We start from the raw sequence: 121,896 nt of genomic DNA, 5'->3' as shown, positions 1-121,896 counted from the left end.
AAATTTGATGAAATATTATTAGTTAATAATTATAAAAATATGTTATTATAAATGAAGAATACATTTATTGCTAAACATTAAATGTTTTTCTTAATTCATGTAAAAATTCTAAAACATCAAGTATTATGATACAGAGGGAGTACTATTAACTAAGCAGTTTAACAATATTTAAATTATTAGCATTTATGTGGGCATCTTTAAAAAAAAAAGTCTAACCGGGATTTGTAGTAAATCGTATACAACTTTATGGATTTCTAACTAAAAACTAGTATTGTCTAAATTTAATACACCATTTACTATGATAAATGAATTAGTATGAAAATATAGGTACAGAAGTCGGCAATAAATTAGTATATCAAAAACATGCACTACTATAAATTTTATTTTATTTTGTTGGGCAAAACACTACTATAATTCCAAAATGCTTAATTGAAAACCCCCGTTTCATTTTTTGTTTTGTTTGGTCTCGTCGGTGCGTTAAAAAACTAGTATCCAAACACGTATATTTTTCGCCGGTCAAATACGAAGAGGGCAAGTTAAATAATTAAATTGATAAGAAAGCGAAGGAACACGAAGAAATATTCAACGAAGACACTAAGGGAGATTAGAGGTGAACCACGTACAATGACCGATTAACACGTTTTAACCAAACTGATAGTTCATTCATATTGGGATAATCTAAACTAAATGATTGATTATCGATGATTGTAACTTTTTGTTTGACAATAATTTGTAAGTTAACGAAATGATTGGCATATAAAAAATCGCTTAATAACGTTTTAGGATGTATGGTCGAAATAAATAGGTTTTTTTGCTAACTTAACTTTTCTCATATACGTATAATCAAATTGCTTGCAATTATATCTGTCTCCTTAATAGAAAATGTCATATTTGCGCTACAGGAATCTCGTGAGTTTCTTTAAGATGGTTTTACTATTAATTACTACTACCTTAAATACCCATAATTGCGACATTAGTGTTTGTCACTTACTCATATTTTACCCACATGTTTTTTTTAATTCACAAACAAAACAACTTACCTTTTTGCTGCACAAACAAACTCACTTTTTTATTTAGTAAAAAACAATTCACTTTTTCACTCAGTTTCCTTTTTTTATATATAGTCCACTTAGATGTGAAGGGAAAGTAATTAATCCTTCAAAGCATAATTCTTCAAAGCAATGATGCAATGACCCAATCATAACCAATCTTCAAAGTAATCTATACTGTAAGAAAGCTTGTTTTTTTTTTCTTGCCATAAAACTTAATTCAGTATATGACATTGTCATTCACAGAAAAAATGTAAGTTATAAGCTGAAAAAAGTATATATTAAAATACAGAAAAGAAAGAAGAATATACAATACAACCTTTAAAAGCGCGTAGGCCTTATGAAAACTACAGGTAGCTATTATTTAATTTGTAGTATATATATTTTGAATTTTTATTTTCTTTGTAATTTGTGGGAATGAGAGAAATGCATAAAAACCAAGAAAGACAATGCGTCAGAGAGCATAACCATGATACACCAACCAAGATTAATTGTTTTTAACAACATTTGATGGACAAAATTAAAAGAAAATTTAATATATTAAGAGCCAAACTTAAAAAAAACCCAACACTATTTAATGTAAAATAAAGTCGCGGTGGTTTAGTAGTTTTCATGCGACTAAAATTTATAAATCACTTTAACTTAAACTTGAAATTATTTTGAATAAATTATTCATTTTTTTTTATATCGTCAAAGCTCTATATTAATTTATAGATTAGAATTATTTTCTATAAATATAATTTAAGAAACCATCAAATTCACATAAGAAAAACAGAATCCGCAAACTCTTAAACATTTTGCAAAATGATTAACAAATATCGCCACTACTAAAGTTATATTTAATACTCAATGAGAAAAATAAGTTCAATGTAATACACAAAATTTTGAACTTTGCTGCTAATCAAGTCATGCCTCGTTTAGTTTATCTAGTTGAGATGGTAATATGGTTTAAACCCATTAAAAACTCGGTGAATGGACTACTTAACCGCTGTACTTATCCTGTTATCAGATACTAATAAAACTCCGGATTACCTCTCATTATAAAAAGAAATTTTTTTTATTAAATAAAAATTAGTAATTGTATATATGGAAGAAAAAAAAAAATGTAAAGCAAAGCGACGAAGCCTACTACTACTATTTCAATGGTTCTTCTTGGATTCTTCTTAAGTTAAAATAGCAAATCGTGCTTGCCAGCTTTACTCGATAAATTCGTCTTATGGCTGAAACAGTAATATGTAGTATCTGAGCTAACCAAAAATAAATTTATCCTGAAATAATAATAATAATAAAAACTACTATTAAATTAAATAATAAAAAAATCTCAGAAGAAAAATTTAACAAAACCAGATTTTGGGTTTTTGCCATTTGGGTTTTCTTCTGTCTCATCTGCTTTTAGAGAGAGAGAGAGAGAAGAGAGAGAAGAGAGAGAAGAAGGAGGAAGAAGATGATGACTGAGAATCGTCGGGTGGTAGTTTTGGCTCTGCTTTTACTCTGCATTGTTTGGTTTGAGCCAAGTTTCATCCTTGGAGCTACAGATGCATCAGATAGTGAGTTTTTTTTTTACTTCTTCTTCTTCTTCTTCTTAAAATCCTCCACTGTGTTCTTTTTTCTTCTAATTTCTTCCAAAAAAAAGTCTCGATCTTTTCAGTTTTTTTTAATCCATCTTAGTTTTTGTTTTTATGGATGATTCTGGGTTTTTGTTTCTTCCACAACTTTTGATTTCCTTCATATTGTTCTTTTCTTCAAAACAGGTTTTGTTTTCGACCAAATGTTTTTTCCTTTTTTCTCACACCCAAATCTTGAACCTTTTTCCTTTTCCACCCACTTTATGTTTTTTGTTTTGGTTCCTTTCTTTGTGTGCTTCTTCCCTTTTCTGGGTTGTTTTTTTTTTCTTTTTTTTTTGTGGGTTCAGTCTTAAGCATTCCTTCAATTAAACAGGAAAATTTAACTTCTATCAATATTATCTACTTCATAAAATCTTCAATGATATCAAATCTTGGGATCTGCTTCAAGGAACCGACAAAAACAAATTCTGATTTCAATCTATTATGTTTGGAAATAGTTCACTAATGGTCTTGTGGTTCTCTCAATATGTGCAGCTTCTGCCTTGAATACCATGTTCAACTCCATGAATTCTCCAGGACAGCTATCACAATGGACAGCATCAGGAGGTGATCCTTGTGGCCAAAACTGGAAAGGCGTAACTTGCTCTGGTTTACGAATTACTCAAATGTAAATGACTTTTGTACAAACATTAAATATCACTTATTGTTTGTTGTTATCATGCTTTTATTAATGCATTACCTATTTGCAGAAAGTTACCAGGTCTTGGACTTTCTGGATCACTTGGATATATGCTTGATAAATTGACTTCTGTTACTGAGTTGTAAGTTTCATCTTCCGTGATATCACCAAAGTTTTTTGCTTTTGTGTATTTGGTGGTGTGGCTTACAATCATGGATTGTTCTTTTTAATAAAACCTGCAGTGATCTAAGCAACAATAACCTTGGAGGTGATTTGCCGTATCAGCTTCCTCCAAACTTGGAGCGATTGTAAGTTTTGATGATTCTCTCTGTTACATGTTTCTTACAAGTTTCTTTGTGTGTTTGCAAGTAGATAAATTTCTGAAATTTGTCTAGGAATCTTGCTAATAACCAGTTCACTGGATCTGCTCAATATTCCATTTCTCTAATGGCTCCTCTCAAGTACCTGTAAGTTCTTCAAATTATTTATCATCAGACATCTACTATTGGAGAAAGATTGGTTTGGTTATTTAATGCTCTTTATTGGTTTTGTCCAGCAATCTTGCTCACAACCAGTTAAAGCAACTAGCTATCGACTTCACGAAACTTACCTCTCTCTCTATCTTGTAAGATCGTTTTTTCCATGAGTTGAATCAGTTGAGAAACTTGATTAGTTGATAACAGATGTCTTGACATTTCCCATGTATGTTTTCAGGGACCTCTCTTCCAATGCTATCACAGGGTCTCTCCCCAATACCTGTAGCTTTCTTACAAGTGCAAAATCAATGTAAGACTTCTTTTAAGTAGGTCTCAATGTATTGAAAAAAAGCTCTCTGTAAGTAAACCAGTTTAATACTGACATTGTCTTTACTGAACTTCACAGTTATCTTCAGAACAATCAGTTCTCAGGCACCATCGATATCCTAGCCACCCTTCCTCTTGAGAATCTGTGAGTAACTTAAGCTTATCCATTTTTCAGGACTTTATCACCTGTAAACACCTCTTGAATGTTGTTCTTTCTGAATGCTTCTTCCTCAGGAATATTGCAAACAATAGATTCACAGGCTGGGTCCCTGATTCTTTGAAAGGCATTAACTTGCAGTAAGTTTTTACGTTACTTTCTTATGTTCTTGGATCTTTTTCTAATCTCACTAATTATTTTCCTCCTGAATGATCTTGGAAACAGAAAAGATGGCAATTTATTCACTTCTGGGCCTGCACCTCCACCACCTCCTGGTACGCCTCCGATCAGTAAAACACCTACTCCGAAATCCGGTAACCGTGAAACCCGGTCCAATGGTGATTCCAGTAGTAGTAGCAAGGAGTCCAAGAAATCAGGGATTGGAGCTGGTGGAATAGCAGGAATAGTCATTTCATTGATAATTGTAGCAGCAGTCATAGTTTTCTTCTTGATCAAGAGAAAAAGATCAAAGAGGTCATCATCACCCACGGACATTGAAAAGACTGATAGTAACATTAACCAACCCATTGTACTAGCTTCAAATGAATTCCATCAAGGTAATAACAAATTTATTTGTCAAAAAAGAATATACATTATATGATCATATGGTTTTTTCTAACTTTGTAATCATGTGGCTGCAGAGAATAAGTCTGTACAGAATCCACCATTAGTTGAGACAAAGAAACTGGATACTTCATTGTCGATGAATCTACGCCCTCCACCAGCTGAGCGACATAAGTCGTTTGACGATGATGATTCAACAATGAGAAAACCAATTGTTGCAAAGAAAGCTGCTGTTGTTGTTCCTTCAAATGTAAACACCTATACGGTTGCAGATCTTCAAATAGCTACCAACAGTTTCAGCGTAGATAATCTTCTCGGTGAAGGGACATTTGGAAGAGTATACAGAGCTCAATTTGATGATGGAAAGGTATTAAACTTTACATAATCCTTTTTACTTGTAACAGCACAATGTTCATAATATTCTGCCGCTGAGATATTGTTTTGATTCTAATAGGTACTTGCTGTGAAGAAGATTGACTCTTCTGCGCTTCCCACTGACACAGCTGATGATTTTACCGAAATAGTATCGAAAATCGCGCATTTGGATCACGAAAATGTCACAAAGCTTGATGGTTACTGTTCTGAACACGGGCAACATTTGGTGGTCTATGAGTTCCACAGAAACGGCTCATTGCATGACTTCTTACATCTTGCGGAAGAGGAAAGCAAACCGTTGATATGGAATCCCCGTGTCAAGATTGCTCTTGGCACTGCGCGTGCATTGGAGTAAGTCTCTAGACATCTCAGTCATATTATTGCTCGTTATATAGCAGTCTTATGGTGTTGTTGCAGGTACTTGCATGAAGTTTGCTCACCATCTATAGTCCACAAGAACATCAAATCAGCAAATATATTACTTGACTCAGAGCTGAATCCACACCTATCAGACTCAGGTCTCGCTAGCTTCCTCCCCACTGCAAATGAGGTATATAGACTATAGACTATTAACTCTTAGTATATTTGCTTTTATGGAACTTGTTCCTTAACATTCGATTATATTGTGCAGCTACTGAACCAAAACGATGAAGGATACAGCGCACCAGAAACTTCAATGTCAGGCCAGTACTCTTTGAAGAGCGATGTTTACAGTTTTGGAGTAGTGATGCTTGAGCTTTTAACCGGAAGGAAACCATTTGACAGGTACCATTACGATCCATATCTCTTGGTTGCCTGATAAAACTGATCACTTTCTTGACGGTGTCTGAACTGGTGGATTGTTGTGTGTTACAGCACAAGGTCAAGATCAGAGCAGTCATTGGTGAGATGGGCAACACCACAGCTTCACGACATAGATGCATTGGGGAAAATGGTTGATCCAGCACTCAAAGGGCTTTACCCTGTTAAATCCCTCTCCCGATTTGCAGATGTTATCGCCCTTTGCGTCCAGGTAATCAATCATTTATATTAATAAAATGTGATGATGATGATGATGATGATCTGAAGAAATGAAAATCTGAATGTAAATGGTGTTTATTTCTGTGACAGCCTGAGCCAGAGTTCAGACCACCGATGTCTGAAGTGGTGCAAGCGTTGGTAGTGTTGGTGCAGAGAGCTAACATGAGCAAAAGAACTGTTGGAGTCGGGTCCGGTAGCTCTGGCGCCAATGATTACATGTAAATTATTTTACCCTGAGAGAAAGAGAGAGCCAAACAAAAAACATAAAAATTGGCCCTCTTTTTTCATGTCTGCTCGGATTCGGAGACGGACGACAACAAGTGACAACAGAGAGAGACAGACAAAACAAAAACAAAAACAAAAACAAAAACAAAACCCCTTTTTTTTTTTTTTTTTGGTTTCATAAATCTGATGAGAGAATAACAAACAACAACAACAACAACTACCCCCCTTCATGCATTGTACACTCCCATGTATGTTTGTAATTTGTAGCTTTTTTTTTAGATTCCAATATGATGAACAAAAACCATTCCCTTTTGTGAGTCCCCGATCGAAGACGGTATTTTTCCATTGTAATTTTTTTAAAATTTTGTTTGAATAAATTATTTTACTGTTAATAAAATTTCAAGATACTATGTGCTGCTGCTATATTTGAATGAAGAAGCTTAAACAGAAACGGTCGTGTTTCATAAACGGATTAATAAAGAAAGACGAAGAGGGAACCGTAAACACTTTAATGACACGTGGAAAAGTTTATAACACGTGGCTGGCAGTTCCACTATAGTAATGCACACCTCACTTGTTAATAAAAAGCATATACTCTATACAGGAACCCTTGTAAAATTAGGTGAAAGTAGTGAAAACCAGAAGAAAGAATGATGATAGGAAAGTGGTGGAGATCTGTGGGAAGCGTCGGAAAGTGTGATGGTCGGTATGATGGAGTGAGGACGATGGTTGGAAAAGCTTCGAACCGAGCTGGTGTTCATGGTTCGAAACTTCCCGACGCTAAAGCACTTGACAATGTAACTCAAAACATCGTGGCCTATTCAACCCACTAAATTAAGTTGAGAATATTTCAAGATTTTTATTGTTTGTTTGTAACGAAATTATAGTGATTATGAAAGTCTTCTAATGCATATAGGAGGAAGAGATTAGGGAGAGGATTAAAAAAGGGAAAGAAGAGATAGAACACAAAAGAAGAGAGGTCGAGAAAAAAGTTGATGGCTCTCAAACAGGATCTAGCGGCGACGATACATCATCCTCTGACCGGTGATGTTTTATTTATGGTTTTCGTTTCCTGCTAGAATATCAATATGCATTGTAATTTGCTTCTTCGAATTTTATTTTGGGCCTCCAATAAAAAACATAATGTATACATTAAAATGAACTCAAAAGCCCAAAGCTTAGAAGGCCCATTTTGTGGCTTATCCATCTCCAACTCCCTTCTCTGTCTCGTCTCTACGATCACACACAGTCAACAGAGGATTACAGCGTAATTGTTCTGGTTGTGACACAGAGAAGATAATTCGAATTGTCTCCTTCTCTTACTCGTGAGCTGAATGAATTTTCAATGGCTTCTTTAGGTACGTTTACGTTTTTGATAAAAGATTCAAATTTTAATGTTGATGATGTTGTTACAAAGCTTTGTGCATTGCAATGGTTAAAGTGTTTCCAATGATATTTAAAAAAAAAAACTTGCAGATGTTATAACCACTTCACAAGCTTATCTTACTCCACTGGTGGCTCAACGTATCATCACCCATACTAAATTCTTACAAATCCCATTGAGACAATCCACCTTCTCAAAGCCTTTAGAACTCAATTCAGGTCTCTCTAAATCAACTAAACTCGACGAAGCTGTAACATCGATAGAGAAGTCATCATCATCATCTTCACCGTCGAATCTCTCCTCCACTCCAGAGGCCTACACAGACCTTCTTCACGCATGTATCTCAGCTAAATCACTCCACCATGGCCTCAAAATCTCTTCTTTGATTCTCAAAAACCCTAATCTCCGTCAAAATCCCAAATTGCTTAGTAAACTCATAACCCTTTTCTCGGTTTGTCGCCGATTAGATCTAGCTCGGAAAATATTCGACGATGTCACCGATTCAACACTACTTACTGAGAAAGTATGGGCGGCTATGGCGATTGGGTATTCTCGAAACGGATCACCACGAGATGCTTTGCTTGTGTATGTTAATATGTTGTGTAGTTTCATCCAACCTGGGAATTTTTCGATTTCCGTTGCGTTGAAAGCTTGCGTTAGTTTAAAAGAGCTTAGGGTTGGTAGAGGAATCCATGGTCAGATTGTGAAACGGAAGGAGAAGGTTGATCAGGTTGTGTATAATGTGCTCTTGAAGTTTTACATGGAACGTGGCTCATTCGATGATGCACGCAAGGTGTTCGATGGAATGTCTGAGAGAAATATCGTTACTTGGAATTCTTTGATTTCGGTGCTTAGTAAGAAAGCTCGGGTTCATGAGATGTTTCATCTGTTTAGAAAGATGCAGGAAGAGATGATTGGGTTTAGTTGGGCGACTTTGACGACGATATTGCCTGCTTGTTCACGTGTAGCTGCTCTTCTCACTGGGAAAGAGATTCATGCACAGATTCTTAAATCTAAAGAGAGGAAACCTGATGTTCCGTTGCTTAATTCATTGATGGATATGTATGGTAAGTGTGGTGAGGTTGAGTATTCTCGGAGAGTCTTTGATGGTATGTTGTTAGATAAGGATTTGACTTCATGGAACACGATGCTAAACTGTTATGCAATCAATGGATATATTGAAGAAGAGATGAATCTGTTTGATTGGATGATTGAGTCAGGTGTTGCACCAGATGGGGTTACGTTTGTTGCTTTGTTATCTGGGTGTAGTGATACAGGGTTCACTGAGTATGGTTTAAGTTTGTTTAAACGCATGAAAACTGAGTTCGGAGTTTCACCTGCCTTGGAGCATTATGCTTGTTTGGTTGATATCTTGGGCCGAGCTGGTGAAATCGAAGAAGCAGTTAAGATAGTAGAAACAATGCCGTTTAAGCCAAGTGCATCCGTTTGGGGATCACTGCTTAACTCTTGTAGGCTCCATGGGAATGTTTCAGTGGGAGAGGTTGCAGCCAAGGAGTTGTTTGTTCTTGAACCTCGTAATCCTGGAAATTATGTTATGGTTTCTAACATTTATGCTGATGCGAAGATGTGGGATAATGTGGATAAGATCCGAGAGATGATGAGACAAAGAGGGATCAAAAAGGAAGCTGGTTGCAGTTGGGTACAGGTTAAAGATAAGATTCAAATCTTTGTTGCTGGAGGTGGATATGAGTTTCGTAGTTCAGATGAGTATAAGAAAGTATGGACAGAACTACAGGAAGCAATTGCTAAATCCGGTTACGCTCCTGATACGAGCGTAGTGCTTCATGATGTTGATGAAGAAACTAAGGCCAATTGGGTTTGTGGACACAGCGAGAGACTTGCGACAACCTACTCCCTGATTCACACAGGTGAAGGGGTTCCTCTAAGAGTTACCAAGAATCTCAGAGTATGTGCAGACTGTCATTCATGGATGAAGATTGTATCGCAAGTAACTGGGAGAGTCATAGTCCTTAGAGACACGAAGCGATTCCACCATTTTGTTGCTGGGATCTGCTCATGTAAAGATTATTGGTGACTGGTGAGGTATTATTCTATTTGCAACGAGTAGTAGAGGAATCTAAAAGACTGAAGTTGTAGAACGAACAAGGTTTGTAACTGGTCATTGTGTTCTGTTTGTAAGGCTTTTTGATGATAGCGGAAGGTGATAAGGCCGCCAAGTGCTTAAATTTGCTGCCACAAGAAACCAACGTGCTCAACCATTGTTGGAGAGTAGGAATTCTGAAACCGGAAGCAATGCAACTGATTGGACATATTAAAGAGAAACAGTCTTTCTTGTTCGGCATGGACAGTGACCGTGATTTACCAGCGACGGTAGGAGTGATAAGAGTATGCTTCTACGAAGCAACTAGACATGGAGGCAGACATAGATGTCAATTATAAACTTGGGATGATATCTCTGACAGTTGGAAGTTGGAATCATTATCAGACTGGCGGATACTTAAAATTAAAGATACCTTATTTTTATAAAACAACAAAAACATTAAAGATAAAAAAAAAAACATATTATTTAATTAAAGCACACAAACATTTTATTTAATTAATATATAGTTTAATGTCTAAATTTATTCTATATATTCTCAATCAGATCTTTTTTAATTTATAAAAAATTGTTTGCAAAAACTTGTATCTATTCACACTTTGCCACGTCAGCTTAGAACTGAGCCAAAATCAATTCTACATCAAAAACTAAAAAAAGTGTTTTAAGCCACTATTGATTATTTTTCTATTTTTTTGGAGTAAGAACACCCTTCATGTTTTCCCTATAAAGATGGTCTTACCCAAAAAGTTGTTGAAATCACATAAGGTTCTATATCGTTTTAACTTTCTAAGTGGACAACGAAACAAAACAACCATTAGAAATACAAGAAAGTAAGTCACAAAGATATTTGTGGAACCCATTGGTTTTTTTTCTTCTCTTGTATAAAGTTTGAAGAAACAAACTGGTTTGGGATCTTGTAGATTTCTTGAAAAAACTCTATTTATAGAACTCTTGATCTTGGGATATACTCAACACATAAGTTTCCTCTTCTTTTTTTGACGTCAACATGGAAACGATTATGAAAAATAAGAAAACTGGTTTTGGAAATTGCTAAATTAGTCTGTTCCCATTGCTGCCGCCTGCCTGCTCGATTCTTGCTAAAATAATTAAGGAAACATTCTATCTTCATGATTTCCACAATTTAAAATTGTGAAAATTGTTTCATAATTTGGAAAGCTTGAAACTAAACCTTTTTGGACAATTATTACTTATGTGAACATATTTGCTGATGGAGGTGAAGTAAAGATGACAAAACGGGCCAAAGCCTGTAGGTCAAGCCGACTCTTTCGTTACATAGTGGGTAATATATCTATAACTCAAGTACGCGTCAAAATGTATCTACGCAAATCCTAATTGGAATCAGATTGGAATATAGCTTTGTGACGTTGTTATTATATATATACCTAAACACTTGAAGATCGTAAAGAGCTTTTCTACGATCAATCTGTGTGTTTTATTTTTTCTTGCTGAAGAGAGACTTGAAGATCATGATGGAATCTATTTTCGACGATCTATTTTGTCTTGCACTAATTTACAGCTTTCTCGTGCTTACCACTGGAATTCCCAGCTCCGCCGCGTTTTTTGTTTGGATTTTATATCTCGTCTTGAGTTGCATTCTTTGTTATTATTATGATAATGGTGATGATGATGGTGATGACGACGATGACAGCAATAATGATGATGATGATGATGATTATGGCGACAAGGATGTTGTTACTGTGTCACCATATCATTGAATTGGTCAGTGTCAATCCCTCCATCCTCCCATCAAATCTCCATCGTGCTTTTAAACTCAAGACTTGGAAGACGCCGTCTAAAATGTGTCTTTTGCCTTTGTGACCTTGTTGACGGTGATCAAGATAGGTTTTGTCGAGATGCAAACCACTGGTCTCCACGTTTTTAATGTTCAAAAGGAACAAAATTAGTTTTCTCTTTTGTTTTCCTTAAATATTTCTCTTTAAAATAATTAAAAAAAATTGTATAGTTTGTCAATTCTTAATTGCTACTAGAGGACTAATTTCTCATTGCTTATTGGTTTCTCCCAAAAAGGACTCAGCATATATGCAAGAAAAAACTGACTATACAGATCATATTGATTCTACTTGCATGCATGAGAAAACTAACTCCTTCGACTATATCTTCCAAAATTTAATGGAAGAACAGATTATATATATACAGAAATTGTTATTGAAATCAATATTTCAATGTTGCCGAAAAAAAAAATTAGGTTAGTATTTAATCAGAAGAAAAAACATAATGACAAATATAATAATGGAAGGAAAACGAGGTGTCAGAATTGGAAGACTGTATATCTAACAAGACGGAAGCTGTGGATCGGACAAGTTTCCTCGGCTCTCACTATCTTTACTCACAAACACCAACAGTAAAGGTCACAAACACCAACAGTAAAGGTCGGGTTCGACAAATAATCTACAGTTATGATCATAAGCCTTTAAGAATTGAAGAACTATGGCGTTGTGCCTTAATGTCATCGTCTATCTAAAACTTAATTGCACATGTCAAAGGCTCCAATTGGTGACCATGATTTAGGAAAAGAAGGGAGATGAATGTGTGATATTCTTCTTCATTTGTCAAACTTTTACCATTTAAATGTAATAATTTTTTCATCTCATTATTTTACATTCCTCACAAAATAAGGAACAATAGAACAAAAATGTTCCACTCCAAATTTGATGAAGAACAAATGGAACAAAAAAAGGAACAAATATTAAAATTAGTTTTTTATTTTAAAATAAATAAAAATTATGTTTATTAATAATAATTTAATCTTATAATACAATAATATTCATATTTTCACATTATATTGGCAGAAAAAATATACTTGATAAAAATCTCATGTTAAATTAATTTAAAGCTTAATTGAAATTGTATGAATAGTAAAATAATTTTAAGAGATGTTTATATCGTAAATAAAAACTAAGAAATATCTTAAAATTATATTGTAGGTTAATATTAAGTATCTATATTTAACATAAATTTAATTCACAAAATTTATTTGATTATATACATTAAAATTAGTATTATATTTGTACTAAAATTTGATTTATTTAATATTTAATAGATTTTCAAAATATTATTATTGTTTGGTCACTATTTATCATTTTTTCCCCTCTCTGCATTATTTCTTTTCATTTCTCAAAATTTGTTTATTCGGTTCCGCATTATTCTTTTTATTCGTTTTCTTTTTGTTCATCTAATGATTACTAGTAGAGGCCAAAGAATATTAACAAAAAATTAAATATAAATTCAAAATCTAATTATAATTTTTTTTTTGTCTTATCTTGCTTTTATGCATATTAAACATCATCCTTAAAAATCAGAAATCCAAATCCAAAATTTTCAATTGCTTCCAAAGTTTCACTCTCCAAAATTTTAAAGTGCAAAATTCCTACTTAATACGATTTAATTATCTCGTAGATCTTCACGCGTTGGTGTGGAATGTGTGGATCATCATCTAATACAAATATTTGATCAAAATAAAAATTCTAGTGTTTTACATGCAAGTGATTAATTTTTTCAACGAATCAAACTAAAGATTAGAAAGAAAAAAAAATTAATCATGAAAAAAAAAAGAAAATCAAAGCAGTTAACAAGACAGGAGCTGGATCGAGAAAAGCTTTACAATGTGTAATCACTGACAAATCAACACGTTTTCAGAAATCCGAATCTACAATCATGGAATATTCACAAAGGCATATATTGTACTTTCGAACATGAAAAGACTACCATGCATCATGGATAGATGCCTTATCAGGAGGATATTGTACTTTGCAAATCTTGTCTTTTTTTTTGGGATAAGATGTGAATTAAGAAAATATTTTCATTGTTATCTAGGTATATATAAAAAGGCATTTAAAAAGAATAATAAGCTATGATTCCTAATCCTAATTACAATATAGATAGGGTTTTGACTCTTTTATTAGTACGTTATTGATCATGATCATAAATACTAATACTACCTAAAGCAAATTAATTAGGTTTAGAAGCTATAAGAGCTAATTGGATCTCTACGTACCAACTGAGTGTTCGCTCTTGCTTTCTCCGTATTCTGATTTTTTATCTTCTTTCAAAAACAGTTTAGAAGAGATGACAGATTCAGACAATGATCTAATGCATGCCCAATTAAGTTTTGGTTTCTTTTACCTTTTCCTTGGGATTTCCGTAGGGTTACTGTGTTGCCTTGTTAAACGTTATGATCTTGATGATCGTGAACATAACAACAACGATGATCTTGTCTCTAGCACCATCACGGTATGCGTTGGTGTCCAGCCTTTCGTACTGCGATCAATTCCCACCATAGACTTCAATTCTAAGGACTTCAAAGATATGGTTGAATGTGCAATTTGTCTCGCGGAGCTCGTCGACGGAGACAAAGCTAGGGCTTTGCCTAGCTGTGATCACTTGTTTCACGTTGAATGTATCGACTCGTGGCTTAAGTCACATTCCACTTGCCCTATATGTAGAAAAAGTGTTTGTTTCAAGCAACGAGGAACAAGACAAGAACTTGGAGGCGGTGGCGACGAGGGTTTGTCCCAAAATCACGACCCGATCACATCCGAACATCATGAGTTACCGACAAACCCACCTCCCATGAGCACTGACACGACGGTTATTGAAGATGGTGGTTGCGGCGGAGAAGACGAAGGCCTACCGGATGGTCCGGATCTAACGGAGGTCGTAATAGACGTCCCGGCGAAAGAGATGGAATCAGGCCCATGTTAGTCGTTACGGGCCGATTGTATGTGAAGAAGATACGGTCCATGTATTAAGCTACCGTAACATCTTCTTTTCTCTTTTTGTTAATTGTTGCAAAAATTTGAAGACTGAAGATACGGTCCATGTATTAAGCTATCGTGATATCTTCGTTTGTTTCTTTGTTAATTGCTTGCAAAAATTTGTGAATCTGGTAGTTTATATTTTTATGTTTTAACAGCGAATATAATATTATAATTTTGAAGTTCAGATGTTACAATAGTACTTATTTTCAACTTGCAAGAAAGATACGTAAACGAATGATACATTAAAGAAAAACAATCTTTCTCGTTCGGCATGGACAATGACCGTGGAATTACCAGCGACGTACGGTAGGAGTGATAACTGATAAGAGTATGTTTCTGCGAAGCAAACGAGACATGGAGGAGACTTAGATGTCAATTATAAACTTGGGATGATATCTCTGACAGTTGGAAATTGGTACCATTATCAGACTGGCGGAGAGTCATATCTGAAATGGAAGAGAATGTTTGCATCATTGGAACCCTAGAACTCTTAACCAAGAAGTTGCTAAAATCACATAAGGTTCTATATCGTTTTAGGTGGACAACGAAACAAAACAACCATTATAAATATAAATAAGTCACAAAGATTTTTGTGAATACCATTGCTTTTTTTTTTTCTTTTTCTTTTCTTGTATAAAGTTTGAAGAAACCAAAATAGGTTTGGGATTTTTTAGATCTTGTAAAAGCTCTATTTATAGAACTCCCAAGTCCCAACATAAGTTCCTTCTTCTTTACAAAACGGGCCAAAGCCCGTAGGAAAAGCCCACTCCTTCATTACATAGTGAGTAGTATTATCTATAACTCAATGACACGTTAAAGTCTATCTATGAATGAATATCCTAATTGTAATCTGATTGGAATATAGCTTTGTGACGTTCGTTAGTATATATAGCTAAACACTTGAAGATCGTAAAGAGCTTTTTCGAGGATCAATCTTTGTGTTTTATTTTTTCTTGCTGAAATCTAGAAGAGACCTGAAGAGTGAAGATCATGATGGATTCTATTTACGACGATCTATGTTGTCTTGCACTAATTTACAGCTACCTCGTGCTTACCACTGGAATTTCCAGCTCCGCAGCGTCTTTAGTTTGGATTATGTATCTCGCCTTGGGTTGCACTCTTTATCATTATCATGATGATGATGATGATGATGATGACGACCATAGTGATGATGATGATTATGGCAACAATGATGTTGTTACTGTGTCACCATATCATTGAATTGACCAGTATATATCAATCCCTCCATTCTCCGATCAAATCTCCATCGTACTTTAACTCTCAAGACTTGGAAGACGCCGTCGAAAATGTTTCCTTTAATTACCTTTGTGACTTTGTCGGGGTAAGGTTTTGCCGAGATGCAAACCAGTGGTTTTCACGTTTTCAATGTTCAAAAGGAAGAAAATTAGTTTCCTCTTTTGTTTTCCTCAAATATTTCTCTTTAATAAAATAAAATAAATTGTATCGTTTGTTTTAATTGCTACTAGAGTACTAGTTTCTTATTGCTTATTGGTTTGTCCCAAAAAGGATTCAGCATATGTATCAGCTCTAGCATATATGAAAGAAAAAAACTGACTATACAGACATAATTGATTCTACTTGCATGCATGAGAAAACTAACTCCTTCGACTATATCTTCCAAATTTTAATATACATAAATTGTTATCGAAATCAATGTTTCAATGTTGCGAAAACAAAAAGAAAACTAGGTTAGTATTTATCAAGAAGAAAAAACATGATAAAAAATATAAGAATGAAAGGAAAACGAGTGTCAGAACTTGGAAGTATATACAAGACGGAAGCTGTGTGGATCGGACAGGTTTCCACAGCTCTTACTATCTTTACTCACAAACACAAATTCAGTAAGGTCAGTTTCGACAAATAATCCACAGTTATGATCATAAGCCTTTAGCCTTTAGGAATTGAAGAACTATGGCGTTGTGCCTTATTTACTACAGGAGTAACTTTTTGAGTAAATTGTGTCATGGTCAATTTCCTTATTTTTTATTTTTTCTTTGCAAAAAAGGATGTCATCGTGTCTATCTAAAACTTAATTGCGCATGTCAAAGAGTATAACCAAAATAGTTATAATGGAATTAGCTTTTTTTTTTTTTTGGGTCTTATCTTGCTTTTTTTGAGAAACTTGATTTTCTTCGAGGCTTGTTGAAGATGAATAAATTATTATATGTTGTGACAAAAAAAAATTAAAAATTATTATATGCATTAAAAGATAAATATTTTATACATATTAGATATCATCCTCAAAAATCAGAAATCCAAATCCAAAATTTTCAAATGCTTCCAAAGTTTCACTCTTCAAAAATTAAAGGTGCAAAATTCCTACTTATATGATTTAATTAGACCATAAATCTATTCATGTGTTGGTGTGGATCATCATCCCAATATAAACCATTTTATCAAAATCAAAATTCCAGTGTACATGCAAGCGGTAAATTTTGTCAACAAATCAAACTAAAGATTAGAAGAAGAAAAAAAATAATGGTGAAAAACAAATAATCAAAAGGCAAAAATAACAAGACAGGAGCTGGATCGAGAAAAGCTTTACAATATGTAATTACTGACATAACAACACGTGTTCAGAAATCCGAATCTACAATCATGGATACGCCTATATCAATTAAAAAAAAAAAAAAAAAAGTAATATTCACAAAGGCATATATTTGTGTACTTCTGAGTTCTGAACATGTACTTTTGAACATGAAAATACTACCATGCAATATGCATCATGGATAGACGCCTTATCAGGAGGATATTGTACTTTGCAATTTTTGTCCTTTTTTTTTTGGTTTTGGATAATATGTGAATTAAGAAAATCTTTTCATTGTTATCTAGTTATATATAAAAAGGCATTAAAAAAAAATATAATAAGCAATGATTCCTAATCCTAATTACAATATAGATAGGGTTTTGACTCTTTTATTACGTTATTGATCATGATCATAAATACTAATACTACCTAAAGAAAATTAGTTAGGTTTAGAAGCTAAAAGCTAATTGGAACTCTACGTACCAACTGAGTGTTTGCTCTTGCTTTCTCCGTACTAAGATTTCGATCTTCTTTCAAAAACAGTTTAGAAGATGACAGATTCAGACAATGATCTAATGCATGCCGGATTCAGTTTTGGCTTCGTTTTCCTTTTCCTTGGGATTCTCGTAGGGTTGGTGTGTTGCCTTAATAAATGTTATGATGATGATGATCATGAACATAACAACAACGATGATCTTGTCTCTAGCACCATCACGGTATGTGTTGGTGTCCAGCCTTTCGTACTCCAATCAATCCCTACCATAGAGTTCAATGCTAAGGAGTTCAAAGATGTCATTGAATGTGTAATTTGTCTCGCGGAGCTAGTCGACGGAGACAAAGCTAGGGCTTTGCCTAGCTGTGATCACTTATTTCACGTTGAATGTATCGACTCGTGGTTTAAGTCACATTCCACTTGCCCTATATGTAGAAAGAGAGTTTGTTCCAAGCAACGAGGAACGAGACAGGAACTTGGAGGCGGTGGCGACGAGGGTTTGTCCCAAAATCACGACCCGATCACATCCGAACATCATGAGTTACCGACAAATCCACCTCCCATGAGCACTGACACGACGGTTATTGAAGATGGTGGTTGCGGCGGAGAAGACGAAGGCCTACCGGATGGTCCGGATCTAACGGAGGTCGTAATAGACGTCCCGGCGAAAGAGATGGAATCAGGCCCATGTTAGTCGTTACGGGCCGATTGTATGTGAAGAAGATACGGTCCATGTATTAAGCTACCGTAACATCTTCTTTTCTCTTTTTGTTAATTGTTGCAAAAATTTGTGAAGATACGGGTCCATGTATAATGTATTATTAAGCTACCGTGACATCTTCTTTTGTTTCTTTGTTAATTGCTTGCAAAAATTTGTGAATCTGGTAGTTTATATTTTTATGTTTTAACAGCGAATCTAGTATTATAATTTTGATGTTCAGATGTTATAATAGTACTTATTTTCAACTTGCAAGAAAGATACGAACGAATGATTTGAAACTCGGAATGCGGGATGAATGTTTTTTGTTGTTGTTGTAAATTATACATTGTAAAGGTAACTTGATTTAGAAACATTTACATTTCCCAACGCTCTCTACTGACAAGAATTTAAATAAATAGTTGTGTATGTGGACAGCAGCACGTTCAAAGCGTGAGCACAGACAAAATCTATCTACCAACCATTGCTGTGACCTTTATAAAGAATAATTGTTGGAAGAAGGAAATAGAAAAGAGTGATCATAAGAGTATTATGGAGATTTTTGTTTAGTATTACTGTTTAACAATCCTATTAAAATCCTTAAAACAATTTGATACATCAAATATTTTTTTACTATTTTACAAATATGTGTAAATTGCATAGAAAATGTATGAAAGAGTCGAAAATATAAATTAGTATCTCGATTACTGCATCGGATGCCATGTATTTGCAACTTGTTGGAAAGGATTATGCAAGTTGTAGCTGTCAACAAAAAGAGAGTATGCAAGTTGTTTTTATTTTATTTCTAATAATACGCCCGTTATACGATTTATCATTCTGCTTTTTTCTTTTTCTAGTAGTATAATTAGCTACTTTAGATAATGAAACATTAATTAAGGATAAAGAAGGAACCAAAGTATTCACATGATTGTAACATCAACTTTTTTCCCTAAGAAAAAAAACAGGAAATAATTGTCAAAAAAAAAAATGAAAGAGAGCATGTGATGATTACGAGTTTACTGTATGCTTTCCTAACGAGAGTACAAACTTCATCTAAAGCTATAGTAGCAATTTATACTATACTTCAAACGCTATGGCTGGTCTATATTTGTAATCAAATATTTATATTTATAGCTAAAACAGTTCATATCTAAAGTTTCTTTGGTAAGACCCAACAAATAGTTATTTTCCTGTATCAGATGCTTGAATTCAGGATCTAATCTATCTCTTAATTGTAAAAGTTTTTCCAGATTTGGCACTACCGACACTGAAATAAACATTTCTCTGTGAATGACTACTTCTACTGAAACTATGTTCGAGGGAATTATGAAAAATGACATGCATGGGGAAAAAGGGTAGATGACAACTAATGAAACTATATATGCTTATAATCTTACTAAACATACCGCATATGATTAAATTACATGTTTTCATGTTAAATGTTTAATGAAATCAGAAAATTGGTTTCGTAAATATGTCATCTATAAGACGAACCAAAATTTCAGTAAACAATCAGACTAAATATCGATATAATAATATACTGAAACAGAGTAAACATATTGACTGGTAGCTTTGAAATTTTATATCATTTTTTCTTTCTAGTAGTCCAATATATTTATTAGTTATTTATTATAATACAAATACTTATATAAGAGAGCTAGAGATTGCCTTATACCAACAAAACTTGTATTCAAAATTTATTGTCATCGACTTGGTGGAATAATTTTTTTTAAAAATGGGTAGATGGACCCGTGACAGGCTTGCAGCTAAGGCCACAGCCATCGGCCTAAATACTTTTATATTTATAGTTTCATCAATAATTTCGGTGGCTTAATTCTACGTAACACTTTTGCTTTTCCTTAATTACACATGTATACTATATGATCCTGACACATTATTTATAGAAACATGAATTAGTTCCTTTTATGTGTGATTACACGTTTACAATTGACAGGTAAACAAACAGTCCTTTACAACCGGGATTTAGTAAAATGGCCGATTTTTTAGTATTGCTGTTGGATATAAATACTCAGCATTCAAACGCAAGAAAACTCGTATATAAATCATAGATGACAAAAAAAAGTAATCCTATACGTACTATGTATAAAAACTTTTATACTTTTAAATAAAATAGTAATATTTATGTTATGTAACAAACGTTATCAAAACCTTAAACCACAAACGTTATGAAATCAAATTGAAAATAACAATTGTTTCTGAAAACGACGGTCTACTTATACACACCAATTGAATCCAAAATAACTTTTTTTTTTTGTAACAATCGATATTTTTTTCAAATAGAATCAATGATGAAACGAATATTAAAATCACAAAGAAGGATATGCTTATAATTAAGTAAATAGAAAAAATGTAAATTATTGTCGGCTAATGCATAATAATCCTAGTTTCTCCTATTGTGTATGAGGATAAACGTGGGCAAAGACATGGTGAGTTCGTCAGTGGCAAATCAAAGTAACGAATATATTGGTAACATCTTTTTGAAAATTAATCGATATAAACACTAAAAAGGTTAAAGATTCGGGAAAACGACAATAGCCTTCCCTGTCGAATAGCAATAACAATATGAATAATATTCTGGCAAAAAAAAAAAAAAAAACCTTATCTTTATTAGCGAGGCAGCTTATAAACCAGTGGAATTTTTTTTTTTTTTTTGAAAATTCCACTCAAATAATAGAGTGAAGAAAAGTAAACAGAAAAAAACCATTTTAATATTATCGTTTGATTTTAAATTTCATCGAAAAACAGTTTATATAAACACCCACCCCACTCTTTCACGAGTACATTCATCACTCACCAGTGTCAAACAATGGCACCATCAATGAAAGAAATCTTCTCTAAAGATAATTTCAAGAAAAACAAGAAACTTGTTTTGCTATCCGCCGCCGTGGCCTTGCTCTTCGTAGCCGCCGTCGCCGGTATTTCCGCCGGAGCTTCGAAAGCCAACGAAAAAAGAACTCTATCCCCTTCGTCTCACGCCGTGCTAAGATCCTCCTGCAGCTCCACGCTTTACCCTGAGCTCTGTATCTCCGCCGTGGCAACTGCCGGGGGAGTCAAGCTAACGTCGCAAAAAGACGTCATCGAGGCATCGCTTAACCTAACAACAACCGCCGTGGAGCACAATTACTTCACCGTAAAGAAGCTGATCAAGAAGAGGAAAGGACTAACGCCGCGCGAGAAGACGGCGCTTCATGACTGTTTGGAGACTATTGATGAGACGCTTGATGAGCTCCATGAGGCTGTGGAAGATCTCCATTTGTATCCAACCAAAAAAACTCTCCGGGAACACGCCGCAGATCTCAAAACCCTGATTAGCTCCGCCATTACCAACCAGGAGACTTGTCTCGACGGCTTCTCTCATGACGGCGCCGATAAGCAAGTTCGTAAAGCCTTACAGATGGGTCAGGTACGTAAAACATCAATTCTTTATCCATTTGCTGCTCACATGTGATGTGGAATTACATAAACATTATAGAAATATGTGAAATGTATAAGATAGAATCGTCGACTTTAATCAAAATATCGCAAATGTAAGACAAAGTGCATTTGGTCTTCGTCGTCGTTCATTAAATTTTATGGAATAGATAGATATTGGCTCAGCATAAAGCACTAGTTCTGAAAACGTATATAGTGGCAAAAATCATATTGAGTTACTATAAAACTATATAGATATACCTCACATTATAACTATTAATTTCATATATCACATCACGTCACATTGACAACTTTTAGAGCTTTGTTTATTTTAACATTAACATATTTGTTAGCTAGTGCTGGTCCATGTGTGTGAATAGTAGCTATCTATCGTTGTTGCTAGAGAATATTATTACATACCTTCAATTATTATTATAACTTGTTGGTAACACGATATTTTTGAAGATCGATATAGCTTTATAACGAAACGATTAAATGTAGATACACGTCGAGCACATGTGCAGTAACGCACTAGCAATGATCAAGAACATGACTGATACGGACATAGCCAACTTCGAGCAAAAAGCTAAAATCACCTCAAACAACCGTAAGCTAAAGGAGGAGAATCAGGAAACCTCGGTGGCCGTAGATATTGCCGGAGCCGGAGAACTAGACTCCGAGGGATGGCCGACTTGGTTATCGGCTGGTGATAGGAGGCTTCTTCAGGGTTCGGGCGTGAGAGCCGATGCCACCGTGGCAGCTGACGGTAGCGGTAAATTTAAAACTGTGGCGGCTGCGGTTGCCGCGGCCCCGGAGAATAGTAACAAGAGGTATGTGATACATATAAAAGCCGGAGTTTATAGAGAGAATGTGGATGTTTCTAAGAAGAAAAAGAATATAATGTTTATGGGAGATGGTCGGACGAGAACTATTATCACCGGAAATAGAAACGTCGTCGACGGTAGCACCACTTTCCACTCCGCCACCGTTGGTAAGCAATTTTAATTATTAACTTTTTTGAAAAAAGATATTAGCAATTATGCACGATTGTGGTCCTTTATTTGGTGGAAAAAATCTTTACTTTTTTTCATGCACATTAAATATATACATGTAGATTCTTGTCTTAGTACCCACTACAACAGATATTCGCACATGTACCCTAGTAATAACGAGATGAAACTAAATGCGAATTTGAATTTACCAAATTTGAACAAACTAAATGTGAATTTCAATTTACCAAATTTGAACAAAACTCTTTAGTTAGATATGAGTCATGTAAGAGAGTCTTGGTCCATTATTTCTTGGCTTTATTCATATGCTTTTCCAAGTCACATTATGTGGGATTTGTATGATGATGGCTCATCCACTCGTGAAGTGAGCCGTTAGTTTTATGGAGCACCTTTTATTTTTCTTTCTTATTCTTTTTGTTTGAATGTAATTGACTTTTCTATCCAACTTTGGTCCCTTAAATAAAGTTGTTTCATCATTACATTACACCTAGTATATCATTGGCATTTCTCTATAGTCCCATTATAGTTTATAAAATATTACTAAAATTCGTTAAACTAAAGGTAATATTCTTTATAGTAAGATAAGTCTGTCTTAGTTAATCTTTTAGCTAATGATGTCGTTAAGTAACCATTGTTTCTTTTTTTGGCCCCAGCTGCTGTCGGTGAGAGATTCTTAGCTCGTGACATCACTTTCCAGAACACGGCGGGTCCGTCGAAGCACCAAGCCGTGGCTCTCCGAGTGGGTTCTGATTTCTCCGCCTTCTACAACTGTGACATGTTAGCTTACCAAGACACTCTCTACGTCCACTCTAACCGTCAGTTCTTCGTCAAGTGTCTCATCGCCGGAACCGTCGACTTCATCTTCGGAAACGCTGCCGTCGTGCTTCAAGACTGTGACATCCACGCTCGCCGCCCTAACTCCGGCCAGAAAAACATGGTCACTGCTCAGGGACGTACGGATCCGAACCAGAACACAGGGATCGTTATCCAGAAATGTAGGATCGGTGCCACGTCGGATTTACTGCCGGTGAAAGGTAGTTTCCCGACGTTTCTTGGTCGCCCGTGGAAGGAGTACTCGCAAACGGTGATAATGCAGTCGGCTATCTCAGACGTGATCCGACCCGAAGGGTGGTCCGAGTGGACGGGTACATTTGCGTTGAACACTCTGACTTATAGAGAGTATGCGAACACAGGAGCAGGGGCAGGAACTGCAAACAGAGTGAAGTGGAGGGGCTTTAAGGTGATTACGGCTGCTGCTGAGGCTCAAAAATATACGGCTGGTCAGTTTATTGGTGGTGGAGGTTGGTTATCCTCGACCGGTTTCCCCTTCTCGCTCGGTCTTTAATTTGAGATATATATATTGTTGTGTTCCTTAAATGTTATTGCAAATCGTGTTTCATTTTTGTTTTATGTTGTGTTGTGTATTTTTCTTTTCTTTTCTAGATCATAGTGTATTAGTAACGAGATTAAATAATGCGGAATTTTTCGCGTTTAGAATATGGGATTTGAGAGAGAAGGGATGTTGCTATTTGACGTCATAAAAAAAAAAAAATTGTTTCTTCACTTGTAACTTCTCTTACATTTTGGTTGTTGACGAAACTTATGTCCATATATGAATTGAATTATGCTATAAGATAGCAAAAGATATAACTGTTTTGATATGCATGCATGTATGATGTATCTATAACTTAGGATGTGGGAAGGCTTATGTTTAAACTGTTCTTGATTAAACGACCGGACCGGCTAAGGTTTTTATTATTAATGATATAGTTAAAAATAATTTTTTTAAAAAGAAAGCAGAGCGATAATAATTGTGGTAGAGATTGTTCCAAGAAGGCATGGCAAACATAGAAAAGACCAAGAATGATAATGATAATTGTACAATTCCGTTAATTTGTACTGTGAATCACGAACAAAAAAAAAGGTCTCCTGGTTGACCTTAATTAGATTAAGCTGGCCAAAGTTGACTTCTCTCCCAAATTATAACATTATCATTATCCAAATGCATATTTCGAACTTTCCTTTCTACTTGTAACGTATTTATTGTTTAACGTCAAAATCAAAACGAGGAGCATTGGCTTATCAGCAGTGGTAGTAGCGCCTGGTGAACTTAGCCGAACATGGTTCAATATGAAAGAAGGTCCATTGTATCAATGCGTACCACATGCGGACGAAGCTTAAATTATATTATTTGACCAATCGTCGATTAGTACTGTACCACACCAATACTACTAACTAACCTGTCAGTTGGAAAAGTTGTCTACTTAAGTCAGCTAATTTGCTCATTCCGGTTCATGACATCAAATTACCGAGTCATCATAGCTACAAAAACTGAAGTTGGTCTACTGAGATGTGGATGAGATGCCACTTGACCAAGAAAGCACATGGCGGCTGGTACTCGAGTTCGTGAAATGAAGATGCCAGATGGCCTTCTTACACATGTATACCGTATACGTCTAGTCTTATAGATTTTCATCCCTTAATTTATATACTTTCTAGTTTGACTATAAAATTATAAATGGTAAAATTAATAGTAAACCAAAACTTGGCCGGTTGACATTTATCTTAGATTTTAAAAAGGTCCAACTCTTAGTATTCATAACCTGCTTTTTTGGTTCATCTTATGGGCTTTTTAGACCACAAAACCACTCCTTGATCATAAAAAATACACCTTTCGAATTTCCAATGAGAGAAAGTGGATCAATATAACTCTTTAAACCCAAATATTCTTTGAGTATGATAATTCCATAAATGACATTAGACAACCAGACTTCTTTAATATTCTGCAAGAAACCAATCCCAAAAGGCCAAAACTAATTTTATCACCCCCTAATATTTATGCAATCATATCATTAAATTCGTAATCCTAAGCATCACCATAGTTTCCATATAAGAAAAAAAACATAACACGCAAATTAAGCATTAGGATAATACGTAAATTACGTATACACCAAAAAACAAAATATACTGTAGGTATTAAAAAATATTTTCCAATAAAGTCATGATATATACAAACATACATCATGCACTAAAGTTGTCAATTAGTTAAGGATAATCCACATATTTTGAAGATATTTTCGTGCACTGAAATCCAGACAATTCTAATTAACTTAAAGCACACTATAGTTAACCAACGAGTGATATATAACTAGAAGTCAACGAAATTTTTAACTATTTTAATCCAACATGACCCTGTAATTTATTTTGTATTGACAATATCAAGTACGTTGACCATTTCCATCTACTTGTCCTTCTATGCTTGTTAGCTTAGTTGGAATGATTAGCATGTGGTTACCAAACAAAAGTTGAATGGTTTATAGTTATACTCTCTAAGTCTAATAAGTACATGTGCAGAGTGTAAGTTTCACTATCTATGGGCCTACAAGTGAAAACGATACTTTAACTTAATATGGTACAAGAAAAGACAAACATCTGGACTTTGACTTGCAAGTAGTATTATCATGCTAACCACACCCATAAACCCAATTCGTGTTTTTTTTTTTACTAAACCAAGGTCGAATATATTGCACTAATTATAGAATATTCAAATACTATAAGGTGAAAGACTGTGAAAGGAAACTACCAAATGAAGATTGATTTAACATTAATTAGTGACAGTTAACGACCTAATGGATCATCACGAATTTAATTAGTGACAATATTACGCCTGCCTAATTCTAGTGGATCATTAACACACACTTCCTTAAGAAACATAGCAAGAATTAACGCGTCACGTCAAAATAAATATTCACATTCACATTCTTATTCCACACCAACTTATATATAAATCCATCCATCCATTGTCAAATCAATATCATTTCTTCATTCTCATTCAAACACTATAAACCCTAAAAAAACAGAGTTTGATTTTTGTGCGTTTTCTAATGGATACTGTGAAGTCAGTCAAGAGAGGCTATGGCAAAGTTGACGAAGCTGAAGATTTAGCCTTGAAGAGGAAGACGGCAAAGCGATTTATCTACATGGGCTTGTCCGTAGCTGTTCTGGTGGCGATTATAATCGGTTCCGTCGTCGCCGTCGCTGTTCATAGCCGGAGTAACAACTCTCCTAAACCAAGACCCAATTCAACCCCCGAGTTGACTCCAGCCGCTTCACTCAAAACTGTGTGCAGCGTGACTCGTTACCCTTCTTCTTGTATCTCAAGCATCTCGAAGTTTCCAGCTTCCAACACGACGGATCCGGAGGTTTTATTCAAGCTCTCGCTCAAAGTTGTCGCCGACGAGCTCAATTCGATTTCCGATTTGCCGAAGAAGCTCGCGGAGGGGACTAACGACGAGAGAATCAAATCGGCGCTCGGCGTTTGCGGAGATCTGTTCGACGACGCGATCGATCGTGTTAACGCTACCGTTTCCGCCATGGAGGTTGGCGACGGTAAGAATATTCTCAACTCGACCAAGATCGACGATCTCAAAACGTGGCTCAGCGCCGCACTTACAAGTCACGACACGTGTCTCGACGCGCTCGATGAACTCGTCCAGATCAAAACCGACTACGCGAACTCAACAATCACGCAGAATCTCAAATCCGCCATGGTTAACTCTGGCGAGTACACCAGCAACAGCTTAGCCATCGTCGCCAAGATCCTCTCCACGCTAAGCGATTTCGGAATCCCGATTCACCGGAGACGACTCCTCAATTCGGCCGATTCGTTTCCCCATTGGGTTAGCCCAAGGGCGAGAAAGTTACTCCAAGCGAAGAATCTAACCCCAAACGTCGTCGTTGCGGCTGATGGCTCCGGCGATGTCAAGACGGTTAACGAAGCTGTGGCGAGAGTTCCGGAAAAGGGGAATACGGTGTTTGTTATATACGTGAAAGCTGGTACCTATGTTGAGAATGTGCTTTTGGATAAGAGTAAGTGGAATGTTTTGATGTACGGCGACGGCAAGGATAAGACCATTATCTCCGGTAGCAGAAACTGGGCCAAGGGCACTCCCACTTTTCAAACGGCGACGTTTGGTATACTCTCTCATCTTTACTTATTTTTACCCGATTTTGACTATTTTAGTGACTCTACTCTTTAGGCCATTTTTACCTTTGATTTGGTAATAATTTAGTTATACGCAGTAAATAAAACGCTGTCGTTTTCATTAATGTTTAATACTTTGGACTTATTACGAGTTTACCCTTGATGCAGCAACCCAAGGCCAAGGATTCATGATGAGGGACATCGGAATCATAAACACCGCCGGACCAGAGAAGCATCAAGCGGTGGCATTCCGATCAGGAGCCGATCTCTCAGTTTACTACCAATGCGCATTCGATGGTTTCCAGGATACTCTCTACCCTCACTCTAACCGTCAGTTCTACCGTAACTGTGACGTCACCGGAACAGTAGATTTCATTTTCGGAGCTGCCACTGTCGTCTTCCAGGATTGCACTATCCGACCGCGTGAGCCACTTAAGGGTCAGTACATCACTATCACCGCTGAAGGTAAGAAGGATCAGAATCAGAACTCTGGTACAACGATCCAGCGTTGTACAATCTCCCCCAACGGAAACGTAACTGCTGAGGTGTATCTTGGCCGTCCGTGGAAGGAGTTTTCGACGACGGTGATTATGCAATCGGTGATTGGGTCGTTCGTTAATCCAGCTGGGTGGCATAGGTGGGATGACAAAAAAGAGCCGCCTTCGACTATATTGTATGGAGAGTACAAGAATTCGGGGCCTGGGTCGGATGTGTCCAATAGAGTTAAATGGGCCGGGTACAAGCCTGTTATGTCTGATGCTGAGGCAGCGAGGTTCACCGTTGCTAATTTTCTCCGAGGGGGTGATTGGTTACCGGCGATGGGAGTGCCGTTTCAACAGGCTTTATAATAATGTTGTCATCAATTTATTTATTTTTTTAAAAAATATTATTTCGTTCGTACTATTTTATTTTAGATTTATCTTAAGAAGCATTTAATGATTTTTTTAGCTAGATTATTCTTATTTTTAAAAATTCAATATATTCTTTTGTAACTTCAAAAAAAATATATTTTATTTTTAAGGATTTCAGTTTTTATGATAAGCGCCTCTATTTACTATGAATGATTTGCATCAATTCCCATTATATCGTATGTATGTTATTATTTTTGGTCAACACCCGTAGTGTATATATATTAATTTTCAAGTGAAAATCCCCTGTATAGCGTTTGGATTAAATTCAGCTAGGATTATAAAGTTATATATATATACAGTTAAATTTTTTTGTGTTTGCTTGGAGATCCATATTCTTCTAATTGAGAATTTTTTCCCATATTCTTCATATGGAATACTTCTTATGCATTTATATCGGGAATTTTTTTCCATATTCCATAAACTTATGATATAAATTTATGTGATTCCGTAAACGGAAATGCAGTTATGGAATTTTTCGTATTGGAAATGCATAAGAAGTTTATGGAATTAATCACACAATTTAACGACATAGACAAATTGAGCAAAAGGGTGTGGCATGTATGTTTGACCAGTTATTATATTCTTCCATTTTCTTTGACATCTTATTATAATATTTAGAATATAAAATTATTTTCAGAACTTGTACAAAATTATAAAATTTTTCCTTCAATCATTATAGCTTTCTTAGTTCATTCAATAGTTTTTCTACTGTCTAACAAATACAAAAAAACTTACCTATTATTTATTATCTTATTTAGATTTATTATGAAAATAAATATTATTCGAGATGACTAATCGAAAACTAAAGACGCTTTTCCGAGATGATTGACGAAGTCATATATAAAAATTATATGGAAAATGAATTCAATTATACCAATATAAGTTTTCAGAATGGGACAGTTCTTGATGAGCACTGTCCATTCACGCAGGAATTTCTGGGGCACACCAGATTCACTCAGATAATGATTTGTTTAATACGTTGTTTACTCTTTATTTTGCAGTGTGTTTTTATTAATGAAAATATTTTTGTTAATAGGATGTTACCGGGCACAGACCCTTTGATACTGACTTGGTGACACTTGATGATCTAGTACACACTTATGGTGATGATGGTGTATTCCAATTCCAAGATGATCTTAGGTCTTACAGGCTCCAACATGGTCTTCTAACTATTGTTATTCCCATCTATCCTAGCTACAACAATTTAATTAACAATGTAAGTACTAATTACATATAAGTATAAATAAGTATTATACTAAATATTCTTTTGTATACTTAGGGGTTTACATATGATGTTAGCGTGGAGAACATGCAAATTTCAGTTTCCATGTGTTATCATGCTCTCCTGGCGGTAGCAATATACATCATCAATGGTGACCGGGTCTTACTTTGCCAAGACTGCTATGGGACAAACTGGGGATGCGGAGGTTACGTATTCATCTCCATTAACATGGTCGTGGCGTATTTCGAAGTTCTTTGATATTTCTGAATTTAGTTTATAGTTTCTTTAATGTGAGTGTAAAAACTAATTTAGTCATGATGATGTGTACGCGTTTAACTTTTGGGCTTTTGGATAGGTTTGAATCTTATATAGCAGTGACAATTAAATCGGCCAGTGATCCAAACATGTAATCGAGTTGCGTTTTAAACGTTTTGGTCTTAAGTTTTTAATTATTTTGAAGTGATTACTTCTTGGTTACTGTTGGTGTTGGGTTTCGACGATCATAAGGCCCACCAAATAAGCCCATTAGGGCGTACGCGCAGGCCAGGAAAAGAGGCCCAGTAAGGGCCCATGGAGGAATACCCGGGCAGGAGGATGAAGTCAACCTGGAGAAGAAATCGGGATTGGGGAGCCGAGATTGCAGCGAGACGTTCAGGAAGGGTTTCGAGGAATTTTAGTTTAAATAGCAGATGAATGTGAAGGACACAATACATGTAATCAAGCTCAGAGCGAATCAATAGAAAAAGTGAATACAAAAGTCCAGTTCGTTGTTTTTCATAGTTCTAAGTCGATTTGTACCGAAAGTCTGCCCAGATCTCATTTTACAAACTTATTCTTCTAATTGTTGTTTCTAGCCCCAACAGTTACGAACGTGGTAAAATGTTTATAATTAACTGAAAAAATGAAGGCATGGTCAATATTAGACTTTTACAAAAAATTTTGACAAAAATAAGCAAATAATAAGAGAAAAATAGGCAAAACATAAGTAACACATAAGCAAAACATTAGAATATATGGATATATATATACAGTTAGTTAGTAATAGAAATTATTGGTTTAAATTATGATCTGAAGTTCTTAACATTTAAGTCAAGACTACTTATTATGACAAATCCACTAGAATTTGCACCATTCCATTATTTGATATGATTTACTATCAAATTAGTGGAAAACAAAAAAGAAGTCATTTTCGCCCAGTTATTTATTAACCTTTGATCCGTACCTTTCCACTTTGTTAACCTATATATATGGTTAATTATTAATATCGAGTATGATATAATATGTATGGTTGAATTTATATGCGGTTGCGGTATTCCAAAACTGTAGCATTAGGCCACGACTTCCACGCTGTTGATAAAAAAAAAAAAAGTAACTTTGGTTTCTCCATCATACACAGATAGAATCTTGCCGTTTGATGAGGATGATTTTAAGGTAAATCTTGGACGTCCATGGACTAGGGACAGACAAGTCATGGAAAAGAAGTGGACTCAAATTGCATGACTAACCCTAGAGATTAGCTTGCGTGTAATAACTCAACGGATCCTTTTCCTCCGACAGTGGTTTTCGGCGTGACTAATAGAGTAATGTGGGTTGGGTAATTAACACCGGTGATGATGGACGAGGAGGCCAAAAAGTATACTGTCGATGAATTTGTGAACCAACAAGGAAGGTTAAAGCAAACTTGTGTTCCTTAATTACAAGTTACAACGGTTCTATGTATTCTAGTTTCTGTTAAATCTATACTGGTAACTCAAGGTGAGTTACTATCTACAAATACAATATGTGAAGGACAATTCTGAAAAATAATGTAAAGTTTATGGTGTTAAGTTTGTGTGTTTCGATATGTGAAAGCGATATAGTGGTAAGATTTCTATAGATATAAAGTTGACAATAAGTAAACAACAAAACAAACAAGCAAAAGTTACCTAATGTAAAGTTGCAAAGTCATAAGCAAAAGGTACTCTGATCATTGTTACTCGACGCTCTTGTCCGTAAATTTTACTGAGCTAGCCTAGAGTTCTCTTTAGGGCTTCTTTGGTCTCACAGCTGTGGAAGAACCATGTGAAGATTTTCGGGGTTTTGAGTGAGCTGGTTTCATCTGATGAATCTGTTTTGTCTAGTTTGAATGTATTTGATGAGATGATCGCTGATTCGTTGGAGTATCTGAGGGAAACGATCGAACGTTTTGATGAGTATGGGAAGGTTATGACTGATGCGCGCGGAAATCGATGAAATTAGAGGGAAGTTGAGTTATGTGATACTTGTCTCATTGATCACGAGACTTGTTTGGAAGGTTTTGATGAGATTATGGAGTTTGATTTCTCGAGTTACATGAGAAATATTAAGATAATTGTGACTATGAAGAAAGGGAGAGAGCTGGGAGCAATAGCTTAGCCATTGTGACTAAAATCTTAGGTGTATTAACCAAACAAGACGATAACAAGAGTGTACTTTGTTTTTTAGAGACAGAATCGGGTTTTCCGGATTGGTTTGGTAATGAGGACCGCAAATCACTTATGACTTTGCAACTTGACTCCTAGTCTCCTAATGTAAAGGTAGCCAAAGATGGAACTGGAAAAATCAGTTCAAGATTCGTTATACACGTAAAGGAAGGTCATTACGTTGAAAATGTTAACGTGACAAAAAATATTGTAATGTACCGTATGTACGGCGACGAGATCACGAAGATGGTCGTCTCCGGTAGCCTTAACAGGATCGAGAAACCTAACATCATTACCTTTCAACCGCCACTTTCGGTAAGTAGAGTTATTTCCGGTTTCACCGTTTGATTTGGTTCTAATAGGGACTGGTCATGATTTAGCTTTGCAGCTGTTAGTGGAAAAGGGTTCGTTGGGATATTGAATATTGATGCTTTGATTAACAAACATGGATGGTTAAAGCAAATATGTGTACTCTACCAGAGTTTCTCTTGATAGTTCTTTGTAGTCCCCGGTTTAAGGGTTGTATAGATGATTAAGACAAACAAAAATGTAGATTGAAAGCTCAATGAAACTCAACTCGATATAATTCATCATCTGACTAATACAAAAGTGAGAAGTTTCGTGCGATCGGTGAAAGAAAAGTCTTTTTAGTTTAGAGACCCGGAAGCAGACAAGCCTGAGAAATTACCCAACCGACCAGGTAAGATAAAACGGAAGCAAATGCCGGTTTATTTCTTCATAGACGACTAATGACGGCTTCAACCTCCTGAGGAGTGTAGAGGTGATAAGTTGGTGCAACTTTGGCAATGTCGACATTGTTTGGTGTCACCTAAACCAGAAATATAGAGTGTCAAAAAGGGCTAAACCAGAGTTGAAAGCAACAGGCTTTAAGTAAACAAGCTTGACATCAGTTCAGTACCTTTTCTTCCATTACTTGCTTTAGGATAGATACAGCTACTGTTTCAGCTTCTTGCAGAGTTAAATCCTGTAAAAGTCGTAAAATTGAAGTTCAACGAAATAAACCCAAAGGGATTATGTAATGTACTTGGAACAGTCAAACAAGCAAGTTATTTATACCTTGTTGAATTGCTCTTGGAGAGAACTATCAGCTCCTTCTGAGCCTGACCCAATTGCCTTTGCATTGCATTGCCAGAATGTTCCCGATGGATCTGTGTAGTACCTGTACAAGATTAAGTTGTTTAGCATTGTTGTCTACCAATTTGAGATCATATAAACCGTTGGAAGATGAAATAAGCTAATCGAATAACAACTTACAGGCTCGGTCCATTTTCATCATGCCCAGCAATGAGAAGAGATACACCAAATGGACGAGACTGCAAAAAGTTCGTGAGACCAAGCTTAAGTACATTCACATAAAAAGGAGAGTGTAAAGAACCAAAAAAAAAATAATTGCTAAAACATTATGGAAGAGTTAGGGATTGTTATAGTGGTGCTTTAAAGAGCTGAATCTATCAATGCACAACTAAAGCTTAATCCCCAATTCAAGGGCTATCTCTGGTAGTTGATCATAATTTCCAAGCAAAAAGAAGTGAAATCCACTAAACATTTCCTAAGCTAGTAAGAGTAGTGGAGCAACTAATACCATTGACTCTTCCTCTCCTTCACCAAACCGTAAAGCCAGATCACACAAAGCTTGAGTTGTAGATTCTACAGTCATTGGCTCACCATACGAGAACCTGTGGTTCTGCACAACATAAAAATAAAGCAGTTGGTAACAGAAAGAACTTTCGATGTAAAGAAACAAAACAATGAGAAACCGAAATTGGGATCTCACTTGAGTTTCTACTCGTGCATGCTCAACAAGTGTTCGCGCATCAGCAATCAGACCACTCATAGCACATCCTATATGGTCATCAATTTCCATAATCTTCTCAACACTGCTCGGCTCCTACTTAAAAGAAAAAAAAGAGACTGAGAAAGCAGTCACTATTATAGGTAGACTCTATCAGATTCTATCAAACAGTGCCAAATAAATTTGAAGCAAAATATGAATGTACCAAATCATGAAGGCACAGAAATAGCAAAGAAAATAGCACTTCTTAGATGCTAACAAATCAACCAGTTGGTGTTGCTAAACATAACAAATGTAAATAAAAAAACAGGGAAAGTCACATGAGTCTCAGAGGTAAAATAGCTAGAGTAAAAGTATATACCAGCAAGGTCGAGGTGATACGCTTCTCGACAGCAAGAACAACTCCCTCTTTTGTCTTTACACCAATGGCAGTAGAACCAAGCTGCAACCCAAAACCATTACAAACAAAAACCTCGAGGTTTAGTGGATACACAATCTAACACAGTTATCCCCAACATAGCACACCACTAACTCAATTCCAAGAAAAATTCCACCTTTGCTATAGATGATTCTAAGGAAGCTAGAGTAACCGAGAAAGAAAATACCTTGATAGCTTCAATGGCATACTCCACCTGAAACAGACGGCCCTCAGGTGAAAAGGTATTGACTCCTCTGTCATACTCAGTCCTTTAGATAACCAAAACAAATACACAAACTTGATATCAATACAAAAACACCATAATCGCTGGGTTTAAAAGTGAACCCAGAAACGGTAACACACGATTACGTCGAAATCGAAGGAAGAAACATTTTTTACCTAGTGAGAAACATCTTCTTCTCGATTTCGATCTGAAATTAAACCTCAATGTCTGCAAAAAGAAAAACTATAAGCCCTAAATATTTCACAGATCGAAGAGGAATACAGAAACGATTACAGAAACTAAGAAATTGTATAGACACGAGAAAGCTTTACCAGCTGAATTGATCTACGAATCGAAGAAACAACTCTTTCTTCTCAGTTTGCTCCTCTCTAAGCTTCTGAAGAAGTAACAAACAAGTTAGAATTAGATGAACACTTGGGCCTTTAATGGGCTTTAAAATCCTTTCAAATAGGCCTTCAATTAGGCTAATAATATTTAACTTGTTAAGCTAATCACTTAGCCTAAACCCATGTACCTATTTTTTTTCACTTGTAGTCGTAGTCTCGTAGACGCATGTTTATGGTAATTAAAAAATAAGAGACTACAATATGAAGATAATATTGATAATTACGGTATCGAATTTTTATAATCCTAGTTGGTTATATAGAATTAAAGTTATTATAAAATTCGAGTGATCGTACGATAAATGATAAGTTAGGCCACCACTCCGGGATGATTTAAGTGGACGACGATTCTAGAAAATTGATTTATAAAACTTTAGTGACGTATTTAACATCCTAACCTCCTGAAACATATACCACAAATATATAGTATTAGTATCTAATAATTTATAGACTACTACTGATCGAGTAATCAATTAGCATTATCTATCAACACTATATTTTTGGTTTTGGCTTAAGCGACAAACAAAAAATTAAATTGATTTGTGGAAGTGTAAAGCAATTTTGGAAGTTTTCTCCAACGTTACGTGACCTACCCTCCTTATCTATGATTCCACCATTTGAGTTTATTTATTATATAGTTCATATTTGTTTTGGTTAAAAATGTCCATGATGAACTATTAAGGATTCCAAAGTTGTTGATGACTCAGAAACTTGTCAAAATTTGTAGTTTCTTTTTTAAGAAAAAAATAAAGATTCGCATAAGCTTATTTAAATTGATGGAGGAATATTCGTTATGTATAGTTTGGTTATATAATATTATAACTAAACCAGCGAGATAATATTACTATATGGCAAGTAATAACAACTTATTGAGCTTAGGAAGAGACAAGAGTTTTCCAAAGAGTACGACGACGACGATGTCTCCATGTTTAGCCAACACTTAATCTCTTTGTCTAATTTTAAACACTAGTTTAACCAGTCATGAGTCACCAATTATTTGACATTTGCAATAATTCTTTATTATCATGACTTTTATAGATATACTGACACGTGCTCCGATTGATTATAGTATAAATTAATCCGCGTCACACTGGACGACGGCACCATTATTAAGTAACTTCTCATAATCCAATTGGTCCAAATAGCCATCGTGTACATTGTTTTTGGAATTGACTTGATGTAATGACATATTAGTAGTGCCGATATGGAAAGATGATCTTTCAACTGATTTACACTGATTTCAAATCAGTGATGTTTTACACTGATTTCAAATGGCTATCAATTTCTCTTGAATATAAGTATTACGAATTTAATAGTTATAAAAGTAAATTGTATTCAGATTATCGGAGTAAGAGAGCCAAATAATAAATCTATATAAATAAATAAAAAACTTAGCTAAAAACAGACCTAAATGACTAGACATACACATGAATATGTGTAGATAAATTCAACGGGTTCACAGTGGTTCATTAACGTAAGAAGAAGAAAAACGAAACCATTAGAGAACCCCACGAAAAAGACAACTAAACCAGTTAACAAAGGAGAACGAACACTCTTATCGGCTATTATTTTATCTGCATCTTGCCTTCTTAAAAATTCTTATATTATAACTAAACAACTCAGATTCAACCAATAATCTGAATCCTATATAATTATTGTTGTTTAGGTATATGTCTTTTTTTCAAAGTTCTTGAGACCTATAAACCAAACACTTTGTCCAAAAAAAGAAGAGATCAAAGTTTCTTCTGGAAAAAAGAGAATCGCAAAGGCTATGATGGCCTATTCAACTAACCTTAGTCTTCCTCTTAAAACACCATGTTTTGTTCCAAAAACATTAAGATCAAAGACTTTGATGATGCTTCAACAGAGTCAAGTTCAAGTTAAAGTCAAACAAGTCACAGTTTCACAGCCTCAGCCGATCAGATACTCCACCAAGAACACCGTAAGATCCTCTTCTTTCTTTCTTTAAATCTTGATTTCTTGAAAATTTAGACACAACCCATTTGGCAAAAATATGGTTTTTGAAATTTCGGGTTTTTGTTTTTTCTTTCTCTTTCTTGAAACAGGTCTTTGAAGATCCGACGCAGGGGATCATTTGTTACACAGATGATAATGGAGAGGTCATATGTGAAGGATACGATGAAGGTCCTCGTTGTCCCACACAGTGTCCGATGGTAGCTTCTTACTCAAGGTACGATAAAGTTCCTAATCCTATATTATATCAGGTGGATCTTCTTTCGATGTTATTAATCATTGGATTTGGTAAAACAACAGAGAGGTGGAGATTCTTGATCTTTTGCAAAGAAGTTATCAGGAACTGAGCGGTGCAGAGAAAGATGGCCAAGAACAGATGATTGCTTCAAAACCAGAATTAAAGATGATCAACTGGAGCAACTTTGACTTTCTCTAACTCTCTTTTTTTGTTTTCTTTCTAAAACTCAGAACTTGTTCTCTCTTCAAAATAGCCTCTTCAATAAGAATGTACAGACAAAAAAAAGGCTGTGAAAGAAGCAGCGATTTGCTTCTTTCTTGTTTCGATCTTTTGTAAGAACACAAGCATGAATATATGTCCAGATTCTGATTTCAATCTTTTCTCAAGTTTTATGACAAAGAAAAGGGTACGAAGATGAAGCAATATAACAAAAGAATCTTTCATAAAATCATAACACATTAAAGCAAAGCTATACACAAGAGAAATGTCTCTCTTTCTTTTTTCTTTTTTTGTACAGAGAGGATAAAAATGAAATAATCTCACATCCTTCTGAGGAATGTTTAAGACAATCTCCTAAGTCTCTACAGTAACGACCCAAAATCTAAAAAAAGACAGCAAACAAAATCGATATCTGACAGCAACCCATTCTTCCAATAAATGAATAATTATGTGTTCCCAAATGCCAAAATCTATACAAGACCCAAAACACACTTTACAATATGATGATTCCTTATATCACTCTGCTTGTGTACCGGCTTGAGAGGTTTCTTCAGGTTGATCAGATCTGGATTCATTGGCAACGACAGTAGGTGGAGACCATTGATCAGGGACCATGAGGAAGTAAGTTGTCATTGCCTTTCTGAATCTTCTCTTGTATTGCTTTGGAGAAATTACGGTTGGTGCTTCATTCTTTGGTCCTCCTAAGATTCCTGTAAATTTCACCCAAGACTCTAGATGCTTGTCCCATGTGTACTGCCTCAAGAAGTCGATAATCCCGAGAACTAGCTCGTTCTTTTCTTCATCCACGCCTACTAGTAACGAATAATCCATCACATCACCCAACTGCAAACACGTAAAATATATTTATTGACAAAACCTTATCAAAGAGTAGTGAATATTATATGGTTTGCAGAAGCGTAAAGAACTCACTGCAAGAAAAGCAGTATCGTTCCAGACTGCTCTTTCCAACAATCGTTTTGCTTTGTTACCGACGAAAATGGGACAAGTTGGCATTGCTTCAATTAAGTTTTGATCCAGTAAGACTTTGTTGCTCCCACTAGAGTCAGGATTGTAGCGAGCCCGGGAAGATCCTTTGAGGTCATAAAGCCGTTTCACAGTTCTTCCAAACAGAAGATTCTCCATAATCAGAACATCCATCTTTGTTTCTTTCCCGCTCTTAAGTTGCTTTGTTGCGACCTAATTAACACAATACATATTTTCATCAATAATGAATCAAACTGACCGGGAAATCTCCCAACTTAGCTATTCATACCTGATAGATTCCCAAGATTTTTGCCAGGCAGGTTGGGCTTTTCGTGCTGATAGACTCAGATAAGTATTTGAAGTAAGCAGGTGCAAATTTGATGAATGATTCCAATTCTGTCTTGGTGACTTGCTTGATGATAAATCGGTCATCCAGGGTTTTAGCGAAGAAAACATTACTCTTGCCACCTTGAGCTCCCCATTTTTTACACCGGCTAAGAGACCTTATAAACTCAAGTTCTGAAGGGAGACATATACCCCGCAGCGCCTCAAACCGTTTTGCATAGTAACAAGTAACTGTGTACTTCACTTTTCCAAGAGTACCATCCTCTCCATATGAGACTCGAGCATGTAAAGCTTTTGTATATAATAGTGGGTCCAAAAGCAGTGAGCTACTGCGAGACGAGGACATTGAAAGTATGCTCTCATCAACTGAACCAGTGCTTCTGCTAGGGTCAAAAATAGTGTCATCAACTGGGCGAGCGATATTCAGTTCGGAAGGATATGAAACTAAAGATTCCCCTTCAACAGAAGTTTGGCGTTGGTATTCGGGTGACATCAAGGCGTATGCAATCATACTCGTAGGTTCATCATCATAAACCGGAACCACAATATCATTCAAGCCTACGGGCAGAAGTAGCCTTGGTCCACCTTGAAGCTCTGCCTCTCTAAAAGATGATATATAGATAGGGCTATGCTCGCCAAATGTATCAAGCTTCTGAGAGCTAAGCAAGAAATTCTTGTTAATGGAACGGTAGAAATTGAGGAATGGCACACTTAACCAGCTTACAGAGTCTTCTGAATTCTCATAGTTCTTACTCAGCATTGCAGGGGAAACTGGATAAGCCACCTTGAATTCGTTTTGCTGTTCTGGGAGATCTATAGGCTTTAGCCCCTCTGAGATTGGAGGGAAAGTTGACGAATTTGACATGGAGGAAGGAGGAAGCAAGACCTTATTGTTGGTTGGAATCTCCACAGATGTTTGACGTTCCCCTATCCATGCTGCATCAAGAGTGGCTGATAGATTTTTCATAACTATCTGGCCATCAGACTGTGTTCTGCGAACATCAAGTTTATTTTCCAGAGGATAAGATGTATCTGGTAAGGTCTTGCTTGGAGAAACTTCTCCCCCATCCTCCTTTTCCTGATTCAGATCTGGAATTGTATCCGCTTCCTGCTGAACATTATTTAAGGAGCCAGTGTCACCAGTAGAATCATCATCAGGATTCAGATTAACCTCTGAGCCAGTAAGAAGGGAATTGTTCTCAGCATTCATCTCGGGGAGCGTCTGGCTCTTAGCCAATGGAGGTTTCTCAAAGTCTCTCTTTGTGTCATCACTATTCTCAAGCTTATGTAAAGTTGATGCATTAATCAAGCGGTGATCCCACATGTATGACTGAAAAAGCAGTTGTCTGCGAATCCGGTATAGCTCAAGAATGTCCACGAGGGGTTGGCCTTCCTTCCCCTCCCTGTGCAACATCTTTCGCATATTCTCCTGAAAGAAATGTAAGAATAGTTACAAAACGGACCTTGTCTTGTTTTGGCTATTTTCACTCATTTGCTAAAAGACATAAAACCAATTTGTTTTGCATCTCTGAGTTTTAGATACTCTTTAATATAAAAACATAATTTATCACCTCAAATTCTGCTTTCTCTCTTTGCAACACTTCTTCGAGTTCACCAATTCGACGTCTGAAACCTTTCTCTGCAATTTGACTAATAGCGTTTAAAACTTCAGAAAACAGAAGCTCTGCTCTCTCTATCACCTGTTTAATAAAAACGACAGAGAACTCAGTCAAGTCAAAGTATTTGATTTCAAATCTGCATCTAAGAAGATCACAGGTACATTACCTCGTCTGTCTCTCTCTGTATCCAGTCCTGATTCTCATAATTGAAACTAAGAATTGATGGTGGAAGGTAGACCGAATGAACATCTATAGTAGCGTAACGGAAGCAAGCAACCATGTTCCCAAAACTGCACGGGCACAACTTGTTAGGAAAAAAACACAGACTTTTAAATAAGACAATTTTTAAACAATGAAATCATTTGGCCTGAGGAGGACGCAAGAAAATAAGTACCCATAGAAGCGAAGACAATCTCTATGCAGAGAATGGCCACAACAAGCTACTCTACTAGCAGCTGCGTGATTTGAGAAACTGAGCTCCAGAAACTTCCCAAACGATAATCCCCATGCAGCATCAGACATAACCACTCGTAGAGTAGCTGGAGGGAAGCCGTTAGGTCGCGGACATCTCAGGCATCTATGCCACATCCAGATTTTCCCCTCCTTTTCACCAGGTAAGAGATAATCTTGGAGCTTCTTGACAGATATTGTAAGGCTACCTTGTCGATGAGTGTAACAGTGAACGTGAGCTTCTGATGGCATCTCACATGACCGGCATCTGTAACTCTGAAAATGTTTTGAGCATGCATTTAGGTAACCAAATTATTATGCAAGCTGTAACTGAAATGTTAAACCTTAAAACAAAAAAAAAACAAAAAAAACTCACCTGATCAAACAAATGATCTCTCAAGAACCGTCCCAAGGGTTTATCAAAACTACCATAGTATTTTATTCGAAAGAGGTGAGACCTCTCACATACAGTTCCTTTCCACACTGATCGGGACGATAGAGAAACCAAAATGCTTTGGTGGTCAGAGGGTGACGGGGGAAATTCTTCTTTTTGAGATTGTGTTTCCTTTGGTTTTTCAGTGGTTTGTTGTTGGACCGCTGTAAGCTCTGAACTATTGTCTTGGTTTTCGACCATAATGCTCGTACCAGTTTGAGAACTCTGTCGCACAAAGCCTTGTTCAGATGAATGTAAGGAATTGTCCCCTGTGTCATCTGCCACAACTGTTGGGTTGCCTTTGTCAGCTGGTGTGGCCACCGGTAAAGATCTTCCAGACAAATCTGAGTTTATGCTCTCTGTCACACGTTCAGGCAAATTCAATGAAACATTATGGCGTGAAAAGACGAAACTCGGGTTTGTTTCTCTAGTCTGCCAGCCTGAACCATTGGGTATCATAGGATCTATATCCTTCTGGATGGATAGATTGGTGGTGGTCGAAAGCAACTCTGATACTGGGACACTGTTTGCTCGTTGTGGTTCAGCACAAGATAGCGTTGTCGGAGATTTTTCATATGTTGAGACCGTGAAACCTGGCACAGTAGATATTGAACGTTCAATGCTCATAGATTTATCTGGAAGTGCAACCGTAATGGGGGAATTCAACGGAAGTTCTGGTGAGGCTCCCTCATCAGCAAGAAATGATGTCTCGAGTGCCAAATGATAAGCTGCAAAGACTCCATACTGGACCACGTGCTTTACTTTTTTCAACTCATCTTCACTTGCACCCCTAAGCAATATCTGAAGAACAAAGGACAAAAAAAGTAAGAAGTAATATCATGAGGTAATCAGATAAAAAAAAATATATGTTCTGTGTATTTAATTCTAATAGTTGGGAGTGCTTACTGTAAAACCTAATGGCTTTGGGCAATTCTCAAAATACATCAATGTCTTCACCACTTTCTTTCCAACTTGACCAGTTGAACCATGTTCTTCAAGAAACCTATCAACCCGAAAATTCTCACAGTTACCCAGCTTTTGAGAGGAGAGGTGGTCTACTGAAGGTATTATTTGAGCACCAGTGCAGCGAGCAATGCGTTCTAAAAGTGGCCTCTTGATATTTAGAACAAGAGATATGTCTTTAGCTAGAAGATACTCTTGCGCAAATCTAGAGACTGATTTTTCGACTAGTAAAATATTTGGACGTTCCGCGTGAATCTTTGCAACAGCCATCTTTAGATGATCCTTTTCCTGAAAACCAAAATATGTGTCAGTAAAAGGGTCTAGGCATAGATAAGAGAATCCATATCCAACCACCAACGAGAAGACAAGTAAATATGTAAGTGGCAGGCAATTTTCACCTGTTGCAACAAAGTATCAAAACTTGATAACTGGTTTGAGACCCTTTGATACTCAAGTCCACCGCCTAGAATCAATATTCGAGCTTTCTCAATCATTGCACTCATTCTCCTATGGGCCACATTTTTCTTGCAAACAACTCCTTTGACAACCTTGCTGTAAAGTAAAACACGAGATGGATTACCAAAGAATGAAACTTCAGAAATATCCAGATGACATGATGAAAATACACAGTGCGTGAAATGAATCACTACGGACTCGACAGCAGTATTTTGGGATTAAATGTTTTTGCTTCTATTACCTATCATGTGGGAATCCAGAAGCTAAGCACTTTACTTTGACATAGCCACCAGGATCCATTCCTCCACTTTTGCTCATATCAGGCTTTAATAAGTTAGCAGCCTCCCAAGAGAGAGAGGTGATAATCTCCAACCAGCTCTCTTTGCCCTCTTCGTCGCTCACGGGGATGTTCTCAACTTGCAACAGTTGTGCAAGCAAAGCCCTAAAGTGCCCATCAACCACATTCTTCATAGCCTTCTTGTGCTCTTCAGTTGTGTGATCCTCGCCACGGTAATCTCCACTTCCAAAGCTAGTGGAAGGTCGTAAGTATCCCCACTCACCTGTGGCATCTCCCTCATTATCTTCCTCATCAAACAAAGCACTTTCTCTCTCATCTTCTTCATTTTCTGGATCAGGTGGAACCCACAAAAGTCCATTGTTCTCGAAATCCACCGGTTCTGCCACTTGATCATCTGAAATATCTGCTGGAGAAGGAGCTTCACATTCTTCACGACCATCATGCTCATCTTTCTTGTGTAGCTGTTCTGCTCCTTCCCGAATCAGTGATTCAAGACACTGATCAATGAGTGGAGAGCTGCTTAAACTTTTCTGGTCAGCGGAGAGATGCTTACAGGGGCCATCATCAATGCTCATCTCATCATATTCCAAAGGACCATAATATTCATTAGCTCGAGGAGAATGACACGTCTCAATATACTCGTCGTACTCATCATCACTCCTGATGCAGACAAGGAACCAATAAATAAGTTACCCAAACACGACTGTGAATCTAAAGCACCCTGATTTCCTAGATTTGACACAGGAAATAAGTAGTGGTTACATACTTCACAAGCCGAAGAAATATTTTGATCGACCTCTACCCTGGAATTGCATAAAAAGCGTGGTCAAAGGCCACAGGACCTACCCTAGAGCTCGTTCGAAGAGTTAAATAAGCTTCACTCTTACTTATGAGAGACCAAAGAGAAGTGAGAGAAAAGGAGTACCTATTTAGAGCAAAGCGAGATGGATCTTCCACATCAGTGGCAATGCAGCTGCTCCTCCTTGAAGTTTCTTTGCCTTGCCTCGTTGTGCTTGTCTCCATAGAAGATACCCCGTGCAAGTTGACATCAGAACTATGTTGAGCCCTTTGATAAGGACCAACTAGTCCTGGCATGGAGCCAAGAGCAAAGCTACTACTATTGGCAGTTGTACTAGTCTTTGAGCTAAGAAGACTCGTCTCTGAAGGTGAAGTGCTAAGTTCAGTAATATGTGAAACATGCGGTCCACCATCACCGTGCTCCCATTGCCTGAAACAATAATTGCAAACACGGATCCTCTCCCACTCTTCACGGGGAGTTCTCAAGTCGGTGGTGGGAACAAAAGGTATAGAGTTAGAAGTACACTTGCCACAGAAAACTCTGCCACAGAGACGACAATGGTGCCTACGATTGATGAGGGTAAACTGAGAATCACACTCGTAACATACACGACAGCTCTGATCAGGCATCCAAAAATCCCTGGACACGGTAGCTGGCTCGGATCGCCAGGGGAGCCAGGATTTGACCAGACTCACAATCTCAGAGAATGTCCTATTACTATCTCTTGTACCCATCTAAAATCTTCCAAACCTTCCCAACCATCATGCTAGGACGGTCATGGAAAGTCTAGAGAATCCAAATATAAAAAAAGCTCAACAACACCTTAATCAAATGGAAAACCCTTAAAAAATCCAACTGCTACTGTAATCTCCAGCAAATAAATATATATATATATATATATATATATATAATCTCAATCAGATTGGCTCGTATCGATTCATCCTTCTTCGAGAAAACTCAAGCACATACCGATGGTCTATCATTAGTCAAGAGACCCTTGAGCTTAACCTCTCTCACTGAAATCAAAACAACACATATACAAAAGTTAAAATGCTAAAAATTGGTTTCAACATGAAGACATGTTTCATGACGATCTAATAATTCGCAGATTAACACCAACACCGATCATATAAAAAATCTGGGGGACGATCGAAGAAACCTTCGTTCTGTTTTTCTAAAACATTTTTTTCCAGGGATATGCAACGGCGACTTAAAATCAAGCAAAACCTAATAATTACCATAATATGGAAAAATTCAAAAAAAAAAAAAAAAAAAAATCCTTGGAAATCTCACGATCATGATGAATCACAAAAAGAGAAGGCGAATCGTTTTTCTTAAGAAAAAAAAAATGTGTACCCTAAAAACTCATCTGAATTGAACGAATCGAATTTTACCTTTGAGCTGAGATTCCTAATTCAAGTCACACAAGAAGATCGTCGTCGTCGTCGTCAATAAAAATACCTCAGAATCGAATTTTGAGGGATTGTTTCTTTCCCCCCTTTGATTTTTTTTTTTTTTTTTGAAAATAAAAATAAAATTAAAAATTGAAAACAAAAACAAATGAGAAAATTTGGAGGTATTGTTGACTGATATGATATATTCATGATTTTCTGTGGCAGAGAAAGCGACATCGTCGCGTCAATAATCTCAGTCACACGGATCATAACCTACACCTTCACGTACCCAATCAATAACTCTGTATTTAATTTTTTTTTTTTTTTTGTTAACTGCGTAATTTATGTTTGTGTTTTTATTGGCCCACGGAATGAAGAATATGGACCCAACAAATACATACATTCCATAATTAGGATTTATATACATTATTATCAATTTAATTAGACAAGACGCGTTATTACTGACAAGTGACAACTACTACAAATCAAAAACTTTTCTTATATAAAGAAAATCTAGAGGATTTTAAAAATTCCCGAAATTAGCTCTTTTTGTTAAGTTTTATTGTGAAAACATATAGATATATGTAAAACTTTATTAAACTACATTATATATATATTTGTTTTAAACATTTGTTGAAATCTAGTTAATTAGTGATGTTTTTTCCATCTAAGAAAAAGTCAATTAATCATGCAAATATCCTCGTTGAGATGTATATGTTTTTTAATTTTGTTTTTCTCTAATAATTTTTTGTATATTAAATATTTGGACCGAAAAAAAGTTGTCAAGCGCTGATATCACAATTCTGATCATGTCCCGATGAAATTTGGAAGGCGAGCCATAATTACCCCAAAACTTTAATTTGTCGTCGAACTGATTCTGAACAAGATATTGAACCTGAACTAGGAACAACAAATTCTGATTAGAACCACCTGAGTAACAAAAGTCTATGCATTGCTTGAGGTTGCACTTCCATGGTTCAGTAGTGAAGTAGTCGAAGCTCCCATTAGTATTTACTCCAAAATAGTGGAGCACATTTTTTTATGTGAGCTGGCATATGTGATTGAGCATCTGCTCATGCAAGGTTACTTCACTACTGACCAAAAATACATACATTCTATAATTAGTATTTATATAAATTATTATGAATTTAATTAGACAGACGCATTATTTCTAACAACAAACTATTACAAATCAAAAAAAAATTATATAAAGGAAATCTAGATGATTAAAAAAAATTCCCGAAATTAGCTCTTTTTGTTAAGTTTTATTGTAAAAACATATAGATATGTAAAACTTTATGAAACTCCCTTTTTATATATATTTGTTTTAAACATTTGTTGTAATCTAGTTAATTAGTGATGTTTTTTCCACCCAAGAAAAAAAAAATTCAATTAATCATGCTAATATCCTCATCGATATGTATATGTTTTTTTTAATTTTGTTTTACTCTAATGATGTTTTTATATATTAAATATTTGGACTGGAGAAAATAAATATAAGAAGACGGACACAAGGCATTTGCTTTCTTTGATTATTTCTCGTGAGTTTTTTACTTGTTTCAAGAAGCCAATCAAATACACCTATGTGTCTTTCTTTCTTCACAAGAATTTTTTTAATTAAAAAAAAAGAACGTTATCAACAAAGAATAGTACTCCTTCACTCCTAAACTAAATTATTTTCGATTATATACTTATTTTACAACTATATTACCCATTTCAAGGCCACAAACCAAAAAATATGGTGGAGATAATATAGTATGATATATTTATCGTTTAATTATCAGAAACACGCATTTAGTCAATTAACCATTTCGAAAGGCAACAAAAATAGGAACAAGATGCAATCATTGACAGCTAGAAAGGTAGACTAATTTCATCATTTGGTTTGGATACGAAGTTTCCTTATCTAATTATAGATACACAAACAAAAATTTGTTTTGTTTGTGTTCTTTCTTTGGGATAATTCAACATGAGCCTTATTACGTTCCGACATGGGTCCAATATATACTACAACGTTGATGTTTTACTTTTATTTTTTGTTTCATCTTTGTCCACATGATGAATATATTTCGGTGGATCGGATATATATTACGTTGAACATATTTTGGAATTGGTACCATAATTGCCTTATAATTTTCTTGCCATAATTTGAGTCATGGTTTTGGGCCATCTAGAGAAGCTTGAAGTTTCGTGGACTCATTGGGTCTACATGCCCAATTCGTTTTGTTTGTATCTGTTTTAACTTATAAAACAGGTTTATTTTGCGACTTGCGAGTTGCGACAACAACACAGAAAAAAAGACAAATGCATAATCCGTTTGGAGTTGGCTAAGTGGCACAAAGCAAGATATTGTGAAAAGTTAGGCACTGTTTAATTTTAATTTTTAACTTTTATCAGTTATAAAAATTTATAGTTGAAACGTTTTATTTATTCGTGTACAGTGGTTGATATTTTCATATAGCATGATTTGTTGTTTTATATATTACGTATGTAGACAAGCACTACTAATACACCCTCCCAATATAAATCTATGAGTTTATCTTTATACATCAAGCATGCTAATCTTTTTTTGGGGGTCAATCTCAAGCATGCTAATCTAACATGTCTCATTCCAATTTCTTAAAATGTCCCCAAAAAGTGTCTTTTTAAAAATTCAATAAATTTGGATCACTCGTACGCAGCAGAAGGTAGAATGGGATGTATCACTAATTGTCCCTTTGCACACCAATAGAGATATACGTGCTTGCAAAATAATATTAGGCTACCTAATACTTCAAATAAAGTACTTCATACACTAGATCATTATTCGGTTTAATTAAACTAGCGATATTTTAAAAACTCGTCTCTTGTTTGTCAGTAATCGATACATGGACCTGGTGCTTATCCTAACAGAAAAAGGGCACAAAAAGTACCCCCAAAAAGGTTAGATATATTGGACCGTTTGTGTCATCTAAATTGGATTTGTAATAGATGATGTACACTTAGGAACAAAGCCACCATTTATAAAAATATATATGTCAAAAAGTGTCATTTAAACATTGAAAGCTCTTCGACTAATGCAATCTACATGCATGGACAAAGAAAAAAAAAAAAGAGAGAACTCGATCAAACGGTCAATTAATACGGAGTGTTACCATGCCATGATGAGACGAGAACTAGAAACATGTAAAAAACAAAAAAGTTTAGTTTTGAACTTTAAATCTAAATGAATATACATACTGTACATACAAGTTTAATACAGATAATGGTAACAAATAAAACGTTACTAACTGTTAGATAATGCACAATTATTCGAATCCGGATTCATAATTTGTTATGGTATAAGAAAAGCGTTTCTCTTTATATTTTAAACATGTTTTTTTGGGTGATCTCATCAAATAATATAACTCAACTTGCTGTTTTAGTATCAATTCGGGATCCGTCAGCTACGAGAAAAGTTCAATATGACAAAAGTTTGATATTATTCAATTAAAGTGTGTAAATTAATGGGACAAATAAAAAGCCTAACTTTTACTTCATATGATTAAAGAAAGAAACTCGAATATGTAATATAGACAGAGACAAAAGGGTAATGATGTCTGACACTTATCCGCCTAATTAGACCTAAAACCTGTGACACGATCTTCGTCGACTTCAACTTCATTTACAAAACAGTGACGAGTGACGACCAAATCTCATTTTATGTAATTGATATCACATATATAATTACAATGTTATATTTATAATCATACGTACATCTCTTTATCCTAGTGTAAAATGATACATTTCGATCTTTTTAATAACTCAATCACGATTCACGACGCACGATATACATCACTATACAATACTGTGTATATCTATATTTGCGTCTAACAATTATTCAGTTGGTGTGATATATTAACTATTAAGCATTGACTCAATTGTTTATATAGTTGAAATCTATAAGTGTGTTGAACGAAATATGAGTGAATATTTTTGCCATTAAAAGTTGTTAAAGACAGTGTTTATTTCGTCCGTTTCATAACAAGTTTAGAACTAAATATGTTTCACAAAAAAATTATTGTATAGTACTTTCAAAGCAATTTTATTATTATTTAATTTATTAGTCAGAGAGACTAAATATTATATATAGTGTAATAATAATGCTATATTATAAACTCTAAATGATTTTTGCTTGGTATTTCTATATTTAGCAACGATGTGAGTGTGACATGCGCACAAGAGGAAATACAACTCAAATTTGATTGAGCAACTTCTCAAGCTACCTAGAGCCCTCTATCTTGCTTTCTAAAATAAAAATTATAATTGTCGTATATATTTTTTTGTTCTCCAAAGATTGTCTTTATAGGATTTCACATTAAACATGTGGAAGAAGACCTTGATCAGATCGATATATTAGTAGTTCACATATCAATGTACACAAATAAATCTATAAAATAACTCGACATCACATGCATATAAATTAATAATCATTAAAATTCGAAGATTCAAACATACATAACGAGTCCTTTCTCCTAAACCACGTGGACTTAAAAATGTGATAAGAACTTAATTAATTGCTTTGAAGATTAAGTTGACTTAAAATAATCAGAAACGAACAAAGTAAGTAACTTCCACATATCGGTTGTGCATATAAACCCCACTTTTAATCCATTTATGTCGACCAAATCGAATCAACAAAAAAAAAAAAAAAAAAAAAAGAGTTTATAATCATTGTCTTGATATTGATATATGCAATACCGACGACCTTTCGAGACAAAATCTTGTCAGAATCGAATCTGTCCAGCGGAGACTATGGTGAAGATTCATCCCGATGATGTGACGACAACCTCCGGCGCTGGAGAAGAAACAATTTCGCCGTACTTGACGACGGAGCCAGAGAGTTTCACGATTTGGATGAAGTCGTTGGTGTTCAACACAAATGGCTGCACCGTCTTCAATTCCAAAGGAAGGATTATTTATCGTGTAGACAATTATAATTCTAAGAGCTGCCGTGAAGTTTATCTCATGGATTTGTCCGGTCATGTCTTGTTTACCTTACGTAGACAGGTATACGCACGTCCCTCTCTATTTTTTTCATGCAATGATATAAAATTTAACGATAAATAAAACATTTATTCACTTCTCAAAACTAATTATGTTTTTGTTTTTGTGTGTGTGTAGAAATTTGGATTATTCAAGACTTGGGAAGGATATAGATCATCATCGGGAACTACCGAAGCAACAACAAAACTAGAATATTTTCGCGTGAAAAATAAAGTTTTTCAGATTCCGAATAAAGATTCATCGTCTTCGTATAGAGTCGTCGCGGGATCGTGTAGAAACGATGAACAATATTGTTATAGGATGGTAAATCGCGGAGCAAGTTTAGTGATCGAAGACAATAGTGGGAAATTATTGGCAGAAGTGAAGAGAAAACAATCGAGGAATGGTTTGAAGTTAGGAGAAGATGTTTTGACGATGACGGTGGAGTCACAAGTTGATCATTCTTTCATCGTTGGACTTGTTTTAGCTCATAGCCTAATCAATTGTATACTGTAAAAGGTGAATACTTTACTTAACCATTGCTAAGATAGTAAATTGATGATATTTTTGGGTTGTAAACTAGCTTATAAATTTTTAGCTTCCACTAGTTTTTTTTGGAGTTGTTACTTATAAAAGTACACAACATATGTTACGATTAAAAACTAAAAAAAAAAAACCGTCCAACTGATGTTAATTGTTGTAACGTTTTAATAAAGTGAGTGTAAGCTCTCTTTTCTTCGCTTAACAAAAAAAAAAAAATGGGGACTTATATGATAAATTAATAATTTTGAGATGAATTTAATAAATATATATGGTAGCGGTCTGGAATAAGTGAATAAATTAAAATGTTTGAGGACCCAACTAACAATTACCCTTTTTAAAAAAAAACCGTAATTAAAATATGATATGTACCAGCAAAATCGTAATTATTGTACACAATTTTATGGGTGAGATTCGATTTGAGACCTAAGAGAAGATCTGAATCGTTTAGCTCCGAGAGACGTTAAAAGACATCACACCATCCTTGTAGTTCTAAGGTCCCATTCTTCAGTTCTTCTCATTAGAGATGTTAAACCATCGGGCTCGCATTCATCTAGTTTGTTAGAACCACACGGTTTGCGTTCGTAATTATGTCTAAAACTCACCCTAATAAGTCTAACTAATTAGCAGATCATCCCGTAGATTGGCAATGAAAACGGACGATAGAGGATAACATGGCAAGGAACATCGTAAAGCTCGCAAAAAACAACTTAGGTGCACCAAGTAAACACCGACACCGTTTTAACGACGTTAGCTAGGAGGAAGAAAAGCTGACAAAGAACTGGAATACGAAAACGTTCATACTAGAAATCTGATGACAAAAAAAAACTCACCCTTCATATGATCCACTCTCGAATAATGGCGGCTTGCTGATAAAGATTGAGTTACAGTTCTCAATCTCTTATCATCCTAACAGAGCACGCAGGCTCTGTTCCTTTCTCACGCAGGAGAAGCTTTCACAACAATCAACATGAATGATTCTCTTTTACAACTCCAGATTATATACGATAGTCCTTCTTTACTCGCACGTGTCTCCCTCTTCGTCCGCACGTGCTCCAATTCCTCTGTTCTTCCTTCTAGTATACACTTGTATAGGCTTATCACTTGCACTGTAACAGTTACCACCTGTCCCAAAAGTGGCTGTCGTGGCATAATGCTGCAGTTTTGGAACACCGCAGTCGCGTCGCCAAAAATAAAATCGACCGTGCCAACTATATCACACTCAAAAAACAACTGATGGCCTTAATGTGCATATAAGGTGTCCTGAAAGCCTTCAAAACGACATCTGTACATCACGGAAAAAGGAGGACTTGCTGTGGAAAGCGACAGCTTGGTGTTTCTCCGGTCCGGCCACATTACGAAACATCATATCCTTTACCACGAAATTGTCTCTGAGAACCGCTGCAAAAGAAAACAAGAGAACAAAATATTACAAAGTCAGACTCTTAAGTGATAGTGAAAATAGAGTAAACCTTGGTTAATCAAATGGTTAAAGTCTGGTTATCAAGTGAAACTTACAGAACGTCGCTGTCTCGAAAGTAGCCAAATCGGGAAAATCAACTCGACTCATGTTGCCGACGACGACCGTTTTGTGGCTTCCGTCGCCAAACATCACAACATGTTTTTTGGACACTTTGACGTTTTCTTTGTAAACTCCTTCCTTGACATGTATGACGTATGGGGAGACGTTGTTTTCAGGTACCGCCGCCGGTGCTTCCGTGATGGTGCGGTGGTCTCCGGTACCATCTAGGGACACGGTTGCTTTAGCTTTTAAGTCACAATGGATCATCTCCTTCTTCTCACTGGAAAGCCAAACGGGATCAGATCCTTGTCCCCCAAGTAAACTAGCATGAGCTGTTAAAATGATCATGATAACAACAATGCGTCGGCTTGACTCCATTTTTGCCCTCCTCTTGAGTAATCTCTGTAATCTCTCCCTCTGTAATCTCTCTCTCCTTTTCTCTTTATGTAAGTTGAAGAAATGATATTTTTTTGTGTCTTAATGTTCATTACTGTCTTCCATTAGCCTTTTTCTATTTTTTGCGTTTGAGTCATAGAAATAGGAGTCGACATCTCTCTTTAGCTTCATATATCCTTGAAAGGTAAAGAAAATATGTCGTTAAACTAAAGACCAAATAATTGTATGGGAGGCCATGTGACTTGTACCCAACCTAGGTGTTAACCTATGTATATGATGTAGTTAATTATAAGTGTGGTTTATTTTTGAATTTCCTACTTGTAACATCAGTAACATACATCATACCGTAGAAGTCTGATATGATTTTTTTTTGTGTTGACTGAGAGGATTATTCCATGTGGGTTACTGAGGTATACGTTTTATTACTACTGTAATCCAAAAAAATCTATTAGTTTGTAATACTAGACCTTTACATGTAATTTTTGTGAAACGATGGATCATGTATCGAAAACAGTTGTCGACCATAAAGGAAAAAATATTGGCTGGTTCAAGTTTAAGCATACCTTAAAAAAAAAAAAAAAGTTATTAATTTTTATAAAAATTTGGATCTACAAGCCAACACCAAAAACGAGTGTATATAATCAAGTATTTTAAGTGATTTATGTAAAATCATCAAACCATATGTTAATCAGTTATTATTTTTAAAAAGTTTACTAGATTTTAATCCGCGGTACACACCGCGTGCATATAATTTTATTATTATTTTATATTTTATATTCTATTTGTTTGTTAAATATTGGATGTTTTATAAATAGAGAAATAACCTAATTTTCCGGCCGCCTGTGAGACTAAATGTTTATATTAATTTTTTAACCTCTAATATACTATATGATCATTTGTTTATTATATTTAGTTTGTTTTTTTTAGTGTTTGAGATTCTATTTCAATTTTTAATTATTATAAAAAAATAACGGATCTAAATACATAATAAGTCATTTATATGATGTGATTAAGTCACATTTTCCTAATGAATTAATTATTTTACACAATCTTAGGTAAAACAGATTGATTTTCTATATCAGATATTATAATATTTATAGTGTTGGCAAATAATAAAATGAGGATTTAACCCGTGTTAGTACATATTTAATAATATTTTATTAATTCCAATATGTCCTTTTTATAATCACATTATAATAGTATTTTAAAAAATTTTAATTTTACATATTCATAATATTTTAAATTTTGTTAAATTATATATATTCATTAAAATATTTAAATAATTAGGAATCGAAGTTCTTCTTACGTTAAGAATCAAAACTCACAGGTTTGGAAAATAAAATAGAAAATATATCATAGTTTATGTCTCTATATAATATTGATTGCTATTTTTATTTTTTTGTTGGAATGAAATGTAAAATATTTAGGAAACAAAATCTGAAATGATGTTATTTTTGGAAAGTTTTTAGGGATTAAATTTGTAAATAATTTTTTTAATACATATAACTTCAAGGGTAAAATACCAAATGTACTTCAAAAATGTTAATATAGATTTAGGAAACAAAATCTGTCGTGATACTATTTTTGGAAATTTTTGAGGGGTTAATGTTGTAAATAAAAATTTAAATAAGTAAAACTAAAAGAGCATAACACAAAATATACTTCAAAAATGTTAATATAGATTAAATGTTATTAAATTAGTGTCCCATACACAGCCCTCTACTGCCATCAGCTCTGCTACTCCTATTTCTATGACTCAAACGCTAAAAATAGAAAAAGGCTAATGGAGGACAATAATGAGCATTAAGACACAAAAAGATATCATTTCTTCAACTTACAAAAAGAGAAAAAGAGAGAGAGAAATTACATAGGGAGAGCTCAAGAGAGATTATAGTGTTCCCATACACAGCCCTCTGCTGCCATCAGCTCTGCAAATCTATTATTCAAAATACTAGTTCAATACTTTAAAAATCCTCTAAACCATAACTGAATTTAATTCAAACACACTCATATAACTGAAATTGTTTAACTCGAAAAATATAATTTGGAATTGATACAAACAAAAAAATATGATGATTGTGAAAAACTTAGATATTTGATACCCTGGTTCTTTTAACAGTTTTGAAAAAAAATATGATGATTGTGAAAAACTTGGATATTTGAAGCAGTCCTAAGAAATGGATAGTAAAAATGGATTGAACCATGATCAATCGAATAGTCAAAGTTGGGTTATTGAAGTAAAATAATATAATGTTAATGGACTAAACTGTGATCAATTTAATAGTTAAAGTCGGGGTATTAAGTGAAACGTACAGTTAATCGCAGTCTCAAAAGTAGCCAAATTGGGGAAATCGACTCGACTCAAATTGCCGACGACTATTGTTTTGTTGCTTTCATCACAACATGGTTTTTGGAAACTATGACATTTTCTCTGTAGATTCCTTCCTTAACATGAATGACGTATGGGGAGATGTTATTTGCTGATACCGCTGCTAGTGCTTCCATGAGAATTCAATGGTCTCCGATACCATCTCGGTACACGGTCGTATTAATTAGCTTTTCGGTCACATTCCATCATCTGCTTCTTCTCACTGGAACCTCAAAAGGGATCATCAGATACTTTTCTCCCAAGTAAACTAGCATGAGTGACTGTCAAGATGATTATGAAAACTATGATATGAGTCGGCTGTACTCCATTATTGCAAAATATATTACTAACTATATACTGAATATTTTGCTTATATTTTTCTTATATTTTGCTTATGTTTTACTTATTCTTATCTTATTGTTTGCTTATTTTTGTCAATTTTATTTTAAAAATTAATATTAGTGATATCTTTGTCAATTCTTTTCAGTTTTACAACTTTTTTGGTTCAGAAACTCATCAACAATAAACTTCTACGCTTCCTCGTCTGTCATTACCGGAGTATACCCAATCCAATTGACCCTCTTAGTCACGTCCGAACCCGGTCCATAGTTTTGGTATTCTCCCAATGTTACCGTCGGAGGAGGCGGATCCGTTGAGCTGTTCCAAGCCAGCCAACCCCTAGGGTCAACCAATTGACTCAACTTGGTATGCATGACAATGACTCTAGCGTAGCTCCTCCATGGACGTCTAGATATACTCTGAAATTACCGTCGTCATATGTTATGATTTTACTATGTGTGATGGAGAAACCGGTGTTGCTTTCTCGATCAATGGCGGCTTGTACTGTGACAGTTACCACCTGTCCCAAAAGTGGCTGTCGTGGCATAATGCTGCAGTTTTAGAACAGCGCAGTCGCGTTGCCAAAAATAAAATCGACCGTGCCAACTATATCACACTCAAGAAACAACTGATGGCCTGAATGTGCATATAAGGTGTCCTGATAGCCGTTGAAGGCACACCGAAACATAACCGAATGCGTCGATCTCGCGTGGAATGCGACGGCTTGGTATTTGGTGGGCAGCTAAATTAACAAACCCAATGTCTAAGAGATTAATGTCTATGCATGAAAACACAAGTGATATCTTGTATTGTGTTTTAGATGCATGAGTATGTATTGTTCAATTTAATTACGTATAAAATTTTATTGTCCCTGTATAGTTGTCTATATTCGCAAAGTTGATTATTTTCTTTTTGTTAAATAGTTGTGTATATTCATTTACAATATTTGCCTATTTCGAGTTAGTTCCATTTTCTGTGGACTATGGAGTGAACCTACTAGTCTAGCATTTTTTTTTCTATTATTACAAAGACATAATAACTAGAGTAAAAAACAAAAAACAATACTAGTAAGAAAGAGCCACAAATTCGTTGATGGCTTTTGAAAAGCAAAATAGCACATTTTCTGACACTGTGACACATGCAGAGAGATGGACCACAATATAGGTTTCAGTGCATCTCTTTGTGACTTATGAATGCTAGATTCATGGTAAAAAAATTCCAACTCATGTCATTTTATGCAAATTTACCAAATATCATCGACCCCTCTGAAAAATCTTAGCTGCACATTTAATCATCCGAATTTTGGGAATGAATTACATCAACATATATATTGCGAAGAATGTAATAAATTTGGGCATAATATAGACAAACTCGAATTGCAATAAGTAAATGACTAACATTTGTTGTTCTTCTCTCTTTTCTTTTTGTTTTTTTTTCCTACGTTAAAAAAAAAAAGAACAAAGAGAATTGAAATCTTTGTTACTTACTCCTAAACAAATGAAGATTTGAGAATTAACCCATGAGAATCCATGAAAATATATCTGGTAAAAAATTTGGCACAACTCAAGATTAACCCATGAGAATTACAATATTGACAATGCTTTTATATGTTTCTATCATTATATGTATTTGTTTGAACTTATTATATCCAGTTTTAAGTTTGATTTTTTTTTAGTATTGTAATAAATGTTTTAAAGTTTTTATAATGTAATATATTTGTTTTTAAATAAAATATATTATATTATAACTACAATTTCTAGTTTTATTTTCCTAATTTTGCATAAACTCTATAACTAACATTTATAACATTATAAAATATACTAAAAACACATTTTTAATATAAATTATATCATACTTGGTGAAGAGATCCATATTTAATGATGACTAAAACTATCAACAGTGAACTTGTTGAATAATTTTTTCAACAGTTTAATGCCTCCAGTGGAGGTGTTGAATAAAATGAAAAATTTATGTGGATTAATTTCAGTTGAATACATTCAATATGTTGAATGCAAAAGAAACGAGGTCTTCAATGATAATTGTCACCTTGTGATTGGAGAGAGTAGTGAGAAAAGCTTTTTTTTTTTACCGACACTTTTTTTTTATCTGTTGTTTTTCTATTGGTGTGGATGTGAAGTTCTTTTTTTATTTATACTCAATTATTTGGTTGTAATCAGTTTTTTTTTAATTATATCAAAATTCATAATTTTTTAAAGTCTATGTATAGAGACTACTTTTGTTTCATTTGGATAATTTTATTTTTTGTAGTTACAAAAAAAAATAGAATATAAAATAAAATTGGTGGGGTAAGATGTTGAAAACTATTAAACAAAACTATTGTAAAAGTTAAAACTAAAATGGGTGTTGAATAATGAAGTGGAAAAAAGGGAAGATGATGTGGAATATTAAACTAAATGAATATTTAATCTTTCAACAATTGTATATAGTCTAATGGGAGGAAAAAAAATAAAAACAAGTTGGGGGGAGGGGGGGGGGCCTAAAATTTAATTAGTAGTGGAGATGCTAAAATTTAAGACATCCATTTGAGACTTTTGAGTATTACTAATGGAGATGCTCATAGTCAACAAATTTTAACCCAAATATAGTGTTTTTAATTAACTAATAAAGTAACGTTGTTTATGGTAGGACATATTTTTAAAATATAACATTAAATGTTCAAATTATTTTTTGGAAGTAAAATAATGGGATTTTCAATCCCAAAATCAAGAGTTCTATAAATCCATCAGTTTTTTTCAAGATCTGGAAAATTGCAAAGCAAATTGTTTTCTTACAAAAAAAAATAATAAGTAATGATGGGTTTCACAAAAATATTTGTGACATCCTTTCTTGTAGTTATAATGGTGGTTTCGTTGTCCACCCAAAAACGATATGGTGTCAGGTATGTTCTTTTATATACCAATAATTAGAACCGATTAACTTTTTCATACAGTATATTTTGTTAGGAGCAACATATATACAACATGGAGAAGATTTAGAAATTGTAAAAGAATCCTGGTTTGTGAAAGTATAATTTGACATTGTGGAATTTTTGCATATGTGTGTGTGCAGAGATCCAAACTAAAGAACTGAAGGCCCACATGAAATGCTTTGAGGAGTTATTATGCGCGCCCATAACTGGAGCACCAAAATGCACCGAGACCCAGCCTGCCGAGACCTGCATATCAAAGGGGTACGAGACTGGAGACTGCCGTCCTCCCTATAGGAGCCCTGACAAACCTTTCTGGTGTTGTTGTTATTATCAATAGGGATGATCCATCTAATTCTTTATGAGAGTCAGTCAATGTGGTTTCTATGCTGTCAAGAAAATAAGTGAAAAGGTTTTTATGTGTGTTTCTGTTTTTAGAGATAACCAAAAGGCATATTTGACTACAATTCAATTAATTAAAATTTCATATTCCAATGCTATCTTCATTGACAACTAATTAATCCTATGCATTTATCTAAAAACGAAAGACCCTTCGAGTTCAACATCCAACGCCATTATATAGTGTCAGTGTGAATGCATTTAGAGACATAGAAGTAGTAATCCAAACAGAACAAGATGAATGACGGTTCGTCATCATCATCATCGTCAAGCCCAAAGATGGACACGGATGTGTTGGTAGACGAACCTACTTCTCTGCTTTATTCGATTACGATGAGGTTTTCCCAATCTCCGACGAGAACTACGCTACGGAGCTTTATCTCCAAGAAGCTCTGTTTTCTTCCTTGGTCGCTTCTACGGTTGGGGTTAATCATCATCATCCCCAAGTCCAGATAAACCTTGTCACGCGGGTTAAGCAGGAACCGGAGAAAAAAATCGAGGAGGATCCCGTCAAACCATCATTCTGTATGATCTGTATGGACCAGAAACCTTCGTCTGACATCTTCCGAGGAACCACTAACTGCACTCACTCCTACTGCACCGACTGCACCGTACGTTACGTGGCGACTAAGATCAAAGATAACGCAGCGAGGATCAAATGCCCTGACGGGGAGTGCACGAGTCTTATAGAGCCGTACGCTTGTCGAGATCTGATCCCTAAGGACGTGTTCGACCGCTGGGAGAAGATCTTGTGCGAGTCGCTTATCTCCTCGTGGGATAAGTTCTACTGTCCGTTCAAAGACTGTTCGGCAATGATGGTGAACGACGGAGGTGGTGATGCTAACGTGACGCAGACGGAGTGTCCGTCTTGTCACAGACTATTCTGCGTGCAGTGCAAGGTTACGTGGCATGCGGGGATTGGCTGTGAGGAGTTCCAGAAATATGGGAATACGAAGAAGAAGACTAGTGATGAAGAAGATGCTTTGTTGGTTCAGATGGCGAAGAACAAGCAGTGGAGAAGGTGTCCTCAGTGCAAGTACTACGTTGATAAAGTCGCTGGTTGTCTGCATATAAGTTGCAGGTTTGTGTTTTTATCATTACAAATCTTTTTTTTTTAAGGAAGTGTTCCAATTCTAACATCGATCGTTTGGTGACTTTGGTCTTTGTCTTTTGGGAGTTTTGTAGGTGTGGGTTTCAATTTTGCTATGGATGTGGATGTGCGTGGGTTTCTTCTCACGCTTGCCATATTCGTACTTAAAAGGCCCATTCGATGCGTTATTTGATCAGATTTATTTATAAATCTAAGCTAAGGTTGTTGGCGTATTGTTTAGCACTCTAGCGTAACGACTGTTATGCCCATTAGGCCATTACATAATATGCAAATGTAAGTCTATTGGAAAATAATATTAAGGTTTCAAAAGGTCGAAGGTTTTGATTCGACTTTGATTAATAAGTTAAAGCTAAAGCGAAAAGGAAGAGTAATTAGAGAAAGAGGTTCATTCTATATGTTTCGCTTTAGAGAACTTCCTACTCAGTACTCACTAGTCAGTAAGTCACACTACTAGACTTCCCCCAAAGTCAATAATAATTGGTTTTACTTTTACATAAAGAATCCTAGAATAGTCTCTCTATTTATTTTTTACCCCACAAGTAAAAGAAGGAAAAGGAATAGTCCCATTGTACCTGAATAATTCTGCAAAATTCAATGATCTTAATGAATTGCAGAAATTTTTGCCTGACTAATTTCTGCAAAATAAATAATACACTAGACCTACACTTATTGTCCGTATTACCCCGCCTCAATACAGTTGAGTACAATCTTTTTCGTTTTATTATAGACTTTAAATTCTTGGGGTTGGTTATTTTCTTGTAAAAAAAAAAAATATTGGCAGGAAAGAACAAAAATCACGTGAACACAACACACTGCTTTGGTCTCTGGGCTCAATAATATACTGTAATATAAACATCGACCAAACTAGTCAGGTGGATTTCTATGGAACATAAACACATCTTGTAACTCTAATTTATTATGCTTCCAAAATGTTTTGTTTCCTCTAAGCGTCAAACTAAGAATTATAGAGCTTTTTTTATAACTTGTTGTAGTATATTTATTTTTCATTAAGTCCTTCTAATCTAACTTCTAATCATATGACAAACTTCTGGTAAGATTCGTTGTTCAATTTTATCCAAAGAAAAATAAATGTTATTTTGGTCAAAACATTTTTACATGTATCTAACAACTAATCAAACATTGGACAAAAATATCATAATGGCTTATCCTTATTCTGATTAATAAAAAGTTTTAAGTTTATCCTAATAAGATTCTAAACACGAGTGAACTCAAATACATGTCGAACAAGCCAAGGACCCACGTCTGTTTAGTGTTAGCTTTTACCAAATCCAAAATGACGTGAAAAACCTTACTTTTGTTTTGACGTCAAAGAGATGGAATCATCATACCAAGATTTTAATAATAATCGACCAAATATGTTATCCCAGTCAATACATATTTAGATTTGAAAATAACCCGTGAACGAAACATATGAAATCTGTCACCTGGAAACATAACTGCACCTACCGAATATATATGTTTTTATCTTTCCTCTTCAATTTCTTCTAATGGACAATATCTATATGAGAAAATTAAAAATCCCATCTACTCTTGTAGTTTCAAACACTATCACATTTAATTTTTAGCAAAAGCATACAGGGATAGTAACGTAATTAAACAAAGCAACAAAGAAAAAAAAGAGACAGTGCCTCCAGCTCACTAAAACACAACTTCTTCTGCTTCCTTCCTCTGTGTACACACTAGGACTACTAGGGTAAACCACAGTCTCTCCTCTCTTTCTCCGCTTCTGTATCATCAATGTGGTACCCTCATCAACCTTCTTCTTCTTCCTCCACTCACTAACCAAATCCACAATCAAAAACCCTACCTTTCTCCGTCAATGGCTTTCTTCTTCTTCTTCCTTATCCTCTCGACTCTTCTTTCCCCATCTTCTTCTTCCTCTACCAACGACCTAAACTCCTTGACTTACATCATCCACGTCGACCACGAAGCTAAACCTTCAATCTTCCCAACTCACCGTCACTGGTACACTTCCTCACTCACCTCACTCACATCCACCACTCCCTCCATCATCCACACATACGACACCGTTTTCCACGGCTTCTCCGCAAGACTCACTTCACAAGACGCTGCTCAGCTTTTAAACCATCCTCATGTCATCTCCGTTATCCCCGAGCAAGTCCGTCACTTGCACACCACTCGTTCCCCTGAGTTTCTTGGTCTTCGGTCCACCGACAAAGCGGGTCTTCTAGAAGAGTCCGATTTCGGGTCGGATCTTGTAATCGGAGTAATCGATACGGGTATTTGGCCCGAAAGACCAAGCTTTGATGACCGTGGTCTTGGCCCTGTTCCCATTAGATGGAAAGGCCAATGTATCGCTTCTCAAGATTTCCCTACAACGGCTTGTAACCGTAAACTCGTCGGAGCTAGATTCTTCTGCGGCGGTTACGAAGCAACCAACGGGAAGATGAACGAAACGACTGAGTTTCGCTCCCCGCGTGACTCAGATGGACATGGAACCCACACTGCTTCGATCTCCGCCGGCCGTTACGTTTTTCCGGCGTCGACGCTCGGCTACGCTCGCGGCCTCGCTGCTGGTATGGCTCCGAAAGCTAGACTCGCCGCGTACAAAGTCTGTTGGAACTCCGGCTGTTACGACTCCGATATCTTAGCTGCTTTCGACACCGCCGTCGCTGACGGTGTCGATGTCATCTCTCTCTCCGTCGGAGGCGTCGTGGTTCCTTATTACCTAGACGCAATCGCCATTGGAGCTTTCGGAGCTATTGACAGAGGTATCTTCGTCTCTGCTTCCGCCGGAAACGGAGGTCCCGGTGCTTTGACGGTGACTAACGTTGCTCCGTGGATGACTACAGTCGGAGCAGGAACAATCGATAGGGATTTTCCGGCGAATGTGAAGCTCGGTAACGGGAAGATGATTTCAGGTGTTAGTGTTTACGGTGGACCGGGTCTGGATCCGGGTCGAATGTACCCGTTAGTTTACGGTGGTAGTTTACTCGGTGGTGACGGTTACTCTTCGTCTCTGTGTCTCGAAGGCTCGTTGGATCCGAATTTGGTTAAGGGAAAGATCGTTCTTTGTGATAGAGGAATCAACTCTAGAGCAACCAAAGGTGAGATCGTGAGAAAAAACGGAGGCTTGGGGATGATTATAGCGAACGGTGTGTTCGACGGCGAAGGTTTAGTCGCCGATTGCCACGTGTTACCGGCTACATCTATTGGTGCTTCTGGTGGAGATGAGATACGAAGGTACATCTCTGAATCGTCTAAGTCTCGTTCATCGAAGAAACCAACGGCTACGATTGTTTTCAAAGGGACTCGACTTGGGATACGACCTGCTCCGGTTGTTGCATCTTTCTCTGCTCGTGGACCTAATCCAGAGACGCCGGATATTCTTAAACCGGATGTAATCGCACCCGGTTTGAACATTTTAGCTGCTTGGCCTGACCGGATTGGTCCATCGGGTGTTTCTTCTGATAACCGGAGAACGGAGTTCAATATTTTGTCAGGTACTTCAATGGCGTGTCCCCACGTGTCCGGTTTAGCTGCTCTGCTTAAGGCGTCTCATCCGGATTGGAGTCCTGCGGCGATAAGATCAGCATTGATGACAACGGCTTACAGGGTTGATAACCGTGGTGAGGCTATGATGGATGAGTCCACTGGCAATACATCTTCGGTTATGGATTATGGTTCGGGTCATGTTCACCCAACCAAAGCTATGGATCCGGGATTGGTTTACGATATAACATCTTATGATTATATCAACTTCTTGTGTAACTCTAACTACACGGGAGCCAACATTGTGACAATAACCCGTCGCAAAGCGGACTGTGATGGTGCGAGACGAGCGGGACATGTTGGGAATTTGAACTACCCGTCGTTTTCAGTCGTGTTTCAGCAGTATGGAGAGATGAAAATGTCGACACATTTCATTAGGACAGTGACTAATGTAGGCGACTCTGATTCGGTTTATGAGATTAAGATTAGGCCGCCGAGAGGGACTACGGTGACGGTTGAGCCGGAGAAGCTATCGTTCAGACGGGTCGGGCAGAAACTGAGTTTTGTTGTTAGGGTAAAGACCACAGAGGTGAAGCTGTCACCAGGAGCGACAAGTGTGGAGACTGGTCATATAGTTTGGTCAGATGGGAAACGAAATGTGACAAGTCCCTTGGTGGTCACTCTTCAACAACCTTTGTGAAAGGGTTTTTTAGGATTTGGTGACCGGGAAAATTCTGGTCTCCTTTGTTATAAATGATGAAGGAAGATCATAAGTTGTTGTTGTTGTCGTCGTCTATGTGATCTGTAATATAAAAAATTGTATCTTTTGTTGTTAAGTAAGATGCAGCATCTAAGGAATGTCCCATTTTTGTGGAATCTAATATCCTTGCACTTGTGATGTGGGCTTTGAGTGAGGCTTGTAAAGCTTAAAGCTCCAAGCCCACATTGACGCACTTCAATATTTTTTTTTTCTAGGCGAGTTGGTGAGCCTGAATGACTCTACCCATTTATAGAACCTGAGAAAGGTTCACCAACGAGCACCAAAAAAATCCGACTCTACCCCATTTATATAAACATGGCTATCACAAAAGAACAAGGCTTCAACACCAAGAGCCTAATTGGAAATTAGAATCCCAACAGACAGCTGAGCTTAGGATATACTATTACATAGGAATATAAAAAAGGATTATAGAATGATAATTCGATTAATAGCCTAAAATAGAAGATGTACGTGTTTGCAGGTGAGTGTGTGTAGTTTACTTTACTGGTAGTAGTGGCAGACAGCAATATATTATGTTTATGGGTTAAAATAAACACTTTTAGATTTGTGATTGAAATATTCGATTTGGAAGCTTTCTAGATTTTACAGTCAATATAAAATAAAGGCTTTTATGCAAAAAAACCCTCCAAATAATTTTTTTACAACTTTACCCTCCAACTCAGGAAAATGTAGGTCAATACCATCAAATCAAAAGTCATCCGCAATATAACACCCTCGAACGTGTATAGATTTTGTAAACTGTGTATGTCTGTATATGAGTCTTAAAACTACGTCGTTTCTATATTTTAAAATTAAAGAAAAGGGTTGCAACTGAGATTCGAACCGTAGACCTTCATAACAAATTAAAACATGAACAACCACTAAGCTGCAACAACATTCCAGAAGAAGCGGACCAAAGAACATATAAAACCTCTGATGACGGAGATTTCGTTGCTCAAACCCCTTCTCCGTCCGAGCACGGTAGCTTTGGCTACGATAATTTCTCCAAATGTCAGCCACCGGTGGATTCTCCTCTTTTAATGGTGATGGAGCTTATGGATCTGAGAATCCTGCTCTTCCTCACCTAACCAAGAGTTTTCCTCTGTTTCGAGTTTCCTCACGCGAATGATGCAAACGGAATTGACGGTGGCAGCAGGGACGATCTTTGCTTCCGATGGTGTGGTTTCTCCAGATCCAAATGAGATGAGGGAGGAGGGGTTTCAACGCCGTGACAGCGCCGATTCGTGTTCCAATTCAGCTAGTTTACGCAGGGGCGATGAGATATATATATGTTGGTCTGGTAGGTAAATAAAAGTTGACGCAGCATAGTGGTTGTTAGTGTATGGGCCAGTCGTGCGGGTCTTGGGTTTGAATCTCAGTTGCAACCCTTTTCCTTATTTTTAAAATATAGAAACGACGTAGTTTTAAGACTCATATACAGACATACACAGTTTACAAAATCTATACACGTTCGAGGGTTATATTGCGGGTGACTTTTGATTTGGTGTTATTGATCTGCATTTTCCTGAGTTGGAGGGTAAAGTTGCAAAAAAAATTATTTGAAGGGTTTTTTTGCACAAAACCCTAAAATAAATGCAGCTCAGCTCACCTACCAGTCAAAAAAGATAAAAAATAATTCAATTACCTTTTCCTAACAAAAAGATAGAATTAAAATTGCGCATTTTAACTCCTTCTTTATTTTTATTTTTTGTGTATATAATTTCGATATTTAAAATTTGAGTGCGTATGATACATGTATCTCAATCTCATATAATAACGAAACAAGAAATAATTGCAGGATACGGGATGGGGGTAGCATTCAAAACTTACATCATCTTCTGTTTCTTGAGATCAGCTATTTTAGGAGCTTTGTCTCAATCGAACCAAAAAGATAATGGTCCTACCTCTTTTTTGCATTCTTAACTTTATCTTCTGTATGTACTCTTTTTTCTGGATTTACTATACATACCGACGTATATACAGTACACTAAAATACAATACATTATTATCCCGAAGATAAATCACGAAAAAAAAACAAATAAAGGGTTTTGTCCCAAAAAAAACAAAACTAATAAAGGGTGATTTATTGTAAACATGTTAAGAGACTCCGGATAATTTCAATAAGGAGAACTAATGATATGCAATTAACAATAAAATAGATGAAGATATTAAAGTTTAGAACTATGAATATGCGCGTAAGTGTGGTGTGGTACAATACAAAGGTAGGACCAGGACAACGCAAAGCCTTGTCGTAAAGTCCACTTGCTCAACTTGTCTTTCTTCTTATCTCTCCCTTTTTAAAATATCAAGAAACATCGTCTAACACAAACACACGCACATAGATGATATATGATCTCATTTTCTAGTTTTGCTACTCCATGATAATTTCAACTAGGGATGGGGTTCATTTATTTTAGATTCGTCAAGATAGTATGAAATCTCAACAACAAATCATTTGATTGGTTTGTTTACTTGCTCGAAAGTTGGCAATTCTGTGGGAACTGCTAGAAGTATTAAACATTATAAATATCTACACATTTTGTACTCCCTCTGTATCATAATAGATGATTTTCTAGAATTTTTTCTTGTATCACAAAGATTGAATTTTATCAATTAATGCTAAAAAATTGTAAATTTCAAGAACTATTAAATGAAAATATTAAAGTTTAGTGAATTATTATTGGTTAATAGTTATAATAAATGTTATTATAAATAAATAATACATTTATATTTAAACATTAAATGTTTTTCTTAATTTATGTGAAAATCCTACCACATCATCTTTGTGATACAGAAGGAGTATTTTACTGCTAGAAGTATCTCTATCTATTTTAGAAATATTTAGACCGTTTGTGTTTATTGTTCAATAAAGCGGTCTATATATAAAAAGTATAACTTGTCATTTCTTTTGTCAATATAATTCCATGTATATCGGTCTCTGATTTTTTTTTTAACAAATAATAATAAAATTATTAAATAATGCATGCATCTAATTGTCAAAATAATGCATGCATCTAACATGATTCCCTGTGCACAGCCTCCTTTATTTACCGTGGCATGTCACGCGGTAACACTTGGTCTTCTCTACAGTATTGTATTTTCTTTACTTTTCCTGATTTACATGAAAGTTTTATACGACTTATGTATGACTCAGTATGACTGACTCTTCTCACATCAAAGTCAAAAAGAGTTAATTTAAACCTCATAAGAAAAAGTTCGGTAACTAGTTTTTGACATTTGTAAGGACAGTCAAAGATAACAAACATAGGATTCAACTTACCGTCTATTAACTTATTTTCTTGTAGAACCATATATTAATTAGGACCAGGCAAGTTTATTGTAAAGATTAAAATTTGTAGTTTGTTAAAATTACTTGACAAGTGTCATAACATTGTCAACATAACCAAGATCTTTACTAAAAACAGACAAAAATTGACAAAATCTATATCTCTAACCCTATGCTTTTTATGTGGGCTCAAATAAATATCAAAGTAAAATATTCTTATTAATAAAGATTAAAGAATACAATAATATATATCTTAATGGTCATTGTTATTCATAATTATCTCCCATATATAGTGATTACACATATTAATAGAATCTACACCAAATTGTAAAATTATTTATATTAATCACCCACCTAAACCAATGACAATTAACCTTATAGCCATTACGAGTCGCGAGTAAGGGTATAATAGTAAAGAAGCAAACTATATAATATACGACGCACCCTTTCTCAATCTTTCTGGAGAGAGTAACAAACAGACCATCATAGCAAGCAGAGAAAACTAAAAAAAGAGAACCCCAAAGAAAGATAATATTTACACTTTCTCCCCAAAGATTCTATTTCTGATCATTTACACCCCTGAAAGAGCAAAGCCGCCATGTGTGGAGGAGCTATAATCTCCGATTTCATACCGCCGCCGAGGTCCCGCCGTGTCACGAGCGAGTTTATATGGCCGGATCTGAAAAACAAAGGGAAAGCTTGGAAGAAGAGATCGACGAAGAAGCGATCCGATTTCTTCGATCTGGACGATGAGTTCGAAGCTGACTTCCAAGGGTTTAAGGATGATTCGTCTTTTGATTGCGATGTCGATGATGTCTTCGGAAATGCGAAGCCTTTTGTCTTCGCCGCAACTACCAAACCTGTAGCTTCTTCACCTGCCTCCGCCTTCGTCTCCTCTGGTATGTATTTGGGGATTGATTGATTCAAAATCTCAGCTTTATTTGAATGGGTTTAATGTGTTTATCTCTCTATCGTATGTTGAGTGTTCCTTTAGCCAAAAAGTAAAGATCTTTATATACTTTTCATGGTTTCTGGGGGTTAAGGAACAAGAGATAGTCTTTTTGCTTGGCTTCGTTTGAACTCTTTAAAAAAAGTCAAAATATTGAGAATTTTGTCATATATTGTTATTTGACTTTTTTTTGTTTAATTATGTTGATGAAATGATTTAGATCTTCTGGATCTTTGGTTTTCAAAGGCTTTTCTTTGTGTCTATAGCTTTGATTGTTGTTTGAAGTCTTTGGAATTGGTTGATCTCGTTGGTTTTGTTACCATCTGCAATCACTATGTTGAAAGATGCAGTTTTGTTTTATGTATGTGTTTGACTCTGGTTTATGATATGGTATTATATAATTGTGTAATTGGTTATTGGTAAAGTTTTGTGTTCTGATATGAGTCTCTGAAGATTCAGTTCAGCTAAGGATTGATCTTGTGTGTTTTGTCTTCAATAATAGGTTCAGCTTCTGCCAGGAAAATTGTAGAGTCAGATGGCCAAGCTGAGAAATCTTCTAAGAGGAAGAGGAAGAATCAGTACCGTGGGATTAGGCAGCGTCCTTGGGGCAAATGGGCAGCTGAGATTCGTGATCCAAGAAAAGGCTCCCGGGAATGGCTTGGAACGTTCGACACAGCTGAGGAAGCAGCAAGAGCCTACGATGCAGCAGCACGCAGAATCCGCGGCAGCAAAGCTAAGGTGAATTTCCCAGAGGAGAACATCCCCCAGAAACGCCCAAGTGCTAAGACCAGTAGTCTTCAGAAACCAGTGGCTAAACCAAACCAAAGCCCAACATTGGTTCAGCAGCAAACACATTTGAGTCAGCAGTACTGCAACAACTCTTTTGATAACATGGTACATGACTCTTTTGGTGATATGAGTTTCATGGAAGAGAAGCCTCAGATGTACAACAATCAGTTTGGTTTAACGAACTCGTTTGATGCTGCTGGAGGTAACAACGGATACCAGTATTTCAGTTCTGATCAGGGCAGCAACTCATTTGACTGCTCTGAGTTCGGGTGGAGTGATCACGGCCCCAAAACACCAGAGATCTCGTCAATGCTAGTCAATAATAACCAAGCTCCTTACATTGAAGAAAGCAATGCAGCCAAGAAGCTTAAACCTAACTCCGAGGACGGGATAAGCCACAATGATGAGTCTGATGATCTGATGGTATACCTTGACAACGCCTTATGGGACACTCCACTAGAAGTGGAAGCCATGCTTGGCGCAGATGCTGGTGCGGTGACACAGGAAGAGGAGCTATGGAGCTTAGATGAGATCAATTTCATGCTGGAAGGAGAGTTTTGAAGTGATTGATGGTTCCTTAGTTTGTAAATAAAGCTCTGTGTTGGTGAGTTTGATATCCCTTCTGAAGTAAATTTTGTTAAATCCTGAAGACAAATTAGTGTTTAGTGTTGGTTACTTGATCTTCTTCTGACTTGTTTGTCTTTTGTGTACAGATTTTGCTGTTGTGGGGGATGGTACAAGTCACACCTAGCGCTTGTTGCATTGGTATCTTATATGAGTCCCTCTCTTCCCATTCTCTTTTAATTTTTCTGAAATAAAAAAGGTGTGATGAAGTATATAGGAGAGTATAAAATATCATCTAATGAGTCTTGTATGTTCTCTTCATTTTTGTCTTTCTGTCTTTTTAAATGACACTTTTTAGTAATCTTCTGATCTCTCTGTTTTTATATTTGTTGTAGCGTATCATCATCACTCTCGAATGCGTTATTTTTGTTTTGTAACCCCCCAAACATATTTAACATTATAATAAAATCTATTTGGAACCTCTCTTATTTCTTACTATGAATTTTCTTTCTCTGACTAACAGAACTTTGCTTGGTTGATATATATTGAGAAGAGAAATGCTTTATATATAAATCAGTTTTGAATAATGCGAACAACTTTCAGTTTTAATCTGGTGGTTCACTTTAAAAGCAAAAAAAAAGAGAAAGAAAGATTCTTCGGAAACAAAACAATAGTGTGATTGAGTGAAAATTAAGGAAACATGATCAAGGCCACTGCTCAAGTTGTCGAATGACGAAGCGGCGGTTTTAATTCGAAGCTGGTTTAGATTCGGTTCGGTTCGGTTCAAGGCTTCATTGATTCATTCGTATTAAAAAAAGAAAAAAATCGGTTTAGGAGGTTCTTAGGTTCGGTTCAATGCGGTTTCGTTGTTCTGAATTTCTGATCATAAGATGTTGCTGAAGTACTGTATATAACCGGAGAGAGAGACGGAGAGCTTTTATATTTTGTTTGCTCCTCTGATGAATTCAGCTCAAGAGGTAAGCGACAGTGGAAAGGTTTCTCAGTAGCCGGCTAGCCGCTCGAGCTCTTGCCGATAAATGGAAAGCACATAACCAATCGTTTCCTTCCATATGGTTCCTCTGATCAATCGAACTTTACTTCTTTCAAATCAGGTTAACAACGATCAACACTATTCAACCTTGTTTTCTTAAGATTCTTTCGTCTTGTTCTTGTATTATTCGCATAAAGAAGGTTACTTGTCGCGTCATTCTCAGCTCACTTGTAATAAGCTCGCCTAATGTCACTGCACCTTACAATCTTTAAACACTGTTTCGGCTCTAGACGTTTTTAATGTAAACGGTTTTTTTTTTTTTGTATATCCTCGTTTCGGTATGAAATGGAATTCGAGTGTTACAGCTTACAACAACAACCATTTACTTATTTCACAAAGAAACAGAACAGGATTAGGGTTTCTAGATTTCTTGCGCTGGAAGATCGGACACAGGTTTACCTACGAGATCCCTTATATTCACCGGAGAGACGACATGTTTGTCTCCAGAATAAAACAAATTAGCGATTTCTTTATCAGTTTTCTCAGTGTTGTGACGCCCGTCGAAGAACAGAAACGATTTCTGGTAGCTGCAGAGCTTTGAATGCACGTTGCTATAACCGCACCCGAATGCATTTCTCGATCCAGTACCACAGCAAGAAGTCATTGTATCAGTATATCCTAACCATAAAAACCACAATTTCATTTCGAATGATAACTAATACAACTTAATCCAAATGTCTACAGGAGATAAAAACTTTCTTTCAATGATTTAATTACCGTGGAGTGATGGTTCATTGATCCTCCGGAGGATTTCACCGTTGAAATCAAAGAAGCTGTACCGTAAGCCACGGTATGGTACGGTCATCGCATGGAGCACACGACTAAGCCTTTCATTGTGCGTTTTCACCATGAAGTTAACCATCTCCATACAACTTTCACCTGTCTTTAACTCTTGTCTCACTATCGGCAAGCAACCAAGCGGTCCCAAGCTCTGTACCGCAAACTTCCTCGCCCCACCTGACTTGTATAATTTCTGCATACATCCACAAAAATTTCCTACTACAATCAAAACTTGTAAAGACTATAGACTAAATCTGGACCGGTCCATGTTAACTATAAGGGTATTGGAACAAGACTATAATACATACCATGAGCTCTCTTGATATCCTAGAGAGAACGTTGGCTACATGAGCAATCTGCTCCACAGGATTAGCATTTGGATGATCCTTTTCGAAATTCAAGTAATCATCAGCTCCAATGTTCAACATGTATATAGCTTCTGCTCGTTTTTTATCCGTCCATTTCTTATGCAACTCTACAAATTTCGAAATCTGTTCTCCAAAATTCATCTGCCAAAAAAAAACCCAACAAGACTGAACACATATAAAAATATTACAAAACCATGGTGAACTAAAGATTGCTTACAGTTACAGTCTTGGATTGAGATCCAAGAACAACAGCTCCAGCCATAGCGAAGCTTGCTCCTCGAGAAAGATCGGCTTTTGGATCAAGTACCGGAGGGATTGGTTCACGTTGACCAATCAATCGACCTAGTTATGCAATTAGATCTTGAATCAATATAACAAGAATTAACCCTTAAATAAAGCGTAAGACTTTTACGTCTATAGTTGTATATTTATACCAACGAAGTCTGGGACAATGAGGCCGTCAGACCAACGACCGGTTGGATCATCGACGGAGTCACCGTAAGGCCAGGCGGTGGCTGGATCGAACTCCGAGGAGAAGAACTTCGTGTTGCCCACATCGTAGGAAGAGTCGCCGAAAGTGAATAAGAGAGGGGGCTCGCCGGAAACGATCACCGGAATACTGGCGAGTGTAAAATACGTAAATAGCGCTAAGAAGAAGAGTGACTTATGAGGGTTCTGTGCCATTTTTGGAAAGGTTTCAGCTTTCAGTCTTTTTGTCTTCTACTCTGTTTCCTCTGTTTTGTAGTGTTAACTGTCCCTTAAACTTATGTGATATACCAAACCGAAATTAACTCCGGTTTGATTATCTTTTCTTACTCTTGAAGAACAGAAGAAGTCAACTGGAACTAAAACCAAAAAGTTTAAGTCAGAGATAAATCATAAATGCGAGGATATCCAATTTATACTGTATTTAATAGCTGTGGTTACCAAGGTGGGAACATGGAGCTTGCAACATTACCAAGGTAGGAACATATCATAAACTCACTTTACAAATCTTCCAACTACCCTTGTTTGGGAAAATTCACCAAAGCCATGGTGTCTTAATAATAATCTTGGTAGAAATCGCTTATCTTGTAGTAACAAAAGTAATCACAATGAAGGCAATTTTAAGATTATATTGAAATTAATGGTGTCGTTATCTTGGCAACAATCGTACATCTTGTAACAAAAGTAATCACAATCGTCTATATACCTAACTTGCATTCATATGACTTTATAATGAAGAGAAAAGTATGGAAGAAACGTTAGATTGAGATACACGTGAAAGTGAAACTCGGACTTATTTTTAATTAAGTACCAGATCGAGAGCAATAATTGTATATCGAAAGTGCTTCACAAGAAAGGAAACTCGAGTTTCAATTTAGTACTAGAGATTGCAATATCTAATTATTTTAATTTCTAATTATTATTATTATTATTTTTTTGATAATCTAGGTATCCAAAGTTCAGTGGGCCTTGACTAGCCCACTAGCCCGAAGGTTTGGCGTTCCGAAGGCAGCAAGAGTGATAGTATATGTATCTCTGAACGATTCTGCTCAAAGTGATCCGTTTTATTAGGCATAGAAACCGGCGTAGGAGTCCTCCTGAGAGGAGAGACGACGACGGGTCGAAAACGTGTTAGGTTCCCAAAACTCACGCATCTTCTCTCCGGTTGGGTAGACGATGAGCTCACGTATATTCATAGGTTGGATCACGTTAAGGTTGGCTGAGTAGAGAAGATGGGCGATTTCTTCCTGCGCTTTCTCTGAGTTGTGACGTCCGTCGAAGAAGAGGTAAGCTCGCTGGTAGTCACATAGCTTTGAGTGGACGTTTCCTTTTCCGCAACCGTATGCATTATGTGTCCCAACACCGCAACACGATGCGTTTGATACGTAGAATCCTATACATATATGTATTCAGGCATTAATTTTTGTATCAAACAAAAAAGAGAATTCTTATAGATTATCATCACGGAAACTTTGGTCGAGTGAATGATCTTACGGTAGTTGAGATTTCTCTGTGTTCTACGAAGAATAGCGTTGTAGAAATCGAAGACAGCGAACTGAAAACCGTCAATGTCGGGGGAACTAGCAAAGTCGTTTAGCATCGGACCGATCTTTTCATTGTGTTGTTTGGCCAAATCGTTGAGTAGCTCGTAGCAGTCGTTGCCGGTTTTGTAGTCTTGCCTCACGATCGGTAAGCAGCCTAATGGTGCTAGCAATTGAACCACAAATTTCCTCGCCCCCAAATTGGTCAACGACTGTAATTATATAATCAAATCAATTAAACATACAATAGACAACAATTTTTATTGGTTTGTCGACCACTTACTCTAATGTCAGTCTTTAATTGGCTAGTGACGGAAGTGACAAAAGCTTGCTGCTTAGTAGCGTCTGCATCGGGATGTTTCTGGATGTAGTTCAAATAATCTTCCGTGCCAATGTATATCATAAACAATGACTTTTTGATGTAATCAGTGGTCCAATTTGATTTCATACTTTCGAATGTAGTCACTTGTTGACTCAGTGTCATCTAGATACACAGAAAAAATATAAAACAATTTAATTCCTTCTTATTGATTTTACTAATACAGTATATGTAAAAAAGCTAAATTATATAACTTTAGTCTTTATAGCAAAGTAGACTTACAGATTCCACCGGACTCCCAAGAATAGAAGCATCGGTGACAGCAAAACTAACTCCACGTGTAACATTAGCGTCCGGTTTAAGCGCCGGTGGGACTCCGTTCGGAATAGACATGAAATCAGCTATAATCATATATACCATATATCTTGTTTAATAACCGATATACTTATACAGTATACAAGTAATATACCGATCAATTAGTGCATGCGTGAAACCAACAGAAAAATATTCGAAATCTGAGAGTAATAAGAGCGTACCGATAAAGTCAGGGACGATGTGGCCATCGGAAAACTTGCCGTTAGGGTCGTCACGGGATTTGCCGTAAGGCCATTTGGTTTGGGCAGGATTTTTGTCCTTGCTGAGAAACACTTTGTTTCCGACGTCATAGTAGGAGTCTCCGAACGTGAACAACGCTACGTTGGGAACGCCCTCGCCGGCATAGACGAAGATCGGATTGTCGAAGATGGTTAATATCAGTAACACTCCCAAAATACTCACGAAATTACAATTGTCTGCCATGTCAATAATTATTAGTGAAGTGAGGAAGATTAGTCCGGTGGTGAACTTCACGTACAGTTCACTTGGTCATATTTATATTGCATAGGTTGGTAAATTTTTGTTGAGTAAAATGTTACGGTTTAAAAAAACAAAAAAAGTACACAACTACAAAGTAAAAAAAAAAACAATCTAAACTGCACCTTAGAATTAGATATGAGGCCATGTTATTGCCTCTAAATTTCTATCTGTTTGAAAAAGAAAAAAATTCTAACTCATGTCATTTGTTATCTAATTAATTTACTTGTAAGCAAAAAAAAAACAACAATTATATGATTAACATATCTACTTAAAGTTTTTCTGTTTCAAATTTAAGTTATTTTCAAATGATACTAAACATACTATTCAGTAGTCATGTTTCTTTAGTTTCTTCGCTACTATTCCCATCCGTAACACTTTTTCTCGAGATTTACTGAACACAAAATTATCTAAAGTTTTTACGTGTAGATCACTAAAATGTCCAACTTCACAAATAATGGACAATTTTGATGATACTAAACCTTTTCGTATTGATTAAAACAGTCCCTTAAATTAATTGTGTGTTGACCAACTAATTCTTATATGAACACTAGATAAGGACCCGCCCGATGTGCGGGTTTAAAGTTTTGTATATAAAATTAAATTTAACAAAAATATTTTAAAAGTTGTTGTACGTTCTTTCAAAAAATTATTTTTGCTATAATATACTGATTTATATCTATTTACAAATTTTTTTTGTATGTTACCATTAAAAGTATATTTTTTTACATCTAAATATATTGTATGTTACATATATATATATATATATATATATTTTACCAGCACCTAAACAATATATTTATGAACACATTAAGTAAACTATTATATGTTTCTTTACTTTCACTTTTGCATAGTTTTTTTATTTACTAAAATTTTTGGCTCAAAAAAATTTTGAATAAAAAGATATTACATAATATACTAATCAATGCACTATAATCACAATAGTGTATGACCAAGAGAACCTCAGCTTCGCCCTTTTCCCTTATGGAAAGAACTTTGCATCCGATCTCCTCTACCATGGAGAGAACTTTGGCTCCGCCTTCCTCCCTTGGAGGGATAACCTAGCATCCAACATCCTCCACCTTCCTCCCTTGGAGAGATAACCTTGCGTCCAACCTCCTCCACCGTCGAGAGAATCTCGGCTATTCCTCCTATTGTATGGAGAGAACATGTTCACGTATTTTAGCTATCTAAAAATGGCTTGCTCCGACAACCAATGAAACTAAAGACTTTTGTCTAATATCACAAAATCTTTTGATAGTAACTAATGTTAAATTTCCTAAAGTATTAGTGGAAGTGTCTTTGACACACCATGATGTAGCCTCTGTCTCTGCCACTTTGCTTAGTGAGCTCCATGTCCACTCCTAGCCCATTTGCCCACCTTACTCAGTGGACCCCACGTCTAATCACGGCCCGTGGGACCACTCATATCTGACGACCAGTTTGTTACGTCCATGAGTTTTTAAATACTTGTTTACCGATTCTACACATCACCATATGATCTTTTCCTGTTTTTTGTTCTCGCTCGCACAATTCCGACAATCACTTCCCGGAAGGTCACCCATCTTGAAACTACTCCTGATTAAGCAAACCTAACTCTGGAGTTCTCTTAGGATCATTGACCGAAAAGATAAGTGCACTTTGGTAATATAGGTGGCCAAATCAATTCTTTTAAACCTATCCGCATACCAGGGTGTCACAGTCTCCGAGCTCCTATGGATCTATCAACAACGATTTATGTTTTTCCAACCTATCTATCTATGTTAGCTGTAAACTTGTGTTTGGTCAGCTTATTTTATCCAACCATTAGGTTGATGAGCTTCTACTCGTTATCTCCCTTTGGGATTGAATGAATGATAACAATTATGTTTGCACAAAACGGTCTATGATAAACTAATCAATGTTGAGAAATTAGAACGAAAATTAATTTGATATAATTATAGATATAATAGAAAATTATAAGCACGACAATATATGAATCCCAAATAATTTAAAGATGAAAATATCTATTAAATAGAACAATTCAAAAATGCTACAATAAATTTTAAAATAAAGTATTAGAAAAAGACGCATATATTAATATTTTTTTTAAGTCAACATATTAATCTTACAATTTCCAAACTGAAAAAGAGAAAATAGGAGAAAATTTTGGTTTAAAAAAATAAGAAAATTTATCTTCCCATTAAAATAGTTTTACCAATAAAACAAAGTTGAAAGAAGTGTATATTAATAAATTATTTTTTAATGAAAAATATGAGATTTTTATATAGAAGTGAGTATTTACAAAATTTAGAATTAATAATTAACTGTATGTTTTCCTTAATCTCATTTCTACCCTTGTTGTTTGTAAAATTAATAACTTAAGTTAAAAAATAAGTAAATAATATTATATAATTTCATAAAATATATATAGTCTCCTTATAATTATTTAAAAATAACTTTTTAATTTTCGAATTTTTTTTATAATTATCTTTTTACAGTATTAATATTATTTAAAACAAAATATTTTGTTTTTTGTTGTAATCTCAAATTCCTCCTATTAAATATTAAATTTTACACATGTCAAAATCTCATATTGATAATTTGACACATGTCAAAATTCTGTTAATGGCTAACTTTCAAAACCCAACTTTATATAATAAGATAAGTAAGATAAGGAATCACAAATGTATTTATTATAAAATAGTAATATTCACCTAGTCATATAGTCAAAACATAACAGTTTACTTTAAAAGAAAAAAAAATCGAGTTAGCGTAAAATAAAATCTAGTACAAACTGCTTTTCAAAAATAAATACGAAGGAACTCCATAACAGAACATAACTCTAACTAAAGTACACTTTAATTTGCTGGTGTCTTTTAAAGCAAATTATGTTGCTCGGGATATTGCCAATAGTTTTCATCGCCATGGTCATTTCGTTTGCGATCATATTTTACACTAGGTGGACTAGCTTAGCTAGCTAGCTTACAAAGCTTGGTGTCACTCGAAGATTTGCTGAACAAGTAAGAAGTTGAGGCTTTTTGTTTCTTTAAACTCTGTTTTACCTACGTGGCTCTGTGATTCACATGAACCGAACCAAAAAATGAATAATTAAGGAGGAAAAAGCTTTCTCTCCCAAGCCCGAATATCGAGAAGCCGCTACCATCAAATCTCTTCGACGCCGGTGGAGCTTTTGCTCGCCTGCGTCGGAGTATCTCGACCTTAGCTTCCGTTCTCTGCTTTTTTTGCTCCCTTAGTTTCCTTTTTCAATCTCTTTTTCCCCTTTTGTTTCTCGTCTTGCAACCTACACAGACCCTCTCCAATCAACCAAATCCATGCAAAGACTTGCTAAAAACCGATTTCAGAAGACGGAGGAGACTGATAAACTCCTCTCTCCATAACTCCGACTCAGCCTCACTGCTGACAAAAATCAAGTCCCCTTGTCTTTTTAGCTATCGATCCGGAAGGTCATCGCCTCTGCAGATTTCTCTTCTCCAACATCACCCAAGCCTTGGCAGGCGGAGACGGAGACGATGGTTGGTGAGGAAACCTCCAGAGAAGTGCTTTTTCTCCGCTACGGACTACCGTCTTGAACACAGGCCATCCCCTGAGCTTGGCAGCTCTGTATTTGCTTTCACCGGAGACGCAGAAGTTTCCTTCAATCTCCCTGGTCAGCCGCTGTGCGCATCAATTCTCAAATCTGAACATCAAATCTGAGATCGGCATGTTAGCTTTACAAGAGGACTCGCCCAAATTCCAAAAGCCCAGGTTCTCTCTATCTAACCCTCTGTTATCCCATCGACTTTGTCTAGACTTTTTGGCTATCCTTGGTGTTCGAAAACTGCATCAGAGAACCCACTTAGCTAGACTGTCTTGGATGTACAAAGGGTGTGTTAGAACTATGGTCATTGCTCAGTGTGTGATATTGTCTGTTGGATCCCGAAACTGGATTTGCCAAAGTGTTCTCAACCCCCAACAACCACCCTCCTTTATGAAGCTCAGGTCTGCTGCTTCCCGGTCCGTGTCTTGCCGATCACATTCTTTGTGTGGAATTCTTGATCACCATTTCCATGGCAGAGAGGATCCACCTGGCTTGTCACGGTCTTACACTTACTCTTTGCACCTGTTAGTAACTCCATTGGTAAGCTCTAGTGCCCATAAAACCCTACAATCAACCTCTCGTCCGAAGCTCAGGTCTGGTTTTCATCTGTTAGTATCTCACCGGCTTCATAATCTGTGTGAAATTCTTGATCACTATTTTCATGGCAGAGAGGATCCACCTTTTATACCACGGCTTTACACCTGCTGCTTGCGAATCCTGGTTTTAGTTCCAATGGTGAACCTTACTGCTCCTAAGCTCTTGAAGTCTCATGGCATTTCAGTTCTGATTGCAAATTACCGAGGCTGTGATTATGGTCTTAGATTTTTCTCTACCAACAATCACCCCTCAACAATCCGGCCAAATGCTTCAAGTACCACTGCCTCAAGCAAACTAATACCAATACCTCCACCACCATCTGGGCCTTTGTCCCCCAAATCCTTGCCATGGCCTTGACTTGGCTAGTTCTCCTCACTCCGGCGAGCTCTTTGGCTCTGCTTCTCATATCAACGGCACAATGTCTTTTGACTGTGACCAATTTGTCATCTCTCGAGTTTATCGATGATGTCCAATCTTGCAACCTTGATTCCGCATGTCTCCAACTGCTCTATAGCACTTGTTTCATAGCTATCATGGATTCTTGCTTGATATTTTCTTTACCTTTATTCATGCTTATGGCTTTGGGGTAAGCGTATGCTTGTTACCTCTTAAACTTTGGGTTTGGGATATTTTATCCCTCTCTTTGTAATGTTTCTGTTTGATTGAATAGAAACACTTGTTTGTTAAAAAAAAAAAAAAAACCTATGTGGCTCTGTTTCATCTTTTGTAGTGTTTTTGAGTATTTCTCAAAAAAATTACACTTGCATACAATATATCATTTATTAAAATATTAACAACCAATTCTTGTAAAGAAAGCGTGCAAATATATAAAACACCAAAAATGTGTAATTTCTATATAAATATACTAGTTTGACACAAAATTGATAATTAATTGCTAGAGTAACATTTCATCATATCCATTAACTAAAATGACACATTTTTTAGTAAAAAGACTAAAATCCAGAAACATTTTAAAATTTTTTTTAGTATAAATATACATATACAATATTTTTAGTTCGTAATTTTTTTATTGAATACAAAAATGCAGTGTGAATCTTCGTCTTGATTAATAGTGAGAAGAATCTTGTAAAGATAGATTTCAATCTTGCATTTTAAGTTTTGAACAATGTGTCATATCAATTTATAAGTTTTTTGTTTACAAAAAGAAAAAAAAAAGAGTTATAAGTTTTGTATACTGAAATTTTTGGAAAATCCAAAATTACTTTATATATACATATATAGTTGTGTGTTTTCTGATCAATTATTGAATTGTGTAGTAGTATACAATCAGTGTAATGAGACTACCAAAAATAATGGTCCCTATGAAGGTGACAAAAGCCAGTACGTCCGGTATGTATGATTAGTCCGTGGCCAAAAAAAACACATGGCTAAAACATTGGTGGTTTAGGAAACTTCAATCTAGTTTTTCATTTTTTCTACAGAATAAAGTAATCTCTATGTTAGAGTTAGGTTTGTGTTTCCAATCCTTTGGAGTTAGGTTTAAGACTTTTAGGCGTATGGGGTGGCAACTACCGTTCTGTTGAAATTGGAATTCTAGATTTTAGCTATTTTATTTTCTTTTCTCTTATACTAACAAAAAATTTTGGATGCCAGCATAAAATTAGATTAATGTATAATTTAGATAAGCCGTAATTAGTGACATCTAAAATAACATGAATTTTATTTTCGTTAAAAAGAGATAATTTGTTAAAAGTTTATACCCCAAACTCTAGAAAATGTATGAATCTAGGATCCAGATTTTCAATATATATACCAATTTTTGTTGAAAGTGCTTAATTTTAATATAATTATGTTACATGATTTTTATTTTCATATCATATCGTCATTCTAGAACGATAAAGCACTATCAAAGACTGTATCAAACAAATAGTGGCACAAACTTTTTTCTATTTCATTTTATACAAACTTTAGAAAATATAATTTAACAGAAATTTTTTAGATCAACTAATTTTTCCAATAATTTGTTGTTAAATGAGCTATATATATGAGGTAACACTTTAGTTGAAAGTGCTGACTTTAGTACATCCTAGTTGTTTTGTCTCAATATAACTATATACATGATTCTTATCATCATTCTAGAAGTTATAAGGGACTATGTGACTATCAAAGACCATATCAAGAAATTGACGTGAGACAAAAATTTATGTTCCAACGTATAGCGTCGTTAGTTATTTATTTTTCTAAAAGTTTATCTTAATCCATCTTAATACAATTTGTTCGTTAACTTATTTCCTTCTTTTTTTTTGTTTTGTTTTGAAATTCTGAAATTCCTTCAACACCATATATCTCAAACCCCTTTGAATTAGGATTTTTCGTGTCAACAACATTAGACTTTATATCCCTTCTCCATTCTTTCTGATGGCTCCATATCTCATATCCCTAAAGACCACGAGCTCAGTTCTCACCACCACTATTTTCTATAATAGAGGCTAGAGAGGACTTGTACTGTTCTCAATATACATATTGTAATCCATTCTTTACCAATTACCAAGTAAAATAAGGATTAAAAAAGAGTAAAATTAATAAGGGACCAAAACTGTTTCATTAAAAAGTGAAAAGGATGACCAAAACAAAAAAAGATTGATCGTTGATAAAAACAAAGGAAAAAAAAAAACTCTTAACACAGTTAAAAATGATAAAATTGATCACTAAGTACCTTTGGCCAAAAAAAAAAAAAAAAAAAAGATCACTAAGTACCAAACCACATATGATAGATATTATGCGTTTTGACTTGCTAAAAAATAACATGTGCACATTTTCTCTTAAGAAAAAACAACATGATGTTAAGTTAAAAAAAATACAATGTTTTAAAATGTCTAATATCCATTTCTAGCAAAACCCTAGAGATCACTGATTCGAATGGCTCTAAAGGACGAGACCATATAACTTGCTCTAGTCTCAAACCTGAGGGGATGTATAGGTTTTGGCCCAGAACATCTTACTTAATCAAAAAAAAAAAAAAAATTGATACTTGGTGACAAATTCATGGAAGCTCTCATCCAAAAGAAACTGATATTAGCTCCATGGTGTGATGAAGTTGAAGTGGAGAAGCTTGTGAAGGAGCGTACAGAAACAGAAACAAGAGCGCCACGCACCTTATGCTTTGCATCCGGAAAGCCTGCCAGGAAATACAGGGGCAGGAGTTACTAAGTGAGATCCATGGAATGTTGTATATGGCTCACTTGGTATATGAAACCCCAATTTCTCACTTTATTTTTTGTTTATCCTCATTTCAGTATGAAATGGAATTTAAGTTTTACAGCTACAAGAACAACCATTTACTTATTTCACAAAGAAACCGAACAGAATACGAGATCCCTTATATTCACCGGAGAGACAACATGTTTGTCTCCGGAATAAAACAGATTAGTGATTTGGTTATCGGTTTTCTCGGTGTTGTGATGCTCGTTGAAGAACATAAATGATTTTTGGTAGTTGCAGAGCTTCGAATGCATTTCTGTTCTTATAATTAACCGCACCCGAATGCATTTCTCGATCCAGCACTACAGCAAGAGGTCGTTGTATCAGTATATCCTAACCATCAACACCACGATTTACATTTCAAATGGTAACAAAAACAACTTAGTTAAAAAAAATCTTGGAGCTTGCATTACAAAGGTGGGAACATATCAGAAACTCACTTACAAAACTTCCAACCACCCTTGTTTAGGAAAATTCACCAAAAGCCATGGTGTCTTAATAATAATCTTGGTAGAAATCGTCCATCTTGTTACAGAAGTAATCACAATGTTAAGAATATTTTTGAATTAGTGGTATCGTTATCTTGGCAAGAATCGTACATCATGTAACAAAAGTAATCACAATCGTCAATATATCTAACTTGCATAGTTGCATGATTCATAAGACTTTATAACGAAGAGAAAATTATGGAAAACACGTTATAGAGTCAACCAGTCTGAATTGTGGCTTCCATACTTTACACGTGAAACTCGGACTAGTAAATTTTAATTAATAATTGAATATCGAAAGTGGTTCAGAAGAAAGGAAACTCAGAGTTTTAATAATGAAAAATTCTTGGATTCACTCCTAGGGGTGAACAACTTTAGTTTACCTCTTCTTAATTAACTAATCAGAATACAACAATATGACTAGGGGTGTCAAAATAGGTAGAAATCTATGGGTTTATCCCGTTTGTTTATTATTTTAACGGGTATAGGTTAAGTCTTTATACCTATATAAATAAATAGATTTTGATGGGTTCGTCCAATGGTTTGTGGGTTTATCGGGTAAACCTATTAGGATTATAGGTTACCAATGGGTTGATGGAAAAAAACAAAAATAATATATATATGCATATAATATAATATAGATATATATTAATATGTAAAATATTTTCTTTTATAACTAATTTATGTAAAATATCTAAAATAAATGTTAAGTTTTTCTACTTTGCTAAAAAAAAAAAAAAAGTAAACAATAATATATATGTCAATGATCTAAAATGAGTGTGAAATTTTTCTATAATATCTAGAAATTAATTTTTTAAGCTTGAAAACTTTGGTTGGTTTTTTAATTCTATTTTATATAAATATATTATGGATATAATATCAATTATTTTATTTTATTTTTATATGGGTAACCCATATAAACCATTTAGCCATTGGGTTTTATATAATTGGGTTTGGGTATATAAATTCAACCTATTATAATAAATGGGTCGGGTTGAACCCGCCCACAAAAGTCTCTAACCCATGTGGGTATGGGTCGGGTCGGGTCGGGTTACCCATTTTGACACCCCTAAATATGACATGTTATATTATATTTTTTAAAAATAAATTAAAATTAAAATAAAAAGACAAAGCAAATTAAGGAAACAAATTATGTAGATTTTTTATTAAGGAAACTATGTCTATTTGAATTTATAAAAGAGGATTAGGGTTTAAATTTATAATTTTTAAAATTATATATCGGTTTGGGTTTATAAAAGAATGGTTATGACTTAGATTTTATAATTAAACAAAATTAGATGTCGGTTTGGGTTTACAAAAGAGTGGTAGAGTTTAAATTTTACAATTAAACGAAATTATATGTCGGTTTGGGTTTACAAAAGAGTGGGTAGGGTTTAGATTTTACAATTAAACAAAATTATATGTCGGTTTGGATTTATAAAAGAGTGGTTAGAGTTTAGATTTTACAATTAAACGAAATTAGATATCGATTTGGGTTTTAAAAAAGTGGTTAGGGTTTAATTTTACAATTAAACAAAATTATATGTCGGTTTGGATATATAAAAAATGGTTAGGGTTTAAATATGATAATTAAAAATTGCAATATAATATTAGAATTAATAATTTTAAAATTGATTGATCTATAGAATTTGTTTCCTTAATTAAGATTTGTTTCCATAATTTAGAGAGGGTGAATGAGAGAAAGGTGAACTCAAGAATTGTCTATAAGTAATAGAGATTCGAATATCTCGTTATTTTAATTTCCATAGATTACGAAACATAATACAAGACGACATATTTTTTAAAGCAATTTATTCGGCGGCATAAGCAGAATTAGGACGTAACGATACATTATACGATAGTAGCTCGTATATATGTCGAACGATTCTGCTCAAAGCCATCCGTTTAATAGGCTGAGAAACGGGCGTAGGAGTCCTGAGAGGGGAGGCGACGACGGGCCGAAAACTTGTTAGGTACCCAAAACTCACGCATCTTCTCTCCGTTTGGGTAGACGATGAGCTCACGTACAGTCAGAGGTTGGATCACGTTAGGGTCGGCTGCGTAGAGAAGATTGGCCATTTCTTCCTGCGCTTTCTCTGAGTTGTGACGTCCGTCAAAGAAGAGGTAAGATCTCTGATAGTCACATAGCTTTGAGTGGACGTTTAATTTTCCGCAACCGTATGCATTATGTGTCCCAACACCGCAACACGATGCGTTTGATACGTAGAATCCTATACACATATGTATTCAGGTATTAATTTTTGTATCAAACAAAAAAGAGAATTCTTATAGATTATCATCACGGAAACTTTGGTCGAGTGAATATCTTACGGTAGTTGAGACTTCTCTGTGTTCTACGAATAATAGCGTCGTAGAAATCGAAGACAGTGAACTGAAAACCGTCAATGGCGGGGGAATTAGCAAAGTCGTTTAGCATCGGACCGATCTTTTCGTTGTGTTGTTTGGCCAAATCGTTGAGTAGCTCGTAACAGTCGTTGCCGGTCTTGTAGTCTTGCCTCACGATCGGTAAGCAGCCCAATGGTGCTAGCAATTGAACCACAAATTTTCTTGCTCCCAAATTGGTTAACGACTGTAGTTATATAATACACTATGTCAATTAAACATAATAAAATAAACCAAATACAAACGATGTTTGTTGGTTTGTCGACAACTTACTTTAATGTCAGTGTTCAATTGCGTAATGACGGAAGTGACAAAAGCTTGCTGCTTAGTAGCGTCTGCATCGGGGTGTTTCTGGATGTAGTTCAAATAATCTTCCGTGCCAATGTATATCATAAACAATGACCGTTTGATGTAATCACTGGTCCAGTTTGATATGATACTTTCGAATTTAGCCACTTGTTGACTCAGTGTCATCTAGATACACAGAAAGATTATAACTCTTTTTATTGATTTTATCTAACATAAAGTTCTTCTTACTTCATATGTAAAATATATAACTTTAGTCTTCAACGTTTTAGCAAAGTAGACTTACAGATTCCACCGGACTCCCAAGAATAGAAGCATCGGCGACAGCAAAACTAACTCCACGTGTAACATTAGCGTCCGGTTTAAGCGCCGGTGGGACTCCGTTCGGAATAGCCATGAACTCAGCTAGAAAATATATATACCATGATCATAAATTATTATCTTGTTTAATTAGTGCATGCGTGAACCAAGAGAAAAATATTCGAAATCTGAGAGGAGCGTACCGATAAAGTCGGGGATGATGTGGCCATCAGAAAACTTGCCGTTAGGGTCGTCACGGGATTTGCCGTAAGGCCAGTTAACTTGAGGAGGGTTTTTGTCCTTGCTGAGGTACACTTTGTTTCCGGCGTCGTAGTAAGAGTCTCCGAAAGTGAACAACGCTACGTTGGGAACACCCTCGCCGGCATTGACGATGATCGGATTATGGAAGATGGTTAATATTAGTAACACTCCCAGAATACTCACCAAATTACAATTGTCTGCCATCTCAATTATTTTTAGTGAAGTGAGGAAGATTGGTCTGGTAATGAACTTCGCAGTTCACTTGGTCATATTTATATTGCACAGGTTGGTAAATTTTTGATGAGTAAAATGTTACGGTTTAAAACACTCTTCACTGCACCTTAAATTTGAGGCCCCCATAGCATGCATGTTAGGTCGGAAATTTTATCATTTTATATATATATATATATATAGTTATTTGTATATTGAAAAAGAGGTTTAGTTTATAAAAATATATTTAGATATTATGATTTTCACAAATCTTTTCTATATGTTCTATTAACCATTTATCATGAATTTGTATACCAACATGATTTTTAAGGTTGATCCTACTAGCACTTTCTGTGGTTATGTTATTTGTTCTAAATTCTAGCTATTAAAAAAAAAAAAAAAAATCTAACTCATGTCATTTGTTATCTGATTAATCTACTCTCCAAAACATAATAATCTACTTATATATCATTTGTTATAGATTAACAACAATCATATATATTAATATATCTACTTAATCCCAAAAACATAATATTATATGTATATAGTTTAAATGAATACATTATTATATATATAGTTTAAATGAAAGAATACATCGAATTTAAGTTATTTCCATTTGATACTAAACATACATACAAATATATAGTAGAAATTGTGTTTCAAAAATAAATTTGAAAGAACTCCATAACAAATCATAACTCTAACTAAAGTACACTTTTATTTGCTGGTGTCTTTTAAAGCAAATTCTTTTGCTTGGGATATCGCCAAATGCCAATAGTGCTCATCGCCATGGTCATTTGCAAATTGCAATCATATTTTACTTTAGATGGACTAGCTAGCTAGCTTAGAAAGCTTTGCGCCACACGAGGATTTGCTGAACAAATGAGAAGTTGAGGTTTTTTTTTTTTTTTTTTTTATGGCTTTATGCTATGTTTTACCTATGTGGCTCTGTTTTTTTTTTTTAATCTGTTTTATCTTTGGTTGTCTTATTGAATATTTCTAAAAAAATTACACTTACATACAATATATAATTTATGAAAATATTAACAACCATTTCTTACATATAAAGCGTACACATATATTAAACACCAAAAATGGGTAATTTCTTTATAAATATCTAATTTAGTGAGAATAATCTTGTAAATGTATATTTCAATCTTGTATCTGAACAATAAAATCATATCAAGTTATAAGTTTTTTCACTAAATTTTTTGGAAAAAATATATATATATAATAAAATAGATAATATATTTGCGTGTGTTCTCTGATCAATTATTGAATTGTATAGTAAACAGTCAATTTAATGACTACAAAAAAAATGGTCCCTACGATGGATCGAAAGGTGACAGAAAGTCAGTACGTCGATATGTATGATTAGTCTATGGCCAAAAAAAAAAAAAAAAAAAACACGTGCCAAAACATATCATGTGGTTTAGGAAACTTTTATTAGTAGAGAGTCTCTTCAATCTAATTTCCATTTTTTTCTAGAAAATAAATAATTCTATATGGGAATTGGATTTTGATTTGATCCTAGAATCTATACTAATAAAAAGTAGAAACTATAAGCCCCTAAAGCTGTCCACCTATGATTTAAAACATCCAATAGGATCGATATATCATTTATTAACATTTTATACAATTTCCAGAATTTTCTATATTAAAAATTATTTTAAACAACATATCATAATTTAACATGTCATTTTTTGAATTTACAGAATTTTTTAGAAAAAAAAAATTTTAAATTTATGGAAATCAAAGAACTATGCACAATATCCCACATCGGCTAGAAATTTTTTAGACAATGGTTTAGAACCAGTATAAATAAGATAAATATGCTTCCAACAATGAATAAGCAGGAAAGTTTGATTTATCAGGCGTCCAAGTGTAAAAGTTTTATTTGGTTTGATCTAGTATTTTAATTGATCAAATTAAAACTTTAAAAAGTTTCAAAAAACTATTATAATATTTAAAAATTTTAAAAGTTTAAAATATTATAAATATTGAAATTTTGTAAAAGATTCAAATTTTATATTTCGAAACCTTTTAAAAGTTTAAAATATTATAAATATTGATGTAAAACATAAATTATCTTATTTATCTATATTTCTGTTTTTTATTTCTTATGAGCTGTAAAACATATTTTTGTGAATGATTTTACAGATGAGTTGATATTCTTTCATTAATTTTTTATTTTTGGGTCTAAGGAAGAAGAATTGACATCACAAGACCTTAATTTGATGTTTGAGTCAAATTTTGAGGTTTAAAGAAGAAAGATGGACGACAAACACACATGTTTTATTAGCTATACATAGGCATGACCAGGATTACGGTTGTCAGGGTTAAGGTTTATTAACCGATGGTTAGAAATTTTTGTAACCTTAACTAGAACCGTTTAAATACGGTTACGGTTCAAGCGGTTACTGTTATATATGGTTACGGTTATTTGATAATATGATACGGTTGATATTATTTGATGATATAATATAATTGATATTATATATTTATAATTAATATGTTCTTATAGTTTACTCATATTTCTATATATCATATGATTCATATTAAATAAATATTTATTAGTATATTTTATTATGTTTTTAAAATATTATAGACCAAGTAAGGATTTTGGTTTGAGAAGTTTCTAAACGCGTGGATCTAAAACCAAATAAGTATATAGATAAAATTGTCAATAATTGGGTGCATGTGTTGACTATGCTAGTGTTCATGAATTTCACAAATTTTATGAGAAAAAAAATGATTTTGTTCTTGGAGTTTGATGGGTTAACAAGTTGTGTGGTAGTCTAAAAAAATGTTTTTCAGTAGAAGAATGTGAAGAAGTAGACGAGGAAGAAGAAGAAAAAGAGTATAACGAATAACCAAACGGTAAAAGTTACGATGACAATTAACACAAAATTTGACAATAAAAATGACAAGAAAGAATATGAAGAATAAGAAAACATTGAATAAAAAACATGAAAACATAGGTGATAGCGATCAATTAAATATGAAAACGAGTTAAATTCATGATTATAAAATTGTTTCGGTTTTCTGGTGGTCAAAAAAATGATTTAGGATATGTGAGGTCATCAGTTTGATTTGCCTCGCATGGACGTCGAGTTAAATTCATGACTTTTTATCAGATTTGATTTTATAACCCAACTGATTTTTATATTTTAAAAATTTGTGTATCTGAAATTTATTTTTTCCTTAGTACTAATTTTAATTTTTTATGAGATAATATTTTATTACCGTAATCAATCATATATAATTTATATCAAAATATATCAAATAAACTCACGCGTAGCGTGGGTTCAAAACCTAGTTTATACTAAATAAAAGTAGAAGTTATAAGCTTTTAAAACTGTCCACCTAAGATTTAAAACATCCAATAGGGATTCGACACCCGCTAATTAATATTTAATTAAAATATGATAGTTTTCTATATTTATTAAGATTTTTTTGAAAAAGAAAAATTAAAATCTATGGAAATAAAAGAACTATAAGACTAATGCTTCCAACTACGAATGAACAGGAAGCTTGATACATCATGCGTCCAAATTCAAAAGTTTATTCGGTTTAAACCGCTTCTTTATTTGAGAAAATTAAAAATTTTAAAAGATTTAAAATATTATAATATTTAAAATATTTAAAATTTTAAAATATTATAAATATTGAACTTTTAAAAGTTTTTAGCTTTTAAAAAGTTTAAAATAATATAAATATTAAATTTTTAAAAAGTTCAAATATTATTAATATTTAAACTTTATAGAATGTTCAAAAATATTATCAGTATTTAAAATTCATAGAAAGTTTAAAATATTATAAATATTTAAACTCTGTAGAAGGTTTAAGTATCCTTAATATTTAACTCTAAAAAGTTTAAAAATGTGTATACATGGTGGGTCTAGGGACTCATGCCGTGTGGTTATGGGAAGTTTTGATGGTGGTGGAGGAGCTAAGACAGGTCTGATATGGGAAAGAAAGAGGAAGAAGAGAAAGAAATTGAAAGGAAGATAGAGATAAAGGCTGAGTGGAGGAGCCAACTTTTTGGGCTCGTTGACGCTGGGTCTGACGTCATTCCAATAAGATAAAGATACCAACTTGATATCCAACAAGCCAAGAGTCCATAGAAACTGACAAAGCTTCAATGAGAATTAAACTCAAGGATTTGTGTATGTTACTCTTTGACTAAGTAACTGCTGGAAAATGGTACAATTTATGATAAAAAAAACATGAATAGTTCTGAGATGGGTTATTGAGGGCATCTTTTGGAAGTCGTAAGGATGTCCGATCGAGCTGAAACTTTTTCATGGTTGGACCGAATGTGAAATTTGAAGTATTAGATGAATCCACTTTGTTATTGTTGTAAACTATAACAATTATTGAGATTATACTAAACTAACATAAATATAGAATATCATTTAAGAGTGAAAAATTCAAATAACAATTACAGAATTGAAAAATAATTTGAAAACTAAAAAAAACATAAATAAATGGTAGGGAGATGATAAGATCATTTGTATGTGAAATTTTGTAAGGTTTTATAAGATAATTACAAAGTTTTACACTGTAATTTTGAAAAAAAAAAGTTTAGGAGGGAGCATATTTGAATGGAGATATGGGAAAAGAGTTATTACTCAAAAATTCCCAAAAATTAATTTCAAAAATTTGAAAAATATATTTTTCTCTTTATTAAATGTACATTGTTACTAACACCACTATATATATAATTATATTTTAATTAATTTTATATATTTTTCTTTCTTTTATTTTTTTAATAACAAAAATAAATGATGCTTAAAATAAAAGAAAAGAACATTTGTGTTTAAAAAATTAAAAAATACGTTATCATATTTTTGCATATTATATGGAAATGTATAGCTGTTTAAATGATTTTCAAATCTAATTTTTTTATAAGACAATTCATACAATTATACCCGCGCATAGCGCGAATTAATAGTTTAGTTAAAAATAAAGATGTGTTGTAGATGGTTTTAGACTTATGGGATGACAGCCACATTACACGTCTACGCTGAAATTGGAACTCTAGATTTTAGCTATTTGTTTTTATTTTCTCTTATACGAACAAACCTTTTTGGATTCCAACATAAGGTTGGTTAATTAGTGGTATAATGTAGATAAGCCGAAATTATTGACATCTAAAATAACACGAATTCTGTTTTCGTGATAATTTGTTAAAAGTTGATCCCAACTCTAGAAAATGTATAAATCTAGGACCCATACTTATAATAGATATACCATCTTTTGTTGAAAGTGCTTATATTGGTATATTTTAGTTGGTAAGTGCTTGATTTTAATATTATTATATATATGGTTCTTAATTTCATATCATCGTCATTTTAGTACTATTAAGGCACTATCAAAAACTATATCAAACAAATAGTAACACAAATTTGCCGTCTGATAGCACTATATCCAGAGCCGGCCACAGATACCAGCGGAGCAAGCACTTGCTTGTGGCCGCTTATTTATTAAAAACATTTCGGCCAAATCATTTCGTAGATAAACGTAGTCTAGTGGTAGTGTTTAGTTATACCTCTCAGTCTCACCATCAGCATCCTTGGTTCAAATCCCACAACTATTAGCTTCTCAATTATCTTTATTTTTCGTTTTTTATCCATAACAGTATACAGTAGCTTTAACTTATTTAAATATATGTGTATATATATATATATATATATCTAATAAACTATTATTATTTAAAAAACGAAAATAAGAAAAGAAAAAATTTAATTAACCCTAGCGATCATCGGTTCTTCTGCCTCTACCCTCTCTACTGCACATCCTTTCTCTCCTTGTTCAATATTATTATATATTTCTTTCTTTGGTTTTGAATTCACCATTCTTTTTGTTCTTAAATCATCTAGATCCTATACCTATTTTAGAATTCATCTTATAAATTTGGATTTTCACAAAAAAAAAAAAAAAAAAAAATTTGGATCCTATACCTTTCTCTCATTGTTCAAATATCTATGCTAATTTTTAATATATATTTTCCAATAAGAAGAATCATTTTCACAAAAAAAAAAAAATCGATCTTTGATGTTCTAAAACTTTTTTTAGTGCTTTTGTTTAAACATATCCAGTTTTATTATTTAGTTTGATAAAAAAATTAGTATAAATATGTGTAAAGCAGCCTTTTTTTTTCTCGTTCGCTTGTAACCACATAAAACGTAGCGCCGGCTCTGACCATATCTCATATCCCCCTTCGAATTAGGATTTTCGTGACAACATCAGACCTCTTATCCCTTAGGATCCATGTCGTCCGATAACACCCTATCTCATATCCCTAAAGACTAAGACTTAACAGTTTCACTAACACTATTTTCTATAATAGAGGCTAGGACTTATACTGTTCTCAATATACATATTGTAATCTATTCTTTCCAAGTAAAATAAGGATTTAAATAAAAAGTAAAATAAGGGACGAAAACTGTTTAAAAGAAGATTGATTGTTGAAAAACAAAAAAGAATCTTAACACGGTTAAAAATGACAAAATTGATCACTAAGTAACAAACAAACCATATACTATAAAAGAAGCTGTTGGTCTAGATTCTTGAAACAATATGGAGTACTGCTTTATTTCTTTGCCTCTTGGCAAGCAACAAATTATTTCAAACCAAGGAGATTATAGAAATTTTTTTTTTGATAATAAAGATTATAGAAATTTTTGATGGTTTACATTTTACGAATGTACCAACTCTAGTCGTTCAGTAAATTAGTTATTGCAGGTCCCATTGTGCATTAATTTCCACCAAGAACCCCAAACAGTCCATTTAGTTTAATGTCACTCACATTTACGATGATTTTTTTGTTGTTGTTGAAAACTTATACGATGATTGTTGTGGTTATAATGATGAGACGAAAGATGAATTGATTGAAGGACATTGAATATGCTCGAGTGAGTCGAAAAAATAGGTGATATCAATCAATATGTTATACCAATTGTTGTTCAAAAACTGAACTCTTTTCATATGGTGTTTCAAATTTTCAACAAAAAAATACTAACAAAATGTCGTAAATTTATTTTCTTATCATTATTGCAAATTTTACATGTATGTATTGATAAATTTTTGGTATTAATTATTAAATCCTAAATACAATAATTTGCTTTTCCCCTGTATTTCCTCTTTGTTTCGATCAGACCACTTGTTTTAGTTTTTCTAGACGACAAAAAAAAAAATACAATAATTTGTTGGTTAGGTACTTATTAGTTTAAGATGTTTCATATACAGTATGTTCTTTTCCTTAAGTTCCATACTTATTATTTATTCCCTTAAACAAAAAGAAAAAAAATGTTCCATCCTTTGTTCCACAATATGGATTTAATTTGGAGCCTTGGTTTTGTATTGAATAAATCCCCTAACTCTAAGCCACAAAGAGCATAGGCAAGGCATTGCATGTAACCCAATGATTATTAGTCGAGCTATAGTTTTCTTTACTATACGTATGGTCAGGGAGGGGCTCAGGGAGAGGTCTGGTGGTGGTCCTGGAGGGAGAAGCAGCTAACCTTAAATAATCTTTATAGTCTGGGGCCTGTTGCTACATAATTTAGTTGATCTTCATAAGTAACGGGGAGTGTTGTTGCTTTCAACTTTATTTGGAGCACATTATAACCAGACATATATCACAAATTCACAACGAATATGGTACGCTTTTTAATGATCTGTACTAGATTTTAACAAGAGTTAATTAATGAAAATGCCATCAACAGTAATTTTTTTTAAAATCAAAATGCCACTTTTTTTTTTCTACAATGCCACAACCTTAACTTGAAAAGACGTAAATGCCCCTCGATGAATGCTATAATGTTGATAGACAAGATGTTGGATATGGGCTTTGCCTCCAACATTTACAGAAGCCCAAACAGAAGATTTTAGGAGGTTTTGAGCCTAAAGTCTTGGATCTGGCCCATCAGGCCGCAGGGGTAAAATCGTCATTTTACAGAGGGACAGAAGAAACCCTAGGTCAATGGCCACTATAAATACCTGATGTCATTGTCACGTCAGAGGAGAGATTTTTTTGGGCAATTAGAGAGAGAAGAGCAATTATTTTCATATTAACTGTGCTTAGCTCCTTAATTATCATTTTTTGTAAACCCTTCTGAAATTCTACGTTAAATAAAAGGACCAGATCTGATTCATCCCACTTATATTCTTATTATTTATATTGTCGATTTCATACATCAACAATTTGGCGCCCACCGTGGGGCTGAACGCAATCTTTTCTTTGACGAATAGAATTTGAAGACAAAGGCGTTTTCGGAAAACCAAGAAGCATGTCACACACCGATCTCTCCAGCGATGAAGGCATTGACATCTCCGCGCGACGGTCTACCATGGCTCGCGTCGCGTTTCCTGGATCAACGATATGGGAGCGCACAAGTGCTACGACAAACCAACCCCAAGGCGTCAACAGGACCGAAGCAGCTGCGGTCGATAACACAACACTCACTAACCGCGCAGCCGTAGGCGCTATGCGTGTTGCTTAAACCAATGGCGTAGCCGTAGGCGCTATGTCCCCTATTCGTATAACCACTGGTGTCAATCCAACCGACCGCGAAGCCGTAGGCGCTACGCGCGTCGCTCCGACAAATGGCGTAGCCAATGGTGTTATCCCTCCTGATCGTGTAGCTACTGGTGATACTCCGAACAACCGCAAAGCTATGGGCACTACGCGCGACACTCAACCCCGTCAAGCATCCGAACGTGTGACCATTGATCAAGCCACGATCTCGACCTCATCAGCCCTCAAACACGACAAGTATCAAATGCAACACCTTTGACAGCATCTCGCGAACTCTCAAGCAGGTCACCTCGCAGCTTGCTAACTTCTCGATCTTGCCACCAATCAGCCTGTCCGCGGATGACGCAAGTCACACCATCTCGCCAATGATCCCATATAGAGAAGTGTTGAGCTCGCCAATGATTCCATACGGAGAAGTGTTGAGCTCGCCAATGATCCCATACGGAGAAGTGTTGAGCTTGCCAATGATTCCATACGGAGAAGTGTTGAGCTCGCCAATGATTCTATACGGAGAAGTGTTGAGCTCGCCAATGATTCCATACGGAGAAGTGTTGAGCTCGCCAATGATTCCATACGGAGATATGTTGAGCTCGCCAAGGATTCTATACGGAAAAGTGTTGAGCTCGCCAATGATTCCATACGGAGAAGTGTTGAGCTCGCCAATGATTCCATACGGAGAAGTGTTGAGCTCGCCAAAGATTCATACGGAGAAGTGTTGAGCTCGCCAATGATTCCATACGGAGAAGAGTTGAGCTCGCCAATGATCCCATACGGAGAAGTGTTGAGCTCGCCAATGATTCCATACGGAGAAGTGTTGAGCTCGCCAATGATTCTATACGGAGAAGAGTTGAGCTCGCCAATGATCCCATACGGAGAAGTGTTGAGCTCGCCAATGATTCCATATGGATAAGTGTTGAGCTCGCCATTGATCCCATACGGAGAAGTGTTGAGCTCGCCAATGATTCAATACGGAGAAGTGTTGAGCTCGCCAATGATTCCATACGGAGAAGTGTTGAGCTCGCCAATGATTCCATACGGAGAAGTATTGAGCTCACCAATGATTCCATACAGAGAAGTGTTGAGCTCGCCAATGACTCCATACGGAGAAGTGTTGAGCTCGCCAATGATTCCATACGCAAAAGTGTTGAGCTCGCCAAGGTCTCGTACGCAGAAGTATTGAGCGCGCTAACGCAAGACGGCCTTGCAATCTCGCAACAACAAACACAGCAATCCCGTATACAAGATTCAAGCTCGTCACTCTGTTGTTCGGCAACCCTCGAGCTTGACGCTTCCAAATCCGCAACACGGAGCTCGTCGATCTCGAACCCGCAATATCGATCTCGCTTGGCCTGAGCTCGCCGGTTTCAAACTTGCAACATCAATCTCGCTAAGCCTTGATCTTGCAAACACACCAATTTCCGAAGCATGACCTCGATCTTGCCAAGTCAGGCACGCCATAGTGTCGTACGCAAACCCCTGATCTCGCCATAAGTCTCGTACGAGAAGTCTTGATTTCGCCACATAGATCATCGTCCGCTATGGTACCAACAAAACCACCTTGCAACCTTCGATAAGACCTCGAGAAACACACATTCGAGCTCGTCAATTCAAGCTCACCATCTCGACCCTGCTACGACGTTGAGCACACCAACGCACGACGTCAGCAGCATCGTTTTGCCACTTCACCACCGAAAATCTCGATCTCTCCAAGCCTCGACCTCGACCAAGGAACCTAGACGCTAGACTTACGAGATGCAATCAATAAACTCGACGCGAGAGCACATCGAGCACACCTCCCAACCCGGATCGGCAAGCCATCTCATGTATGCGCTGAACTCACAACCACTTGCTCTCCGCCTTGTTCCAATTTATGCCCGGTTGCCTTGCCAAATCTCGACTCTACCACCATGACAAGCGTCCGCGAGATCTCTACGAGTCGCATACCTCCGGGACGACCACGCACCACATAGCAATAGGGCTCACGCTCCCTTTCCACTCCAAATCCACCTCGCCAACAAGAGTCTCAAGCTCGCTGTACTTCGGATATGAACCACTCCAACACATTTAACTCCATACGATTCACTAGATAGCATCACGCCACCTGCGCGATACAAACTTCCCGCCTGCGCGAAACGAGCTCACCACCTGAGCGAGATTAGCACGCCATTTCCGCGAAGTCGAGCATGCCACGGCAAATTCTCGAGCAACCCGTCTCCTCCCTAGCAAGCGCGCCTCCATCCATCCGACATCGTACGCGCACTCACCAGACAGCGCCGCCGGAAAACCACCGCACATTCATCAACACGCATCAAGGAGCAATACTTGCCATATTTGACGCAACGAGAACCTCTCAAACAAAAAAAAAAAAAAACAAAAAAAAAACACGCTCGACAATCGAGCTCTAAGTACTCACGGGATAAGCCGGATGCTAAAGCCGCACCCAATGAGTTTTTGGGCAATACTGCCTTGCTAACGATTAGCTTGCACATCGTCGCCCTGGCCAGGTGTACGATTTTAAACGCGCTCCGTTTGGGTGCAGTGGTGAAATAATCCACAAACTTTACTTTTGTAAAGATTAAAAGCCGAGTCCATGCTCGCAAGCGCTCCGCATGGGTGCAGTAGTTAAATAATCCACGTCCTTACTTCGGTAAGGACTTATAAGCCGAGCCCAGACTCGCAAAAGCTAGCAGGGAGCGGAGTGAATAAGCCGAAGACCCCGACTCGCACACTCTCGCAACTCTTGCAGCACCTACAGGATAAGCCGGTCACGACTGAACGCACCTAACTAGTATGACAAGTCTGTCTTGTCTACTCTCAGCATTATAGGGAATAACATATCCAGGATAAGCCAGGAGACGTCCTGCACCGCAAAATATGCCCCGCAACGACAAAAAAAATAAATTCAAAGCAACTTCATCATAATGAAGAAAACAAAAAAAATCGGCAGTAATAGATATTTGCGCAATAAAAAGTACGAATGACCAAGTTCATAAAGCAACCATGTTCGCAATTAAAAAAGAGGAAAGCAATACGAAGACACATCACTCTTGAGCAGTCTTGTCGGCACCTCCGGTAGCAAACTCCAGGAAAGGCCCGAGATCATCTTCACACCATGGCTTCGTGTCTAGGCACAACTGCGGAGATCATCTTCACGACTTGACTTCACTTTCTAGGATCTAACCATTTTTGTATGCGCGCCTAGACACCACGACTTCCCGTATGCTCCTAGCCATGTCAAACCAAATCATCGCGCCGTTTTGTATGCACTCCATGATAACGCACACGTCACAACCAATCAAATTGTGGACTTCCACGACTAGTGCTTACCTCCAGGCTCTTCCACGCCACCGTGTCGAACGTGCCTCTACGATCTCCTCGCCACGACTAGCGCGCCCCCGTGATTTGGGCAGACCACGTCTTAACATCAATGCGCACACGCATCGTCACTCCGAGACCTGCACACCTCTCGGACCATAGCCCCAAGGCCAGCACGCCATCAAGTGATTCGACGCGCCAATACATACCAAGCCACTCCACACCTCGTATCAAGCAGTTGTGCGCCTCGTATCAAGCAGTTGTGCGCCTCGTATCAAGCAGTTGTGTGCCTCTTATCAAATCGCTCCACGCCTCGTATCAAATTACTTCACGCCCTGTATCAAGTTTGATGCCTCTTATCAAGTCGTTCCATGCTTCGTATCAAGCCGCTCTACGCCAATACTCGTTACAAGCTCAACAAACCCTAGGCTCTGTTGAGAACAGGCGAACGATACGAGGCACCGAGACCAGCATGCCTTTGGACTCTGCGCGCCACCTCTCCATCGCGCCAAAGCCTTTAATGTTTCACAAGTCTCCAAATCAACAAGCCATCGCGCAACGACCATCATCACGACGAGACCTCCGAACCTTCAACCATCTTCACATGCGACCATGGAGCCACGGGATCCGATCGACGAACACGGCTATGCATAGAACCCTCAAAACTCCCGTTTAAAGTCGACCACATCTAAGAAAATGTGCGCAACGCACTATTCATCCCGACACTCTTCGGATGTCTCGATAAATGTGTGCAATGCACTATTCATCCCGGAATTTTCCAGAAGGCCTTCAATCTCTTAAAATCTTCTGTTCATTCTGCAAGACGGACCTAGAGACGCAAAAATTGGACCCGACGAGCTCAAGCAAGCCATTGCTCATCGGACTAGGGGGGGACCATTGTTGGATATGGGCTTTGCCTCCAACATTTACAGAAGCCCAAACAGAAGATTTTAGGAGGTTTTGAGCCTAAAGTCTTGGATCTGGCCCATCAGGCCGCAGGGGTAAAATCGTCATTTTACAGAGAGACAGAAGAAACCCTAGGTCAATGGCCACTATAAATACCTGATGTCATTGTCACGTCAGAGGAGAGATTTTTTTGGGCAATTAGAGAGAGAAGAGCAATTATTTTCATATTAACTGTGCTTAGCTCCTTAATTATCATTTTTTGTAAACCCTTCTGAAATTCTACGTTAAATAAAAGGACCAGATCTGATTCATTCCACTTATATTCTTATTATTTATATTGTCGATTTCATACATCAACACAAGATACGAATGGTGGACAAAATGTGGATGATAGACAAGATGACGATGATGGACAAAATGTGGATGATGGACAATATGCCGATGATCAACAAGATGTGGATGATAGACAATATGTGAATGATTAACAAGATGCGGATGATGGACAAGATGCGGATGATAGACAAGATGATATGGAGAAACCCAATCCTCCACATCATCTTTTGGTCCACCCTCATCCACATCATCCTCTTTTGGTCCATCATCTTTTTTTGGTTTATCATCATCGACATCTTCTTTTGGTCCATCATATTTTTTTGGTCCACCATCTCAACTATTATACATTTTTGTCTAATTATCTTTCATAGACAACTTATCTTTAATAATATAAATAACTAGTTTGAACTCGTGGACAACTTCGTTAATATAATTCTCGTAGACAAGTTATAAAAATGAAATTCGTGGACAAGTCTATGATTTCCTCTAATAAATTGTCCATCAAATCTTGTCTACGACAATCACTCTCTTTCGTACAAGAGTATTTTCGTCTTTTAATCACATGTGAACAGTAAAAATGTGGCATTTTTAGAAAGATGAAGCAAATGTAGCATTCCCCAAAAATTTTTTGAAAAATGTGGCTGGCAAAAGTCCCTTTTAACAACCACAATCAATGGAATGGCGACAAAACATTTACGGTTCCTGCGAGTTTGTGCAAAAAGCCAGTGGGTCTGGTGTGATTGTTTGGTCGGCGGCTACAAAAACACGTGTCTAAAAAAACAGGTAAAAAAATCCAGGAAAAAATCTTCTCATTAGATGCATGCATGGTGGATCATTACCATTTTACTACCATATATACTAGTGGTTAAACATTTACCATGCATGGTGAAGTTTATACTAATTTTGTTTCTTCTATTGTACAAAACTTCTATTAAACATATACCAAACATTTCACAATTTTTATAAAAGTTTCGTTTGTAAAAATTCGAAGCATTAGTACGTCGATTTTCCAAACTTGAGTGTGGTCGAATCCATGGATCTATGACACACATACAAAACCAGCTCGACATATATGATTGAACCCATATAGACCTCATATATATATATATATATATATATATATGTATATATATATTAGTAACATTAGCCACAAGGACTATAAAACCTATTTTTATTACTGTCACAGTGGTGATTTTTATATATCTATAATAAGCCACCAAACTTGCAAAAAATCCTTCTTAAAACCCTTCAAGAAAAGGTTTGGAAGGTGAAAAGGGAAAACAATATAAAGAGGATTGGAAGTAGCGATCGAGAACCGTAAGTGATATTTGCGAAGTCATTCACGAAACAATATCTATATGTTTTAAAACCGATCGTGAAAGTAGCACCTTACTGCAAGAATAATATAATTAAATTAGATTTGTTTGTCAAAACTTATAACAAATTGAAAAATCGTCTTTAACTAAATAAATAAATCAACTATCACTAATGTAACTAGCTACCGACGGGAAAAGACAAAATTGTCATTTTACTAATTTGCATGTACTATACTCTCTTTTAGAGAATTCTAGCCCTCATCACTCCTAAGTCCTAATTAAGGTCCCTCCAGCTCAGAAGCAGTTCCACTCTTGGCTCTCCAATGGCGGATCCTAACTCGGGCCTCTTCTCTCTCTCTTGTTTACTAGTCACTACGCTAGCTCTTCTCCAGTACCCCACCTCCTCCGTGGCTCAGACGCTCTTCGTCTTTGGCGACGGCTACTACGACGCCGGCAACAAGCAGTTCCTCTCCGGGAACCGTGTCGACGCCAATTCTCCCCCGTACGGAATATCCGTAGGAGAAGCTACTGGACGGTGGTCCGATGGCCGTATCGTTCCAGACTATCTCGGTAACTTACTCACACATGTATATGATATAAGTTTATATCGATCGCTTGAATATAAATTATGAATAATGTTGTGTTCTGAGCAGCTGGATTCATGGGTATCCCAAGAATCCCACCGATCCTTCGCAGCTCTGCGGATTTCACTCACGGAGCTAGCTTCGCTATCGCCGGTGCCACTGTCCTTGGTTCTCCTCTCGAGACGGTAAGCTTAAGTTTTCTTTTTTTTTTTTCTTTTTTTTTTCGAAAAAGAAAAAATCTAATGTTGAGTGGATCAAGTTTTCTTGAACTCCTAATTTCTCTGTTAGATTTCTTCTTTAGGTTATCTATATTTATGTTCGGAAATATTATGTTCAAATAGTATTCACAGTTTGAGTTTGACAATAATATATATTTGGAGTATATTTTGGTTTAGTAATGTATGATTAGTTTACGTAACCTTTTATCAAAAAAAAAAAAAAGAAGTAAAAATATAATATCAGTAGTTTACGTATGCATTATGAATGATTTAATTTACAGATGACTCTGTCTCAACAAGTCGAGAAATTCTCACAAAACAAGAACAAATGGACTGATAAAGCGCTGTCAGAAGCTATCTACTTAACCTACATTGGCTCTGATGATTACTTGAACTATGCCAAGAATAACCCAAATCCCTCTCATGATCAAAAGCAAGCCTTTGTGGATCAAGTCATCACTTCCATAGAGGCAGCAATAAAGGTAAATAATGCTTAGCAGCAGCTACATGATAAACTAGATATGATGCTTTCATATACTGGTTACATCTTTCTCTCTCTCTCTCTCTCTCTCAGGCTGTTCACGAGGCGGGAGGGAGGAAGTTCGCCTTCCAAAACTTACCACCGTTAGGCTGCTTGCCTATGGTTAAACAAGAGACGGGAAACTATAAAGATTGTGTGAAGCTGCCTTCAGAAATGGCAGCAATGCATAACAAGAACTTATTGAAACTCATAGAGAAACTGGCACAAGATCTTGAGAGTTTCCAGTTCTCGTTCTACGATTTCTTCAGCTCAATCCAGAACAGGGTTTTAGAGCCCCACACTTACAGTAAGTCCTTAATTATGATCAAATACAACCATCATTTCCTACGTTTACAAACCCAGGCAGTCCACTAATGTTTTCGTTTTTTGCAGTATTCGGGACAGGAACAGCTGCTTGTTGCGGGACAGGGCCACTAAAGGGGACAGGTTGTGCAGACAACAACGTGTGTGTCAATCCAAATGGGTACGTCTTCTTCGACGGTAAGTATTTGACACAAAAAGCGAACTTTCAGGTAGCCGATCTGATGTGGAATGCAAACCCTCAAGTCATTGAACCCAACAATCTCCGTGAGCTTCTCGTCTTTCCTCTCGACATACCATTCATCTACAACGTCAAAAGCCTTGACCAAGTTGGTAAAGCTGGCTCCTTTGTGATATAATAAGATCGTGTGTAATTGAAATAATCAAAGGCCAAGGTTGTATATCTTGGCACTTCTTAAGATATACTATGTGTTAATGTCGGGTTGGTGGGCAATGTAACGAAAATAATAAAATTTGACGATGATGTCGTGTCGTCAAATAAAATATTGAAGATGGTAACCTTGTGGAACTCCTTCTTATTAAATGCTCCGTAAAACACAAGGAAGACATTCATCTTAAAATAGGCCTTTCAGTAGTTAGGCCCGTGACCGTGGGCTCCTATCAAATGGATTTAAAACCCACGATTTGGTTATTTAATTATCAATGGTATTATTTTACTTAGGTTATATTATATGAAAGTATGAGATAAAATTAGTTACGAAAGTATATTTGAAAATGGCCATTTCGTAATTCTTTTTCCACTGAAATTCTAAAACAACGTCGATTTTTTTTTAATAAATCAAATCAAGCCAGAGTAATCAAATCTAGTGATGTTTGGAAATAAGTTTGCTACTACTAGCTAGACATCAGCCGCAAAACCCATGTAAAAGAAGAAATTTAAAGCGAGAGAGAGAGACAGGGAGAGAGTAAAGGTCATCAGTTAGTTGAAAAAAGAGGTAATAATTAAATTAAGAACAAGAAAAGAAAGTGGTTGCCAAAAGAAGACACCTGTTCTCTCAATCATTGGACGTTTCACTAATTTCCACATTTTCGGCTCTAATTAATCTTTCTCTCCTCCCCCCCATTTCCGTTTTATTTTCTTCTTTAACCAAACTTTTTTTCTGTACCTAAAAAATGTACTTTTATCTCATTTCGTTTTACTTTTTATGTTTTAACTTTAAAACTTCAGTCTCAAATTCACAATCAAAAAGCACGCAAATAAACCTACCTCAAGTTTATTAAGAATAGCAATGGAAGGTAAGTTACGTAAGTATGGTACTACTAACATGATTATTTCTAAAAGGAGAAAAATACAATAATGTCCTTAGAAAGGCCCCCGCCTAGCTGAAAAAATGTTTAAGAGTGGGTAATGGGTTACGTTTCATTTGATGGATTTGTGTTTGCGTGAGTTGATGAGTTCCATTCCATTTATAAAAAATGTAATTTAGCTAATAAACAAATAATTACGTACGAAAACAGCCGCCACGGTGGTCCAGACATAATCCACGTGATGCTCGTTGTGATAGAACGAAACGCCCACGTTATGACACGTCATCTTGCCAGCTGTTTCCAGTTCCTCGGTTTCAGGGTCTTTCCCATGTTGTTCTTTCTTTCTACAGGTCACACTACTTCCCCCCCCCCCCCCCCCCCCAAACTTGGTCGTCTTAAGCCGTCAGATGTACAGAATCCAACGGTTCGGGCTTTCACATTTTACGTTCTTCCTTCCTTCTCATAATACGATTAGGTAGTTCTAAGTTTCTAACTAATTTCAAAGTTTACATTTAGAGTAATTAACTAGGACGAGTTATTTATACGAAAGTGACATAAGTTGAAACTCTTATGATTTGGAAACCTTTGACTATGTGAGGAGGATTACATATACAATATTTTTGGCAAAGGTACGATTATAAATTAGATCTCCTCGTTGAGAATTTTTAAATTAGATTATGATTAAATGGAATATAAGCATATTAGTATATTCTTCTTTTTGTTTATACTAATATTCCCATTCGCTAGTTGCTTTTTTCTAATTATGCTCTATTCTCCAATTTACACAACTTTTAGAGAAGCCAATGGCCCGACGGCAAGTCGAATCCAACTTACACATATAATACTACTTCCGAGTCCATTTTGCCCACATGTTATTTTGTAAAATTTTAGCTATCTTTCGAGTATGCAATCGTTATCATATCTTTAAATAACCATTTGTTTCTGATTTTCTATGTTATAGTCTTATACATATTTAAGGGGAAGAGACTTGGAAATAATTGACAAATTAAAAGTGATGACTAAATTTTAGTTGATTTATATTGTTGAATATATAGATTTTTTTAATTTTTATTCAGTTAACTTCTTAGAACCTACATATAATTTCACGGAAAAACCTGCTTACTATTCCGTCTTTGAATCATTATTTTTTGGGGCCAGCTTAATTAGTCTTTGAAGTTATATTTTTAACGTACATCTTATCACATTTTTATCATTTAGTAAGTTAAATATAACTGATTAATTTAATCACGCCACAAAATATCTGAAAGGAAAGAGCTAGAAGGATTCATGCAAGTAACGTTGTACTCCCGTACACGTTTTGCTTAATCTTCTCATCGCTGTAAGAAAAGTGCGAATAGGTCTTTAATTATTTTGTATTGATATTAGTACTTACTTAATTAATGTAAAGTGAAAACGAGTTTGACATTATTTGTAAATTAGAAAATCGATATTCCCGAAGCTGACTGCGTTTTTGTCATTGACTTACTTCATAAGAGTAGCATGTAAAGAAAACGTTTTGTGAAAACTTTTTTCTTTTGTCTTTCGGTGGTTGAGATTAACATATTTTTGAAATCACGAATGTTTTTCTTGCTAACACGAGTTTAGCATTTTATTTTGTCATGTTTTGAGTTTGCATAGTTCCAATGCTAACAAAGAAACCGTAGGCTTTGTTGTCTTCTCATATTTGAAATAGTCTTTTTTTTTTTTTTTTTTTTGGAACAATCTCATATTTGAAATAGTCTAATATTTTATTCTTAATTTTACCTTTCTTACAGACAATGAAAGTGTTCTCCATTTTTTTTTACTATGCATTTTTCCCCATAAATTTTAGTTGTTTTGATATAAACTTTACTATATCAGTGATCTATCATCATATCAATCACAGTACTAATAATTAGATACATTTGTTTTGTTTATTCTTATTCTTATTATTTTTAAAATTTATCTAAAACTAATTAAGTAGTTGTCACATTTGGGATCGTCTGCAAAATGTGTAATCATTCGTTTCTTTATTTGTATTTTGTCATTTTACATGATTACTAATCAAGCATTGATTCGATTTATTGGATATCGTTAGAAGTATTTATAATTTTTTTTAAATGTCCGTTGACGTAGTTTGATCATCTAATTAAAAAATTCAAACGACTGCTTTGTTTATTCTTATTCTTATTATTTTTTAAATTTATCTAAAACTAATTAACTAGTTGTCGCATTTGGGATCGTCTGCAAAACTGTGTATGCAAAACTGTGTAATGATTCATTTCTTTATTTGTATTTTGTCGTTTTACATGATTACTAATCAAGCATTGATTCGATTTATTGGATATCGTTAGAAGTATTTATAAATTATTATTTTTTTAAATGTTTGTTGACATAGTTTGATCATCTAATTAAAAAATCCAAACGATTGTATTTAACGTTTACATTTGACACACAACCATGTTAGTTATAATGGTTTAACGACTTCAATTAATTTTGAAATAGTTTAGATTGTGATCACTTTCGAGAATAAATGTACGCTAAATGCCAACATAAAACACAACCAATCGAGGTAGTTATAATCTTAAAGATTTTTATCGTTTTGTTTTAACGTTGTAATCATATTTAGCTACTAACATATACAATATTAAATGATTTTTTTAATATAAATGGAATAGTTTAGATGAAATATACCAATAAACTCATCTTATTTCTCTATAAATGTAATCTTCTAAGAGAAATATATTTGTTCTTCTATGTTATTTTCTTATATTTATAATAATATTAAAATTTAACTTAGACTAATTTTATCCTTTTTATATCAATCTTCTATTTATTAGAAATATAAATTTTCATTAATTTATTGGGGGAATAATTTAGAATTTTTTCTCCCAATCATTTTGTATAACTCTTTTATCATTATATTAGTTTCTTAAAACTATGCTTATATTAATATCAATATTGATTAGAATTAAAAATAAGAATCTATATTTATTCACACTTGTGTAAGAATATTCTTATATTGATTTCTGTTTCTGTTTTCCATAGTCTAATAGGGTTATTATCAACTTAAAATGTTTATTTAATTGAGTGTAAATGATACTATAAGCTAAGATAGGAGTTAATTTTTTACAGCCATGAGCCAGCTCATATAGAGCTAATTTTTGATTAAGAACTATATACTTTTTACTATATCATTTTTTTTTTTAGTGTAAAATCTATGTACACAGTTGGACAATTTCTATAAATCTTTCAAAACAAATGGAACAAGTTACAACTTACAAAGTTTTACTAGTCAAACTTACCTTTTCGAAATTGAATTATTTTTTTCTTAAGAACCGTTTTTTTTTTTCCCTCTTTTGTTATTTTGGCAAAGGACAAAACATAATTACAGATTTTGGAGATATTTAAACGAGCGCCCAAAGTTAAAAAAAAAAAACACACTTGCAAAAAAAAAAAAGTTCCTGTAAGCACAAAAAAAAAAAAAAGAAAGACAATTTTTTTTATTTTTTCTCTCGTTAAATTTTTCTGTGGTTCCGGTCACCGCAGCTCTGTCATCATCTTCATTCTTCTTCTTCTTCTTCATCATCTACCAATCTGAAATTTACTCAGATTCTTTTTGAATTCCCTTCCTCAAATTCTCGATCTGTATCGTATAGTGAGAGGGTGAATTTAGGATCATTGTGTCTCTGTGTATTCTGGTTACAGTTGTAAATTTGAAATTTTTATTTGTGTGTGTGTGTGAAGTCAGATTCAGTTTCCTGTGAGCTGTAGAGATTTGGTTTTTGGGGTTATATCGTTCTGTGATCTATTTTGGGGTTTTTTTTTTTCTTTCTGTGATTTTGCGTTTATTGTTTGTTTTCGTCGGCCCGAGTTTACCGGAGCTCCGGGTCTGACGTGATTTTTTCTCAAATGGCGGCGTCAGAGAGATCGATTGATAAACAAGTCGACATGACTTCTTCTTCTTCTTCCTTTCTCCAAAAATTCAGGCTTTACGAGACCCGCTCGGTGATGATTCATTGATTTTGATTCTCTTGTTTTTGTTCTCTTTTGATTTCGTTTTGATTTCTCTTTTGGATTTGGTAATCTGATAAAGGTATATGTGTTTTTGATTGAAAACAGAGCTTTTACATGATTGGAAGAGATAAAAACAGAACGTCTTGGAGAGTTCTGAAGCTAGATAGGACAGAGCCAACAGAGGTTAACATTTACGAAGATTCAACGGCTTACACAGAAGCTGAATGCTTTGATACTTTGAGAAGGATTCATGAAGGAAACAGGTCATCTGGTGGTTTGAAATTTGTCACCACTTGCTATGGGATCATCGGTAATCAATTGTCTTTATTGCATTCAACCATCTGTGTTTCTTCTTCTTCTTTGTAAGGTTAACATAAGGTTTCTTGGTTTTAGGATTCATAAGGTTCTTGGGACCTTATTACATGCTGATAATCACTAAAAGAAAGAAGCTTGGTGAAATTTGTGGGCACACAGTTTATGGTGTTGCAAAGAGCAAGATTATCACCATTCCACATGCTTCTGTGCTATCCAATGTGGCTTGTTCTAAGGATGAGAAAAGGTCTTCTTATGTCACTTCTGCTTGTAAAATGGAATACCTGTACCCTTGGTACCTTTTATCCATACATTACATTTCGACATTTTATTAAACTTTTACCACTTGTATTTAGATCTTAAGACCATTATGTTTTGTCTTTGATCTGCACAATTTTAGTGTCACAGGTTTATATTATTAGACAAGTTAACAGTTGTTGAGGTAACTGTGATTGAATTCGTCACAGGTTCTTTTTTAATATGTCCATTGCTGTTGGTGATAATCCAGCAGCTTAGAGTTTCATTAATATCCTTTCCAGTTTGTTTAAGTCTTTTAGTCAGACAATCTTTGTTGCACTTTTTGCTTTTTACTATTTCTAGGTATTCTTCTCCCCTGTCTCTACAGTGGTCACACTTCTATTTGTTGTATTTATTTTGATATGTTATATATGTATGACAGAGGTATTATCAAGAAAGGGAGACCTCTCTTTTACTTTCTTCTACTTTCATTTGATCTGTTACATTTGGAACTTTGATTTATCTTGTACGTTGCTTCCTTTTTCAGATTATTTACTGATCCAGGTTCTAAATCATGTTTTGTTTTCTTCTGTCTTTCTTGGAAACTTTATAGGTACAAGAGGCTACTCTGCACTGTTGATCTCACAAAGGACTTCTTCTTCAGCTATTCCTATCACATCATGCATACACTTCAGAGGAATCTATCTGACAAGGTGGAAAGACACACTTACTACGAATCTATGTTTGTCTGGAATGAGTACTTAACTCGAAAGATTCGGAATAACGTTCAGGACTGTATGTGGACAGTTGCCTTGGTATATGGATTTTTCAAACAGGTATTACTTGTACTAATTAGTCAAAGGTTTCTATTAGCTTTTTCTTTCAGTCAGAGATATGCATGTTACAAGTAGATGTTGTGATAATTTAACTTCAGATTGAAAAATTCTTCTGCCCATATTTCATGAGTTCGAATATTTGTGCAGCATGAGAGAAGAGACTCTAGTAGGATTGTAGGAATTAGGACTAATCCCTATCCCCCACTATGTGGATGCCTTCTTGATTCTTTTGTCTTTTGATGCACATTAAAAAAGTTGTTAACCTTTGGAATTGCTTGTGTTGCTGTCTAATATATAGGTTAAGCTAACAGTATCTGAGAAGAACTTTAGATTGACTCTAATTTCGCGTCGATCTCGGCATTATGCTGGCACAAGGTACAATCTCTACACTTGAGCTTGTTCTATCTCTATCATTGATATGGTTAAGCTGTAATGGGATAAGTCTTAGTTGGATCATAATCTTCCATCTTTTTCCCCAGATACCTGAAACGTGGTGTGAACGAGAAAGGCAGGGTAGCTAATGATGTCGAGACAGAGCAGATCGTTTTCGAGGAAGCTCAAGATGGTAATCCCGGCCGAATAAGTTCTGTAGTTCAGAATCGGGGTTCAATACCTTTGTTCTGGTCTCAGGAGACCTCACGCTTGAATATCAAACCTGATATTATATGTATGATCTTCTTTCTCCAACATAATATATTCTTATCAATTCTATCTTTTTTTCTCCTTTGTTATTTGTGCTGATATCTCTTATATGTGGAAAGTGTCAGCGAAGGACCCCAACTTTGAGGCAACCAGACTGCATTTTGAAAATCTTGGAAAGAGATATGGGAATCCAATCATCATTTTGAACTTGATAAAGGTTGGTATTCTATATTGTCGACAGTCTAGAGGATAGAAATTCTGATATATTCTTCCTGGTTTGTTCTAATTCACTTGATTGAACAAACAGACGCGTGAAAAAAGGCCTCGGGAGACTATTCTGCGTGGAGAGTTTGCAAATGCAATTAGATTTATAAATAAAGGGTTAAGCAAGGAGGATCGTCTAAGGCCTCTTCACTGGGACTTGCATAAACACTCCAGAAAGTACGTGATAGACACAACCTCATATACTTCTTTGTTTCTTTTCTTTTCATTGCATTGTAGTGTTTTCACCAACTGAAAATGGTTCCTTGCTTTTCCAGAAAAGGCACAAACGTGTTGGCAATTCTCGGCAGGTTGGCTACTTATGCTCTGAACTTGACTGGCATCTTCTACTGTCATCTAACTCCAGATCTTAATGGCGATGGATTTCAGAACCAGAATCCGTCCACCTTGGAGTGAGTATCCAGTTTACCAATAGTTCTTTACCCTCTATGTAGTTTCTTGTTTAGCACATTACTCATCTCTCTTGTGTATTCTTAGTAGCTAGGCTCTAAATAATTTCTTTGCCCCCAAAAAGGCTCCAATTAATTTAATTCTTCTGGTTTTTATTGTAGGAACAACAAAGGTGATGGTTCTTCTTATGATCTACCCAGTAAAGATGAAATTGCACCAGATTTGGCTGTGGAAAGTGGTAATGATAGTAAGGATGCTACTGAAGATCGGCAAAAGGAAGTTACCATGCTTCAGAAAGGAGTCCTGAGGACCAATTGCATAGACTGTTTAGATCGCACCAATGTTGCTCAATATGCCTATGGGTTGGTAGCATTTGGGCGTCAACTCCATGCTTTGGGATTGACAGAGTCTACTAATATTGATCTAGACAATCCCCTCGCTGAAGATTTGATGGGAATTTATGAGACAATGGGAGATACACTTGCACTTCAGTATGGAGGATCCGCGGCACACAACAAGGTCTCTTTGTTAGCTTCCCTGGCAACATATTGTTCCCGTTTTAGCAAAAATTCTATTAGACGTAATTATTAAACAATGATCTTACTTCTGTGGACACAGATATTTTGTGAAAGGCGTGGTCAGTGGAGAGCGGCGACTCAGTCACAGGAATTCTTTAGAACTTTGCAACGTTACTACAGTAACGCCTATATGGATGCTGAAAAGCAAGATGCAATTAACGTGTAAGATTAAACTTTCTCTGTTTCCTATGCTTCCTCTGGTATGAAAACATTATTTGACTTGTATTTTGCTACAGGTTCTTGGGATACTTTCAGCCACAACCAGATAAGGCAGCGCTATGGGAATTGGGTTCTGATCAGCATTACAATGCAGCAAGATTTCTTGCCAATGCTGTACCAGAGAATTCGAGGTATATTTCATGGTTAACTAGACACTTGTGGAGAGGTTTGAAACATTTTATGTTCCTTAGAGATACTTACATTCCATTTGATTTCCTTTAGGTCTACGATGAAACGATCTTTATCAGAAAGTAGCATCCTTAGCGAGAGCAGTGCAGCTGCGTTAGGTAGACAAGGTTGTGCTGAAAAAGATGAAGAAGCTAAAGGTCTTTCAGATTCAGCACCTGAGATATCAACGTCTGAAACTGCAACGATTGCTGCTAGTTTGAGGTATAAAAAGCTTGTGATCTCTGTCAAATTAAATTATCTTGTAAAAATTTGGGTTCTTGTCAGCTAAATCTGATGCTTTTGTTTTGCAGTGCTCCACCACCAATATTAGAGGAATTAGGTTTAGATGATATTCTTGAAAACGATTGCTTCTGCTGTGATGGTCATGGTGAGCAATGTACATGTGCAGCTTTTGACATGGATTGGGTTTCTTCTTCAGGAAACTCTTGTGAAGATGAGAGTTACGGAAGGTAACATAAAAAAAAATGATCTGCTTTTGATTATCTGAAATGTGGCTAAATGTTATTATCAACCAAAAATGTCCTCCTAATGTCTTGACATTTCTTATCTCTGCAGATCCACAGTGGTTAGATCCTTTGAAACCATCCCTGAAAGTACAAAAATAGAGTCAGAAATTTGTGTTGTTGAACCAGATTCCAGCAGTATAAAGGTAAAGAATAAGTTTAAAACACGAAGTAACTATTGGTAGATAAAAAACCTATGCTAATACCAAACTCTGATTTTTTTTTTGTTTGTTTGTGTACATTTACAACAGTTGAACTCAGAAGCCATTTCCGGGATTCCTGAAGGTTATGTGAGATGGGTAATGGATGAAGAGGGACACTTCTGGTGACAACAAAGCTGCTTTTCAACAGTAAACAGTATTTAAGCAAAGAGAAAAAAGAAAATAAAAATGCATACCTTTAGTGGTGACGGGTAAAAAAGAAAGTAACTGAAAAAGAAGAACTAACCGCCGCTAATTATATAATTAATCGGATTGGAAGCAAGAAAAAAAAAAAAAAAGGGGTTGAAAAGGTGAGAGTGAGAGAGTGAGAGAGATGGAGAGGGGATAGAGTAACAATTTGTAAATATGTTTACAGAAGACATTGAATGATGAACAAAACTCAGACTTTGTTCCAATTTTTTCTTTTTTTTTTCTTTTTGAATTTTCGGCTTAGTTTATATATATGACTAGTATTAAGCCCGTACTACGTACGGGACAAAACTAATTAATTTTATATGTATAACTTTCCTTTTTTGAATTACTGGTTAACAAAAATCTAAATAGTAGTCAAAAGTTGAGAGTAAGGAGTTAGAAGAACACAAATGAATTGGAAAAAAAAAATTAATCTATAACAAAAATATATTCAACATACATTATCAATAGCCAACAAAGAAAAGAAAAGAAATTTGCAGTTATAGACAGTCAAACGATGTTGAACAATAAATACAAAAATGAATGGATCGGATATGTAAATCTCTATATATTTACAAACTCTACCCTTATATATTAATATGTAAGGTTTTTGTTGAAATTTGAAAAATGGAATTACCCTTGTTCATTCCTCATTATTGCGGTCAGCAATCTCTCTCTTCTCTTTCTCATATTCTCCCCCATAATTGATCTCGACGTTGAAGGAGACTGATGTCTCATTTTTATTTGAAAATGTAAAGTGGACCAAAATAACATCGGAAGAAGAATGATATATATCAAACATGATGGAAGGCTTGCAGAAAAGATAATAATAGAGCCCAAGGTGAGGTTTTTAAAAATGTAATAAACAAATCACAAAGAAGATGAAAACGTATAAATAGACGCTCAATTGCAAAAAGAAACAGTTGCATATAGACATGGAGAAGATCGTGGGGAAAGTGGGAGAGATTTAAGGGTTGTAGGGGTTTTAGGAACTATATTTATTTTAGGGTTGCATAATATTTTAGGAACTGTTTCTCGCTCAAATTTTTTAAAATTGTGTTTCTGCCATAATTATTTTACCACGATCTCACCTTTTGCTTTCTTTCCTCTCCAATGTCCACGTTCACTTCAAAATTTGTTTTATAAACATTTTTTAAAATAATAGAATGTTTTTGCTGAGATATCAAGATTATATTGGTGCAGTGACTTGTGAATTATAGGATAAAGGATGGGAACTCTGATTATTCGATTGCAATAATAAAAAAAAAGACCGAGTACCGTGGTAGTAAATGGATCATCGCTATTGATAATAACAACAACAAACGAAAGGTTTATCAGGCCTCTTATAGGGAGGACGGCAGTCTCCGGTCTTGTACCCCTTTTGATAAGCATGTCTCGGTGCATTGTTGTGCTCCATATAAGATCGGGTATAATAACTCCTCAATGTTGGATATGGGCTTTGCCCCCAACATTCCTGAAGCCCAAACAGAAGATTCTGAAAGGATTTTGGGCCAAAAGTCTTGGATCAGGCCCAACAGGCCGCATGGGCAAAATCGTCATTTTACCCGAAGACAGAAGAAACCCTAGGTCAAGGTCCCACTATAAATACTTGATGTCATTGTCATGTCAGAGGATCCAAAATTTTGGGCAATTAGAGAGAGAAAAGGCTGTAATTTTCGTATTAGGCATTTTAGCTCTCAAATTGTCATTTTCTGTAAAACCCTTGACTAAGATTCTTAAGTTAAATAAAAGGACCAGATCCGATTCGTCCCACTTGATTCATATATTTATATTGTCGATTTCATACATCAACAATTTGGCGCCCACCGTGGGGCTGAACGAGATCCTTTCATTTTGACGAGAAGAATTTCAAGAACAAGGCATTTTCGGAAAACCAGAAGCATGTCTCAGACCAATCACTCAAGCGACGAAGGCGTGAACTCCTCCCCAGCCCGCGACGTGTCTCCTCCACGCACCGTATGGGGGCGCACCCGTGCGAGGACCAACCAACTCCAAGGCGTCAACAGGCCCGAAGCAGCAACAGGCGAGGACGCAACACTCACTGACCACGCAGCCGTAGGCACTATGCGTGTCGCTCCCACCAATGGCGTAGCCGCAGGCGTTACGTTTCCTGTTCGTGAAACCACTGGAGACGATCCAACCGACCGTGAAGCCGTAGGCGTTACGCGTGTCGCTCCGACAAATGGCGGAACCAATGGAGCAATCCTTCCTGATCGAGTAGCTGTTGAAGACGCTCCAAATGGCCGTGAAGATATGGGCACTATGCGCGACATTTACCCCCGTCGATCGTCCAGACACCTGAAAATCAGTCAGGCCGCACTTGACGAAGCTGTACGAAGAACCTTGGATAAGATGAGCAGTCAAGCGGCGCAGATAGAATCGCAAGGACGCAATGACCATGCAAGGCATCATCGGCGACAGGAGGATGACGCATTGGCACCACGCACTCCGCGAGCTGACCTCAACGCTCCGCGAGCTGACCTCAACGCTCCGCGAGCTGACCTCCATGCTCCGCAAGCTAACCATCACACCGCTAACATACCGAGAGCTGAGCACAACGCTAATGGAAGGCCCCGTCTCTCGTCGATCATCGTTGGACCCAATGGCGAGCAGCCAAGGGTACATTTTCAGGCCAGTCAGGTCTCCGCAGATCAGCGTGCTGATCCAAGTCGCTCCGAGAATGCTGAGAATCACGCGCTACGGCAAGAACTTCAGCAGATGCAAGCTCAGCTGCAAACACTTACGACTCAGATGCACCGAGCGACGAGTGCAGCACCAGAGCTAGAAACCGTGCTAGCAGAAGCAAGGCATTCACCTTTCACTGCAAGGGTTTCAGGAGTTAGAGTCAAGCACAATCCTGACAATAGCAAGAACAGACCAATTCCATACGATGGAAAAGGCGACCCCACCGTCTTCCTGAAGTCAATGACAATACACATCAGTCGATCGTATTTTTCACCTGAGGAAGCAGATGCAGGGAGCTGTCAGCTGTTTGTCGAGAGCCTTTCCGGCGAAGCGCTAAATTGGTTTTCAAGACTCGAGGCCAACTCAATCGATGGATACGAAGCACAAACAAGCGCATTCCTTCAGCATCACCAGTGCTTCATGCGCACACCCACGTCGAATGCCGATCTATGGAGGATGTATCAGAAACGAGACGAGTCACTACGGGCTTTTATGGATAGATTTAAGGATGTCGTGTCCCGACTATCTATAAGTGACGAATCAGCAATCGGCGCACTAAAAAATGCGCTCGCTCGGGGAACCAGGTTCAAGGACGATCTAACAATCTTGCCTGTTACAAGCTTGGGGGAAGTACTCGCACGCGCCAACCGATATATTCTAGTCGAAGAAGACAGAGGTAAGAGGAACCTAGATCAACCTGGTACAACCGAAAAAGCATCTGAAAAGGTTCCAGACTCAAAAGGAAAGGCCGTAGATGAGTACCACGAACCACGCCAACACTACAACAAGGACTACGCCCGAGCCGAGAAAGGAAGAAAAGCGACGATGTTTGCTATTGATGGAAAAGAACAACCAAACAAGTCTTGGAACAAATGGAACCGCGAATCCGATAATCCCGGCTTCAAAGGCAAGCGACCGTACTGCGAGTTCCACAGGTTCAACGGACACTCGACTGAGGAGTGCAAAACGCTTCAAATGCTGCTTTTGAATATGTACAAAAAAGGTGACGTCGATGTAGAACGAGAGCGAAGAAAAGTTGTCACACACAAAGATAACCAGTATTGCCTAAGAGACGAACAACAGCACGACAGACGGCGCGAAGAAGAAGCTGCAGCACAGGATGACCGAGGATGGGCACAAAATGACCGAGAACGGGAAGTCGCTCGCTTACCTCCTCCCCCAAACGCAATCACGAAGCTGAAGAACACGATGAACCACCAGCTCCTCGCCGAAGGATTAACATGATCATGGGTGGCTTGTCAACATGCCGCGATTCTGTTCGATCTATCCAAGCCTACTGTCGTGAAACAGAAACAAAGCGCAATATGCCTTCTCACAGCAACATGTTCAAGACATCCACCGCGCCAATTACGTTTACTGAAGAAGACGCGCGCAACGCTAGTCCAAACAACAACCCACTTGTCGTAGAAATGGTGATCGGGGAAAGCTCAGTGACAAGAATCCTTATTGACACCGGGAGCTCGGTCAACGTGATATTCAAGGATGTACTGATCCAGATGGAGATTGATTTTCGCAACACAGTCCATGAAACGCAGCCTTTGACGGGATTCGATGGAGACACCATCATGACTGTCAGAACCATCACACTTCCGATCTACGTCAGCGGGACGATGCAATGCTTTAACTTCGCAATCGTGGACAAACCCATCGTCTACAACGTCATTCTGGGAACACCGTGGCTCCACAAAATGCACGCTGTTGCTTCTACGTACCATCAATGTGTGAAGTTCCCGAACGCATACGGAATCTATACGCTGCGCGGAGACCCTCTGATGGCACGGACTTGTTTCATCATCGAGAAAAAGATGCGGAATGCACGGGCTTTCGTAATTGCTGAATCAACTCCACCGCGGGACTCACGCACACCACCTCCAAAAGAGTCCGTGATTCAAGTCAACATTGATTTGTCTGATCCCAAGTGTTGCGTCGGAATAGGCGCCGAGTTACCAATGGCTCTAAGAGACGAGCTCATCCAGTTTTTGCGCAAAAACGCAACCACATTCGCGTGGACGATAGATCATACGACCGGAATCGATCCAAGCATTACCTGCCACGAGCTCAACGTCGACCCGACTTACAAGCCCGTCAAGCAAAAGCGTCGGAAGCTGGGAGCAGAACGCACAACCGCGGTTAACGATGAAGTACGAAAGCTACTTGATGCGGGATCAATCACGGAGGTTCGTTATCCAGATTGGTTGAGTAACCCCATCATCGTTAAGAAGAAGAATGGAACATGGAGAGTCTGCGTAGACTTTACAGACCTCAACAAAGCTTGTCCGAAAGACAGTTTTCCTCTTCCGCGCATTGATCAGCTCGTCGAGGCCACAGCAGGAAACGAGTTGTTGTCTTTCATGGACGCATTCTCCGGCTACAACCAGATAATGATGCACAAAGATGATCGCGAGAAAACTGCATTCATTACTGAGCAGGGTACCTTCTGCTACAGAGTCATGCCCTTCGGACTAAAAAACGCGGGTACAACGTATCAACGATTAGTGAACCGGATGTTCGCAAGTCAGCTAGGGAAAACGATGGAAGTCTACATCGATGATATGCTCGTAAAATCAGCTCAGGCCGCAGACCACGTCGCACACCTGAAGCAATGTTTCGAGATACTTAACAAGTACAGCATGAAGCTAAATCCGGCAAAATGCACATTTGGGGTCACTTCCGGGGAATTCTTGGGATACCTCGTCACGAAACGTGGCATAGAAGCTAATCCGAAACAGATTTCGGCTATCATCAATCTCCCATCACCACGGAATACACGCGAAGTACAGATTGCCGCACTGAATCGTATCATCTCTCGTTCAACAGACAAGTGTTTGCCGTTTTATTAGCTCCTCCGCGGGAATAAACGCTTCGAGTGGGATGAGAAATGCGAGCTAGCATTCACACAGTTGAAGGACTACTTATCGTCTCCACCAATCCTGGCCAAACCCGAGCAAGGAGAAACGTTGTATCTCTACATTGCCATCTCCTGTTCAGCTGTAAGTGGTGTGCTCGTCAGAGAGGATCGTGGAGAGCAACATCCAATCTTCTATGTGAGCAAAACTCTCGATGGCGCAGAACTTCGGTACCCAACCCTTGAGAAGCTCGCATACGCAGTCGTCATTTCAGCCCGCAAGCTCCGCCCATACTTCCAATCACACACTATTGAAGTCCTGACAAATCAGCCGTTGCGCACGATCCTTCACAGCCCAAGTCAATCAGGTCGTCTGGCAAAGTGGGCAGTTGACTTGAGTGAGTACGACATTGAGTACAAGAATCGCTTGTGCGCTAAGTCACAGGTTCTCGCGGATTTTCTCGTAGAGCTCTCTCCTGAACTCGAAGCTGACACCCCTCCACCCGAGATATGGTCTCTTCACGTTGACAGCGCTTCGTCGAAAATGGGCTCGGGAGCAGGAGTACGCCTAACCTCGCCAACAGGTGAAATCTTGGAGCAGTCATTTCGCCTTGCTTTCACTGCCACAAACAACGATGCTGAGTATGAAGCGCTAATCACCGGGTTACGTCTCGCACACGGAATTAGAGTCAAAAAGATACAAGCTTACTGCGATTTACAGCTGGTCACGCACCAATTCAGTGGAGACTATGCGACAAGACACGCGCGCATGGATGCTTATCTGAAAGTCGTCCGCGACCTCTCACAACAGTTCGAGTTCTTCGAACTCGTCAAGATCCCACGCAGCGACAATGCTCCCGCAAACGCACTTGTAACACTAGCCTCTACATTGGACCCAGACCTCCGCCGAGTAATTCCGGTGGAATGCATTGATCAACCAAGTATTGACGTCCAACTCCTTGAAGTCGCCCTTTCAACAGAGGCGTTAGCAAACCCGAGCGCTAGCTCAGCAATCGTCTTAGCAGTCACGAGATCAGCTTCAACGGCCACAAACGCGAACAATTCCACCACGCCTGTTCCACCCCCAATATCTGTGAATCCAAACACTCCAGCCACTCCAGCCTCTCCAGCACCAGCACCCGATTCCTCCTCACGAGACGATTGGCAAACTGAGATTATAGCATTCATAGCAGACGGAATTATGCCAAAAGACAAGTGGGAAGCAAGACGTCTTCGCGTCAAGAGCGCGCACTACACAATGTTGGATGGAAGCTTGTTTCGATGGGAGGCAAATGGCGTTCTTCTCATTTGCGTTAATACAAAGGACGTCAACGACATCATGCGAGAGGTCCACGAAGGCGCCGGAGGTAACCACTCGGGGGAGCGAGCATTGGCACTTCGAATTCGCCGCAATGGACATTTCTGGCCAACAATGGTTGCCGATTGTACAGCATTCGCAAGAAAATGCGAAAAATGTCAGCGTCATGCACCCTTCATCCATTCCCCGACCGAACTCCTGCGCACAACGTCACCACCCTATCCGTTCATGCGATCGGCTATGGATATTGTCGGTCCGCTAACACCGTCTCATCAAAAGAAGTACCTTTTAATCATGACGGATTATTTCACTAAGTGGGTGGAAGCAGAGTCGTACACCTCTCTCGAAGCCAATGAAGTTCAGAATTTTGTTTGGAAAAACATCATATGCAGGCATGGACTCCCATACGAAATTGTGTGCGACAACGGACCCCAATTCATCTCACTCCAGTTCGAAGGATTCTGCGCTGGCTGGCGAATACGCCTTAGCAAGTCGACTCCACGATATCCGCAGGGGAACGGACAAGCAGAAGCCACCAACAAGACAATTTTCGCTGGCATCAAAAAACGCCTCGACGAAAAGAAGGGACTCTGGGCAGACGAGCTCGACGGCGTTCTATGGTCTCACAGAACCTCACCACGTACATCCACAGGACGAACACCATTCTCGCTCGCATACGGCATGGAGGCCCTCGCACAAGCAGAAGTCGGGATCCCGACACTTCGACGCTCTATGCTAGTCCACGACCCGGAGTTGAACAACAAGATGTTGTGCGACAGACTACTTTTCCTCGAAGAAGAACGCGACTAGGCACTATTACGCATCCAAAACTACCAGCAAGCAGCGGCAAAATTCTACAACAAAAAGGTCAAGTCTCGTTACTTTGCCGAGGGAGATCTCGTCCTCCGCAAAGTCTACGAAAACACAGCTGAGAAGAACGCTGGAAAACTCGGAGCACATTGGGAGGGTCCATACTTAGTCTCGAAGAATGTCAAGCCAGGAGTCCATCAGCTACTCGAAATGGACGGCACACCAGTCCCGCGATCCTGGAATTCCACCAACCTCAAGCGCTACTACCACTAGTCGATCAACTTGGAGCATTTTTATAAATTAAAAAAAAAAAAATAATAATAATAATACGAACAATTACTTATGTAATACGAACTACGATTGGTTTGATCCCTCTCGAGGGTACGTAGGCATCCTTTCACGAGGTCCAACTATTACTTTAATAAAAATAAAATTTTTGAGCAAATCCTTCGTCTTCACACTGACGCCTTAGCCAGGTGCACAGTTCTACGTTCCACATGAATGTAATGGTGAAATAATCCATACTTTACTTCAGTAAAGAATAAAAGCCGAGTCCATACTCGCAAGCGCTCCGCATGGATGCCGTGGTGAAATAATCCACGTCCTTACTTCGGTAAGGACTTATAAGCCGAGCCCAGACTCGCAAAGCTAGCAGGGCGCAGAGTGAATAAGCCGAAGACCCCGACTCGCACACTTTCGCGATTCCTGCAGCACCCACAGGGTAAGCCGCTCACGACTGAACGCACCTAACTAGTACGACAAGATCGTTTTGTCTACTCTCGCAGTTACGGGGAATAACATATCTAGGATAAGCCAGGAGACGTCCTGCACCGCAAAATATGCCCCGCAACGATAAAAGATAAATTCAAAGCAACTTCATCATAATGATGTCGTAAACAAAAGATCAATATTCGCGCGTAAAGGAGCAAGCAGTCAAAGATCAAATCAACTAAGTTCGAAAATATCCAGAACAAAAGAGGTACAAGCAACAATCGGCAATCGAGTTTGCAATAACAACAGGAAAAATCAAAAGCAAGAACAACAAGCAATAATACGAGGACATATCACTCGTTTGCGACATCATCAGCACCTCCACCAGTAACTTCCGGGAAGGGCTCGAGATCATCATCGTGAAGCGGCGGCACCACAATCCAGTTTGATTTCGCCGTGTACTCCTTCTCGCCAGCAGCAAGACGCGCCATCCTATCTTCGGGAATAGCAATACCTCTACTGATCAACTTCGCCAAACATTACCTAGTTCCGGTCACTTGCGTGTTGCAATCACGTGCGTCCTCAAACGGTCGATGCGTTCCTCGTGCGCCCTAATCACGACAGCGGCTTTGGCGCGCTCCTCCTCTCCGCGCTCATCCCTCGCTTTTCTGAGTCGCTCCGTTTCGGAGGTGAACTTGCGCTGAGATTGCTTGAGTGAAGCCGTGAGCTCCTTGACCATCGCTGCGTTTTCTTTGCTTGATCGCTCAGCCCGAACACACGCATCCTGAGCAAGCGAGGCCTCCTTCCTAGCGGCGCGTACCTTATCATCACAATCGCCAGCGAGATGGTTGATCCAACTCATCGCCTAAAGCACAATACAAAATTACCTAATTATGGCTGAGTAAAATCCGTATCGGGGCAAA

General features: G+C 36.4%; 17 protein-coding genes and 2 pseudogenes across 23 annotated transcripts; 13 read left to right on the top strand and 6 right to left on the bottom strand.

Annotated features, from left to right (window-relative positions):
- Nucleotides 1-2,129: 2,129 nt before the first annotated feature.
- On the top strand, nucleotides 2,130-6,834 carry LOC104745708 (protein STRUBBELIG-RECEPTOR FAMILY 7). Its single transcript, XM_010467023.3, has 16 exons — nucleotides 2,130-2,596; nucleotides 3,149-3,281; nucleotides 3,364-3,435; nucleotides 3,536-3,601; nucleotides 3,689-3,760; nucleotides 3,850-3,918; nucleotides 4,008-4,079; nucleotides 4,176-4,241; nucleotides 4,331-4,393; nucleotides 4,479-4,810; nucleotides 4,895-5,184; nucleotides 5,272-5,543; nucleotides 5,610-5,742; nucleotides 5,824-5,957; nucleotides 6,048-6,204; nucleotides 6,303-6,834. Exons 1-16 carry the CDS (start codon nucleotides 2,494-2,496, stop codon nucleotides 6,432-6,434), a joined length of 2,166 nt encoding a protein of 721 aa, XP_010465325.1. The 5' UTR covers nucleotides 2,130-2,493; the 3' UTR covers nucleotides 6,435-6,834.
- A 198-nt stretch (nucleotides 6,835-7,032) lies between these two features.
- LOC104745707 (pentatricopeptide repeat-containing protein At3g14330) lies at nucleotides 7,033-10,423 on the top strand. 3 transcript variants are annotated; one of them, XM_087489465.1, is made up of 3 exons: nucleotides 7,033-7,230; nucleotides 7,729-7,766; nucleotides 7,914-10,423. In XM_087489465.1, the coding sequence occupies exons 1-3, from the start codon at nucleotides 7,088-7,090 to the stop codon at nucleotides 9,875-9,877; spliced, it is 2,145 nt and encodes a 714-aa protein (XP_087345591.1). In that variant the 5' UTR covers nucleotides 7,033-7,087; the 3' UTR covers nucleotides 9,878-10,423. The 3 variants fall into 3 exon arrangements, with proteins under 3 accessions (XP_087345591.1, XP_019092577.1, XP_087345590.1); XM_087489464.1 differs by lacking the exon at nucleotides 7,033-7,230 and having other exon boundaries at nucleotides 7,673-7,795; nucleotides 7,914-9,885; nucleotides 9,983-10,423; XM_019237032.2 differs by lacking the exon at nucleotides 7,033-7,230 and having other exon boundaries at nucleotides 7,354-7,795.
- Nucleotides 10,424-14,008: 3,585 nt separating this feature from the next.
- Nucleotides 14,009-14,644, top strand: LOC104748187 (putative RING-H2 finger protein ATL61 pseudogene; annotated as a pseudogene).
- Nucleotides 14,645-17,799: 3,155 nt separating this feature from the next.
- LOC104748186 (putative RING-H2 finger protein ATL61) lies at nucleotides 17,800-18,527 on the top strand. The gene has a single exon (XM_010469864.2). It carries the CDS (start codon nucleotides 17,800-17,802, stop codon nucleotides 18,433-18,435), a length of 636 nt encoding a protein of 211 aa, XP_010468166.1. The 3' UTR covers nucleotides 18,436-18,527.
- A 2,532-nt stretch (nucleotides 18,528-21,059) lies between these two features.
- Nucleotides 21,060-24,443, top strand: LOC104745705 (pectinesterase/pectinesterase inhibitor 3). The gene is made up of 3 exons (XM_010467021.2): nucleotides 21,060-21,862; nucleotides 22,372-22,861; nucleotides 23,534-24,443. The coding sequence occupies exons 1-3, from the start codon at nucleotides 21,266-21,268 to the stop codon at nucleotides 24,223-24,225; spliced, it is 1,779 nt and encodes a 592-aa protein (XP_010465323.2). The 5' UTR covers nucleotides 21,060-21,265; the 3' UTR covers nucleotides 24,226-24,443.
- A 2,127-nt stretch (nucleotides 24,444-26,570) lies between these two features.
- On the top strand, nucleotides 26,571-28,902 carry LOC104745704 (pectinesterase 1). Its single transcript, XM_010467020.3, has 2 exons — nucleotides 26,571-27,854; nucleotides 28,033-28,902. The coding sequence occupies exons 1-2, from the start codon at nucleotides 26,765-26,767 to the stop codon at nucleotides 28,710-28,712; spliced, it is 1,770 nt and encodes a 589-aa protein (XP_010465322.1). The 5' UTR covers nucleotides 26,571-26,764; the 3' UTR covers nucleotides 28,713-28,902.
- Nucleotides 28,903-32,970: 4,068 nt separating this feature from the next.
- Nucleotides 32,971-35,600, bottom strand: LOC104745703 (proteasome subunit alpha type-5-B). Of its 2 annotated transcripts, XM_010467019.3 has the most exons (11): nucleotides 35,428-35,600; nucleotides 35,225-35,289; nucleotides 35,069-35,120; nucleotides 34,857-34,938; nucleotides 34,613-34,693; nucleotides 34,234-34,347; nucleotides 34,042-34,143; nucleotides 33,714-33,772; nucleotides 33,516-33,618; nucleotides 33,358-33,423; nucleotides 32,971-33,267 (listed from the first exon to the last, which is right to left on the bottom strand). In XM_010467019.3, the coding sequence occupies exons 3-11, from the start codon at nucleotides 35,080-35,082 to the stop codon at nucleotides 33,175-33,177; spliced, it is 714 nt and encodes a 237-aa protein (XP_010465321.1). In that variant the 5' UTR covers nucleotides 35,083-35,120; nucleotides 35,225-35,289; nucleotides 35,428-35,600; the 3' UTR covers nucleotides 32,971-33,174. The 2 variants fall into 2 exon arrangements, with proteins under 2 accessions (XP_010465321.1, XP_087343922.1); XM_087487796.1 differs by lacking the exon at nucleotides 35,428-35,600 and having other exon boundaries at nucleotides 34,042-34,347; nucleotides 35,225-35,295.
- Nucleotides 35,601-36,709: 1,109 nt separating this feature from the next.
- On the top strand, nucleotides 36,710-37,883 carry LOC104745702 (uncharacterized). The gene is made up of 3 exons (XM_010467018.2): nucleotides 36,710-37,238; nucleotides 37,363-37,487; nucleotides 37,571-37,883. The coding sequence occupies exons 1-3, from the start codon at nucleotides 37,068-37,070 to the stop codon at nucleotides 37,704-37,706; spliced, it is 432 nt and encodes a 143-aa protein (XP_010465320.1). The 5' UTR covers nucleotides 36,710-37,067; the 3' UTR covers nucleotides 37,707-37,883.
- Nucleotides 37,884-37,933: 50 nt separating this feature from the next.
- Nucleotides 37,934-45,686, bottom strand: LOC104745701 (1-phosphatidylinositol-3-phosphate 5-kinase FAB1B). The gene is made up of 12 exons (XM_010467017.2): nucleotides 45,469-45,686; nucleotides 44,201-45,090; nucleotides 43,219-43,935; nucleotides 42,920-43,073; nucleotides 42,465-42,809; nucleotides 41,502-42,359; nucleotides 41,070-41,401; nucleotides 40,842-40,965; nucleotides 40,628-40,756; nucleotides 39,001-40,485; nucleotides 38,658-38,924; nucleotides 37,934-38,570 (listed from the first exon to the last, which is right to left on the bottom strand). The coding sequence occupies exons 2-12, from the start codon at nucleotides 44,806-44,808 to the stop codon at nucleotides 38,244-38,246; spliced, it is 5,346 nt and encodes a 1,781-aa protein (XP_010465319.2). The 5' UTR covers nucleotides 44,809-45,090; nucleotides 45,469-45,686; the 3' UTR covers nucleotides 37,934-38,243.
- A 4,422-nt stretch (nucleotides 45,687-50,108) lies between these two features.
- LOC104748185 (protein LURP-one-related 11-like) lies at nucleotides 50,109-51,079 on the top strand. Its single transcript, XM_010469863.3, has 2 exons — nucleotides 50,109-50,496; nucleotides 50,611-51,079. The coding sequence occupies exons 1-2, from the start codon at nucleotides 50,179-50,181 to the stop codon at nucleotides 50,986-50,988; spliced, it is 696 nt and encodes a 231-aa protein (XP_010468165.3). The 5' UTR covers nucleotides 50,109-50,178; the 3' UTR covers nucleotides 50,989-51,079.
- Nucleotides 51,080-52,030: 951 nt separating this feature from the next.
- On the bottom strand, nucleotides 52,031-52,912 carry LOC104748184 (pectinesterase 2.2-like). Its single transcript, XM_010469862.1, has 3 exons — nucleotides 52,531-52,912; nucleotides 52,304-52,413; nucleotides 52,031-52,168 (listed from the first exon to the last, which is right to left on the bottom strand). Exons 1-3 carry the CDS (start codon nucleotides 52,910-52,912, stop codon nucleotides 52,031-52,033), a joined length of 630 nt encoding a protein of 209 aa, XP_010468164.1.
- Nucleotides 52,913-59,199: 6,287 nt separating this feature from the next.
- On the top strand, nucleotides 59,200-60,220 carry LOC104748183 (E3 ubiquitin-protein ligase RSL1-like; annotated as a pseudogene).
- A 1,299-nt stretch (nucleotides 60,221-61,519) lies between these two features.
- On the top strand, nucleotides 61,520-64,423 carry LOC104745700 (subtilisin-like protease SBT1.5). Its single transcript, XM_087487794.1, has one exon. It carries the CDS (start codon nucleotides 61,914-61,916, stop codon nucleotides 64,245-64,247), a length of 2,334 nt encoding a protein of 777 aa, XP_087343920.1. The 5' UTR covers nucleotides 61,520-61,913; the 3' UTR covers nucleotides 64,248-64,423.
- Nucleotides 64,424-67,964: 3,541 nt separating this feature from the next.
- Nucleotides 67,965-70,376, top strand: LOC104745698 (ethylene-responsive transcription factor RAP2-2). The gene is made up of 3 exons (XM_010467012.3): nucleotides 67,965-68,492; nucleotides 69,045-69,935; nucleotides 70,045-70,376. The coding sequence occupies exons 1-2, from the start codon at nucleotides 68,192-68,194 to the stop codon at nucleotides 69,890-69,892; spliced, it is 1,149 nt and encodes a 382-aa protein (XP_010465314.1). The 5' UTR covers nucleotides 67,965-68,191; the 3' UTR covers nucleotides 69,893-69,935; nucleotides 70,045-70,376.
- Nucleotides 70,377-71,179: 803 nt separating this feature from the next.
- Nucleotides 71,180-73,282, bottom strand: LOC104745699 (GDSL esterase/lipase At3g14220). The gene is made up of 6 exons (XM_010467013.3): nucleotides 73,022-73,282; nucleotides 72,529-72,939; nucleotides 72,312-72,436; nucleotides 72,035-72,235; nucleotides 71,664-71,919; nucleotides 71,180-71,564 (listed from the first exon to the last, which is right to left on the bottom strand). Exons 2-6 carry the CDS (start codon nucleotides 72,776-72,778, stop codon nucleotides 71,308-71,310), a joined length of 1,089 nt encoding a protein of 362 aa, XP_010465315.1. The 5' UTR covers nucleotides 72,779-72,939; nucleotides 73,022-73,282; the 3' UTR covers nucleotides 71,180-71,307.
- Nucleotides 73,283-73,355: 73 nt separating this feature from the next.
- LOC104745697 (GDSL esterase/lipase ESM1-like) lies at nucleotides 73,356-75,278 on the bottom strand. Of its 2 annotated transcripts, none has more exons than XM_010467011.3 (5): nucleotides 74,977-75,278; nucleotides 74,723-74,841; nucleotides 74,405-74,605; nucleotides 74,075-74,333; nucleotides 73,356-73,973 (listed from the first exon to the last, which is right to left on the bottom strand). In XM_010467011.3, the coding sequence occupies exons 1-5, from the start codon at nucleotides 75,236-75,238 to the stop codon at nucleotides 73,648-73,650; spliced, it is 1,167 nt and encodes a 388-aa protein (XP_010465313.1). In that variant the 5' UTR covers nucleotides 75,239-75,278; the 3' UTR covers nucleotides 73,356-73,647. The 2 variants fall into 2 exon arrangements, with proteins under 2 accessions (XP_010465313.1, XP_087343921.1); XM_087487795.1 differs by having other exon boundaries at nucleotides 74,405-74,482; nucleotides 74,977-75,274.
- A 9,619-nt stretch (nucleotides 75,279-84,897) lies between these two features.
- Nucleotides 84,898-86,814, bottom strand: LOC104745695 (GDSL esterase/lipase ESM1). Its single transcript, XM_010467010.3, has 5 exons — nucleotides 86,392-86,814; nucleotides 86,175-86,293; nucleotides 85,856-86,056; nucleotides 85,511-85,769; nucleotides 84,898-85,410 (listed from the first exon to the last, which is right to left on the bottom strand). Exons 1-5 carry the CDS (start codon nucleotides 86,651-86,653, stop codon nucleotides 85,085-85,087), a joined length of 1,167 nt encoding a protein of 388 aa, XP_010465312.2. The 5' UTR covers nucleotides 86,654-86,814; the 3' UTR covers nucleotides 84,898-85,084.
- A 14,101-nt stretch (nucleotides 86,815-100,915) lies between these two features.
- LOC104745694 (inactive GDSL esterase/lipase-like protein 25) lies at nucleotides 100,916-103,246 on the top strand. 2 transcript variants are annotated; one of them, XM_087487793.1, is made up of 6 exons: nucleotides 100,916-101,075; nucleotides 101,320-101,644; nucleotides 101,728-101,843; nucleotides 102,158-102,358; nucleotides 102,451-102,703; nucleotides 102,790-103,246. In XM_087487793.1, the coding sequence occupies exons 2-6, from the start codon at nucleotides 101,398-101,400 to the stop codon at nucleotides 103,074-103,076; spliced, it is 1,104 nt and encodes a 367-aa protein (XP_087343919.1). In that variant the 5' UTR covers nucleotides 100,916-101,075; nucleotides 101,320-101,397; the 3' UTR covers nucleotides 103,077-103,246. The 2 variants fall into 2 exon arrangements, with proteins under 2 accessions (XP_087343919.1, XP_010465311.2); XM_010467009.3 differs by lacking the exon at nucleotides 100,916-101,075 and having other exon boundaries at nucleotides 101,076-101,644.
- A 3,992-nt stretch (nucleotides 103,247-107,238) lies between these two features.
- On the top strand, nucleotides 107,239-112,786 carry LOC104765232 (phosphoinositide phosphatase SAC2). 2 transcript variants are annotated; one of them, XM_010467008.3, is made up of 16 exons: nucleotides 107,239-107,973; nucleotides 108,088-108,292; nucleotides 108,376-108,541; nucleotides 109,145-109,367; nucleotides 109,666-109,742; nucleotides 109,847-110,034; nucleotides 110,129-110,226; nucleotides 110,317-110,450; nucleotides 110,549-110,683; nucleotides 110,843-111,200; nucleotides 111,300-111,421; nucleotides 111,496-111,609; nucleotides 111,701-111,868; nucleotides 111,958-112,116; nucleotides 112,223-112,316; nucleotides 112,422-112,786. In XM_010467008.3, exons 1-16 carry the CDS (start codon nucleotides 107,878-107,880, stop codon nucleotides 112,497-112,499), a joined length of 2,415 nt encoding a protein of 804 aa, XP_010465310.2. In that variant the 5' UTR covers nucleotides 107,239-107,877; the 3' UTR covers nucleotides 112,500-112,786. The 2 variants fall into 2 exon arrangements, with proteins under 2 accessions (XP_010465310.2, XP_087343918.1); XM_087487792.1 differs by having other exon boundaries at nucleotides 107,289-107,973; nucleotides 108,376-108,589.
- Nucleotides 112,787-121,896: the final 9,110 nt, after the last annotated feature.

Source organism: Camelina sativa, chromosome 15, assembly GCF_030686135.1.
Source record: "Camelina sativa cultivar CO46 ecotype springtype chromosome 15, ASM3068613v1".
NCBI classification, from domain to species: domain Eukaryota; kingdom Viridiplantae; phylum Streptophyta; class Magnoliopsida; order Brassicales; family Brassicaceae; genus Camelina; species Camelina sativa.
Note: the sequence above shows the minus strand (reverse complement) of the source record. Positions and strands in the feature narration are given on the sequence as shown.

Bases quoted from the DNA above. Each gene is read 5' to 3' on its own strand.
- LOC104745705 (XM_010467021.2), top strand. From the start codon at position 21,266: ATGGCACCATCAATGAAAGAAATCTTCTCTAAAGATAATTTCAAGAAA. The intron at 21,863-22,371 runs GTACGTAAAACA...GATTAAATGTAG, and splicing joins AAGCCTTACAGATGGGTCAG to ATACACGTCGAGCACATGTG. The intron at 22,862-23,533 runs GTAAGCAATTTT...TTTTGGCCCCAG, and splicing joins TTTCCACTCCGCCACCGTTG to CTGCTGTCGGTGAGAGATTC.
- LOC104745702 (XM_010467018.2), top strand. From the start codon at position 37,068: ATGATGGCCTATTCAACTAACCTTAGTCTTCCTCTTAAAACACCATGT. The intron at 37,239-37,362 runs GTAAGATCCTCT...TTCTTGAAACAG, and splicing joins GATACTCCACCAAGAACACC to GTCTTTGAAGATCCGACGCA. The intron at 37,488-37,570 runs GTACGATAAAGT...GTAAAACAACAG, and splicing joins ATGGTAGCTTCTTACTCAAG to AGAGGTGGAGATTCTTGATC.
- LOC104745708 (XM_010467023.3), top strand. From the start codon at position 2,494: ATGATGACTGAGAATCGTCGGGTGGTAGTTTTGGCTCTGCTTTTACTC. The intron at 4,811-4,894 runs GTAATAACAAAT...ATGTGGCTGCAG, and splicing joins TTCAAATGAATTCCATCAAG to AGAATAAGTCTGTACAGAAT. The intron at 6,205-6,302 runs GTAATCAATCAT...TTTCTGTGACAG, and splicing joins TTATCGCCCTTTGCGTCCAG to CCTGAGCCAGAGTTCAGACC.
- LOC104748185 (XM_010469863.3), top strand. From the start codon at position 50,179: ATGCAATACCGACGACCTTTCGAGACAAAATCTTGTCAGAATCGAATC. The intron at 50,497-50,610 runs GTATACGCACGT...GTGTGTGTGTAG, and splicing joins TGTTTACCTTACGTAGACAG to AAATTTGGATTATTCAAGAC.
- LOC104745700 (XM_087487794.1), top strand. From the start codon at position 61,914: ATGGCTTTCTTCTTCTTCTTCCTTATCCTCTCGACTCTTCTTTCCCCA.
- LOC104745698 (XM_010467012.3), top strand. From the start codon at position 68,192: ATGTGTGGAGGAGCTATAATCTCCGATTTCATACCGCCGCCGAGGTCC. The intron at 68,493-69,044 runs GTATGTATTTGG...CTTCAATAATAG, and splicing joins CTCCGCCTTCGTCTCCTCTG to GTTCAGCTTCTGCCAGGAAA.
- LOC104748186 (XM_010469864.2), top strand. From the start codon at position 17,800: ATGACAGATTCAGACAATGATCTAATGCATGCCGGATTCAGTTTTGGC.
- LOC104745701 (XM_010467017.2), bottom strand. From the start codon at position 44,808: ATGGGTACAAGAGATAGTAATAGGACATTCTCTGAGATTGTGAGTCTG. The intron at 38,925-39,000 runs GTATGAATAGCT...TGTGTTAATTAG, and splicing joins AAATCTTGGGAATCTATCAG to GTCGCAACAAAGCAACTTAA. The intron at 38,571-38,657 runs GTGAGTTCTTTA...ACGTGTTTGCAG, and splicing joins ACGATACTGCTTTTCTTGCA to TTGGGTGATGTGATGGATTA.
- LOC104745704 (XM_010467020.3), top strand. From the start codon at position 26,765: ATGGATACTGTGAAGTCAGTCAAGAGAGGCTATGGCAAAGTTGACGAA. The intron at 27,855-28,032 runs GTATACTCTCTC...CCCTTGATGCAG, and splicing joins TTTTCAAACGGCGACGTTTG to CAACCCAAGGCCAAGGATTC.
- LOC104745694 (XM_087487793.1), top strand. From the start codon at position 101,398: ATGGCGGATCCTAACTCGGGCCTCTTCTCTCTCTCTTGTTTACTAGTC. The intron at 102,359-102,450 runs GTAAATAATGCT...TCTCTCTCTCAG, and splicing joins CCATAGAGGCAGCAATAAAG to GCTGTTCACGAGGCGGGAGG. The intron at 102,704-102,789 runs GTAAGTCCTTAA...CGTTTTTTGCAG, and splicing joins TTTAGAGCCCCACACTTACA to TATTCGGGACAGGAACAGCT.
- LOC104745697 (XM_010467011.3), bottom strand. From the start codon at position 75,238: ATGGCAGACAATTGTAATTTCGTGAGTATTTTGGGAGTGTTACTGATA. The intron at 74,606-74,722 runs GTAAGTCTACTT...CTGTGTATCTAG, and splicing joins TTGGGAGTCCGGTGGAATCT to ATGACACTGAGTCAACAAGT. The intron at 73,974-74,074 runs GTAAGATCATTC...ATATATGTATAG, and splicing joins ACAGAGAAATCTCAACTACC to GATTCTACGTATCAAACGCA.
- LOC104745695 (XM_010467010.3), bottom strand. From the start codon at position 86,653: ATGGCAGACAATTGTAATTTGGTGAGTATTCTGGGAGTGTTACTAATA. The intron at 86,057-86,174 runs GTAAGTCTACTT...CTGTGTATCTAG, and splicing joins TTGGGAGTCCGGTGGAATCT to ATGACACTGAGTCAACAAGT. The intron at 85,411-85,510 runs GTAAGATATTCA...ATATGTGTATAG, and splicing joins ACAGAGAAGTCTCAACTACC to GATTCTACGTATCAAACGCA.
- LOC104745699 (XM_010467013.3), bottom strand. From the start codon at position 72,778: ATGGCACAGAACCCTCATAAGTCACTCTTCTTCTTAGCGCTATTTACG. The intron at 72,437-72,528 runs GTATAAATATAC...TTGCATAACTAG, and splicing joins CATTGTCCCAGACTTCGTTG to GTCGATTGATTGGTCAACGT. The intron at 72,236-72,311 runs GTAAGCAATCTT...TTTTTTTGGCAG, and splicing joins CTCAATCCAAGACTGTAACT to ATGAATTTTGGAGAACAGAT.
- LOC104745703 (XM_087487796.1), bottom strand. The intron at 34,694-34,856 runs GTATTTTCTTTC...TTTGGGTTGCAG, and splicing joins ATGCCATTGAAGCTATCAAG to CTTGGTTCTACTGCCATTGG. The intron at 33,773-34,041 runs GTATTAGTTGCT...AACTTTTTGCAG, and splicing joins AAGGAGAGGAAGAGTCAATG to TCTCGTCCATTTGGTGTATC.
- LOC104745707 (XM_087489465.1), top strand. From the start codon at position 7,088: ATGATGATAGGAAAGTGGTGGAGATCTGTGGGAAGCGTCGGAAAGTGT. The intron at 7,231-7,728 runs CAATGTAACTCA...GTTGTGACACAG, and splicing joins CCCGACGCTAAAGCACTTGA to AGAAGATAATTCGAATTGTC. The intron at 7,767-7,913 runs GCTGAATGAATT...AAAAACTTGCAG, and splicing joins TCTCCTTCTCTTACTCGTGA to ATGTTATAACCACTTCACAA.
- LOC104748184 (XM_010469862.1), bottom strand. From the start codon at position 52,912: ATGGAGTCAAGCCGACGCATTGTTGTTATCATGATCATTTTAACAGCT. The intron at 52,414-52,530 runs GTAAGTTTCACT...TTTCTTTTGCAG, and splicing joins TTTCGAGACAGCGACGTTCT to CGGTTCTCAGAGACAATTTC. The intron at 52,169-52,303 runs GTACAGATGTCG...CCAAAACTGCAG, and splicing joins AGTCCTCCTTTTTCCGTGAT to CATTATGCCACGACAGCCAC.
- LOC104765232 (XM_087487792.1), top strand. From the start codon at position 107,878: ATGGCGGCGTCAGAGAGATCGATTGATAAACAAGTCGACATGACTTCT. The intron at 109,743-109,846 runs GTACAATCTCTA...CTTTTTCCCCAG, and splicing joins CGGCATTATGCTGGCACAAG to ATACCTGAAACGTGGTGTGA. The intron at 112,317-112,421 runs GTAAAGAATAAG...CATTTACAACAG, and splicing joins CAGATTCCAGCAGTATAAAG to TTGAACTCAGAAGCCATTTC.